The 119,745-nt window shown below is 44.7% G+C and overlaps 3 protein-coding genes across 10 annotated transcripts; all 3 read left to right on the forward strand.

Moving 5' to 3' along the window:
• Nucleotides 1–1,366: 1,366 nt before the first annotated feature.
• On the forward strand, nucleotides 1,367–6,832 carry CPLANE2 (ciliogenesis and planar polarity effector complex subunit 2). 4 transcript variants are annotated; one of them, XR_012469540.1, is made up of 7 exons: nucleotides 1,479–1,539; nucleotides 2,004–2,173; nucleotides 3,362–3,514; nucleotides 3,899–4,023; nucleotides 4,810–4,946; nucleotides 5,554–5,889; nucleotides 6,369–6,757. XR_012469540.1 is itself a non-coding variant. In XM_074191992.1 (6 exons), the coding sequence occupies exons 2-6, from the start codon at nucleotides 2,062–2,064 to the stop codon at nucleotides 5,813–5,815; spliced, it is 789 nt and encodes a 262-aa protein (XP_074048093.1). In that variant the 5' UTR covers nucleotides 1,367–1,445; nucleotides 2,004–2,061; the 3' UTR covers nucleotides 5,816–6,757. The 4 variants fall into 4 exon arrangements, 3 of the variants coding, with proteins under 3 accessions (XP_074048093.1, XP_074048106.1, XP_074048083.1); XM_074191992.1 differs by lacking the exon at nucleotides 1,479–1,539 and adding an exon at nucleotides 1,367–1,445 and having other exon boundaries at nucleotides 5,554–6,757; XM_074192005.1 differs by lacking the exon at nucleotides 5,554–5,889 and having other exon boundaries at nucleotides 6,680–6,832.
• Nucleotides 6,833–8,924: 2,092 nt separating this feature from the next.
• On the forward strand, nucleotides 8,925–38,667 carry LOC141508335 (anoctamin-7-like). Its single transcript, XM_074216855.1, has 24 exons — nucleotides 8,925–9,000; nucleotides 9,301–9,458; nucleotides 12,859–12,964; nucleotides 13,477–13,628; nucleotides 14,207–14,314; nucleotides 14,417–14,553; nucleotides 16,051–16,108; nucleotides 16,197–16,307; nucleotides 16,467–16,632; nucleotides 16,715–16,805; nucleotides 16,924–17,020; nucleotides 18,473–18,616; nucleotides 24,166–24,303; nucleotides 24,490–24,588; nucleotides 25,189–25,291; nucleotides 28,437–28,548; nucleotides 29,202–29,256; nucleotides 29,827–29,924; nucleotides 30,062–30,198; nucleotides 30,515–30,720; nucleotides 31,458–31,603; nucleotides 31,863–31,953; nucleotides 32,708–32,842; nucleotides 38,545–38,667. The coding sequence occupies exons 1-24, from the start codon at nucleotides 8,925–8,927 to the stop codon at nucleotides 38,665–38,667; spliced, it is 2,847 nt and encodes a 948-aa protein (XP_074072956.1).
• ARHGEF19 (Rho guanine nucleotide exchange factor 19) lies at nucleotides 35,138–58,710 on the forward strand. Of its 5 annotated transcripts, XM_074218343.1 has the most exons (18): nucleotides 35,138–35,335; nucleotides 39,954–40,081; nucleotides 40,751–40,867; nucleotides 41,649–42,085; nucleotides 45,962–46,258; nucleotides 47,232–47,340; nucleotides 47,434–47,510; nucleotides 47,828–48,087; nucleotides 48,372–48,532; nucleotides 49,189–49,341; nucleotides 52,104–52,233; nucleotides 52,598–52,672; nucleotides 53,519–53,608; nucleotides 54,047–54,213; nucleotides 54,607–54,765; nucleotides 55,149–55,228; nucleotides 57,133–57,237; nucleotides 58,130–58,710. In XM_074218343.1, the coding sequence occupies exons 4-18, from the start codon at nucleotides 41,677–41,679 to the stop codon at nucleotides 58,279–58,281; spliced, it is 2,424 nt and encodes an 807-aa protein (XP_074074444.1). In that variant the 5' UTR covers nucleotides 35,138–35,335; nucleotides 39,954–40,081; nucleotides 40,751–40,867; nucleotides 41,649–41,676; the 3' UTR covers nucleotides 58,282–58,710. The 5 variants fall into 5 exon arrangements, with proteins under 5 accessions (XP_074074444.1, XP_074074441.1, XP_074074440.1 ...); XM_074218340.1 differs by lacking the exon at nucleotides 58,130–58,710 and having other exon boundaries at nucleotides 40,751–40,876; nucleotides 57,133–57,686; XM_074218339.1 differs by lacking the exon at nucleotides 58,130–58,710 and having other exon boundaries at nucleotides 57,133–57,686.
• The last annotated feature ends 61,035 nt before the right edge of the window (nucleotides 58,711–119,745 follow it).

Here is a 119,745-nt window from a genome sequence, read left to right on the forward strand (position 1 = left end):
TCTTTTCATATATATATCTATATATCTCCCTCAATATATATCTCTCTTAATATATATATATATCTCCACATATATTTCTCTTTTCATATATATTTCTCTTGGGGCGGCTAGGTGGTGTAGTGGATAAAGCACTGGCCCTGGAGTCAGGAGTATCTGGGTTCAAATCTGACCTCAGATACTTAATAATTACCTAGCTGTGTGGCCTTGGGCAAGCCACTTTTGCAAAAACCTAAATATGTATATATATATATATATATATATATATATGTATATATATATATTTCTCTCTTATGTATATATATATACATATCTCCCTTTATGTATATTTATCTCTATATATTTCTCTCTTCATATATATATTTCTCTTTTCATCTCCATATATCTATATATCTCCTTTAATATATTTATCTCTCTAATACAGATATATTTCTCTCCATTAATATATATTTATCTCTATATATTTCTCTCCAGATATATATTGATCTCATATATTTCTCTATATGTATATTTCTCTTTTCATATATATAATATATATCTATATAACTCCCTTTATATTTATTTTTCTCTCCACATATATATTTCTCTTTTCATATATATATCTATATATATCTATATATATATATCTCCCTTTATATATATATATTTATTTCTCTCTCCATATATATTTCTCTTTTCATATATATTTATCTGTCTTAATATATATTTCTCTCTACCTTAATATGTATCTCCTTATGTATATGTTTTTCTCTTAATAAGTATATATATACATATTTCTCTTTCCACACACACACACACACACACACACACACACAGACACCTCTCTCTCTCTCTCCCTCCCCACATAGCTATGTAAGGCCGGCGGCGGGCGCGGGGCTCCGGGGGCGGCCCGAGGCGGACGGGAGCTCGGAGGAGGAGGGCGGATGTCCTCGGCCCCCTGGGCCCCCGCCGAGGCCCGGCCCCGGGGCGCAGAGAAGCCAACACAGACCGGCCTTGGCGCCTCGCTCCCCCGGGGCCTCTGCGCCGCGGGCTCGTAGTGATTGGCTGGGAGGGCGCAGGCGCAGTTGCGGCAGCGGAGCGCTCCTTCACGTGGCGCCGAAGTGGAGGCCTCTTTAAGAGCTCCAGTTCCTCTCTACCTTCTTTCCGCCCCGCCACCGGCTCCACTTCCGCCCGGCCTACGACTGACTTCAATACGCACCCACAGCCCCGCCCCGGGACCTGGCTCCCCTTCGGCCCGGGAAGGACAATGACGCGCAAGCGCAGAAGGGCCCTTGTTGCCATGGAGAGAACGCTCGCGGCTCGGAGACGTGGGAGGGCCGGCTGGCGAACTTCCGCCCTCCTCCGCGCGGCTCGGTCTCCATGGCAACAGTAAAGCTTCGGGGAGCCCGAGCTCTCGGCTTCTTCTCAGACGTCGGGAGCCGGAGCCTGGGCGGGGACACGCGTGCGCAGTGAGGGCGGACGGGCTCCGCGTGGGAGCGGGAGGGGCGGGGGCCGCCCCCGGGGTCCTGCGGGTGGGAGGCCAAGAGGGGGAGCACAGGGCGGGTGAGGAGGGGTCGCGGGGAACTGTGCCCTCGGGCCCCGAAGAAAGAAGGGGAGACGGAGGAGGGGAGGGTCCTGACAGTGACCCCCGGGTCGGAAAGAGGGGGGCTGTGCCAGTGACCCCTGGGGCTGTGGGGGGCTGTCAGTGACTCCCCGGGGCAGGGGAGGGAGGGGTCTTACCCCTGGGGCGGTAGGAGGAGGTGGAGGGGGGCTCTGTGTGTGTCCCCCTTGGACGGTGAGGCAGGACGGTGGCAATATTCAACCCTTCTGGGGCATTAGATGAAGGACTGGGTATTTAAGCATCGGCCTTGTACCCCCCTTCCAGCTCCCTGAGGCAGTGAGACCAAGGGGGGTGCCTTAAGTACCCCCTAGGACAATAAGGGAGTAGGGTCGGGTGGCCTTTGCCCCTGTGTGTGTGGGGGGTACCTCGGCCTGTCTCTCATCAGCTCTTCCCACCCATATCTCAGGCTTGTGTTACTTCAGCCTCCTCATCCCTTGGTGGAAGTGGACTGCCCTGGGAGGGCCATGGCCCGGCTTCCAGCCCCAGGCTCAGTGATTGTGCCCGATTGGCACGAGAGCACGGAGGGCAAGGAGCACCTGTCGTCCGTCCTTCGGAAGAACCGGCGAAGGGTGTTTGGTGAGTAGGTGACTCAACTCCTGCCTTCTGCGGGCAGAGTCCTGGGAAGCGGCTACCACTGAGTGTGGGATCTTGGCCCAGAACCCCTCAGGTTCTTCTCAGAAAAATCAAACAGTCGGATTACATGAGCTCAAGGGTCCATTCCACTTCGGACTTTCAATGATTCCTCTCTGAGCCGTTGGCTCCTCACGGTGATCTGGTGTTTTAGCTCACTTATCTTTCCTCTTCTCCTCCCATTTGTCCTCCCTGCCAGCTGTCAATAAAGCCTTAAAGTATTGCTTGAGCAACAGGACACTCATCAGATTTGAGAAATGAAAAATGTTTTAGGATATTGGAGCCAGAAGGAACTTTGGAACACAACAACGTAATCCTAATTCTGAATTGAGAGGATCATTAGACTGTTGGAGCTGGGAGGGATCTTGGAATATAGGATGTCAACAAATAACGTCAGAGCTGCAAGGGGCCTTAGAGTATAGAATGTCAGAGTTGGGAGAGATCTTAGAGTATAGAGTGGCAGAGTCAGAGAGGACCTTAGGGTATAGAATGTCAGAGCCTGGAGGGCCCTTAGAACCCAGGATGTCAGAGCTGGGAGGGGGGTCTTAGAACACAGGATGTCAGAGCTGGGAGGGGGGTCTTAGAACACAGGATGTCAGAGCTGGGAGGGCCTTAGAACACAGGATGTCAGAGTTAGGAGGGCCCTTAGAACCCAGGATGTCAGAGCTGGGAGGGGGGTCTTAGAACAGAGACTGTCTGAGTTGGAAGGGCTCTTACCAAGTTTTAGAGAAGAAAGACGACCTGTCAGTCACACCACAAGTCAGTAATAGTGTTAGAAAAGATGGTATCTGGTCCCTGATGTTTTTCTTAAATCTTGATTTTTAAAAGAAACTTCAGAGATTGTCTAATCTGAACATCCCCATGTTTGCTAGGATTATTTATGTTTTATTCATCTGGTCCTTCTATTATAATTAAAATATCTCTTGAATTCATTGCTACATTACATACACACGATATGGCTGAGAGAGCACTGGACTGGATGTTAGGACTCAGTACTTTTCACTAACTTCTTCCATTACTTTCCCCAAATTAATCTTCTTCTTTGGGCCTGAGAAATGGAGCGGTAGGACTGGACGGTCACTAACTGGGGAAAGGGTCCAACTGCCTGAAGCAAGGCTTACTTGTTGGCTCTAGGGCTACTAGAGAGGCCAGTCCTGCCCCCCCAGGTGGCTGCGGACACTGCAAGCTACAAGATCTTTGTTTCCGGGAAGAGTGGGGTGGGGAAGACTGCCCTGGTGGCCAAGCTGGCGGGCCTGGAGGTTCCTGTGATTCACCATGAAACAGTAGGTGAGTGGAAATGGGATGGGAGGCCTTGAGCCTGGGATCAGGGTCCTAACCCTTTGCTAGAAAATCTCCTCTGATATCACTGGGGTTCCTTGGTCCCTTTCCTTGGACTCCTACATTTATGGGCCTCCTCTGTTCCATTCTATTCATTGGTGTTTTACTTTTAGTTGTTGCTTAGTCTGTTTTGTGTTTCTTTCCTGTGACTGATGTTCAAATTCCTTCTGGACTCCATCCCTCCATCTAAGACTGGGGCTCCCTGAGGGCAAGCCCTCTTGTCTAATTCTGTGACCTGCCCCAGTCTCTGGCCCTCTTCTTCTCAAGCTACTTGGAGAGCTGGGGCCAGGGAAGGTCAGGGGGATGGAGGTGACGAGCAGCCCCTTTCCCTAGGCATACAGACAACAGTCGTATATTGGCCAGCCAAACTTCAGGTCAGCGATCGAGTGGTCATCTTCCGCTTTGAGTTCTGGGACTGTGGAGAGGCAGCTCTCAAGAAATTTGATCACCTCCTGCCTGTGAGTGGAGGGGCAAGACAAGGGTTAAGAATGCTTGGGTTTGGGCGGCTAGGTGGCTTAATGGATAAAGCACTGGTCCTGGAGTCAGGAGTACCTGGGTTAAATCTGGTCTCAGACACTTAATAATTACCTAGCTGTGTGGCCATGGGCAAGCCACTTAACCCTGTTTGCCTTGCAAAAACCTAAAAAAAAAAAAGGAAAAAAAAAGAATGCTTGGGTTTTGTGTCTCTCTCCTACACCCCCCCAATTATCCAATAAGCCTCTTGAGCCCTAGTCTGCGGAACCGTGTTCAAACTTTGCATTTCTCCCAGTGCTTACTTAGCCCACAATACTTTTTGCCCCATAAATAGAATGTAGAATGCATAGATAAGCATTCCCCAGGGTGAAGCTAGGCCAGATTCAGAGCTGTCCTGATTTCTGACTCCTAAGGGTTATTGTCCTGCCTCTTGGGAAAAGAACACTGGGCTGGGCAGGGTCTTCTGACTCTTCCATGAAGTCCCGAGTCATAGCTAGCAGTACAGAGTCTGATGGATGGGCTCTGCTGAGGCTCTCCCCAGAGTTAGCATCTGAAAGCTTTCTCAGTGGAGGGACAGTGTGGTGTAATGGATAGAATGATGAGTTTGGGGTCAGGACCTGGGTTCACATCCCATCTTTAATACTAGTTTGGGGACCCCTCTAATCACCTAACCTTTGGACCCTTAGTTTCCTAAACTGAACAATGAAAGGATTGGACTCACTGATCTGTGAGGTCTTTTCCAGCTCTAAGTCTTTGCTCCTGTGATTTAGGCCTGCAAAGAGAAAACAGATGCCTTCCTTTTCCTCTTCTCCTTCACTGACCGCTCCTCTTTTGAAGACCTCCCGGCTCAGCTTTCCCGAGTTGCTGGAGATGTTCCCAACACTGTCAAGATGGTGATTGGCTCAAAGTATCCTTATGGCATCTTCCCATTTCAGTCCTGGGACCCAGGCAGAGGGTTCTTGTCTCTGGGTGTACCCCGTTGCACAGGTGGCAGCCTCATTCTTTCCAAAGGTATTGGTTTCCCTGCTCTGACAAGCTCTGGACTCTTGAGTCACAAGAGGAGAGGACCTGGGACAGTGAGTAGCCTCTAAGAGAGCGAGAAGCATGAGACTCAGTGGATAGGGAGCTGACTGGGGAGTCAGCAGGACTTGCTCAGGTAATGGTTGGACCCAATGAAACCCAAGGGTCTTCTTATTTCTGATTCTCTACTTTGAGGGAATGTCAACCAGGGTCTCAGAGAGAAACCTGAACCCAGGTCAGAAGTAAGTGAACATGGGTAAGGTTGGACAAGGTATTTGTGGGATGAGGGAAAGAGCTCCTGGATCTGGGAACTAGATATCCTTGGAGAGGTTGGGACAGTCGGGGTGGTCTTTAGTCCTGGTCCCTTCCAGAGGAAGATGAAGGAGATTGAGACCAGGGGCAGAGAAGGCTTGAGGACAAGTGTTCAGGTCATCCAAAAAGGACTGGGGAGTAATAGGGGACTCTATTGTTTCCTTGACTACCTTCTTCCCCAGGTTTGATCAGTACATGCACACTGATGTTCCTGAGCGTGACCTCACTGCCTTCCGCCAGGCCTGGGAGCTGCCCCTGTTGAGGGTGAAGAGTGTGCCTGGGCGCCGATTGGCTGATGGGCGCACCCTGGATGGGCGGGCTGGACTGGCAGATGTGGCACACATCCTCAATGGCCTGGGGGAACACTTGTGGCACCAGGACCAGGTGGCGGCCGGATTGGTCCCTGACCCCCGGGAGAACTCCCCAGATAGAGGGCAGGACTGAGGAAGGGGAGAGTCTGGCCTGAGGGGCCTCCTGGAAGTACCTTGGAGTTGGCATGCCTGCTGGAGGAGGAGCAGGTGTGCTTGGGATGGAAAGAACACAGCAGGGCAGGAGATCTGGGTTCAGGTCCCAGCTGCAACTCTTCCTGGAGTGACCTGGAGCAAGTCACTTCTCTGATTCCTAACCTTAGTTTTCTGATCCATAAGACAGAGATGGATTTACCCTACCTCCTTCACAATGGCGGGGGGAAAACATGTTGCAGGCAAAATCATGATAGAAATGTGGAGTGAGGGCAAAACCAGCTCTGACTGGGGGGATGATAGAGGTTTGAATTTGAAGCCTGGAGACCTGTAAGGTGGACAAGATGGCTCCAAGCTCATTTCTGGCCTTCCCTAGAGGGTGAGGCTGTGGGGGAGAGCTGCAGTGACGGCAGCTCAGGAGCAGAATCCTGTGCAGGTCGCCCCTTCCCCACCCGTCTTGTCAGATCCTCTCCCTTCCCCCTCATCCCCCCAGGGGCCCAGCCAGATCCTCGGACAACAGCTGTTCTTTCCAACAGTGGACCTCTGGCACCTCGGCTAGTGGCTCCTCGGGGATGTCAGAGCATCACGGAGGTACTGCAGGTTCAAACCAGTCCTTAGAGAACCAGCATCCCAGTTTAGAAGAGAGAGCTCTGGACTGAGAGTCTGAAGGCCAGGAGGCCATGCCTTGAGTCCATCCACCGCATTCCCATCCTCTGGCTCTTGCTCTCCCTCCTGGAGGTGCTGGAGAGGAAGAACTGAGGGTCTGGGGCAGGGAGACCACCGAGGAGGGGGCTGGACTCCACGGCCTCCAAATTTCCTCCTTAACCTGAAATCCTGCTGTCTCCAGGCACTTTTTCCTTTTAGGACTCAAAGGGACAGAGACCAACAATTCAAGACTACAATTTCTGATCGAGTGTTTAGGACAGGGGGCTTCAGACTTGAGCTGTGAGAATTGGTTTTATATCTGAATATATTTGTATATCATGAAATATATATATTTGATGGCTACTTAATGCTCTGTGGTGCATTTTATGTTTTTAACAACATCCCCCAAAGGGCCCCACACCTGAAGGAGGGTTCAGAAGCTCAGATTTAGAGGGCAGGGGGTGGGAGGAGCCTGTGGGGATGTCAGACAGGAGCCTGGCCTGTGAGCCCATGTTGTCCAGCAGGGCTGGACCAGCATCTTCCTGGAAGGACCGAGCCTGGCCCTGTGGGGCTGGAGTGGGTGGGGGTGGAGGGACCTTGGGCTGGTGGAGTTGAGCCTTCCTCCCATACTGTAGGGCTGCCTCCTCTCCCCCCAGCCCTCATTCTGCTTCCAGTGGTTAATAGGCCTCCCCCCCAGGGGCAGTCAAACTAAAGCTGCAGGCTTGGGAGGGAGGGGCGCTGGCATGGCCCACATGTCTTCCCCGTAGTTTTCATAATAGCTGAGCCAATACAAAGGGCAGAACCCCTATACTTGAGGGGGGCCAGCAGGTCTGGAGGAAAGGGCTCTGGAATCGTGGTTGGGAAATGACTTTGGCAGTTCTGATGCCGGTGACAGGGTCTTGCCCCTCTCTGAGCCACAATTTCTTTATCTGGAAAATAGGATGCTAACGTGGACTAGAGACTTTCTGGTTCAGCTGAGGAAAACCCTGCTGGCTCTCGGTTCCCTCACCTGCCAAGTGAGGGGATGGAACTCAGATCTCTCCAGATCCCCTTCCACCTCTGAATCAACACCCCAACCTAGAAACAAAGCCTTCTGCCTTGGGGAGAGCTGGGAGGACTGGTCATCGCCAACCTCACTGGGTCCTTTGCTTTTCCTCTCCCTGGGATGATGGAAACCTTTTCAGTGACACAGAGCCAGCATTGAGAATCCCCCGTTGCCCTCAGTAACAGCATAAGCCCTTCTGTCAGGTCCTCCTTTCTGGGGGCCCAGACCCCTCCACCTGCTCAGTTTCATCTAGGCAGGGGTGTCTGATCTTATCTGGTTTCCTCAAGGGTTCTGTGGGATGAGGGAACACATCTTTCCTTCCAGCTGTGACATTTCAGGGATGATGGAGCAGGAGTGATGTGGAACATGTTCTTAGGGAGTACCTGGGGGACCCAGGGGTGGGCTGCCTCCTCTGCTAACTGTCTTCCCCAGAAAGTCCCCAAGTGTCCTAATCTCTTCAAAGGTGCATGTATAGTAGCAGAAATCATAGCAAGAAGAACCTTTAGAACATAGAATGTTTTAGCTCCACAGCTGGTGGAGCTAGGGCCACCCCCCCCCCCAACTGAGCTAATAGTAGAATTTAGAACTGAGGAGGACTTTTTTGTTGTTTTTAGTAGGATCTGATTCCATTTTGGGGTTTTCTTGGAAAAGATACTGGGGGGGTTGCCATTTCCTTCTCCAGCTCATTTTACAGATGAGGAAACTGAGGCAAACAAGGTGAAGTGACTTGCTCAGGGGGCCAGAGTTGAATATAAGTCTTCCTGATTTCAAGGCCTATTACCTAACTATCTAGGACTTTAGTGGCCAGTTAGTCTGATTCAAACTTAAAGGAATCTAAACATGATGGATGACTTTCCAGCCCCTGATGAAAGTCTCCAACAAAAGAAAACCTATCACCCCAGCAGGCAGTCCATTCCATTTTTGGACAGCTCTAATTACCAGGCAGCTAGGTGGATTCCACCATAGTGTGGAGGACTTAGCCTAGAGTCAGGAAGACCTGAGTTCAAATCTGGCTCTGGGCAAGGCATTTCACATTGTTCGCCTCAGTTTCCTCATCTATAAAATGAGTTGGAGAAGGAAATGTCAAACCACTCCAGTATCTTTGCCAAGAAAACGCCAAATGGTGTCACTAAGAGTCAGACATAACTGAATTATTGTTAGGAAGGTTCTCCTGACAGCAAACCCTAAATTTACTGTTTTTGCAGCCACCTCATTTTACAGGGAAGGAAACTGAGGCCAAGGGATAGGAAATGATTTGTTCAAGATCTCACAGGATATGATACAATTGATCTAGAACCCTGGTGCTTTCCCCTGTGCCATAGCAGATTCTTCTGTGCCCTTGCCTCCATTTGACAATCTAATTTTTGTTCTCCTGGCCCTCACCCTTCATTTCCTTTGCAGCATGGCACAAGGGAAAGAACTTTGTATCTGGAGCCAGAAGTCGGGTTCTAATCCTAGTGCTGTCAGTTACCAGCTGGGTGACCTTGGCCAAGACCTTTCTTCCCTGTAAAACTGGGGTATTAAAAGGAATACTTCCACCCCCTCCCTTGGAGTGTCGTATCATGTTATATAATAAACAGAAGCTGTTATTATTGATGACTCCCAGGGACCCCATCTGTAATGGCGCCCTCCCTTTAGGAACTCTGTGGTTGCTAGGATGTGAGGAAATACGGTGTAGCACCAACCCTCCTCCCTCCCTACTCTGCCCAGGGATGCTGTTGAATTGAGAAGTAGAATTTTTTGAGCCCCAGTTCCTGGATCCCCCTTTCTCTGCTTAGTCTGCAGAGTGCCAGAGGCTGCCGATCCTTCCGTCAGCAGGATGAAGAAGAAAGGGTCCGTGAAGCAGGATGTCCACTTGCTGCTAGATCTGGAGCAAGGACCAGATCATCTCCCTAGGGGATCTCTGTGGAATGGGGTTCACTGTGCTACTGCCCAAGTGAGTAATATGCCCACCATGCAGGGGGGTGGTAGGGATGGGCAAAAATAATTCCAAAGTACTGCCTCATCCATTCTCCAGATGCTCTCTTTGAGTCACTGACAGCCCATGGGATGGTCATCTCACCTTGGCTCTGCCTGGAGGAGAAGGGAGGGAGGGTTTTGTCTAGATGTAATGGAAAGAACGCCAGCCTGAGAATGAGGAGACCCGGTTCAAGTTCTGGTTTCAGCTGTGTCATCTTGACCCAAACATTTCCTATTGATGGACCTCCATTTCCCTTTCTGGTGCTGGTCTCCAACCATAGTGTGTTAAGGAGAGTGTGTGTATTGGTGGGTAGTGATGGGGATGGTTCTATACTTGGAACAGTGAAGGAACACCATGTGCTGTGTAGGGACCTCCCAGATCCCACATCTTCCTAAAGGGTAAAGGACAGCATGATGGTAACTTCTTTACCAAAAAGGGCAGTTCTTTAGGTATCTTTCTAACTTTTCAAATCCCTCAGCTTCCCTCCAGAACCCCAAAACCTTCTGAAGGCTTAAATATACCCATCTTCCTCCCTTTCAATTCAACCTGACCCAGAGAGACCACCAGAGGAAGGGGATATGATTTGCATATAATTTGAATGTTCTCTGTTTACCCCCCCCCCCAATACTTTCTTTTTATACCTGTCTAATTGGGTTCTGCCTTTTGAATATTTAAGACCATACCCTCCCTCTCTCTTAACCCCCAGAGGGGTTTTCCTGGATCTGTAGTGGGGGCATTGAGATCTTCATGGCCAGAGATGGTCTGTAGAGCCCTTTCTTACATGAAGTCCAGTAGATAAAGAAACACCAGATAGTGGGGAGGATTGAGGAAATCAGGTGAGATTCTGAGAGGAGATGGGAAGAGTTAAAGTCTAGGGAGTGGGTACTGGAAGAGACAGTGAGAGATGATTGTGAGGGATGTCAGAGAAGTTGTTAACTAGGGATGAAGAGAGTGATGAGGGATCAGATGAGGTGCTTAGCACTGTAAAATTTTAACTATTATTAGTATTATCTTCACCATTTTCATCATCATCATCACCATCATCATCATCATCATCATCATCATCATCATTGGAAGACAGAAGAGGTAGGGAAGGACCAGAGTAAGGCAAAAGGGGAGAGGAGTCTAGAAAATATTATTAAAAAGATGATGGGGGGCAGCTAGGTGGCTCAGTGGATAAAGCACTGACCCTGGAGTCAGGAAGACCTGAGTTCAAATTCAGCCTCAGACACTTAATGATTACTTAGCTGTGGGACCTTGGGCAAGCCATTTAACCCCATTTGCCTTGCAGAAAACAAAACCAAAAAATACCCCCCAAAAGATGATAGGAGGCCATCTGGGAAAATAAGCAATGCTTGCTTAAGGCCAGTCTGGCTTTATCTATTCAGCTTCTCAGAAGACCATAGGCAAAAAAGGCCTTTGATCACCTTCATCTCTATACATCGTCTCCCCCGTTAAAAAATGGAATCTTCTAGAAGGTGGGAATTATCTCACTTTTCTTTAAACCCCCAAAACCTAATTCAGTACCTGGTTTATAATAAAGGCTTTTTGAAAAATTAATTCATCCATCAAAAGAAGGTAATACAAAAATCTAATTTCTCTTTTTTTTGCCGGGTTCTCAGTGTCTAGTAAATCAGAAATGCTGAAGCTATAACTTACCTAGATTTCAACAAAATATTCAAAAATTTCTCATGCTATTCTGATGGATAAGATGGAAGAAATGATAAAAATCATAGTAAAGTTAGGGGAATTTGGAAATGATTGAAAGGTCAGTCCCAAAGAATAGTTGACTTCAACTCAGTAGGATGTCTCTAGTGGAGTGCCCCAGGGTTCTATGCTTGACCCTGGGTTGCCTCCCATCTTCATCAGTGGCTTGGATAAAGGAAAAAAAAAAGAGTGGAGGATCAACTATGATGAATTTAGTTCTCTTCAGCAGTACAATGATCAAAGACAATTCTAAAGGACTTGGGGTGAAGATACCATCCACATGCAGGGAAAGAACTATGGAGTCTGCAGACCAAAGCATACTATATTCCATTTAAAAATTTTGTTTTAGGTTTTAAGTTTTTTCTTTCATGATGTTTTCCTTTTGTTGATTTTTTTTACAACATGATTAATAAGAAAATATGTTGAGGCAGTTAGGTGGTGCAGTGGATAAAGCACTGGCCCTGGAGTCAGGAGTACCTGAGTTCAAATCTGGTCTCAGACACTTAATAATTACCTAGCTGTGTGGCTTTGGGCAAGCCACTTAACCCCATTGCCTTGCAAAAAAAAAAGCCTAAAAAAATATGTTTAACATTGTTATTTATGTATATCCTAAATCAGATTACTTTCTGTCAAGGGGAGAGAGAAGAAGAAAAATGAGGAACTCAAAATATTACAAAAAAAAAAATGAATGCTGAAAGCTATCTTTGCATTAATTGGAAAAGTAAATCAATAAATTCTTTTTAGAAAAAGAAGATCCAGGACTTAACAGATTTGCTGAAGGCAGGGAGGGAGAGTTAAGAACATTGGCAGACATGATAAAGATGTCAAAAAAAAGAGATCTTTCTAGAACAGAAGCAAATTAAGATTGGAGGGAAAAATAGAAGTGGGGCGAGAGCATAGAATTTGCCTTATTATAAGAAAATTTAGTAGGACTAAATGTTAAGTGCTTACACTTAGGGTCAAAAAATCAATGATAGGTTATTGAGTAGCCATGGAGAACAGTTGGTCTAAAGATCTGAGAGTTCTGTTAAACTTCAAACCCAAACTGAAGGGTTTTGCCAGGCAGATTTAAGCTTAACGTAACCCCGAACTATTGGAGCCATACAAAAATAGCATAAGCTGCCTTGGGAGGTAATGAGTTTTCTGTCACTTGAGACCTAGCAAAGTATGGAAATAACCACTTACTTGTTGGAGGTTCTTGACAAGGTACAGTTTGTGCTAAATGGCCTTTGGATGCTTTCATTACTGATTCTTGGAATCTGGAAAAGATGAGTGGGAAGTTGAGGATTTGGGGAAATTGAGAGCTGGGAAAGGGATGATTAGGAGACTTGAGACAGGAATGAAATGACTTGGAGGAGTTGGGAGGGGGCTCCCTAATAGTCTATAGGGAGTTAAAGGCTGGAAGCGATGACTTTGGAGGGATCAGTTAAGGGTTAGGGGAGAGGGCTAAGGGGTGAGGAAAGTTAGAAAGGAGGAGTGGGATTTTGAGGGGTGCTTTTTTTCAGATCTCTGACAGCAGCCTCATTGTTCGAGGCTCTATAGTTAGCAGGCAGTAGGAGGGTGGGTGGGAGGGAGGGGTTGGCACAGCTGGGGCTGGAGGTGGAGCTGGGCACAGGCTGGGTACAGGCTGTATCTCTAGCTCAAATCATCTCCCCTCCCCCCTTGCCAGGAGTGGCAACGAGAGGAAGAGTATGAGCCCATCTTCATCCCCTGCTCCCCTACCTCCTCACCAGACTCCAGGGGCAACTATTTCCGAGATCGGAAAACCAAGATCGGTGAGAAGTTGGTGAGAGGGAGATGGGTCAAGGCTTTAGGGATGCCAGGGTCATTTTAACTTTGGCTCTGTCTCCAGGGACTTCTAATCCATCCTCCTTCTACACTTTGCCCTACATACACACCTTAAATCCAGTCCCAGTTTCTCATGTTTCATGCTATTTTTTCATATTTGAACAATTATACTCTGGCCCTACTTCCTAATATGTTTTTATGTGATTTTAGGGGCAGCTAGGTGGCACAGTGGATAGAGCATCTGCCCTGGAGTCAGGAGGACTTGAGTTCAAATCCAGCCTCAGACACTTAATAATTACCTAGCTGTGTGACCTTGGGCAAGTCACTTAACCCCATTGCCTTGAAAAAACAAACAAAAAAAAGATAATGTTTTTTAATTCCCTAGTTTTCTCCCCCCCCCATGAATATCCAAGGATCTCCCCCATGACAGGGACAGAACAAGAGTTAGGGAAGAGGGGAGTGGAGAGGAGGTGTACACTGAGGACCCTCTTGCCAGCAGACTTTGTGCTTGTATGGGAGGAGAAGCTGTGGCTCCCTGGGAGGGGTGCCCTGGCCAGCCTCACCAGGACTGAACGGCAGAGACTCCAACATCACAGATGGAGGCAGAAATTCCAAAGGAATCTTCAGGCAGCTGGGCTGCTCCTGGAGGAGGTGAGGACAGGTTGGCCAGGAAGGGGCCTCAAGGCATGAGAAAGGCACAGGGTCTTTCCTTCCTGGCTCTCTCCCTGGGAATGCACCCGGCCCAGTAAGTCACATTCCCTTCTTTGGGGCCTGGTTATTTGCTCTGAAGGATGACTTGGTTAGCCTTATGGCTCTTCCTAACTGACATTCTAAGCAGAACTCCATCTGGGCTAGAGCCTGGCTGCCAGGGTGCCAACATGGCGGCGCACCCTTCCTCCCTATACTAACCCTCTGCATCCTACTGTTAGGGTGCCATTCCTCTCCATCTCACCACCAGGATCCCATCGATTGTACCCTGGGGCTACCCAGCTTGACAGCATCAAACGTTGAGGTAGTTTCCCAACTCCAACTGAATTTGTAGCCAGCGACATAAATGCTTACACGGCTGAGGATCTCCCAGCCGGAGTCCCCAGATTCTGCGGTCTTCCCTCTCTCTTTATCTCCATGGCTCCCAGCTATTGGGTCAGAGTATAGATGCGGGACAGATAGGGAGGCAGGGACCCCTGCTTTGGGCTGTCTGGGCCTCTCTGACCTCCCCATGTATCTAGGAGGAGACCCCCGGGGAGCAGAGGGCAGTGCACTACCTGAAGCTGAGCGCCCCCTGGGAGGTGCTGATCTACTATGCGGAGGAACTGTGTATGCGGGCACCTCTGCAGGTGGGCTGAGGGCCTAGGCTGGGGTGGGATGAGGGGAGGGGGGCCAGTTCTGCCTTTCTGCCCCTGGGGGTGTTGAGAAGGACCAGGAAAGGCTCTCCGCAGGTCCAGCCCAACCCAGACACGGATGGCTCTGCTGAGATCCTGCGTCAACTTCGCCTCCCTAACCCCTGGCAGCAACATGTACCCAACAAGCCCCTGGACTTCTATACCTGTGCTTTCCGCAGGTCCAAGCTCAGCAAGTGAGTAGCACCCCAGGCTCCAAGGCCAATTTCACCCCCTTCCAGCTACTGTCTGTTCCTAGCCCCTGGAGGGGGCCACTCAGCCAGATCATCTCAGGCTGGGAAGTGACCTCGGAGAGCCAGACTGATGCAAAACGGCCCAAGGTGGCTTATCCAGCAGGGAGCTTTGTATACAGTCAGTGCCTGATAAATGTTTGCTCAATTAAACAGAAACCAGCTTCCACTTGTACCCTGCCCTCCACAGGGAACTCATTCCTTACCAAGCTCTCAAGGTGGGGGGGGGGGGGAATTCTTCCTTCTGAGCCTTCCAATCTCTGGGATTGAGTCCACTGAACCTGTAGTAAATATCTTTTTTTGAGGAGTGGGGAAAGGGGGCAACTAAATGGTGGAATGGATAGAACACTAGCCCTAGAGACAAGAGGATCTGAGTTCAAATCCACCTTCAGATACTTGTCACTTATTAGCTATGTGACCTTGGGTGAGTCACTTAACCCTGATTGCCTTACATCCAGGGCCATCTCCAGTCCTTCTGATTCATATCTGGCCAAGGGATCTAGATGGCTTTGGAGTAGAAAGTGAAGTTGGTGACGTAGCACAGTCCCTTCACTCAAATCCAATTCACTTACGGTCATGGCATCACCTCCCTGATGTTGTGGTCTTCAAGAATGAAGGACAAAAACATCACCAACATCTGCTCTGGGCCAGTCCCTGGGTATGGACAAAGTAGAAATGAATCCCTGCCCTCATTTCCCCATCCCTCAAATCTATATCGTATTTATTTCACGGAATCTTATTATTTATGAGTTGTCTCTCCTGACTGAACATAAGCTCCCGAGGGCAGATAGCATTTCACTTATATATTTGTCTTTGGATGCTCAGTGTCTTTATATAGTAAGTGCTTAGTAAATGCTTAATGTTTATTTGTCTGAATGGAGGAAGGGGGAAAAGATCACATGAGCTGCGCTTTGAAGAAAAAAGAATGATTCTGTGATTTGGGGCAGCTGGGTGATGCCAGAGTTGATAGAGTTCAAATTCGACCTCCTACCCTTACTAGCTGAGTGACCCTGGACAAGTCACCTTACTGTTTGCCTCAGTTTCCTCAAGTGTAAAATAAGCTTGAGAAGGATATGGCAAACCACTTCATTATCTCTACTAAGAAAACCCCAAATGGGGTCATGGAGAGTCAACTGAACAACAAGGATTCTGTGAACAGAGGTAGGGAAGGGAATACCTTTCAGACATGAGAGAGTACCTGTGCAAAGGTGTGGACTGTTACCTGTGGGAAACTGGGTCAGTCGCCTGGTTTAATAGGAACGGAGAGAGTGAAGGGAGTCTGTGATTCTGCTTGCCAAGCTAGGTAACCTGGCTCTCACCTCTAGTCTTGGATCACCTTGGGTTGGGATGGGTCTTTCTGGTTGCTTCTATCCCTGGTCACTATGAAGTCCTGACCTTGACTGTCAGGCTTGTGACCTGCCTTGGGCTCTGCCTTCCCTGCAGGTTTCTAGGCAGTGATTCCCCAGATTCCTACTTCTCCAACACCCAGAGACACCGTGTGGTGAGTGACTACCCTTTGGGAAAAGAGGGCTGAAGTGGATGCTGTGCTGGCCTGTAGAATTGGACACAAGGGGTCCTTCCCTCTACAGGTGGCAGAGATACTGGCTCGCACAGTGTATGGGAAGCGGAAACATGCAGAAATGGGCATTGCCCGCCTCTTGGCCGATGGGGTCTACACTGCTGCCTTCCCACTGCATGAGGTAGAAGCTCCCAGTTGGGGAAGGGGTTCCTCGGCAGTGACCCCTACTCCTGGCTTCACATGTATCTGAAGCATGAAAATCTTCCCAACCTTGCAAATGCTACCCTGATTCAAAATGATGCCACCCCTGCCATAGCTCTCTGACTCTCTTCCTTCCCAGGGCCCTTTTGAGCTGCCTGGGCACCATGTACCTGGGGCAGACCTGAACCCTCGACAGCTGCTCTATGCCTACTGGGCCCGCTGGTGCTGTTGGCACAAATACCAGCCTCTAGACCATGTACGCGAGTATTTTGGGGAGAAGGTGGCTATCTACTTTGCCTGGCTTGGTAAGATGGTCATAGGTTTGGGACTAGGTCTCTGGATGGGTGGCTGGTCAGACTCTTCTCATCCTGTTTCCTGCCTTTCCAGGCTTCTACACTGCCTGGCTACTTCCTGCTGCCATTGTGGGCACCTTGGTCTTCTTCTCAGGTCTCCTCACTATGAGCACCAACACCCCTGCGTGAGTGTCTGAAGGGCATGCTTCAAGTAGCCTATTGCATTTATGCAGGCACCTGGCAACTACAGGGTGGAGGGCAGGTAAAGGGGGCATTTCAGCCAGCCTTAGCCTCTGCCTTCAGGGAGGAGATCTGTGCCAGTGAGGGCACCTTCGTCATGTGCCCACTTTGTGCTACCTGTGTCACATGGAATATCTCGGAGATCTGCCCCATGGCCAAGGTGAGCCAGAGAGGTATTAAAGGGTGGGTGGGGGAATTTGATCCAACTGGACTTAGAACCCCACCTTATGGTACCCAGAAATTAGTCTTTCTCCTTTTCAAGCTATTCTCTAAGCAGTTACTAAATCGATCATCCTAAAGTACAGGTCTGATGATACAACTTAGAATTGCCACAACCTTTCTTCTGCCCTGCATAGTCTCCTCCACCGGAGTGTGGGTTTAAGATCCAGGACTTCATTGCTTTTTCTGTTATATATTCTGTCAAATTATATATATATATATATATATATATATATATATATATATATAGATATATATATATATATATATAGATATATATAGATATATATAGATATAGATATATATAGATATATATATTTACAGACAGAATCACTTAAGTGATTTTTAAATTAATTTTTTAAAATTAATTTTAAAAATTAATTTTCATTTTCCCCTATTCTCTCTGCTGCTCAAGAAACTTGCATAGTTCCCCATTGCCGTGATAAAATGGAAAGCTTTCTTATTTAGGATCCCAAGTCCTTTTCAGTCTGACTCTGAACATCTGTTTCCAGACTAATTTCTCATTTACCTGTCTCATGCACTGTGCATTCCAACCCAACAAACTACTGTTCCCCAAAGGATATGGCATTTTGTTTCCTGAATGTTCTTTTGCCTTCCCTGCCTGGGATGCTCTCACTCCTCACCATCTTCTCTATTTAAAAATCAGCTCAGGTTCCATCTCTTTCAAGAGACCCTTTGTGACTCTCCCAACTGCTAGGACCTCCCACAGCCTCTCCAAATCACTTGATAATTTACTTTGCACATATTTTACATTTCCCCAGTAGACTCTAAGTCCCTTGAGGGCAGGGGCTTTTTTCATTTTTGACCTTATATCACCAATGCTAGGCAAGACTAACAATAGTAGGTGCTCAATCAAAGTTTGTTGAATTGAATTGAATAGATAGGCTGCTCCTTCAGATCATGATGCAGTGAACAAGTTATATTTGGAGTCAGGAGATGCAAGTTTCAGGAGGCTTTATAGGCAGCAAAGGATAGAGTGTTGACCTTGCAGTTGGGAAGTCATGAGTTCAAATCCTACCTAAGACACTTATTATCTCAGTGCCCCTGACTGGTGAGTTCCCTCACCTGCAAAATGAGGTTAAAAACAATGCTTCCTGGGGTCATTGTGAGGATCAAATGATATATGTGTAAAGTATCTGGAAAACCTTAAAAAAAATTATTGTTTTTAGTGTTGTTGTTATTGCTTACTAGCCATGTGATCTTTGGCAAGGTCTTTCCCTTTTCTCAGCTTTATCTGAAAAAATAAATGAAGGGATTAGACCAAATGGTAACTAAGATCTCTTCTGGCTCTAGATCTAAGATTCTGTGATCAGTAAACCTGGTGTCCTGGTATCCTAGGCCCACCTCAGCTCTCTTATTCTTCCCCCTGTAGTTGGGCTACCTCTTTGACAATCCAGGGACCGTCTTCTTCAGCATCTTCATGTCTTTCTGGGCCATGGCCTTCCTGGAGCATTGGAGGCGGAAGAATGCCACGCTGGCCCACCACTGGGACTGTGCAGACTTCCAGGAGGAGGAGGTGAGGTGATCCCCTTGCCTCTCACAGTGGGCAATAACAGCTCTGCTGTTATTGTAGCTAGACCCTGTCTCAAGGCCACCTTGGTCCAGGATGGCCAGGTCCCTATTTTTCCACTTCTCAGGTATCCTATATTTTGGATATCCCATTTCTCCTAATTCTTAATAGTTTCCAATGATCAGTTTACAAAGATTGACCAAAGTCTATTCTGCTAAGACTCTGAGTTAGGGACTGAGTGGTGGGGAAGAGAAGGACACATGGCCCAGTAGCTCAGAGGAGCTGGAGGATCTCTTTTAATGCTACTTCTAGCCACAAAACCCTTCTCCAGGCTCAGTAAAATGAAGGGATTAGAATAACTGGTCTCCATATCCCTTTTACTTCTAATTCCTATGATTAGACACAATCTTTGGTTTCAAGAAATCTCAAGAATTAGACACACTCTTTGACTCAGGGGAGACCAGATGAAGACATAAGAAGAGTTAAATAAAAGTCTATAATAAACAAATGAATAAATAATATGGCTAAGATCCAATCATAGAATCAAAAGGCTCTTCATGGCCAACATCCAAGTAAAATTGACAACAGGATGTAGTATTGAAAAATATGTCTGAGTCATGTGGACTTACTCCTGGACATGGAGAGGTTTATGATGGCAGTTCAGTATCAGGTCATTGCCTCCAGAAATTAAGGAAAGGTTCTCCTTAAAGAGACTGATCTTTGTGTTCAGTGTCAATTATGTAAGAAGATGATAGAAATTGAAACACTCCATTATCACTGACTGTAAAAATTAAGTAGAAATGATTATCTAAAAAGATATGATCAGATAACTAGAATTATGTCTTAGAAACTCTCTTTCATGGATAACATGACAAATATGAACCTCAAAATATCCTGGACAGCTCTGCCAATGAACCATACAGAAATCAAAGAGTTCCAACACAAACAGAACCGTTAATCCTAATCACCCTGACATAACATTGCTCCACCAATACTCATCTCTAAGCTGTCTAGAATGAAAAACTTTCAAACTATATAGACCCAAAAGATTATACTCCTTTGGAATGGATTCCATTATGCCCGCAAATTGGGTACCTTTCCTCCCCCAATTCTGCTTTCTTTTGTGTGTTATACCTTCCTTCATAAGACTGTAAGCTCCCTGAGGGCAGGAACTTTCTTTTTCACATTTATATACACAGGTCTTAGAACACTGTTTAGAACACAGTAGGTGTTTTTTAAATGTTGATTGGCTAACTGACTGAATGAGATAACGGTATGTCCTTTATCCATTATTCTAGCTACTCTTGGAGTTGTTCCAAGGATACCTGCAAGGAACCTTTTATTCTTTTTTCACTTTTATTAACCTACATAACTATTCTTTTCATCCACTGTACAATATTAAAAAATATTAACAGGAGAGCCATTTGCCCCAGGACCTTTTCTCTCTCTGAACTTCACTGAAAATGAAGGAAATAAGATAATAACAATAATTAAAATGACAAAAACAGCAACAAAAAAATAATCACACTCCCCAAAAGCCAAGCCAACATCCATGTCCTGCATCAGGAACAGTAGGGAAGGTCAGCCAGAATTATACTGTGCGCTAGGCACTGTTCTTTGTGGGGACACAAAGCATGATAAAATACCTTCCCTGCTTTCAGAGAGCTTTCGATCTAATGTGAGAAACAACATACAACGTTATGTATAAGCAGAATAAATTACACCATGGTAACTGTGAAGCTTGGCAGAAGCTGAATAGTAGTCACTTGGGATTTGGTGATGCCAGTGATTGCGTTTTCACCCTGGTCAGTGTGAAATAACTGTTCCTATGAAACTAAGAAAAGGACTGGCTTCTCAACAAACCCTTATGATAATCAGTTTGACATGAAGAACAGCTGAGTAAATGGTATCCTTTCAAGATGGCAAGACATATGATTATGTCAGAAATTTGCCAAATAACCCATCTGTTGGCTGAACTCAGGGTGGTTGGTTCTGACTAGGAAAGTGGATAAAACTACAAATGCACATGAAATAGACTATAGATACTTTTATTATAGTCCAACATTATATCAGAAATAAAAACTGGAAGCAATAGTCATCAGCAAGGGATTCTTTCTGCTTTTTGTCAGTGACATTCTCAGCTCCCAGATATAGGATGACTTTTGTTTGTCCTTTGTACCTGAAGAGGACTGTGATGTCAGGAAGATGATGCCAGTGAATTGGATTTAAGTGAGGGAGGACTGTGCAAAGTCACCAGTCTCATTAATCTCCATTTGAGCCCATGTGAGTCCAGTGGCCAAATGTAGATCAAAATGAATCAGGATGACCCAGGATGCGTGGGAGATCTGGGTTTTTTTTTTTTTAAGAGAAAGTCTTTCCCAGGTCTCAGTTTCTTTGAGGCAAGGTTCATTTAATGATTAAGACTAGGTTGGTTGGTTAGTTACTATGTCAGAGATGAGTTCTAGTGTCTGACTGTCTATGAGCTTGGAATGCTCTACCACAGGTCAGGCAGAAAGAGTCTATGGGAATATTGGGGTGGTTACTCTAAACTTATGTATTTCATGTTTCCTTTGAGCTGCTTCAATTCTGCCTTTCTCATAGAAGAAGTATACTTTCTGATGAGGTCTCTCCATGCTGGGCATCCTGTGCCAGTGTCTCCCATGTTGCACAGGCAATTCTAAAGTTCTTTAAAGAGACCTTTAGGGTGTCCCAATATAATTTTTTCTGATCCCACTGTGAGTTCTTGCCCTGTGTGGATCTCCATAAAATCATCTTTTTTGGTAAGGATACATCTGGCATTCAAATAACATGGCCAGCCCATATCATAATTGCACTCTCTGTAATAAGGTTTGAATACTTAGCAGTTTAGATCAAGAAAGAACCTCTCAGTGTCTGGTATCTTCTCCTGCCAGGGGATCTTCAGAATTTTCCCAAGATAATTTAAATGGAAGCGATTCAGTTTTCTGGCATGGCACCAGGTTTCAGCATATAGTAATGAGGTCAGCACAATAGCTCTGTAGACCTTCAGTTTGGTAGTCAGTCTAATACCAGTTCTCTACCACAATTTTTTTTTTTTAGGTTTTTGCAAGGCAAATGGGGTTAAGTGGCTTGCCCAAGGCCACACAGCTAGGTAATTATTAAGTGTCTGAGACCAGATTTGAACCCAAGTACTCCTGACTACAGGGCTGGTGCTTTATCCACTGCGCCACCTAGCTGCCCCCACAATTTATTTTGAAACCTCCCAAATACTGAGCCAGCTCTTTAGACTAAGTATGAAATAAGGCAAAGAATGAGTTTTTACCTAGTTAAAAAAATCAGTGTGGATAGGAAAGACTCTTGGGGTTTCTGGCCAAAATAGAAAAAAATGCTATTTTCAATCACTCTGAACCATGTTGAATGGCACAAAGCAGTTGAACCTCAAGGAATTTTTGAGAAAATATTTATTTATTTATTTTTAGGTTATTGCAAGGTAATGGGGTCAAGTGGCTTGACCAAGGCCACACAGCTAGGTAATTATTAAGTGTCTGAGGTCAGATTTGAACTCAGGTACTCCTGACTCAAGACTGGTGCTCTATCTACTGCACCACCTAGCTACCCCAAGAAACTATTTCTTGTCTTAATCCAGATTTGATAAAATTAAAGCAGAAATTAGGGAGCTTCTTAAATCAGAAGAGAAAGATACTGAAGAATTTGAATTAAAGTCAGTACTGGCTGATAACAAAATTGATGGCAAAAATAATGGTGATGTCCTCGGTGATTTTAAAAAGTGGATGGGCTGGAACTTCAAAAAGACCCTTTTGAGTTGGGTAGCTTGAAGCTAACTGATTGGCCAATTATACCAAAATAGAGTGGTTCAGAAACATTGGATCTGCTCTATCATCAATGAACACATGTTCCCATTGTATTTGACGGTGTAACAGCATGCCAGGACCTATGTACAACAGTGTATGCTTTGACCATTGCCAGTAAGTACCAGAAGGAAAGTATGATCTAATTCCTAATGATTCCTAATGATGTGGGTCAGATACCACTATGGCAGAATTGGCTTAAGAAAACTATGGGAAGTCTGCTGAAAGTTAATGAGAAATCATATCGATACCTAATTGATATGTGTTTTGTGAAATGTGAGCTCCATCTTACTCAATTAAGAGGGGTGTAAAATGGAATCCAGAAATCCAGAGTATAGCAGAAGTTATCCATATCCTTAATCAACAATCAAAAACAAAAGTCCCAAAGTTAAGGCAACACAATAATTCAAAGCAGTGCAAAGACTCAAATAAATATCCATTAAATATCTATGAAAATTTTAATCACAGAGACTTGGGGAAATCAGAGAAGGGGGAACTCTTGAGGAAAATTCATGGCTTTATGTATGGTCACACAACAAAAAACATGTCAGATCAAAGAAGGAGAAAGCATTCCCACCATTAATATGATAAGTGACAGAACAATCATGGCAAAGGATGATATAACCAAATCTTCTAGCTTCTTTGCAAAAGAGGAAAAGAACAAAGATTTAGAACAGGAACATCATTACAGACAGAAACCTGATTGACCAGGTATTACATTGGCACATGAAATCTGAGAACACCATTTTAATACATGTTGCCATACCAAACACTCACAATCTCCAAACTTTGTGGATTGTAAAATTTTTCAAAACATAGAGACTTAACAAGAAGAAATCAAAAACATATGAAGACAGGAAGGGAGTCAGATCATTCCCATTATCTTTCTTCAGTTGGAGTTGTTCCAGGAGTCTGCCAAAGATAATTTACATCCCCGATACTCTTATTTAATTATGAAATACAAGATTTTATTCACCTGAGCCATAGTTTTGAAGAATCTAAACTATAAAGAAATAATATAGTAAAACAGCAGCTTGTTTTGGACTATTCTATCTGAATCTCATCAAAAAGGATGAAAAGAAGATAATGGTAGTAATGAGAAGAATCGTGGAACCATTGATTGAGAACTAGATGGTCAAGTGATTTGCCCAATGTCACTCATGTTGTAGTATGTGGCAGAAGCAGGATTTGAATGTAGACTTCTATAGAGACAGTTAATAGCACAGTGGACAAGGCACAAAATTTAGAGTCAAGAAGACCTGAGTTCAAATTCAACCTCAGACACTAGTTTTAACTTCTGTCTGTCTCAGTTTCTTCAACTGTATTTTAGGAAAAACAACAGAACTTATTTTGCAGGGTTGTTTGCATTTCTGTTATTCCCAAAATGGATGGTTTTTAAATACTAAATAGGGTTATTATAGTAGATCCAAGAAAGGAGAGCACCGAAGCAGAGCAGATCAGAGAAGACATCCTGGAGGAGGTGTGGTCTGAAGAAAGGGAGGATTTGGATTTGGAAGGGTGTTTCAACTGGAGATGGAGAAAATAGTAAGAGCTCCAGTTTCCAGTGTTCTCAGGGCTCTTGGACTCTTAGCCTCAAATCTCCAGGTTCATCAGTTTGTCCTTTCTCCTTCCATGTTGGCCATTCCTAGGTCATTTAGGATGTCAAGTCAGCCAGCTAATCCCTACCTTGTCCTTTATCTTTGTCAGGAACGTCCCCGCCCAGAATTTGCAGCTATGGCACCCCAAATGGCTCAGAACCCCGTAACTGGACTAAAGGAGCCTTACTTCCCCCCTAGGGCCCGTTTCTCTCGCATGGTCACGGGATCCATGGCCATCCTTGTTATGGTGAGGAGCTGGGAAATGGGAGGGAAGTATAGGATGTCCTCAAACTGGGAAAGGGTCAAATTGGGAAGGATGGAAAGAGAAGGATCTGAGATCCTTGCCAGCTATGTGGAGATGGTGATGGGCAGTTTTTCCTGAGACACCAGGCATTTTACAGGCACTGATTCTCCCATTTTTCTGGCCCCATAGCTGTGTGTGGTGATGATCTTCCTGGTATCGGTCATCATGTACCGTGGCATTGTCAGTATTGTGATGTTCCATACAGGCAACCCTGTGCTCATGACCCAGGTAAGTACCTGTTAGAGGGCAAGGAAGATGAAGGAGTGGCAAGGCTTTTGCCCCTCTTTTCCCCTTCCTCCTGTTTCCACGACATGCCTCCAGGCAGTTGATGTAATGGAAAACTTGAAGATCCGAAGTCCTGGCTGTGCCACTTATCTGCTGGGTGGCCTTGGGCAAGTAATTTCTCTTCTCTGGCCCTCAGGTTACTCCTTTGAAAGATAGAGGCTGGATATGACGATCTTAAAAGTTCCCATCCATGCCCGTTAAATCTCTATTCTAAGGTCCCTCTCAACTCTGACATTCTGTATTCCAAGGTCCTCCTAGCTCTGATATTAGGGGTTCTAAGACCACCCCTAGCTCTAGCAGTCTGTTCTAGGGGCCTTCCCAGCCCTGGCATTATGTTCTAAGGTTCATGCCTATTCTATGGTGACTCTGGGGAGGAACCCCGCTGAGTCCCTGTCTCCCGGGTTTGGTGGGCTCTGTACATGAACAGTGAGGATCATACTTCTGGAGGGAGATGAGAAGGCACTAGAATGTAGGCTGTGTGGATGGGCCCTGGGCAGGGAAGGACAGGCAATCCTAGGTAACCAGGCAATGACTGCTTTGCAGGCTGGCAACATTGCTAACATCAGCAGTACCTTCCTCAATCTGGTGCTGATTCTCCTAATGGGAAAGGTCTACACCTCACTGGCGGAGCAGCTCACCAAATGGGGTCAGTAAGACTGGGACAGGGCTGGAGTGGGGATTCAGGAGAGTCTGGTGTATCACAAAACATATCAAGCTGTGCACAATCTCAGAACTGGAAGACATTCTAGACTTTATCTGGATAAGACTACATCTATCAAAAGGGCAGCACATTTTGCTTCAAGTCTTCCAGTGAAGTCAAGAGGTCTAGTTCAAATCTTGGCTCTATGTGACTTTGGGCAAGTCATTTCTCTCATCCAGTTTTCTCAATTGTAAATTGAGTGGGTTGGAGTAGATCATTTTTCAGATGTCTTCTAACTCGGAGTCTGTGATTCTAGGAACTTTGATTTTGTCTAGAACTCCTGGAACCAAAGCAGATTGCACCCCTCCTGTGACTTGATAGCTAAGCTCTAGCGAGTTGTCTAAGGTTCACTAAGGTAAAGAGTCAGAGGTAGGATGGAAACTTGGGTCTTACTGGACTACCCTTAACCTTATTGTCTTACTGGTAAAATAATAGCTATCCTACATCAACATTTCAAACATCTAACATTTTAGGACAGCTCCAGTCATTACAAAGAACTAACCCTCTTTCTAAATACATGAAGCTAAATCTACCTTTCTTGGGGGGGGTGGGTTGTCATTCAAGAAAGATTTTATTTATTTTGAGTTTTACAATTTCCCCCTAATCTTGCTTCCCTCCCCCCACCCCCACAGAGGGCAATTTATCAGTCTTTACATTGTTTCCATGTTGTACATTGATCCAAATTGAATGTGATGAGAGAGAAATCACATCCTTAAGGAAGAAAAATAAAGTATAAGGGATAACAAAATTACATAAAAAGATAACAGTTTTTTTCTAAGTTAAAGGTAATAATCTTTGGTCTTTGTTCAAACTCCACAATTCTTTCTCTGAATACAGATGGTATTCTCCATCGCAGATAGCCCCAAATTGTCCCTGATTGTTGCACTAATGGAATGAGCAGGTTCATCATGGTTGATCATCACCCTCGTGTTGCTATTAGTACCTTTCTTAGTTTCAACCCATCCCTCTTAGTTCTGTCCCCTGGGGTCAAGCAGAACAAAACTAATCTTTCTTCCACGAAATCTGCCTTTCAGGGGTGGCTAGGTTGCTCAGTGAATAGAGCACCGGCCTTGGAGTCAGGAGTACTTGGGTTCAAATCCGACCTCAGACACTTAATAATTACCTAGCCATGTGGCCTTGGGCAAGCCGCTTAACCCCATTGCCTTGAAAAATCTAAAAAAAAAATCTACCTTTCAGATACTTCAAGACAGGCCTCAAGTCCCCTTCAGGTCTTCTCTTCCCTGATCTAAACAACTCCAGTTCCTTCAATCAGGACACAGTTGGTATAGTCTTTTTAAAAAATTTAATTTCTTCTTTTTTTTTTTTTTTAGATTTTTCAAGGCAATGGGGTTAAGCGGCTTGCCCAAGGCCACATGGCTAGGTAATTATTAAGTGTCTGAGGTCGGATTTGAACCCAGGTACTCCTGACTCCAAGGCCAGTGCTCTATCCACTGTGCCACCTAGCTGCCCCTAAAAATTTAATTTCTTAAAATTTATTTTTATTATTTTCAGGTCTGATTTTTCTCCCCCTCCTTCTCCTAATTCCTCAGCCATTGAGAAAGTAAGAAAAACAAAACATCTTATAAATATAGTTGTGCAAAATAAATTCCCACATTAGCCATGTTGAAGAAAATAAGCAAGAAAAGAAAATATGTTTCAGTTAGACTTCTAAGTTTATTCATTTTTCTCTCTGGAGATTGATAATATGTTTCACCCTGAATCCTCTGGATTTGTGATGGATCCTATTGCTGACCAGACTTCCTAAATCTTTCAGAGTTGATTAGCTTTACAATATGGCTGTTGTATACATTGTTTCCTTAGTTGTTCACTTCACTTTGCATCAGTTCATATGAATCTTCCCAGGATTTTCTTTTTCTTTGTTTTTTTCTTTTGGAAGAGATGTAATTTTTATTTTATTTTATTTTCAATTACATACAAAAATAGTTTCCAACATTCAACCATCTGCAAGTTTTTGAGTTCTACATTTTTCTACCACACTCCTTCCCCATCTTTCCCTTTCCTCTCTCCCATGTCAGAGAACAATCTTCCTAGAATTTTCTGAAACCACTCCCTTCATCCTTACAGCTAAATAGTATTTCAAGTGGCACAGTCTATAAATCCCTTCCCCATGATGGTCACCTTTTTCTGGACATGCTCCTTCTTGTTAACATTCTTGACAAAATAGGATTGCCAGAAGTCAACCCAGGACTTCAGATGGGTCCTGACCAGGTTGTAGGATTAGCAGATCTCATTCTAAATAGCATAATTCAATCAATATACCCTAAAATCATGCAATCAATCAACAAACATTTTTTAAAATATCAATTTTGTGCCAAACACTGGGGAGGCAGCACAATATGGTGGAGAGAAGGCCATCTTTGGAATCAGGAAGACCAAAGTTCAAGTCTGACACAAATTGGTAGGGGAATGGACCTTAACCTGCTTGGTACCAGAGGAAGAATGAAAAATCTATGGAGGGAAGTTACAGAAAGAGGTATATAAGATCCATATGAGGAAAACAGCTACTGTTTATCGTCTTTCACCAATGAAATGGACTGTCTTGGGAGGTCATAGAAGCATTGATGTAGAGCTAGAAGGGACACTAGAGGCCATCTCTCCTCACCCTCCACCATTTGACAGCTAAGAGAATTTGGGCACAAAGGGATTTGTCTAGTCACCCAGCTAGATAGCATCAAATGAGATTTCTGCCTAACTCCCAGTCAAGGGCATCACCTACTCTACCTCCCTGGAGATCTTCAAGCAGAAGATGATGACCACTTGTCATAGATAGATGGGGGAAGGGTTCTAATTCAAGCACAAGTGGGAATGGATGTTCTCTGAAGTTCTGAGTTTCTGAAACTCAAGCACAAAATTTGCCTCTCTTGCTCTCATACATGACACCTCCCAGGGTGGCGAAATACTCCTAAGAGTTCCTAGGGAATTCTCCTAGAGAAGGGAAAGCAAGCCAGAAGCTCCTTTAGTCAGTATTGATATAGAGATTTAGGGGTGGGCTAGATCCCTCCCTAGCTGGACCTCTGATTACCTTTAGTTTCCTTCCATTCAACAAAATCCCTTCCCCACCAATCTCCAGAAATGCACAGGACACAGACCCTTCATGAAGATGCTCTCACCTTTAAAGTCTTCATCTTCCAGTTTGTCAATTTCTACTCCTCCCCCTTCTACGTGGCATTCTTCAAAGGCAGGTGAGTGGGACCTGAATTTTAAATGTGGCTTCTCATCCTTATTAGCTGTGTGACCCTGGGCAAGGCCTCTGTTTGCTTACAGAGCTCATTTATGAAATGAGGACAGTTATTAACACCTACTTCCCAGGGGTGCTGCCAGGATTGACTGAGAGAATATCTGTACAGCATTGTATAAATGCTGGTTATTCTAAAAAGTTCCAGAAAATTTCCTAGGGTGCATAAATCAACTTACCCAGTTCTGATACTGTGTTTTAAGATCCCTCCCATCTTTGATATTCTCTGTTCTAAGGACCCTCCCAACTCTGACATTCCATGTGCTAAGGGTCCTCCCAGCTCTCACATTCTGTGTTCTAAGGATCCTCCCAACTCCGACATTCCATGTTCTAAGGACCCTCCTAGATCTGATGTCCTGTGTTCTAAGGATCCTCTTAGTTCTGACATTCTGTGTTCCAAGGGTCCTCCCAACTCTGACATTCTATGTTCTAAGGGCCCTCCCAGCTCCGACATCCTGTTTTCTAAGAGTCCTCCCAGCTTTGACATTCTGTGTTCTAAGGGATCTTCCAACTTAAGTTTTATGAATTCTTGGCCTGTTTGTGAATAGAATTTGGGGTGGTGTTGGTCAGTGGGTCCAATTGGTGGTTTGAACCCTGCAGGTTTGTGGGCTACCCTGGACAATATGGCACACTGCTGGGTATGAGGAACGAGGATGTGAGTATCTCTTGAGCAGGTCGGTCCCTTGCCCTGACCCTGCATGCTTCCCATGACTTCATCAGTCTCTGTGCTTTGGGTTGTATTAGGATCAGCATCCATAAAGGAATTACAGGAGACAGAAGGTAACAAGATGCTTTCTCTAAACCCAATGTAAGCTCTTTGAGAGCAGGGACATTTCATTTTGGGTCTTTGTGGCCCCAGAGCCTTCACGTTTTGTGGTGTTGTTCCAAACTTGTGCTTTAATCAGGTGTGGGGAAGTCCTTGATGAGGAAAATCATTCCATCAATTCAGAGGGTCACCTGCCTGGGACATGGAGATTCAATGTCTTGTCCAGAGTGATTCAGCCATTCGGTGTCAGAAGCAGTACTGAAACCCAGGTGTTCCACTGGGTCACAGTCTCTTGCTTAGAAGGAACTTGTAAATGCTTTTTGAATGAATGAGTGTGTCCTATGTCAAGAGGTATGAGGTGACAATAGCCATCTCCACCTGGGAAGTGTGGGAGGATGGTACTGCTCTGTCCTATGCCCTGAAGACACAGAGTGATGGGGCTTCTCTCTCGTCTCACAGTGTGGACCTGGTGGCTGCCTCATTGAATTAGCTCAACAGTTGTTCATCATCATGGTGGGCAAACAGCTGGCCAACAATGTGGAGGAATTTGTCTTGCCGTAAGTTTTCAGTGAGCACTGAATGAATCAGTGGGCACCACCCAGGTGATGCCTGCAGAGATGGGGGATGCAGCCTGGTGGACCATCAGGGTTCCCTAACCCTTCCTTCTTCCCTCTTCCCTCTTCCATGTCCATAGGAAGATAAAAGCCTGGTGGCAGAAGCGACAACTGGCAGGGCTTTGGGGAACACAAATGGGGCATGACCCCCGACGCTGGGAGGATGACTATGAGCTCATTGAGTGCGAAGGGCTATTTGAGGAATATCTGGAGATGGGTGAGCTGGGCATACTGCAGGATACCCATCTTTCCCCATTGGGGGAGGTGAGATTTGATAGGAGGGACTCTAGGCAGCTTTCAACAGGGACTAACTCTATACTATGGTCCTTGAGATCTGAGCTCCCACAAATCCAGCATCTGCAAAACCAACATAAAAAACCCCCAAACATTTACTACTCTTGCATTAGGAACTAGGAAAATTAAGACAAAAAAAAATATGAAAAAGCCTTTGCTTGCAAAAAGCTTATATTCTATAGTGAATGCAAGGCTGAGGGGAGACCTAATCCCCAATTTTACCCCCCTTCACACTGTAGTTCTACAGTTTGGTTTCATCACCATTTTTGTGGCTGCCTTCCCCCTGGCACCTCTCTTTGCACTACTGAACAACTGGGTGGAGATCCGCCTGGACGCCCACAAGTTTGTGTGTGAGTATCGGCGGCCTGTGGCTGAACGGGCCCAGGGCATCGGCGTCTGGTTACTCATCCTGGAGACCATGGCCCATCTCTCGGTCATTGTCAATGTGAGCCAGGGTTGTGGGCTGGGGAGGCAGGGAGCAGGGATTATGAATCCAAAATCAGAAGGGTAGAAATCAGAACTCTGAGATTTGGGGTTTAGAAACCAAATATCAGGATCAGAATCTAGAAATCATGGCTTGGGTATCATGATCTTGGGGCAGGTGTTGGAGAATATTTATGGGTGATTCAAGATTAGTGTGATTGAAATGGGGAATTGGAAATCAGGTATTTAGAAGTAGGAGCTCAAGTACTGGGGAACAGAGATGAAGGATAAATGTTTGGGAGCTCAGAGAGCAGACCAGGATTGAGGATCAGATCAAAGTCCAGGAACCAGAGACTGGGAAGCTAATAGGGTTTAGAGAATATAAGACTTGAAGATGGGAAATGGGGTCTTGGAAATTAGAAATGGGGGGATCAAAAATTGAGAACTAGGCAACAATAGAGTGACCGAGGGGCAGCTAGGTGGTGTGGTGGATAAAGCACCAGCCCTGGAGTCAGGAGTACCTGGGTTCAAATCTGGTCTCAGACATTTAATAATGACCTAGCTGTGTGGCCTTGGGCAAGCCACTTAACCCCATTGCCTTGCAAAAACCTAAAAAAAAAAAGAGTGACTGACCTGGGCCTCTATACCAGAGAGTCAGAGAGGGAAGGTTAAAAAACAAAAACGAGACTGTCCTAGACCATTGGAAGTTGGGGACCCCAAACAGACCTCTCTCCTGGTACCTTCTATTTTGTCCCCCAGGCCTTTCTCATCGCTTTCACCTCAGACTTCCTGCCCCGTCTCCTCTACCAATATGAGCACCACAGTCATCTACAGGGATATGTCAACTTCACCCTGGCTCAGGCTCCCCGTACCTACCTGGCCCAAGGCAACCACACCCCCTGCAGGTCTGGGAGAGGGGCAGGAGCTGGGGGGGAAGGGGCACGTGTGAATTAAAATGCCTATAGGGCGGCTAGGTGGCGCAGTGGACAGAACACCCGGCCCTGGAGTCAGGAGTACCTGAGTTCAAATCTGACCTCAGACACTTAATAATTACCTAGCTGTGTGGCCTTGGCCAAGCCACTTAACCCTGTTGCCTTGCAAAAAAAACTAAAGAAGAATTAAAATACCTATAGTGTGCCCTTTCCTTCCCCTTGCTGATCCCAGGTATAAGGCCTTCCGGGATGAAACTGGAGATTTTACCCTCTTCTATTGGAAACTGCTAGCTGTGAGACTGGGTTTCATTCTGGCATTTGAGGTAGGAGCATTTAGGCCACAGCCTGAGGGGCTGACCCTTCCCATCCTTCTCCTCACCCCCATCCCCAACCACCACACCTAGGCCCTTACTGACCTAATCAATCCTGAATGATGATCTTAACAGTAGTAAAATCAAGGTAAAATTCTTAGGACCTTAGAATCCAAGATCTAGAGATGGAAGGGCCAGCAAGTCCAGCCTCCTTATTTTCAGAAGGAGAAACTGAGGCCTAGAGAAGGGATGTGATTGCCCAAGACCATGGAGATAGCATTAGAGCTGGAATTGAAATTGCTCTGGTTCTCAAATTCCCTATCTATAAAATGAGAGGGATGGATTAGGGGTCCTTTTGAGGTTCCTTCTGTGGCTATGAATAATAATAATAATTCCAATTTCTTAACACTTTAAAGGTTACAGAGTGTTTTTCTCACCACTATTCAATGAACTCTGTAATGTGATTACTATTATTTCCCCTTTACATATGAGGAAACTGAGGCTCTGAGACTGGGCAGAGTGACTTGTCACTTGTTACATAACAGATTGAACCTGGTCTCTCCTGACTCAGAAATCTAACCTCTCTCCACTCCTACATCTCTCTCTGCCTTTCCTTGCCTAGCACCTGAGCCCTGACCCGTCTCCTGGACAGAGAGTGGCTGATAGAACCCCCAGGTCCCCATGGTACTTCTCCCTCCCTGTTCTATGCCCTTATCCTTATTATCTTCCCTTATTTGGGTCTCCCTCACCTCTCTGTCCCCGACAGCACTTCGTGTTCTTCTTCCTTCGGCTCATAGCTTGGTTGGTGCCTGATGTGCCCGCAGAACTGGCATTGCAGGTGAAGAGAGAACGCTACCTGGCCAAGCAGGCTCTGGCTGACAACCAGGATGTCCTGTTCTCGGTGAGAGGCCCCATACCTCCAAACAGGTCTTTGCCTCACAATGTCCTTGCTCTCCAGGGGCCCTCTGCCCTTTGGACATAGATCATAGGAGTTACAGTCAAAAAGAACCATAGAAATCATGTATGCTAGCCCCTTCATTTTAGAGAAATTGAGACGCAGGGGAAGGTGCTTGTTTAAGGTCTCACAGAGCAAAAGGAGCCCAGAACCTGGGTTTTCAAATCCATTGCTCTTTCCAATGCTTTTTGTCTCTGGCAGTGGTATCATAACCTTTGGGGGTGAATAGGACCATGAGGTCATTTAGTTTACCCCCCCCCCCATTTTATAGATGGTGTCAGAGGGGTTTGATGCTTAGTTCAAGTGACAAGAAGCAGAGTAGGGGATGGAAACCATATAGTCCCAAAGGTAATACTCTTTGGGGAGCCTTAGCTCTGCCTGGAAAACTTCTCTAAGGTGGGTTTCCCCTCTTTTCTCCCGTAGCAGGGCAGCTGTCCCTTAAGCCCCCATAAGAGGGTTCACTGAGATTGGGGAAGCCAATGCCCCAGGAGAGCATCTAACTCCATTGGCCTCAGGTGGAGTTGTCAGAACTAAAAAAAGTCTCTGGAACATCTAGAGTTCTCTGATGTTTTCTCATCCTCTAACCCTCCTAGTGACCTCTGTATCTAAACTTTTTATCCCCCCCCCAAGTTCTAGGCAATTTTTAATAAAAGTTTGTTGAATGAATGAATGATTAAATGAATGAATGGATGAATGAATAAGTGAGTGAATGAATGAGTGAATGATCAAGTTAAAGAATAAATGGAAAACCTGTGTCTCAGTGACTTTTGAGAAGAGGAGCTCCCAGAGTTTAGAATTTTCCTGAATTCCTAGACTTGGCAACTCCATCACACCACTTCCCAACACCCCCTTCCCCTTTCTGGGTCCTGCTGAGGAGCCCAAGGGAGTCCTTATACCTTCTCCCATCAGCCAGCATGCCTTTTGTCTTCCCCCAGTATGTGCCTCTCTCTGTCTGGAGCCACCAATAAACAGCAACTGTGAACTGGACTGAGGGACTTCTGTGATGGGGAGAGGTGGAAGAAGAGATGGAGGCCTCTGGGTCTCTTACTTAATCTCAAGTGGGTTGGTGTTCAGTTGTCTCAATCGTGTTCAACTCTTGGTGACCCCATTTGGGATTTTCTAGGCAAAGATGCTAGAGTGGTTCACCATTTCCTTCTCCAGTTCATTATACAGGTAAGGAAACTGAGGCAAACAGGGTGAAGTGACCTACCCAGAGTCATACAATAAGTGTCTGAGACCAGATTTGAACTCAGAAAGATGAATCTTCTTGACTCCAGAGCCAATTCTAACAATTGAGGCAAAAAAGCAGACGGCCCTGGAAGAGGGGAGGAAGGTTTTGCATTTTTCCTGCTCATAGGTCCATGCTGTCTGTCTCGGGAGGATCCTGCCCTGTAGAACATGTTCCCCCACTGGAAGAGAGTGCCCGAACGGACTGGCCTGTGATAGTCCCAAGGCTGGGGGTGGGAAGAAACGATAATTTCTGTATCTGATATCCTATGGGGCCTGTCCCCCATGGAAAGGGAAGTCAGTAGGGGTATGAGGGCTGAAATCCTCTTCCTCCAGCCCCATCGCCCAATCTTTGACAAGTCTCTAAAGTTCTAAAACTGGAAAGGTCCTCTCGTCCATCCCTCCCACTGGAGCAAACTTGCCCCAGGTCACAAAGGTCATAAAGAGCAGAACTAAAAGCTGGGGACTGGGGGCTACCTCAGGGCTTGTTCCTTCAGGCCTCCTGTAAGGGCTGTGGGGAGAGAGCAACAGGAACCTGGTTACACCCTCCCTGACCCTGGGGCCTGCCAAGAAGACAGGACACAGGATGTCAGAGCTGGGAGGGATGGGAGGCTTCATCTAGCCTCAGGCATCACCCCATTTTTGCAGAGTAAACTGAGGCCCAGAGAAGGGAAGCACCTTCCTCAAGGGAGTAAGTGGTATCTTTTGAGGCATCCTAGAAGAGAAGGTGGTCTGTCTCCTGCAAATATTGGGTAGGAGTCTGATCTGAGTTGGGGAAGCCTGGGGCCTTAAGATAGTTTGGCCCTCCTTCTGGGGTCCCCCAAACCCTCTCCCAGAACAAAGGGCTTCCATTGTACTGTGCTCCCCCCCTCCTTTCTCCACCTCTGCCTGCTCCCCACTCACACCCTGGACTGGCCAAACCTGTTCTGGAGATGGGGTTGGGGGGGTGGCAGGCAGGTTGAAACAGCGCAGCTTCCCCCTCCCCTCCCCCTCCCTTCCCTACACACACAATACCCCAGGCCCCGAACACAGGCACCCACTCCATCGGCTCGGAACTGTGGAAAACCTGGGGCATCTCCCATCACCGCTGCTGCCCCCTGACCCCAGACCTGGGAGAGCCATCTTCCTCTGACCCTTAGGAGCCTGGGATGTGTTGGGATACCCAAGGCACTGTCCCCAACAGCTTCCGCAGAGGACAGGAGCTGAGACAAGGTATTGTTCCTTCCTTCCTTCCCTAGGCCCAGTCCCAACCTTCAAGCTCACCAGCTGCTTACAGATCTCCCTCCCACCCCCATGTCACTGGCTGCTGAGACTTCTGAGATGGACGGGCCAGCTCCTCACCCCTAAGCAGCTCTCCTTGGCTTCCCACCCTCCGTCTCTCATCCTTCGACCCCTCGCAGTCTTGACTTTCTTCTCTGGCTGGCTCAAGGCCTCTTTTTGTTCTGGGTGCTGCAGTGAGTGCTAGCTGGGATCCCCTTAGTTTGGGGCAGGTGGGTCAATAGAGGCCTGGAAGGCAGGGGAGGCTGTGTCAGGGAGGTGGAGTCAGGGGTGGAGCTGCAGAAGGAAGGGCTGCCTGGGGGCCTGGGGCAGCTAAGCAGAAAAGGTCCTGGCTTTGGGAGACCCGAAAAGAGGCAAGAAGAGAATCCTGGACTAGGATTCAGGTGACTTGTCTTCCAGTTCTGCTCCTCTGACATTTTTATTCAGGGCTCTGCCCAGCTGACATTCTATGTTCTAAAGGCCCTCCAGCTCTGATATTTTCTGTTCTAAGAGCCCTCCCAGCCCTGGCATCCTGTGTTCTAAGGGCTTCTTTCAGCTCTGACATCCTGGGTTCTAAGGGCTTTCCCAGCTCTGAGAGTCTCTATTCTAAGGCAGCAGTTTTTAGACTTTTTAAGAATGAATGATCCAGGAGCTACTAGTAGAGAATGATTGTTTGCTTACACCCCTGGCATCCTCTAGTTCTGAGAATCCTAATATACACGTATATGTCAGCTTAAAGTTTGCAAATAACTCTACATGCATGATTTCATGTGAACCTCACCCTGTTCAGTAGATTGTGGCAGTTTTTACAGGTGGGTATGGCTCATTTCACATATGAAGAAACTGAGATTCTTAGAGATTGCATGACTGGCCATGTTCACACAGACAGCAAGTGATGGATGCAGACTTTGAACCCTAATTCTATGAAGGAAAACAAGCAACCCCTCCTATTGCCTCATCTACAGGATCAGACAGTCTGGGCATCTCTCTGCTCACTAGTGCCAGTTGGGCATTTTGCCTTCTGACTCTTGGACCTTCTAAGAGGAAAGACTAATGATGGTAATGTTCCCTCCATACACATGTTTTGGGATTGGAGGGGACATTGGACACCACGGATCTACTCTCCCTCCCTTGATTCCAGGGCAGATCCAGAAAGGGGAAGTCACTTGACTCTACTCACTCAGGAATTAGGGAGTCAGAATATCTGAGGTCTAAGTCTCAGCCCTTCCTCTCACTTGTTGACTGTGGGACTATGGAAAGTTTGGTAGCCCCCCTTTTTGGGTCTCAGTTTCCTTCTCTTTAAAATGAAGGGGGTTGTTTATTTTATTTTTTTTTTGTTTTGGTTTGGTTTTTTTGCAAGGCAAATGGGGTTAAGTGGCTTGCCCAAGGCCACACAACTAGGTAATTATTAAGTATCTGAGACCGGATTTGAACCCAGGTACTCCTGACTCCAGGACTGGTGCTCTATCCACTGCACCACCTAGCCGCCCTGTTATTTTGTTTTTGTTTTGTTTTTTGTTTTTGAAGGGGGTTGTTTAACCAGACTTCTTGTTGTTCAGTCCTTTTCAGTTGTGCCTGACTCTTTGTGATCTTGTTTGAGTTTTTTTCTTGGCAGATACTAGAGTGATTTGCCAATCCCTTCTCCAGCTCATTTGACAAACTGAGGCAATTAGGATGAAATGACTTGCCCTGGGTCACACAGCTAGTAATTAAGTGTCTGAGGTCGGATTTGAACTCTAGAAGATGACTCTTCCTGACTTTGGTTCAGCATTCTATTCATTGTAGCACCGCTCAACCGCCCCCATTAATCCTTTTCATCCTTAAATCTCCAAGCTTTGCTGTAGGACTCAGATCTCTCTCTACTCCCAGCCCAGAATTCCACTATTTGGGGACAGAAAAGACCTGGGATTGAATTTTACATGGTCAACACTAGAAGGCAGTTATTTACTTGGAAATGACTCTAAATCTCAGTTTTCTCATCAGTTAATCAATTGGGGATAACTGCCTGTCTTATCTACTTCTTGGGGTGGCTTAGAGGCTCAAATGAGATTATGTAAAATGATTTGCCAACTTTAAAGTACTGCTATTGGAATTATGGTTTTTGTAGCACAAGATGAGGAAGGGAACTCAGAAATTTGAAGTGACCCCTTTCTCAATTACTTCCACCCTGTTGAAGGGGCCCCAGTGGCATTGAGCATTGAATTTCACCCAACTGGGCTGGCTGGGAAATTCTGGAAAAGGGAACTTCAGAATTCTTGAACATTTGTGGATGATGAATGACCATCTTGTGTATATCTGAGATGGAGTAGGGAGGTAGCTTGTGGGAAGGGAGTAAACCAAGAAACTGGACATTAGGGATATTGGAGCCTCCCAGCATCAGGGCCGGAGCTTGAGTGTGACCTTAGACAAGTCACTTATTCTTTATGTAGAAACAGACAAGGTGGTCCTGAGGTTGTTTCCAGCTCTATATCTCAAGTCACTTAACCTCCATGGACTTCAGTTTCCTCATCTACAAAATGAGGAGGTAAGACTAGATGGCCTCTGAGTTCCTTCACTTTACAACCTCCCACCCACCCCTCACTATTCTGCAAACAAGCTGTTCTATCTCATGACTCTAGGGATCTTTCCTCACAGTCCCTTGTGTAGCAATGCTCTCCCTCGTCATCTCAGCATCCAGACTTTCTGCAGGGACCACCTTCTCTAGGAAGCCTTTTTTGGTCTCTCAATCCTGGTGCCTTCCCACTATTGATAATTTCCAACCTGTCCTATCCCTAGCTTGTTTGTACATTATTGTCTCCTCCTTGAGAGAAGAAATTATTTTTGACTAGCCCAGAGGAGGTGATTAATATTTATTGATTAGCAGATTGCCCCCATGGTACTACTGACTTGCATTGTCTGGGGCAGGTCAGTGTCCTAGGGATCTCCTGACTTTCTCCCCAGTAGCCCTACCCCAGCTGGGCTTTCCCTCAGCTGCCCCCCCTCTGCTCCCCACCAGGCCCTGTTCTGCTCCTGGGGATTTTGGCAGAGGTGGACTTGGCACAGTTTGGACTCAGTTCAGGCCTTCACTTGCCCCTAGAAATTGTGATCCAGCTGGGTGCAGGGGGAAGGGGGTGCTGTCTGCTTCTCTGGGCCCGTTTCTGCCCCCTGACCTCATGTGTTCCTAGGATCAGTTCTCCCTCTCCCCCCATTCACTCTCTCCTACTCAGGAGCTGGTTGCGCCCCTCCATGCCTTCTTCCTTCAGGACCGGGATGTTGGGAACGACCTCCCCCTCAACTTTGCTCAGTGACAATCCCTGATCTGGAGGCTCAAAGTCCCTTTAGTGGCCTCCAGACCAATAGTATCAGAGATAGAGTTAAAAATGACTCCAGATTCCTACAATCTCATTGTCCCATGAATGCGAGTTTCCCTCACACACACCCTGTATTCACCCACAGACACACGGTGATCTCACTCCTGCCCCCCCTTACACCCTAGATTCCCACTCATAGACTCAGGGATGCACACGTACCCCTTAGACACTGTCACATGGAAGGATCTCAGAAGCTTCTGGGCGTCAGTTCAACTTTTATGGATTGATTGATTGATTATTCTTACACAAATTTCTTCTTACACTTCCTTTCCATTCCCATCCCATCACTCAGCCAGGGTGGAGAGTGAGTAAAGGAGGCAGACATCCATAGGGTCCCTGGTTGCTGCCTCAGTCTCTAAGGACACTAAGGACAGAGTCCCAAAGGCAGACAGAGAATAAGTTCCCTGACCTAATGAAAACTTGGAGGTTCTCTAAAAGGAACACCAGATTTGAGGAGGCCCTTAGAACACAGGATGGCAGAACTGGGAGAGAGTTTAGAACATAAAACATCACAGTTGGGGAGACCCTAAAACATAAGATGTCAGAACAGGGAGGGAGCTAAGAACACAAAATATCACAGTTGGAAGAGATCATTGAACACACAGGATGTCAGAACTGGGAGGATGCTTAGAATCCAATGTCAGAACTGGAGAGAACTTAGAACCCACAATGTCAGAACTGGGAGTGAGTTTAGAACCCAGAATGTCAGAACTAGGAGAGAGTTTAGAACCCAGAATGTTATAGTTGGGAGACACCTTAGAACAAAGGTTATCAGAGCTGAGAGGACCTTTAAAACCCAAAATATCAGAGCAGAAAAGGACTTTAAAGATCACCTTCCTCAACTCCTCCTCTTTACAGAGAAAGCATTTTGTAGTTGGTGAAGTTTTACATAATCTTATAATCTCATTTTACATAATCTCAAAAGATCATATTTTGGTTAATTGTGAAATGAGGTGATTTGTCAATTGATCAACAAACCTACTATGTGCTAGGTTGTGCAATGGGTGCTAGAGATGCAAAGCCAAAAGTAAGGTGGTCCCTGTCTTTCAGAAACATATTCTACGTTGGCTTCTTTGCTAGCCTGGGACTGGAGCAGGAGCTGAATGGTCAGGTGTTCTTAGAACCTAGACTTAGAGGTACAAGGGACCTTTGAAGTCCAGGCTCCTTATTTTATACCTGGAAGAAACTGAGGACCAGTGAATGATTTGCCCAAAACCATGCAGGTCCAGTAAGTGTCAGAGCTGGAATTTGGACCCAAGTCTTTTGACTCCAGGGCCATCATCGTCTTTTCCACTGAAGCAGGTAGATGAGAGGAGTTGATGTTCCAAAGCAGGAAGGGACTCAGTTCCAGGTAAGTCTGGGGACTTTGGCATCTGCTCTGTCCCTGCCAGGACTTTGGGGTAGGATGACTGGGAAGAGAAAAGTTATGCAAGTTGGGAAGGGACAGTAGAAAAATGGAGGCACTTATCCGGTTGGGGAGGGCCGGCTGAACTCTCCTGGTCCTTTTCTCTTGCCCTCTTGCGTGTTCTGTCAACCCCGTTTGTTCCGCATCTCTGACAATCTTTCTGTCTGTTTGTCTCTCTCTGGGTCTTCTTTTGTCTCTGAGAAGCTGCTTGCTTAACTCCACCTAATAACTGTCCCAGTGTCTCATACTTCTGTGATCTCTTGATGACTTCTGTGCCTCTGAGTGTCTTTCTTACCTCTGCCTCTGGGTACCTGTCTCTGAGGAACCAGCCCTCTGGGGCTGTCCCTGAGTGGCCCTCTCTGTCTCTGAGTTACATCCTTGTCTCTCTGTCCCTGCCTCTATTTCTGGTCTTTTCTCCAGGAGGCTCACCCAGTGGGCGGGCCTGGTTTGGGGAGGGGAGGGTGTGTGACCCTCTATGTTGGGGGTTGGTATTTCAGCCTCAAGGGAAAAGGAGATGCCCCCCCTTCTCTCTGCCATTGAGCAAAGGTGGGGCAAGCCCAGCCTCTCCTCCCCCACCCCCACCCTCTCCCTCTCCCTCTCCCTGGCTCACCGCAGGGTTGGATGAATCAAACTCTTTGTCTGGGTGGGAGCTCCTGGAGCCAGCTGTGTGGAGCAGGGCTTCCCCAGAGAACTGTATCTTGGGCTGATCTGAGCCAGGCACCAGGGTCCCAGGTAGGAGAGGTGAGACCTTGGAGGGCCGGTGTGACTGGAGGGGGAGGGACTGAAGGAAGAGCAGACAGGTCTCAGGTTGTTGGCACTGAAGGAGCTGGGAGAGGGGCAGATTTGCCCCCTCCCCTGGGACTTGCTATTTCTGCTTGTCAGAGCTGCCAGGACTGGGAGACGGATAGGAGGTGGAGAGATACCCTCGTCCCATCCTCCCCGGCAGCCACTGCTTCCCTAGAAATCAGTTTCCTTACTTGTAAATAGAGGGAATTGGAGGAGGTGATCTTGAAAGATTGTCTCTGCTCTAACATTATGTGTTTCTAAAGTCTTTTCTATCTCTGACATTCTGTGTTCTAAGAGCCCTCCCAGATCTGATATCCTGTGTTCCAAGGGCCTTCCCAGTGCTGCTATTCTCTCTTCTAAGGACTCTCCCAGCTCTAAAATTCTATATTCTAAGAGGTCTATGTCTCATATTTTAAATTTTAAGTTCCCTCTAAATTCTGACATTCTCAAATCTAAGGGCCCTCCCAGCTCTGACTTTATGTGTTCTAAGGACCCTCCCAGCTCTGACATTCTGAGTTCCAAGGACCCTCCCATCTCTGACATCCTGTGTTCTAAGGACCCTCCCAGCTCTGATGTCCTGTGTTCTAAGGGCCTCCCAGCTCTGATTTTCTTCATTCTAAGGGTTCTTCGCACTCCAAATGCTGTTAGCCTTCCTTGGGATTCTGCTTAATTTGTGTTCCTGGAGGGGTAAGGGCTTCTGACCAGTTTGTCCCTCTCTCCCCAACAGGTCTAGTTAGACTGAGCAGCCCCTCATCATGGACTACCGACCATCTCCTCCCTTTCAACCTCACTTGGCCGGCTTTTGCTGTGGGGGATCTCAGTCAGGGTCTCTGGGGGGAATTCCAGGGAAAATCCCTCAGGGCCTGAATGAATTGCCCCCACCTGCCCGCCACCCTGTTGCAGTGTGCCAGCAGGAGAGTCTGTCTTTTGCTGAGTTCCCAGGTCACTTTGAGATGGGCCACTGGCCTCTCGAGGACCCAGCTGCTTCTCATGGGTTTCTGTGGCCCCTGCCAATATCGGCTCAAGACACGAGGGGCCCTGCCAGGAAGCCATCTGCCTTTGGAGATGATGCCCTCAATGAGTTCCTGGGAGGACCCCGGAGTCCCCAACATCCAGAACCCCAACGCCGCATCAGCCTCAGTTCTGAGAAGGAGAAATCTGCCTGTGAGTCCATCCATTCCTTCCCCCAGCCTAGAGATGAAGTCAGGGGAGTGAAGTAGCCCCGTTAGAAACAAGAAAGAAAATCCATTCAGATAACCTTTAACTGTTTCCAAAGAACTTTTACAAGCATTGTTTCATGGGATTCTCACAACAGTCCTGTGAAGTAAGCAGGGCAGGCATTATCATCTTCTTTTTACATAGGAGGAAACTGAGGCCCAAAGAAAAGAAAAGCTTTGCCCAAGGTCTCAAACACCCTGACTGCTGGGTCCTCTGGAACTGGCTCCCTCCCCCTAGATTCTCTTTTAACTAAGTGAACTGTGGCCATAGAGCCTGGCAAGGCAGGAGCTCTGCCTCAGGGTATCAAACCCCATGTCCCCTGGGATATGCAGACAGTACTGGGGAAGGGAGTGAGGGTGCCTCCAGTTGCAGGGGAGGTTTCTCATTTCAGATGAATTCCATCAACATTCATCAGAGGCCTGCCAGGTGTAGGTCCTGCTGAGGCTGCAGTGGGTGGTGTGTGGAATTTATATTCTAGAGGGCATCGATTGCCACCTTCTTATTCTACCAATGAGGAAACCAAGGTCCAGGGAGATTTATTGACTTGTCCAAGATCACCCAGGACAGAAGTGATAGAAGCAGTATCAAAGCTAGGCAGTCTTTTGCTTCTAAAACCACCAGGCCACACCACTGTGACTCAAATGACTCGTTAGGCCAAAAGTTTCTTGACAGCAGGAACTAGGTTTTATTACAGTGATTCATCACCCTGGGAGGCAGGTGATATTATTATTATTTCCATTTTTCAGATGAGGAAACTGAGGTAAACAAAGTTAAGTAACTCACTGAGGGTCTAAGCTAGTAAATATCTAAGGACAGATTTAAATTCAGGTCTTCAGGTACACTATCCACTGAGACACCTAGCTGCCCCACCCTATTCCAGTGAAAAGAATCCTGTGTTTGAATCCAGGATTGAAACTTACCTCTGTGGCAAGCCATTGAGCATCTCGGGAGCCTCAGTTCTTAATTTAAAAAAAATCAATTTATTTAAGGCAATGGGATTAAGAGACTTGCAAGGTCACATAGCTAGGTAATTAAGTGTCTGAGGTCAGATTTGTACTCAGGTCCTCCTGACTCCAGGGCTGGTGCTCTATCCACTGTGCCATCTGACTACCCTAGTTTTTTTTTGGCAAGGTAATGGGGTTAAATGACTTGCCCAAGGTAACACAGCTAGGCCATTCTTAAGTGACTAAGGTCAGATTTGAACTCAGGTCCTCCTGACTTCAGGACTGGTGCTCTACTCACTATCTGCCCCTAGCTGCCCTAGTTCTTAATTTTTTAATGGATAGAACATTCACTGGGCATGGAGTGAGGAAGATCTGAGTTCAAATCCAGTCTCAGACAATTTCAAGCTGTGTGACCTTGGACAAAATTACTTAATTTTATTTGCCTCCATTTCTTCAACTGTAATAGCATGTGAGAATTGTCTGAGATAAGTAAAGCCATATCTCAAACCTTAGAGAACTATATAAATGCAAATCACCATTATTATTATCATTATTATTATTATTAAGATGTAGTAGATGGAAAGATGCTCTCAGACCTGGGAAGGCTTGACTTCAAGCTCTGACTGGCTTAGTGACCTTGGACAAGTCATTTTGCCTCTTTATGCCTCTAAACACTTTTCTAAGACTAGCTATTAGAGAAAAGAGAGTCTTCTCTCTTGGGTGTTCTCTATACCAGTGGAATCACCAACGCAGTCCCCATCACTATGATCATTATCATCTTCATCATCATTTTTAGACCTCTGGTCCTATAAATGTCCTATTCTAATAACAGGGTGCGTTGTTATATCACTATAAGACAAAGCTCTTTGCAAAAGTTTTCTCATTTGATCTTATAATAACCGTGGGAGGCAGATGCAATCATTATCATCCCATTTTACAACTGGGGAAACAGAGAAATGAAGTGGTTTGCCCAGGTTCTTACACCTACTAGCCATCTCAGAGGGGAATCAAGCTCCAGTCTTCCTGACTCTCTCATTCTCTGTCCAATACATCACCTGATGGTGCGTAAATGGGATACAAGCTCAGGTCTTCTGACTTGAAATTCACTGTTTTTCCCACTGACCACTTGGCTCATAGACCTGCTTGGGCCTTCTCCTGCTGCCCCCAGTACCTAAAAGTATGAAGAGGAATATGGAATAGGTATGAGCCCTGTGATATTAGAAGGGTGGGACACTTCCAGACAAGGAGACTCCCTCTATCTATAAAGACCAGTCTCTGCTTTGCAATTTCTTAACTATTCAAGGGAAACTGAGATGTTGAAATGACTTTTCCAGATAGTAAGTATAGGATTTGAACCCAGGCCTTCCTAGATTTAAAGTCAGCTTGGGAGCTGCCAGGCTCATCTTCCAGAGTTCAAATCTAGCCTCAGATACTTACGAGCTGGACCACCTTGGGAAAGTCACTTCATCCTGTTTGCCTCAGTTTCCTCATCTGTGAAAGGAATTGAAGAAGAAAATGGTGGATTATTCTAGTATCTCTGGCTAGAAAATCCCCCAAAAGGTCACAGAGTGTCGGCTATGACCGGAAAGCAACTTTATTCACAGGCTACGTACATACTGCCATTCTATCTAGACTCCATCAAAAGAGGAGAATGAGATAAAGAGCAGTCATAGGATAAAAAAAACACAATAACAAGAACAGGATGGCCCATATAATAATAACAGGATGATGTCCTAATGATAATTATAATAACGATAATGAACGGCTTGCATTTATATAGCATCTCTCACAATTCAAACATTGTGCTAAGCACTTGATGAATATTTCACTGATTCTCACAGCCATTCAAGATAGAGGTTATTATCATCTCCATTTTACATTTGAGGAAACTGAGACAAACTGGGTGAAGGGACTTGCCCAGAGTCACACAGATAGTAAATGTCTGAGGTCAGATTTAAACCCAAGTCTTCCTGACTGCAGGCTCGCCATGATTTGACCCAGAACTGTTTCTGGTTGAACTCCACTGAACTATATGATGATTAATGATGAGGATATTGATGATGATGATGGTGATGATGAAGATGACCATGATGACAGTGATACTGTTTATAGTTTGCTGGATGCTTTGCCCAAATCTTTCACTTGGATTGTGGATGTTATGAACTTGAACCCATCCTACAAAGTATTCTTACCCCATCCTAGGGCCTTTTTCCAGGACTTCATCATAAAGCACCAAGCTCGTCCTCATTGGGCTTACAGTCTAGGAGGACATGACAACTCATACGCGGTCCACTCTAAGAGCTATTAAGACTGAGTCCAAATCCTGTTTCAGACACTAGCTATAGGACCCTGGGCAAGTCACTTAACCCCACCCACCTCAGTTTCTTCAACTGTAAAATGGCAATAAAATTAATATCTAGCTCCTTGTTGTATGGATCAAATGAGATAATATTTCTTGCTCCCTTCTCCTTTCTCCTGTTCCCAACAGACAAGTGCATCAAAAGTGTTTGACAGGGACTGAGATGCCCGTAAACAATTGCTCAGGGTAATTGCACCCAGTGGGTACAATGGAATTCATTTTAACATGATTTTTTTATAAGGGTACATGTTTTTGATGACAGAAAATACTAGTTTTTATGACTTTCTTGGTCTTTTCTTTGTAATAATTTAGGTTCCATATTATCACAAAGGTTCAAAACCTTGAGAGAGTCATTTCTCTTGGGATAGGGTAGGGTGAGGGGTGTGTTGTGGGTGGGGGGGTGTTTTTCATCTTGCCACCCTGCTCTGGGTGCATTGCAGAGACTTCAAGTCTTTCTTGCCTGGGTGGCCTCTTTGTGCTTCTTGTCTCTGGAAACCTAAGCCCTGTCCTTCTCCCTAGGGCGTAAGATTCGGGTGTATCAGAGCCAAGAGGCCATAGGGAGCCCTGGCACCGAGGATGATGCTGTCTTCTCTGAGGTTGGGGCTGAGATTCCTGAGCCTCATCCTGCTTTGGAAATGCCACGGAGCCTGGCAATGGCAGTGCCCCCTCAGGCGGGAACCAAAGAACCAGAGAGGAGACGCTTTTCAGCTTCAGAGTTGATGAACCGTTTCCAGTCTGCTCAAAGAAAGGCCACCCTCTCCCTGTTCCTGGGCAAGGGGCTGACCAAGGATCGAGGGCTCTGGGCTACCAGGGAAGGTACCAGCTTAGGAAAACAGAATCAGCCACTCAAAGGATCTTGAGCCAGGCTCACCTTAAAAATAATTCTATCCAATCCTGTCATTGTACAAATTGGGGAACCCATGACTCAAAGTAATTAAATTTCCTTGTTCAAGAGCACATAGTTCATAATATCACAGATTTGGAATTGGAAGGGTTCTTAGAGGTCATTAAATCCAACCTCCTTCATTTTACATATGAACCAAGGCAAAAGATTAAGTAACTCGGTAAAGTCACATAGTGTCTCAAGCAGGATTTGAACCCAGAAGACACAGAGGAACCTAAACAAGAGAATCCTTATGTCCCTGCAGAGTAGGGTCCAAGGATGTGGGCAGGTCCCCCCTGACTCCAAGTTGGTATTATAGAACAGAGAAAGAACACTGACTCTAGGCTAAGAGGGCCTGTGTTCAAATCCTGCTTTTGATGCATCCTTTGTCATTTCTTTGAACCTAGGTTTCTTTGTCTGTAAAATGAGGGAGGGTGGCTTCTGATGCCCCTTCTATCTCCGGGTCTCTGGCCCTGAGTCACTTTGACTCAATTTCCTTCCTTTTAGGATGAGGGAATTCACTAGATGGCTTCTGGGGAGCCCTACCGGGCTCTGGAATCTTACTCTAAATCATACGTTTGCTTTTGTTAGCACCTCCCTCGTTCCATTGTCCCTGCCCTGGGCCTTAGGAGCTATGCCCCTTGGGAAAGGGTAAAATTTAGTCTCTACTGCCCAACACTGCCCCCCCATGTTCTTGGATATAAAACATCCTCAACTGGCAGTGTGTATCCCAGGAATCCCTCACTCTTAGAGGCAGGACTGAGATCCAAGCCCCCCCCCCCCATTACTATTACTTGGTCCTGCCTTTTGGTATGAGGTTGATAGGATGGAAGCATCCTGAAGTCCAAAGTAAAAGGCAGGGTGGGCACTGGTGCCATTCTGAACCCTGGATTGCACCCAATACAGGGAGAGCCCTTGAGAAGGAGCCAAGCTGCTCAGAGACAAGGATCAATGGCCTTGTACCCCCAGCCATAAGTGCTCCTAGGCAGAGGGATGACAGCTGGCCTGCTATCAGGTAAGTCTTGACTGCTAGACGTCTGGACCTCCCAAGCAACACTGAAGGCTGAGCAGGGAGAGGGGAGATAACTGATGTCCCTGTTCCCCCCAGGCCTGACCTACTAGAAGAAGTGAGCCCCAAAGCTTGGGGACCTCATGAGAGGCGCCAGTCACGTTTCCTACTTAATTGTAAGTAGAGGAGCTGCTGTCTCTGAGCTGGTCAGAGGCACCAGAAAGTGAGGGTGTGGGGAAGAGCTTGGAGGAAGGGGATTCAAGAAGAAGCAGCAATGGAATTTGACTGGGACCTTAGAAAAGAGAATGTCAGGACTGGGAGGGTCCTTAGAACATGGGATGTCAGAGCTGGGAGGGCCCTTAGACCAGAGACTGTTAGAGCTGGAAAAGGAGCCTTAGAGGGAATCTGGATGGGGAAGGCAAATCTGGGTCCTGCAGGTCAGGGTGCTGGGTCTTCAGGGTATCTCGGATCCCCCCTTCCCCCCCCCCCCAAGCTGTGCTGTACCAGGAGTACAGTGATGTGGCCAGTGACCGGGAGCTGCAGCGGCAGAAACACGAGGAGGACACCTTGGTGGAGGAGGCTGAAGAGGAAGAAGGACCGGGCCCACCCCGGGCCAACCTGTCTCCAAGCAGCTCCTTCCGTGCTCAACGGTCAGGCCGTGGCTCTACCTTCTCCCTGTGGCAGGACATCCCAGATGTGCGGAGTAGTGGCTTCTTGGCCCTCATTGGCCTTCAGGAATGCAAGCTGCAAGAGGTGCTGGGGGCCCAAGGAGCCCTGAGGGGGCATTGAGGGGGCATTGAGAGAGGCACCAGAGCTTTGTGGGAGCAAAGATCCTTGGAAAAATGGGATTAGATCTTAGAGGAGACCAACCTTGGATGGAGTTCTCCTAGGAAACTTGGGAAGGAGGTTGAGTGTGGGGTGGGGGAAGGACTCAATGGGAGCTGGGCTGATCTGACTCCCCTAGTCCTGGGCTTGGGAGGAGACTGAGGGAGAAATGAAATTACTCATCCCTATTCTCCCCCCCCATCCTTTTCAAGGCCAGGTTTGAGCTCATCACATCCGAGGCCTCCTATATCCACAGTCTCTCTGTGGCTGTGGGTCACTTCATGGGCTCCATGGAGCTGGCCCAATGTCTGGGGGCCCAAGAAAAGCAGTGGTTGTTCTCCAAGTTGCCTGAGGTCAAAGCTACAAGTGAGAGGTGAGGGGGCTCAGAGCAGTCTTGGGCCACTGGGGGTGGGGGTGGGGGCAGAAAGGCAAAAATACTGGCTTTATCCATGTGTGACTTTCCTTCTCTGGCCTCTGAGGCTTCTATTCTGTTAAACATGGGGTTGGCAAGAAGGTTTCTATGAGCTCTGCCACCTCTGACAGTCCATGTTCTAAGGACCTTCCTAGGTCTGACATTCTGTGTTCTAAGGGTCTTCCCAGCTCTGACATCCTGTGTTCTAAGGACCTTCCCAGCTCTGACATGTGTTCCAAGGTCCTTCCCCCTTCTAACATTCTAAACACTCTTCCTCTTCTAAATTGGGATCTCTTGATCCCATAGTTGGGTTGTTCTGCCCTTTAGGAACTGGCAAAATTACTTGCCAGGCTCCTTTGTGGGTTTAGAGGCTTTTGCTTCCTTGCTTTCTACTCCTGTCTCTGTTGTCTTCAGGGCTGTCCATAGGGCAGAGTTCTGGATCTTGGCAGATGAGATTTTGGGGTAAGGAATAGGTGAACTGGCAGAAGCAGAGATGAGGCTGCTATTTCCTCCTGGGATGGGGTGGGGCAGGTTGCCAAGGTCACAGGTCAAGATCCCCCCTGTGCCCCCTGAATTTTCTCTTCAGCCTCACTTCCCCTCATCCCATGGCCCCACAGGTTTCTGCAGGAGCTGGAACAGCGGCTAGAGGAAGACATACTTCGCTTTTGTGTGTGTGATATCGTCCTACGTCACTGCCCCGCCTTCCGGCGTGTCTACCTGCCTTATGTCACCAATCAAGCCTACCAGGAGCGCACCTACCAGAGACTGCTGTATGGGGCAGGGGTTATCCATGAGTACCAGGGCAGGGGTTGGACCCCTTGGGAGGCTGGAGATGAGTGGTTTGGGTGAAGCCACGCTCATGGTGGGCAAAGACTGGGGTAGAGATTGGCCCAGAACCAAAGTATAGGGGACTTTCTCCTTATCTCCCTTGATCTGAGATAATGTAAACTATCTCCCATTCTGTAAGGGGATTGAGTCCAGTCTGAGAACCCTGGTATAGGAGGAGAACATAGATGTCACCAGCAGGTGACTGGTTGAAGTACATGCAGATGAGAAATAACACAGTATCGTGGGTAGAATTCTATATTTGGAATTAGAAGTCCTGGGTTCAGATCCCCTTGGTAGCTTTGTGATCCCCAGCAATTCACTTGCCTCAGTAGTCTCATGTGTAAAATGAAGAGGAGGTAGGTGTTGCCCTCTAAGGACCAACTCCAAATCTAGATACAAGGGATGGATATTTGCCATCTCATTTCAGTTCAAGATTAAGGGAAGATCTGTTTCTGACCATATGTGATTGATGGGGCTCTTGCCATTGATATTGATGATGAGAGAGTTGTCTAATTGTGCAGCCTGGTTTGCTAAGAGCTCCTACTGATGGTCATAGTTCAGTGGTGGTTGACTATTATAGAATAGTTCATTTTATGTAGTGATGACAACGTGCCAAGTGCTTTCCTAATAATTATCTCACTGGACCTTCACAACAATCTTTCAGGGGAGATACCATTATTATCCTCATTTTACAGATGAGGAAACTGAAGCAAACAGGTTAAGTGAGCTGTCCAAGGTCTTACAGCTAGGACATTCAAACTCAGGTCTTCCTGATTCCAAGAGCAGGATTTGATGGTCCCACCTAGCTGATGCCTGCTATCAAAATCAGGCGGTTAAATACGATTCCCGTGAAACTCAGCCTGGCTCTGTCACTCACTGCTGTGTGACCATAATATACTATTTAACCTTTCTGATTCTCAGGTCCCTCCTCTGGAAAATGGGGTGGCACCATCTGCAGGGTTTCGAGAGAGAGACAGAGAGAGAGAAACAGAGAGACAGAGAGAGAGAGGGAGAGAGGGAGAGAGAGAGAGCTCTGTAAATGGGTAATCCCCACATGAATGTGAGCTCATGTCCTCAACCGTATGCACTTGAAGGTATCAGACACAGTCCCTGCTTTCAAAGAGCTTAGGGTGTAGCCAATCAAAGAGGACATAAACATGAATAAATGAGCATTTATTATATGTCTATTTGTGCTACGCCCTGGGGATGCAGAGAAAGAAGGTGCTTCTAGTCTTGACTCTGCTGTAGAATCCTATCTAGGGCAAGGTGGTCAGGAAATGGGAATCTCTGCCTGGGGAAGCCCAGGAAAGGCGAGCAGAGCCACAGGGCAGTCCATTGACATGCCTTTGCCAGAGCTGGAAAGGATTGGGGAGGGGGAAGCTCTCAGCAGCATGGCGGGTGGCCCAAGATGTCTGTGTGGTTGGATATGAAACAACCTTCAGTCAAGCTCCATGTAGTTCTTTGGGCAGCTTCTCACTCATTCATTTGCCAAATGAGCTTAACCCCAGGGCAGAGTTCCAAGAATCACCCAGAGAGGGAGGCTCAGGCTCTGGTCCAGATGGGGCTATTCCAAATTGGGAGGTGGGGGGCAGCAGCAGGGTAAATGGCAAGATATTCCAAGATAACCAGGGTAGATGAAGGTGAATATGGGAAAAGGTCATTAACAAATACTGAATGTGCAAAAGGCCAACTAAGGTAGATGTTGGATTTCAGAGAAGGAAACTTCTAGGGTTGGGGGGGGGGTCAAGAAAGGCTTCCTGGTGGACCTTGAGCTGAGGCTTGAAAGTGGGGCAGGAATTGTTGAGATTGTCTTCTATAGAGAGGAAATGGGTATGCATGTCAGGCCTAAACAATACCCACCACCACCAAAGAGCTAGAGGAGGCAAGGGCAGAGTCCATGGGCTTGGAGGAAACCAGGGAGGGGATATCTGTCAATAATCATTGAACATTGGCATGGCTAGCTGGCATAGGATAGAGTACTGGCCCTGGAATCAGGATCTGAGTTCAAATTCTACCTCAGATACTTAATAATTACCTAGCTATGTGGCCTTGGGCAAGTCACTTAATCCTACTACCTTGCAAAAACCAAAAAAAAAATAATAATAATCAATGAGCATTGGCATGACTAGGTGGCACAGTGGATAGAGCACCGACTCTGGAATCAGGAGGACCTGAGTTCAAATCCAACCTCAGACACTTAATACTTACTTAGCTGTGTGACCTTAAGGACAGTACAGCCTTGCAAAGCTCCCCCCCCAAAAACAATAATCAGTGAGCATTTAAGACTTTTGTGTATGTACTGAATCCAAAGGGCGTCAAGTGCTTATGGATGGTGGCCCATTAGACAAGGGGAAACCTGGGGGACAGGTGGTAGGGAGATACAACATAGTAACTGTCTTTGATTATCTGAAAGATTGTTATGGAAGGGGTCAGACAGAACTGTGAATGATTAGGAAATAGTGCCTACTATAGGAACAAAACATTTTCCAAATTAGAGTGGGGCCCTGGAAATAAAGGTAGTTGAGTTCTCTGTCTTTGGAATTCATCAACTGGACAATGGAGGATGTGATAGTGGGGAACCCTGACCATGGAGAGTTTGGATGAGGTTGTCTCTTTCCTTCCAGTGTGGATTCTGTGATTCTTTGAGAGTTGGGTGGGTGGGGGTGAGGGGTGGCTCTAGTTCTCTCCCCTCTCTGCCCTACAGACTGGAGAACCCCAAGTTTCCTAGCATTCTGGCCCGTCTGGAAGAGGCCCCTGTTTGCCAGCGTCTTCCTCTTACATCCTTCCTCATCCTGCCCTTCCAGAGAATCACCCGCCTGAAGATGCTAGTGGAGGTATCTGGACCCAGAAGTCTTTGCTGATCCCCTGAGTTATGAATGTTCTGCCCTTCCTTAAAGTATCCCTCTCTATCTCCCTTGGGCAGCCTCCAGTAGAGGCTGTTTGCCATTCTACTCCCAATAACTGGCATAGGGTCTTGCCACAGGTCTATTATTAGATAGGATTGGATCACAAAGCTGTGAGCCAGGCTTAGCAAGGATGAGGAGAATGCCATGGGACAATCTGGGAGACTGGAGGGGCCAACACTGGTCACAGCATCTGATCTCTAGTCTGGGAGAGCCAGTCCCATTGCTTTGCAATGTTCTGGATTTCTCTGGGTTCTGCCTAGAAGTATCTGGGTATATTTTTTGTTGCTTATAGAATATCCTGAAGCGAACTGGGCAAGGTTCACGGGGTGAGGACATGGCCACCAAGGCCTTCAATGAACTCAAGAAGGTGAGCTGGGCCCAATGACCAACTGGAGGGCTGAGCCTAGGGGCTATCATCTCTCTGGTTCCTCTGGTCCTTCTTACTGGCACCTCCCCTGATTTAACTCAGGCCTCCCCAGAGATACCAATGCAAAATCATACAATAAGTCAAAATTTAGCAACAAGCCAAAACATCCAAAGGACCTGACTCTACTCTGGGAGACAGTCTAGACTCTGCTCAGTCTTGACTGAGCTGATGCCCCAGGCCACATTATGACCATAGTGACCACAGAAGGTGACCTGAAAGGAACTTTAGAATTTCTAGAGAGAACATTAGTTAAAAAGGGTTCTTAGAATACAACGTCAGAACGCAGAATGTCAGAGCTGGGAAGGACTTAGAACCTAGGACGTGAGAGCTGTGTACAAGGGGAGTCCAGGTACCTGAGTGTCATGATTTGTTCTTCTGATGACCCCTCAGAACACAGAAAGTCTGGTAAGACTATTTAGACTGTCTAGGCCAACTAGCTTACCAATTTATAGTTGAAGAAACTAATGCTTATTGGGGAAGGGGATGGGACTTGTGTAGAGTCACAGAGATTAGTAAGAGGCAGAAAAAGCTCAGACCCTCAGTCTCCTAATTCTTTTTCTCCTGCCAGCTGCAGACCTCTTGTCAAAGGCCAGGGCTTCGGAGTTCTCATCCATGTTCTTCCTCTGAAGTGCAGGAGGGTCTATGGCTAGGGTCCTGCCTTTTCTGAACTTTGGACTTTCCCCTCTCCCAATAACACCAAGCTGAGGTCTAGACTTGGGGGCCAGGGATCTGGAAGGCAGAGGCTGCTGGGAGGTGACCTCTTCCTTGGCCCTCTATCCTCCTTAGCTGGTACAGGAGTGCAATGCCAGTGTGCAGTCAATGAAGAGGACAGAGGAACTCATTCATCTTAACAAGAAGATTCACTTTGAGAGTAAGGTGAGACCCTGAAAGGGAGGGAATCAGGGGCCCAGAATGATGGAGGGGAGCAGAGCCCCTCAGACCCTCCTGTCTGTATATCATGGAAATCTTTGGCTCCAATTCTGGTTAGATCATGGATTATCTGGGGAAATTTCTTTATTTCTCAATTGAAAAATGGGAATTGGGGCAGCTAGGTGGTGCAGTGGATAGAGCACTAGCCCTGGAGTCAGAAAGCCCTGAGTTCAAATCCAGCCTCAGACACTTAATAATTGCCTAGCTGTGTGACCATGGGCAAGTCACTTAACCCCATTGCCTTTCAAAAACAACAACAAAAAAGGGGGGTCACAATACTACGTCTAGGTCATTACAAGGACAGTCCAGATACTTGAGTGTCATGATTTGGTCTTCTGATGATACCTATTCCTCTTCATCCCCTCCTATATCTCTCTCCCCCAGATATTCCCACTGATCTCCCAGTCCCGCTGGCTGGTGAAGCATGGGGAGCTGGTGGAGCTGGCGCCTCCCACCATGCCCGCTGTCTCCGCTGCCAAGTCCAAGCTCTCCACCAAAGCCATCTACCTGCATGTCTTCAATGATTGCCTACTGCTCTCTCGAAGGAAAGAGTGAGTAGAGAGGCTTTGAGGTTGGAGGTGTCATTTGGTGAGGTGGAGAAAGGGAACCCACCCACCTGTCACTCAATCAACTAATGGGCCAATCTTAAGTGGGCTGGGGCTAGGTTTTGCAGTCATCAGGTGGACAGTGGTATGCTATTATTCTCAAAGTCAAGATTTGTAAATTCTTTATTTTTTCCTCCATGGAAACGAGGCCACATCTGGGAAAGATGGAAGAAGGAATGACCCCCATGATCTGGGAGAGGGAAAAGGTTCTGCCTTCTTTGAACCATGCTTAAGAGAGAGCGGGGAGGCCTACTTCTTAGATTCAGGCCTCCCCCCATCTCTGCAGGGGCTTAACATTGGAGGTGAGTCTCTGATCTGGGTCTTCTCTGGCCCCTGCAGGATGGGGAAGTTTGCTGTCTTCCTATATGCCAAAATGCCAGAGATCCATGTGAAAGACCTGAGTTCAAAGGTCCAAGGAATTCCAGGCCAAGTCTTTCTCCTCCAGTTCCTCCATAGCCACCAGCCCAAGAATCAGCTTCTCCTGAGGGCTCAGACAGAGTAAGTGCCCTCTCCTGAGATCTATCTTGGGCTGACCCATTCCAGTCTGTTTGAGGCTGGGGCTGGCAACTTGTAGTTGAGGCTGAGATTGCCAGATAGGTCCCAGATGAGCTCTGGCCTCTGTCACATTGGGCCTTCTTTCTGAGCCATTTGCCACCCAAAGTCAAGAATAAGGTTGTCCCAGGAATTCCTCTAGTTCTTTTCTTACCGTGACATCCAAGAGAGTTTCTGCAGCATCTTGTTCCACTCTGTAAATCTGTGTTCCAAGATCTCAAGGGGTTCAGACTATGGGAGGACATGGTTCCAGTAGCTAGGAAGTGGGGGCTGAGCTTCTGGGAAGAGGGAATGTCTGGGTAGCTGTTGGCTCTCCAATGTCCCTCCAGAAGTGAGAAGCAGAGGTGGATCTCAGCCATGCGCCCTTCCAGTACCAAGGAAGACAAGGAGGCCCTCAGAGAGAATGAAGGTACTGCCTTGTGAGAGGACCCCAAGAGTTGAAAACTTGTAAGCCCCAGGTCTTGCCCACCATGAGCTGGAGGGAGGTCAAAAAGAATACCTATTATAACTATGGGAGTGAAAGGAAAGACAAAGTTGTATGACACTCTCTGGGTTCCAGAGGAGCTCAAAGGGAAAGGTATCACCCAGGAAGAGGCTAATCTCCTCAGGAAAGGGAAGGTTGCACAGAGTAGGCAGATCTTGAGCTGGGCCTTGGAGAGTGAGTCCAGTCTAGATGAAGAGAAGGACAAGTAGGGTGGAAGAGAGATATCAGAAGGCTCAGAGCCAGTGGGGAGCTCTTAGATGTCACTGCCCCTAGATCCAATGGTCCCAGAACCACAGGTTCATAGAATTCGAGCTTTGAGAGACCTCAGGCAAGTAACTAGCATATTTATTACATTTTTTCTCCCAATTAATATTTTATTTCATTTTTCCAATTAAATGTTGTGAACATTTTCAACATTTATCCACATGCACATGTATACTTATGTTACATAATTTCCTTCCACCCTCCCTTCCCATCCCCCCTCCCCTCAATGGCAAACAGTCTGGTGAACATTGTTCATATACATTTGAGTTTACCATGCTTACAAATTAGTCATTTTCTGTATTAGGAATTAGGAAGGGTAAAGAAAGAAAACCAAAGCAGATTGATTACTAAGGGCCAGACACTCTTGCTTAAGAACTGGATTGACTTCAGATGTCATCACGTTAAACCTCCTTATTTCACTGATGAGGAAACTGAGGCTCAAAAATCAATTACCTTTCTATTATGCCATGAAATAGGAATGATCATGGTATGTCTAGAGGGTAATGATGAGTTTGACCTGACTGGCGCAGAGGTGAATAATGTAAAGCAGAGCTGGGATGCTAGTTCTGAACTGTATCGAGGTAAACCTGGAATGTCAAACTGAAGGATTTCTATGAAGAAAATCACTTTGGCAACTATGCAAGGAGATGATTGGACATGGGAGAGACTGGGTGCAGCTAGGGGGCTATTTCATTACCCTAGGTGAGAGGTGATAAAAGTGGGAGTGGAGAGAAGGTTTGGGATGCAAAAAGTGCAGAAGTCTTAATAACCAATTAGAGGGGTGGCACAGTGGATAGAGCACTGGCCCTGGAGTCATGAGGACCTGAGTTCAAATCCAACCTCAGACACTCAATACTTACTTAGTTGTGTGACCTTGGGAAGGTCACCTAACCCCATTGCCTTGCCTTCCTCCCAAAAAACTCTCTCCCCAAAATAACCAATTAGAGAAAGGCAGTGAGGTGGCAGAGTGCAGAGAGTACTGACCTTGGAATCAGGAAATCCTGAGTTCAAATCCAACCTCAGACATTCCCTTATGTTCAATAATCTCTAAAAATTTTTTATTTAAAATTTATAATAAAAAATGCAGTTGGTCCAGGAAAAAGGAAGAATCTAAAATTTGGGGTCCTGGGGAAATAAACAAATTATGATGCCATCAACAGAATACTAGGAAGAAGGATCACATTTAGGGGAAAAGATGCTATTTCTTTCTTCTTTTGAGGCATGTTGCATGTGAGATGTCTATGGGACACCCAGATTGGGGGGGGGGTTCCTGCAAGCAGTTATGGATTCGAGGGTAGGGACTTGAGGGAAGGATTTGGGAGTCATCTGTATAGAGGAGATAACAGATAATAGAACTGGGAGGGATGGAGGAGATCCCCGAGAAGGCGAGAGACAGAGAAAGAGACAGAGGAGAGGAAGCGGGGGGAAGAGGGTCCAAGATGGAACCTGGAGGAACCACCAGGCTGGAAAGGAAAGAAGACGTACAGAGCCATCCCCTCTTGCCCTGGCCCTGCCTCTGACCCTTTGCTTTAAAACCTGCTCTCTCTAATGTTGTGGCCTGTCAGACCTCCCCCAGGTGCAGTGCATCAGAGCCTATAAGGCTTTGGAGCCAGACGAATTGAACCTTGAGAAGGCTGACATCCTAGCTGTGAGGACCAGGACCAGCGATGGTGAGAGTGACATGACCTCGGATCCCTGGTCTCCGTCCCTTCCTTCCTTCCCTTCCCCCACTAAATATGGAGCTGAGGGGAAGCGTTTCTGTGTAGTTTTATATGAAACAAGATTTCATGGCAATGAGTTTGCCAATGTGGGTGAAATCCCCTGCATTAACACAGAACAAGAGACAGCTGAGTAGCTGCAACACGAGAGATTTGAGTTAGGTAACAAGAAAGATTTCCTTTGGCATCCTGGGGAGGCAAGCAAAGGTAATGGTGGTGGTGATAGTGTATCTTTAAATAGAGGTTAAAATTCAGAAATGACTGATGTCACAGCAAAAAACACCAATAAATCTAATTTCAAATAGTTTACAATCTCTTCTGGTTTAGGCATCATCTTTCCTATGGATAGGGGGAGAGAAAGGTGACTTCTCAAGGTTCTCCTCATCCTTCCCCTCCCTACTAAGCCCCTTCCATGTATCCTTTCCTTAACCTTTGAAAACAGTTTCACAGAATGTCAGAATTGGGAGGGCCCTTAGAACTCAGATGTTAGAGCTGAAAGGACTCTTAGAAGACAGGATGGCAGAGTTGGGAGGACCCTTAGAACTCTGAATGGTAGATCTGGGAGGTCCCCTAGAACACAGAATGTCAGAGCTTGGAGGGTCATTAGAACACAGGACGTCAGAGCTGGGAGGGGCCTAATCTACCCCATTCCTTTTATAGATGAGAGAGCCCAGAGACTGGAGATGATTTGCTCAAGGTTCCATAGTAGTAAGCAGCAAGATAGGAATACAAGTCTCCTGACTCCCAATCTAGCACCCTTTCCTCCTAGTTTTAGGGGCTTTTTCCAGGCCCACAGAACCCTGGATATCATCTGATCTAGGGTCCCTGGCTCCTGTGCCTGCAGGGTGGCTGGAGGGAATCCGCTTGACAGATGGTGAACGGGGATGGGTGCCCCAGGCCTACGTGGAGGAGATCACCAGCCGCAGTGCCCGTCTTCGAAACATCCGGGAGACCAGGAGGATTGAGAGTGCCACCAATAAACTACAAGAAACATGATGGACTAGGGAGTAGGTCTGACTCTGACCTGAGATGCTCCCCACCCATCCATCCCACCCACTCTGGTTTCTGAGCCCTTTGTGAGCATCTCTCCAAGCTCTACTGGAGTCTCTAAGACAGAATGCCCACCCTGATGTGAAGAGCCTTTCCGACTGGGACATATGGCAGGGCAGATATCTAAAAGGGAAATATCCCCTCAGGCCTTAAATTCCTCAAGGATGCCTGGTATGGAGGGGTCAGGGAGAGAAGATGGAAAGTGAGCTGAGGGAGGATGGAGACTGGATGTTGACTCCCCTAGGTCTCTAGGCCCTTATTTTGCTCCCTTGGGGGCAAATTGCTCTAAGTGACAGTCATGGGGAAGGCTGTGGCTAGAACCTGCTGAATTCTTCTTCCTGGACAACCCAGTAAGAGCTGATAATTCTGTATAATTAAATTACCTGTTTTTGTTTACTTGGGATTCAAAGGTGTGGCTCCCTTGCTGATCACTTGGAAACTTTAGTAAGAATAGCTCAGGTTCAGGAGCCTGGGAGGCTGTTCCCAAGAAAAGCTTTCATTCTGGAGCTCTCTTTATCAAATGGTGGGGGGGGGGGGGTGAGGTCAGGAAATGTGACAGCATCATAGCACATCAGAAATAGAAATGACTATAATACAAATTGTTAGAACTCAAGAAACATTAGAACATTGAATATCATATCAGAACAAGATGTTAGGGAAAATAAGGTGGCCCAGTGTATAGAGCACTGACACTGGAATCAGGAGGACCTGAGTTTGTATCCTACCTCAGACACTTAATGATTGTCTGGCTGGTGACCTTGGGCAAGTCACTTTATCCCATTGCCTTGCAAAAACAAACAAAAACAGAACAAGACATAGAATGTTGAATGTCAGATCAGAACAAGAAATTACAACATTGAATTTTAGAGCTGGAAAACACAGGATGTAGATTTTAAGCTGGAAAGTGACCTTATAGGTCCTAGAGTCCAACCTACTCATTCTACAGATGAGGAAACTGAGCCACAGAGAGGTTAAAATACCTGCCCAAAGTCACATAGCTAGTAAGTATCTGAACAACTTTTGAAACCTAGTTCCTCTGGTCTCCAGGAGCAATGCCCACTGCTTCTTAAGACTAGGTGTAGAGCTAGGAGAAATCTTGGAGATTGAAATGTCAGAACTTGAAAGGATGTTGAATATCAGAGCTGGATCATCTCATTTAATCTCCTGAGACTCAGAACAGGAAAGTGACTTGGTATAATGGAAAGATCACCACTTAGTGCTACAAGAGGTGAGTTCTTTGAACTCAGCTTTTTAATTTCTGTACTGTGTGTCCTTAGGCAAATCACTTTACTCTACACGTTTACTCAACTGTAAAAATGGGAATACTGCCTCACAAGATGTTGGGATGACCAAACAAAATTTCACATGTCAATAAAGCATCTAAAGTGGACAGACACTGACCAACTTGAGAGTGTTCAGAGAAGGACAGCCAAGGTGGTGATGGGTCTTGCATTCATGGCATGTTGATTGGCTATCAAAGACTTCTTGAAGGTAGTGCAGAGGATAAAGCATTGACCCTAGACCTAAGTTCAAATCCTGCCTCAAACACAAGTTATGTGACCCTGGGCAAATCACTTAACCTCAATTCAATTTTCTTGCCAAAAAAAAAAGACTTTTTTTGGAAGGAAGGAAAAAAGAATCAATAGCAGAAGAAAGGTCATTTCTTTACAACTGCTGCTCAGAGTTTCTGATCATCTCCCAGCAGAGAGGGATGACTATCTCTTCCCAGGATCCCTAGGGAGCCAGAGGCATTGTCCAAGCAAAGTACTATGACAAATTGAGGACAGAGAGGAGATGGTGCAGGGAAATGTTTGCTGAGTCTGGAAGGCTATCTGGTGGAGGTCGTTATTGGGCTTGGGGCAGGAAGGAATTGAAAGATTTTAATGAGTATCTGAGGACATTTAGAGAAAAAAGAAGAAGAAAAGATCCATGGGGAGCATGGGCAAAGTTGGGAGAGGGCAAGGTGTGTACAGAAGTTTACCAAATCCTAAGAGGCATCATGTTGGCTTGTAAGGGAGCAGTTCATCTTTGAAGCACAGAAGACCTGAGTTCAAGTATTATTTCTGGCCAATCCTGGCTGAGTGAGCCCAGGCTCACATTTAACACTTTGGTGCCCTCAGGCTACCATCTAAGAGCATAAGTGCAGAGAAGGTTCTGACTTACATTTGTAGAAAGAGCTTTCTTATGGCACATGAGTAGTGGGTAGAGCTTTGGACTTGCAGTCAGGAAGACCTGAGTTCAGATCTTACCTTATGCACTTACTATCTGTGTGATACTTACTAGACACTTAGCTGAAGTTTTCTCATTTATAAAATGAGAATAATAGAATCTGTCTCCTAGGAGGTAATCAAGTATAATGAGCTTATGTGTAAAGGACTTTTGAAATCTCTTATAAATGTTAGCTACTAGGTGGGGCAGCTAGGTGGCAGTGGATAGAGCACTGGCCCTGAAGTCAGGAGTACCTGAGTTCAAATCTGGCCTCAGACACTTAAGAATTACCTAGCTGTGTGGCCTCGGGCAAGTCACTTAACCCCATTGCCTTGCAAAAAATAAAAAAATAAAATAAAATAAAATTAGTCAGTGCTTTGAATTTAGGGGCAGCTAGGTGGTGTAGTGGATAAAGCACCGGCCCTGGAGTCAGGAGTACCTGAGTTCAAATCCAGTCTCAGACACTTAATAATTACCTAGCTGTGTGGCCTTGGGCAAGCCACTTAACCCAGTTTGCCTTGCAAAAACCTAAAAAAAAATAAAATAAATGTTAGCTATTATAAACATGCATGAGATATACCCATATCTACATACACACATATAATCCATATATATATATAGAATTTCCTTGCACCAATGAAGTCACATCTAATCATTATCATTCATCTTACCCTTAGAGTGTGGTGCAGAAAGTGTAAGTTAAATTATATGAGATGGAACCTGATTGAATAATAATAATAATATAATGATGATGATAGAACAATTAGATGGCACAGTAGAGTGAGTGCCAGGCCTAGAGTCAGGAAGACTCTTTTCCTGAGTTCAAATCTTGCCTCTGACACTAGCTGTGTGACCCTGTGCAAGTGACTTCACCTTGTTGCCTCAGTTTCCTCATCTGTAAAATGAGCTGGAGAAGGAAATGGCAAACCATTCCAGTATCTTTACCAAGAAAATTCTAAATGGAGTCATGGAGAGTCAGAAGCAACTGAAATGACTGAACCACCACACAAAAACAACAAAATTAAGTAGTATTCCTATAAATGTTAAGGTTTACAAATGACTTTATGAACCTTGAGAATTTGCTTGTCATCACAACCCTGTGGGCTATTATCATGGACATCATAGGGTCATAAGATCATGGATTCTGAGCTGGAAAGGATCCTAGAGGCTTCCAAAGCAAGCCAAGTAGCTTCCAGGATCTGTCCCAATAACCACAAGATACAAATCCAAGCCAAAAAGAACAACTGTGCAAAAAACAAGTTTGCATTCTGTATGGGGGAGAGACATAAAAAAAGTCGAATGGGGATGAAGGCCTAAGGCTCAGCAGAAAAGCTGTCAAGCCTCATATTTCAGGATGAAGAAACTGGGTCATAGTCATGAAGCATCTTGTTTGAGGGTTCGAGGAAGAATTAGAATCAGGGTGTTCCTGACTCCAAGTCCAGCTTGTTCTGTTTTATTCCATGCTGTCTTCCTATGAAAATGGTGGCCCAGTGTCTGCGATAGTTATAGGGACGGTGGCTTGAAATGAGGGTGAATTCCCTTGCCATCCAAGTTGCCTGCCCATGGACAGGAGTCGAGGAAGGGGCAGACCAGATTAGTAGTTATGCTTACTTTGCTCTTCCCATTCTGAGTTTCTTTTGCCATCCTCCTTCCTTAAAATCAAGAAAGAGCAAAGTTCGGGGCTTTCAACAAATGTCAGATGCCCACCAGCAATGAACATGTAGGGAGAAAGTGGCTTCTCTAAAGGAGGGAGAGCTCCCAGTCTCTGGAAATGAAAGACTGCCTATTAGAGATATGGTAGAGGAGATTCCAACAGGGAGAAAGTGGGAGGTTTATATAAAATGACCTCCAATCTCCCTTCCATGTCTGAATTGTGGACTCATAAGAACATGAATCCATATTGGCACAGTGGGAAAAAGTCAATTCTCTTAATTAAACCTGCCCTAGCATATCTAGATCCTGGCAAGAAACCTGGAGGCTTTGGCCAGCCAGCCAGGTTGGAGAGCACATAAGGGCATCACTAATGCCAACCTAACAGAATCTGGCGAGACCTAGGCACCCTGAGGGGCAGTAGAAACCCCTGCCCAGCCTAATGTTCTTATTCTTCACCCACCCCTGTCCTGATCTCCTGCCAGAGGAAAGCAGTCCAGACCCCTCTCCTAGTGGTGCCAGACCCCTTGCCAAAGTGTTTATTCTCATGCCTGTGGGCATCCAACTTTGGCCAAAGAGCCACAGGTTGGCTTTTTCCTGCAAGAGGGATATGGAAATGAAGAGGTCAGGTTAGATTGTCTCTAAAGTCCCATCTGACTCTAGCATTCTGTGTTCTAAGGGCCCTCCCAGCTCTGATATTTTCTATATTCATAGCTCTTATAGTCTGGGTTCTAACCTCTTCAGTTCTAAGATCCCTTCCTACTCATAGTATTGACTATGAGGAATTGTAGTACCCATCTTTGAGTGAACCTCAGGAAGGAGAGATTGAGGTAGACGTCTACTTCTGGGACTTAGAATCTGTCTACTCTTGCTAGTATTTAGGCAGACTTAGAGACATGAGGTAACAGTCCTTGGGGAGTGAGCCTAGTTGATTTGGTTCCCTGATCCTTACCCTTTCACCTTGAAACCCAGGGAAATAAAAAAAGATCTTGGGGCTATCCAAAAACTGGATGCCATTTTATATTAAATGGATATATTTACAGAATCCTCTATCATCTGAACTTCAAAGAACATCATCTCATCTAAACTTCATTATGTTCTGTAGGTTTTCTTTACTTACAAGAACTTTTATCTCCATTTGACAGAAGAGAAAACTGAGTCTCAAAGCAGCTAAGTGCCCATGGTCACATGGCCAAGTCTTTCCACCTCCAATTTGTGAGCTCCTTGGAAGCAGGGACTGTTGCTGCCTTTCATTGAGTCATGATACTGAGGGGACTCCCAACTAGGCTGGGATATAAAGCTTAGTGAAGACTCAGAGGTGGCCTAGGGGGAGAATATGAGAGCTGACTTCCAGTAATTGAAGAGGAAATGAATTGGTTCTGCTTAGTCCCAGAGAGTAGGAGATGGAGTCAGTCAACAAATATTTCATGGAGGGTCTATTTTCTGCCAGTAGTTCTGAGAGTCTAAGAGCTGAAGAAACAAAGCAAAGCAAAACCATGGTCCACCCCTTGCCAGGAAAGTTGTAGTGAGGCAAATTTTTACTTCATGGAAAGAAGAATTTCTGAGTGATCAGTTATCTCAAAGGAACTTGTGCTGCCTCAGAAAGGAGTTCCTCAGCAATGGAGGTAATCAAGCAGAGGTTGGATTAGCATTTGTTGGTTAGGGATGCTATGGAGAGGATTCCTGTCTACTCTACCCATGTTGTCATTCCCATTAGATTGTAAGCTCCCTGAGGGCAGCCTTCATTATATCCCAAGGGCTCAACACTGGACCAGGCAAAGAGCAAGTGTCTATTAAATGCTTGCTGACTGATGGACTCCAGAAATGGCCTAAATCTCTTTTAGCTCTAGGATTTGTGGGGCTAAATCTAATCTCACTAAGTTTCTCTTTCCTCACCTATAAAATGGAGATGGGAATAATATGTACAATTCCTATTTCACAATGTTATTATGAGACTCAAATTAAATAGTGGGAACAATGCACTCTAGACATGTCACAAAATGTTACTGGGCCTGAAATTCTATGGAAATAGTGTTGGGGTGGCTAGGTGGCACAGTGGATAGAACACCAGCTCTGGAGTCAGGAGGACCTGAGTTCAAATTTGATTTCAGACACTTAATAGTTACTTAGTTTAGGGGTGGTATGGGGGCTCAGGGCTTCTTGGCCCCAGGACCAGGGATCTGTCTGCTGTGCCACTCAGTGACCCTACAGCAGAGTCAGAGCGAAAGGAGAGAAAAAATAGAGTACATGGTAGTGGAGAAATAAGAAAGGAGGGAGTTGCGATCAGCAATGGCAACGTTGGAAAAATATGGAAGTAACTTTTGTGATGGACTTACCATAAAGAATGAGATCCACCCATGACAGAGTTGTTGGTGTTGGAACAAAGACTCAAGCACATTTTTTTTTGTTATTATTTGGGGGAGGGTGCAGGGCAAGTGGGGCTGGGGGGCCAGCCTGGGGCCACATAGTGGGGTGATCTTTGGGTGTTTGGGGCCGGATTTGGACCCAGGTGCTCCTGGCTCAAGGGCCAATGCTCCGTCTGCCACCCAGCCACCCCTACTATTATTACTATTTTATTTTATTTTGGGTCTTTTTTTTCTTTCTTTTTTTTTGGTTTTTGCAGGGCAGTGGGGATCAGGTGGCTTGCATGTCACACGGCTGGGTGATTGTTGGGTTTATGAGGCTGGATATGGACTCGGGTGCTCGTGGCTCCAGGGATGGTGCTTCGTCCATTGCGCCACCTGGCCATACCTACAATTATTACTATTATTTTTTTATTTTAATTTTTTTCTCTCCCCTTTACTTTTTTCGCCCAAGCAAGTCTATCTATATTCATGGGGGGAGGGGTATTTTGTTTACTTGTAAACAAGAATATTTTATTAATGTAAAAAAACATTTGTACAAAATGAGAATAAAAAAATAAGTTAAAAAAAAAGAAAACATCAAACATGCATATATACATGCACCCCCACCCTCCAGTGAGAGGTTATATGCAGATTTTACATAAGCCTGAGTTGAGAGGAAAAGCCCAACAGGTACTTAACTGTTTCTTGACAGATCGATATAACCAATATAATATTTCCCTTCGTGCCTATTGCCTATAAACATGTTTGTGTCTTCTTCCATGCACAAATAAATCTTCACTTGAGAAGGTCAAAAAAAATAGTTACTTAGTTTGTGTGACCTTGGGCAAGTCACTTAACCCCATTGCCTTGCAAAAACAAAAAATAAAAACAAAAAAATTCCATGGAAAGGGGGGACTTTTCATATCTAGTCACCCTGGTGTCAGAGCATTCTTCCTGTCCAAGAACTGAGATAGAACTTGGGGGCTAGCTCTCACAAAATTTCTGTGATTCATCACCTCACCCAGGAAAATCCTCAAATCTTTAGCATCCTTCTCATTTTGCTCTCCTTAAAAGGGTCCTTACTCTCTTGCAAGCATTCAGTTCTCTCAAGATGCTAAGCATAGATGAAGTTTTATTTACATAGGGAAGGAAACAGAAAGAATGCTCACTAGAACCCCAGAAAGCATTTCTATCCAATCTCTCTTAGGCAAACCTTCAGCAAATAGAGAAAAACTATTGCTAAAGGGTCTTCTTCTTTCTCATAGGAACCAATACAGTTCTTCCAATTTAGAGGTTGAAACAATTGACTATTCCCAGATACATATCTCTGAGTAATTAATGCATGTTGAGTGTCCTGGAGGCAAACAACCTTCTCCTCTGGTGGGTCTTGCCATCAAGTCCACAGACCCACACAGTCCACATGACTCACAGTGTCAGTAAAGGTCAACTTGTGGGTCTGCTCTCCAGGTATAGCTCTGTTCTCCTTGATTAGAGTTCTCCTTCTAGTTTTCAGTTCTGCAGTGTCTTCTACACTTGCACATAACTTGATGTTACCATAATTGTTTGTTCCTATTGAGGTCCAGGCCAGTTTCAGATTCTCAGTTTTCTAGATAGTCCTTCCCTCTAGGACTCACGAGGATTCTGAGTCCTAAGCAAATTTCTCTCCAAGTCTATGCTTAGCTCAAAAATTCTGTCTCCATCTGATTCCTTGAATTCCTCATTGGAATTAGAAACAGATCAACATAAACACACATATTAGTATCCATACACACATATATATCAGTATATAAATATATATGTCTATGTGTGGATGTGAAATATATGTCTGTCTGTATGTAATGGGACATTTTCTCTATATTCCAACATTAGGTGGAAAAAAATATGCCTGAACTTTCTTGGCACATGTCCACCATATCCAAAAGAAAGAATTTGGTTAATGGTGGAATTGAAGGCAGGATAACAAACAGAGGCAGAGAGGTGGAAATGGGAGAAGGGAAAGGGGAGGAAAGGTCCAGGTGAAATAGTGGTGCCAATGGTATTCCTGACACCTGTGTCAACCTTCTAAGGCTCTGGGGTGGGTTTTGAGCAATTAGAGTAGAGATGAGCTGACTCAGGTAGTAGTAACAGCACCCAATGTGTCATCTTTTACAACCTGGCCTGGATTTGAACCAGAGTATAGTTCCTGTCCCTGAGTGACACCTTCCAGAACCTGTTGACTCAGGTCCAAGTTAAGATCTCTCCGCTGAAGGAAAGAGGAAGAGGAAATGAGTTGGACCAGAGATGGACTTAGGTTGGACATAGGGATTTCTAGACTGCAAGGACTGTTCCAAGAAGCCAGGCAGATATTGGAGGGAAAGGGTGGTTTCCTTCTCTAGGAATCTTGAAAGACAGACTGAATAGCCCCAATCTGTCTAGAGTTGGCTTTGCTATTGGGGGGGAGAAAGGTACAAACTAGGTGATCTTTGAAAGTCCTTTCCAACTCTAAGAGTCATCTACTTTGGATCTGGTACCTTACAAAGGAGACTGGACTGAGGATAACTTAGGTCAGAAAGAATTTTATTGACATCAGGGAAAGTCAGAAGTAGTAGTATCATGTTGTGAAAGAGGAAATTGGATTTGGGCCTCAAAAAGCCAGCTTCACAACTCCAACATGGAGAAGGAAGAACTAGCTAGCATTTCATCTATAAAACTAGAGGGAGAGGGATGATAGTGGATTGCAATCTGCAAATCAATGGCATGACATATCTGCTAAAAAAAAATCTATGGGGATGTTAGGCTTCATTATGAGCACTATTGCATTAAGAAAGATGCTAACAGAAGAGTCTACTCATGATGTCAACTAGGATGGAGAAGGTTCTCTTGCTTATGCAACAAATAGAGTACTGGCTGAAAGAACCTGAACTGTTTATCCTGAAGGGAAAACTTTATAACCGACATCAAACATCAGAAGGATTACCGTACAAAAGAGGAAGTGACCTCAGAGGGCAGTAGGACCAATAGGTGTAAACTTCAAGTCACATTTGGGCTTTTGATATAAGGAAAAACTTGTACAACATATATTAGCCTCCCCTAGGAGATCATGAGTTTCCTCACTGATTTCCCTGGCTTTCAAGAAGAGGTTGGATGATCACTTGTTAGAGATAGATCAAACATTTCTTAGGCACCTAGTATGAGCCAGGCACTTTGACTGGTCCTGGGGATACAATGACAAAAATGAAACAGAACTTGCCCTTGATAAACTTACATTCTACTTAAAGATTTTATTTATTTTGTTTTACAATTTTTCCTCTAATTCTTACTCCCCCCCCCACCAGAAGGCAATTTGCCAGTCTTTACATTGTTTCCATGGTATACAATAAGCTTTCTAGAAGAAGGAAACAATGTGCCTGGTCATATGCAAAAGTACATACAAGATAAGTGGGGGAAGGGTTTTGCACCTGTGGGGCATCAAGAAAGACTTCAGGTAGAAGGTGGCACTTGAGACAAACCTTAGAGGTTATATGAGGTGAGGAGGGAAGTCAATCGGACTCAGGAACATTGTTAAACAATAATGGAGCTGATGAAATTCCAGCTGAACAATTCAAAATCCTAAAAGATGACATTGTTAAAAGTGCTGAATTCAATATGCTGGCACATTTGGAAAGCACAACTGTAGCCAATGGATTGGAAAGATCAATTTATGTCCTAATCCTAAAGCTGGACAATGCTAGGAAATGTTCTGATTATCAAATAATTCTGCTTATCTCACGGGCCAGTAAGATTATGCTTAAAATTCTGCAAGTTAAGCTTCAGCAAGGTGTGACTCAAGAACTGCCAGAAGAGCAGGTTGGTTTTCAAAGAGGCAGAGAAAGTAGAGACCAAATTGTCAATATTCACTGGATTATGGTGAAAGCAAAGCATGTCCAGAGAACATTCACTTCTGCTTCATTGACTACACTGGATCATAACAAAATGGGACAAGTTTTCATACAGGTGGGAGTACCAAAACATCTTACTTGTCTCCTGAGAAATCTGTTTGTAGGTCAAAAAGCAACAGTTAAAATCAAATATGGAGCAATTAATTGTTTAAAATGGGAAAAGATGGTGCAGTGAATAGAGTACTGGCCCTGGAATCAGAAAGACCTGAGTTCAAATTTGACCTTGGACACATAATACTCATTTAGCTGTGTGACCTTGGGCAAGTCACCTAACCCCATTGCCTTGCAAAAACAAAACAAATAAACAAACAAAAAAGAAGTATGATAAGGTTGCATATTGTCATTTTATTTAACTTATAAGCAGAGTAAATCATATGAAATGCTAGGTTGGATAAATCAAAATTCAGAATTAAGGTTGCTGAGAGAAATAACAATCTCGGATATGCAGATGACATCATTTAGATGGCAAAAAGTGAAAAGGAATTAAGAAGCCTCTTGATGAAAGTGAAAGAAGAGAATGTAAAAGCAGGCTTGAAGCTTATAATTAAAAAAAAAATAAGATCAAGGCAACTGGTGCCATCACTTCCTGGCAGATAGAGGAAGAAGAAATGGAAACTGTATCAGACTTTATATTCTTGAGCTCAAAGATCACCTAATACAGCAACTGTTTTTAATTTGTAGCCATGAAATGAAAACACTTGCTCCTTGGAAGGAAAGCTATGGTAAATCTGGACAGCATACTAAACAGCATCACCCTTCTGGTAAAGATTCACATAGTCAAAGGTATGGTTTTTCCAGTAACAATGTGTGGCTGTGAATGTTGAATCAATACCTTTGAACTGTATTATTGGAGAAGACTTTTGATAGTCCCTCAGACAGCAAGAAGGTCAATTCAATCAATATTCAGTGGAATATAGTTCCACTAATTGCTGGAAGGTCAAATACTGAAGCTGAAACTTAAATACTTTGGTCACATAATGAGAAGACAGTATTCATTGAAAATGATGCTGGTTGGGAAAGCTTGAAGACAAAAGGAAATGACGGAGAATGATATAGATAGTGAAAACACGCACGATGAACTTGGATGGATTTTGGGAGACAGTGGAGGATAAAAGGATCTGGTGTGATGTCTGGTCCATGGGGTCACAAAAGAGTCACACATGACTGAACAACAATAAAAAGAAATTCAGTAACGTGTAAAAGTGAGTAATGATGAATAAACCTGGAAAAATAAGATGGGACCAGGTAGCAAAGAGCTTTAAATGACAGAAGAATCTATAATTGATAAATAGGGAGCCACAGAAAATTATTGAATAGGGAACCATGAAAATGATTGATTAGGAAAATCACTGGAGCAATTGTATGGAGAATGGATTAGAGTGGAAAGAAATTTGAGACTAGGAGACCGATATAAGCATGATGGAAGCCTGTATAAGTGGAAAGAGAGAGACATGTGAAGGTAGATATAATACATTTTGCAACTGATTGGCTATGAGAATGAGGGAGAGAGAAAGGGGTCTTGGTCAGCTACAGGTGGGCTAGTCGCCCTGAATTCCCTGCCAACTCTCAGATCCTGCCATTTTTATTTTTATTTTTTGGTAAGATGGCTTGAAAATGTACCCAGGGAAATGTGATTTTTGTATCTTTGTCCATTAAACTCTGTCATCAAGAATATACATTTCACCAACAACATATCTACCAGTAAAGGATTAAAGACATGATATTTTATCATACTTTTTATTAAAGATGTGGGGAAAGTTCACTTTTGAATGCCAAATTATGGTTTCTTAAAATGACCCTGTGCCTCCCAGTTACTGAAAATTGAAAGTGAAAAATCTGTTTTTCCCCTTAGAAAATACGATTTACTTAAATTTTCCTGCCCCATCACCTGAAGAGTTTCATATTGTGTGCCTTCATAAATTTGCTGAAGGAGCAACAGCAACTGTGGAAAAATATGGATGTAACTTCTCTGATGGATTTATGATAAAGAATGTGATCCACCTGAGACAGAGCTGATGGTATCAGAATACAGACTGAAGCACACTTTTTTCTCTCCTACAAAAAGAATAGTTTAGTCATGTATAAATAAATAAAAAAAAATTTAAATTTTACAAAATAAAAATGAGTTTGCTGATGGAAGGCAATTTCTTCTTCACATGATACCTCTCATTCTTGCTCTGAAGATCAAGAAAAAAATTGTTTTTTAATTTGGTGCCTGTTAAACTTAATTATGAAACCTGGGCCATCCCAACCCTTACTGTGTGGGGGACCTTGACTTCATTATGACCCCCTTTTCAAGCCTCAGAGGGTAAAACTAATTGATATCTGAAATTTCTTTCAGTTCTGACATTCTCTGTTCTATGGTAAGAAGGAGGAGATTGTATTTGTAATATTTTAGTGATGTAGACTAGTGAAGAAGGACAAATTGAATTTAAGAGGAGAAATTTATGGAAAAATTGGAAAAATATTCTCCAGATCTGGATATTGGTCCAATGTCTACTTCCTGGTTCTGTAAAAGGAAGTTAAAGGGAAGAAGACAGGTCCAGGAGGGTAAATTAGAAATTCCTTTTTTTTAACCCAAGAGCATAGATAGAACATAGAATGGGTCAGCTGGATGGTATAATGATTAGAGCACCCACCTTGGAGTCTGAAAGACCTGAGTGCAAGTCTAGTCTCTTACCTGGGCAAGTGCCTTGACCTTAATAACCTTGTGGATGGAAAAGTGTCCTTCCAGGCTCTTCACCTTCACCTTCACCTGCAAGAGGGAGATCAGTTTATACTTGTTTCATCACTGTAAAATGAGCTGGAGAAGGACATGGAAAACCCCACATGGGATCCTGAGTCGACTATAACTGAAGCAACTAAACAACAGCTTCATAATAGAACCTAGCCCATAGTAGGTTGTGATAAATGTTTATTGATTGATTGTTGGGTGGATGGAGGGGGAAGTGAGAGGATTAAAGGGTGGATTAAAGAGGATTAAAGAGGATTAAGGAGCACAGATTTGAAGGGGAAGTTTCTGGAAGAAAAAGGTATTTGGCCAGACTAGTCATGATAAGAAAGAAAAGAGCAATTAAAGGTTAAAGATACACATAGATTGGAGCAAACTGGTGAAACTATAAGAAGTTGGTATAAGAGGCAAAGGAAACTGGGGTAGAGTTTAGGAATTGAGATTAAGGAAAGAAAATTAAGTGGGATCTTTCAAATTATTAAGAGGTTTCATTGGCTATAAACATTTTACTTAGGGTTAAGGGACAGCTAGGCAGCTCAGTGGATAAAGCCCTAGGCTTGGAATCAGGAAGACTCATCTTTCTGAGTTCAAATCTGGTCTCATACTTACTAGCTCTGTGACTTCAGGCAAGTTACTTCACCTTTCCTCAACTGGAAAATGAGCTGAAGTAGGAAATGACAAACCACTCCCATATCTTTGCCAAGAAAACCCCAAAAGGGGTCACAAAGAGTCAGAAATGACTTATGACTGAACAACAGCTTAGGGTTGAAGCATAAGCAGTTAAAAAAAAATTCTCAACCAGTAGGGAGAGGAGGAAGAATTGTGCAATGGCTTACATCAAGCTTGCCATGTTTGTGTTTCTGCTATGGCCCAGTGACTGTTATCTATGGGCCAAGTGTAGGCTGATCGCCCTCCTGCAGGTGAAGGTGAAGGACCTAGAAGGACACTTCTCCATGTTTGTTAGGAACAATGAAGTATTCATAAGGAAAATGGAATCAAAGCTTCAGTAGGAGTGAGGGAAGGGGAGGGATCTAAGGTGGAGGAGTGAAGCATTTGTCAAGGGGTTGGATTGTGGAAGTGTTTACATAGAGAAGAAAGGGTGGAGAAAGGACCAACTGAACCACTGGATTACATACTTGTTGGAGATTGTTTGAAGAAGGAACTGGATGCTCTAAGGAAGAGTAAAGAGGAAGCTACTTATTCTCCTGAGACTGTCATGGAACCACAGAAATCAGAGGGCATCCAGAGAAGGTCAGAAGAGGAAGAAATGAGTAGAGTAATTGGTGATGCCCATCTTGGGGGGGGGGTGTCAACCTGCTATAACAACAGGGAACTCTCTTGTCTTCCCTGGGCACATACCCAAGACATAACAGAGAACCTCTCAAGACTTATCAAAACATATGACAACCACTCATTTATGGTGATGCATGTGGGTAAAAATGATACTGCCAGAAGGAACCTACATTCCAATGATTATGAAGTCTTAGGCAGGAAATTGAAGACCACACCAGCACAGGTTTTCTTTGCTGTTAGCTTTTGAAGGCAAAGTATTTCAAAGAGAGACTGAACAAGATGGTAGATCATGGCTTATAGGTTCTGCAGGTTTCTTCTTAGAGCAGGAGTTCCCCTAATAATGGTTTGTAAAGGTCAAATTCAGCTAGGAGTATAGTGGATAGAATGTTGCACTTGGAGCTAGGATGAGCCAAGTTTAAATCATGCCTCAGGCCCTTACTAGTTATGTGAACCTGGGCAAGTCATTTCATCTCTCTCAGGCTCAATTTCCTTATCTGTAAAGTGGGATTAATCATAGCATATACTTCAGAAGATTGTGGTGAGGATGACACTTTGCAAATCTCAAAGTGATATATAAAAGTTAGCCATAATTAGCATGAAATGAGATAATGGATGTTTACGAATATCAGGATCATACACCAAGTAAGCAAATGAGATAATAAATTCAAGGGCCGCTGGATGGTACATTGGATAAAGCACTGGGCATAAGTCAGGAAGAGCTGAGTTCAAATCTGCCTTCATACACTTACTAGTTTTTTGACTGTGGACAAGTCACTTAACCCTTGTTGCCTCAGTTTCCTCATCTGTAAAATGAGCTGGAGAAGGAAATGGCAAACGATCCCAGTATATTTGTCAAGAAAACCCCAAATGAGATCATAAAGAGTTGAACATAATTGAAAATGACCAAAGACAACAAAATAAACATAAAACTTTAAAGAGTGGACAAATATAACGTAGTGGTGATCATGATGGTGATGGTGGTGGTGCATTTGCCAGGTATCTTGTAAATCTAATCAAAAGGACTTTAAGCTAAAAAAGAATGAGATGAAGAAGATTGCCTTTGTATATTCCCCAAAGTAGATATTAGAGAGTTTGCAACAATGAAGAAAAATTAACAGAAGAGACCCAGAAGTTCACAAAAGATAAAACTCAAGAAAGGAGTCAATAGTAAAATCTTTGACTTCCCATTTCCTATACACAAATATCCAACATTTAGTCTAGAGAAACTAGGTATCCTAATGCATTTGAACTTTCTGATATCACTTAAACTTGGCAGAATGAAACCCATGACTGGGACCTATGACTTTAAAAGGTAGGGGCAGCATTGTATTATATCTCTGTGGAATAAACTAAGACATGCACCCTAGATTTTAAAAACCTAGAAACTATAAGAGAGAATCATGGGAGAGAGCATTTGGGTAAAGAAGGGGCAAAACAGAAGTGATATTGGCAACGGAGATCATCCCATAGACCACTTGAACAGAAAGAGGCAATGGAAATGGAGTTTGGGAAATATATCACATTCCTAGACTAGAGTCATAATATGGTACTGATGGGGAGCACCAAATATCCAAACATCTGCTGGAACTCTTTATGTCCAAAGCAGAGCAGTTAATATTTTCTTCAAATGTTTTAATAATAATTTCTTCCTCCAAAATGATTGATGAAATGACAGGGTGATTCAATTCTGAATCTGATTTTCACTAACAGGGAGGAATTGAGTGCAGGATGGAAATGATAGATTCCCCAAGGAGAGGATTCTCTCTTAGAGTTTGTGATTGGAAAGGAGAGGAAATTTGGACATAATATTGGCATGCATCTTAGATTTTGAAAAAGTGGATTTTAAAAGGTTGAGGGGAAGGAAAGATAGAATCTTATCAGAGAAATTTATTTCAAGACAGATAGGAGATGTCTAAAGAAGAAAATTCTAAAAAACAGCAAGAAAAACAATTCTAATGTGGAAGACAAATATGATTTGTTTCAAGAGAACAATGTGTGAGCGCCCAAGGGATCTCATCAAACAACTTAGATTTTCCAAAGAAATGTGCAGGAGCAACTAGGTGGTGCAGTGGATAGAGCACTAGCCCTGCAGTCAGGAAATCCGTAATTCAAATCTGGTCTCAGACAATTATTAGCTGTGGGACCCTGGACAAGTCACTTAACTCTATTGCTTCCAGAAGAGAAGGAAGGAAAGAAAGGAAAGAAAGGGGGGAAAAACTACATTGGGTAGCCATTGGAGTTTCTTTCAACTCTCACATTCATTCTATGATTCTGTAATTTGGTCCCTCCCTGCTCTAATGAGATTGTTGCTGTTTAGTTGTTTTCAGACAGGGACAATTCTTCCTGATTTCTTTTGGGTTTTTCTTGGTGAAGATAACTGGAGTAGTTTGCCTTTTCCTTCTCCAGCTCATCTTACAGATGAGGAAATTGAGGCAAATAAGAGTTAAGTGACTTTCCCAGATGCAACAAGGAAGCATCTGAGGCTTGATTTGAACTCAGCTCTTCCTGACTATCCATTGTACCACCCAACTGCCCCAGAGAAATTATAGATTTTTGACTCCAGGGCTTTATCTATTGTGCCATTTAGCTTCTTCAGTGAGATTAGGAGTTAGAGATTAGGGTCTAGAGACCTCACCTATATTGGCCTTGGCCTTGAAACATGGTTTCAGGTTCATGTACCCATGGAAACCACAAGGGGGCAGCAGAGTCCTAGGTCTAAGTACTCTATATGGACAAAGAGCTGGAGCCATATTTGGAAGTCAAACTTAGGTTACATTCTCCATCTCTAGGCCTTCGGGCCCCATCTCCTACCCTCAACCACCCCTTTTGTGGGGTCCTTGGGGCCCATGGGGTGTGTGTTCTCCAACCAGACCAGGAGCAGCATGGGAAAGGGTCTAGGAGGGGGAGTCTTTTTCCTGGGGGGGGTGGAAGACAACTGAGGAAGGTCTTGAGGGACTAGAGGCAGTGCAGGAATCCCCTTCAAGTTGGATAGTGAAGGAGGATGGGAGCACAGTGTCTGGCACATTGCAGATGCTTACTAAATGATTTTGATAATGTTTATCCTTCATTTTTTTTTTTTTAGGTTTTTTGCAAGGCAAATGGGATTAAGTGGCTTGCCCAAGGCCACACAGCTAGGTAATTATTAAGTGTCTGAGACTGGATTTGAACCCAGGTACTCCTGACTATAAGGCTGGTGTTGCTTTATCTACTACGCCACCTAGCTGCCCCTTTCATTTTTTTTTTTGAAGAAGACCACATCAGAGAGGTGAATTGTATTTGAGTGAGGGGATGGTATGCTAAGTTACCAGCCTCATTTTCTCCTGCAAAGTCAGTGACCAGATGAATCAGGACAACTGGAGATGGTCCTGGATGCAGGGCAATCAGGGTTAAGTAATTTGCCCAAGGTCACACAGCTAGTAAGTGTTAGAGATTGGATTAGAACTCTCATCCTCCACAATGCCATCTAGCTGTGCTTAAGTGATTATTGATTGATGGGAAGGTAGGGAAGGCCATGGTCTTCTAGGGGGGTCACAGTCACCGCTGTCTCCTGTTTCCTACAGCACCCCACAAAGGCTCATAAATTGTGTAGAATTCTGGCCTGGCTTCAACAAACTCCAATGGCTGCAAAAAGAGATCTGATGTGAATTCTTGTGAGGAGGCCGTGTGAATTGGGATCTGGGGGTACTGAGACGGTTCCATCACCTCCCTTTAACCTCTAGTCTAAGACTGAGTTGGGAGGACATCATGGGCTAAACACCTTGAGGCAGCAGCAAGTTCTTCCCTGACCTGTCAACTCTCCCTCACCTTCATTTCCCTTGTCCCCTCTGTCTCTCTGGATCTAGACTCAGCTTCACAATGTTCCCTGGATCAGGTCATAGTGACATAAGGTCTTTGATCTGGAAAGAATATTAGAACAGAGAATGTCACATCTGACAGGATTCTTAGAGCTCCAGAAGTCAGCATTGGGAGGACCCTTAGAATGCAAGGTGTCAGCGTTGGGAAGCTCCTTAGAACACAAGAGTTGGGAGGACCCTTAGAAGATGTTAGAGTACGAGGGGTCAATAAGACACAGTATATCAGAACAGGGAAGGCCCTTAGGAGACAGGATATCAGTGCTGAGAAGACCCTTAGAGGTCAGGATGTCAGGATTGAGATGGGCTTTCATCTCTTCTGATCCAACCCTCTCACTTTAATCAGAGGAAACTGAGGTCCAGAGTCTCGGCAAGAGCCTAGAGCCCTTTGCTGGCAAAGCCCAACTCAGAAGGCAGATTTTAGCCCCCCCTGGAGTTGTCTTTCTGCTTCACCTCTTGGCTTCCTCATGCCCCTGCCTCCCTTGCCAACAAGCAGGGTGTGGGGAGCCAGCCGGGCTGACGGCCCTACCCCTGATCCTATTATCAGCCTCCGGGGGTGTGACCATGTTTAACAGAACGCCCTGTGACTCTCCTGACTCTTCCCGCCCCCCCCCCCCAACCTCCCCTTCAAAAACCTTTTCTGAGCGTTCCCAGACTAGGCTGCACCCAGTGTGTTGGCCTGGGCTCCTTGGGTGGGTCCTGAGTCCCTTCCCTGACCTAGGACCCTCATTGAGGAGGGGATGGAGCATCTGTAAGATGCACCACAAATAGCTCCTCCAGCCAGATTTCTCTCAGCACCCAGTGATTTCAAAGCATCATGGGAAGCAGCCCCCTCCTCTCTTCAGGTGTGGCTCCTGGTTAAGTTTTAAAGAAAAAGGTGTGGGCTTGGCCACAGGCTGGGAATCCCTGGGAGGCAGGGCCTGCTTGACTGAAGGACCTTGAGGTGGAACCTGGGCAGAAGTCTCTGAAGAGCTGAAGAGGCTGCCTTAGTTTCCCCACTCAGGCCTTCCTAGCAGGACCAGCCCCTATTCCCAAAAACAGCAAACTTATTGGGAATTGAGTCAATAGGTAGAGAGTCCCAGTTTATATTCACAGAAAATAGGGACATTGGTGGTGGATTCCAGGGAAGATTAGGCCTTAATGGATTGACTTGAGCAGCAGGGAGATGGAAGACCTTTCCCACACCCCTCCCTACCCAGCCCAAAGTCAAAGGCCCTGCCTACTTTATTCTCAGTTCAACAAACTGGTTCTTGGAGGTCCAGGGATGCCCAGCCTGACAGGGGAATGGGCCAGGGGCAGCAGCCCTCAATTCATCAGTAGATAATTAAAATGAAAAGCTGATGAAGGCAAAGGGTGAGGGATGAGAGGGATGGATAGCCTCTCTCCCTTCATCCCACCTGGCGTTCCAAAAGCACAGGTTTGAATCTCAGCTCTGCTATTTACTACTAGTTGGGGGACCTTTAGACCCTCCCAGGGCTACAGTTCCCTTCCCTTAAGGGAGGAGGGAGTGGGGCTAGATGGGCTCTGAGGTCTACGCCCCACAGACCAGGTGCCTCCCCAGAGCTTCCCAGGTTTCCAGTCAAGGGTCAGTATGATTGTTGACTCAACTGATGGGCTACTGTCTACAGGCTGACATTGAACTGGCATCCTGACAGGATAAACTTGCTGTTTCCGGGGCCTCAGTTGAGGCCTGGCTGGGAAGCCCCGGTGCTGGCTTTGCTCCCATTCCCTGCCCTTGTCAATTGTCTCCTTGGCACTGCCCTCTGTGGATATTCCTGAATCTCACTCTGTGTGTGTGTGTGTGTGTGTGTGTGTGTGTGTGTGTGTCGCTTCTCTCTCTCTCTCTCTCTCTCTCTCCTTTCTCCCCCTTCCACTTTCCCCGTCCCTCATTTTCATCATCCTTCCCTTCCCTGTTGGCATCACCTCGTACCCGGACACATCTTCTCACCAGCTCCTTTAGGTGCCAGCCTGCTTGTCCTGGGAATGTTGGTCTGGGGAAAGCTGGCTGATTCCCTGGAGGTGGAGGCTGGAGGTTGTTTGAGAGAGGCTGAGCTTGGGTGGGGGATGGGAAGCCCTCCATAGGTTCTTCCTCTCACTCTTGTGGGAACAGACCCTGCCTGGGTGCTTTTGTCCTCCTAGGGCTCACAGGCAAGGAGGGAGATGAGCATTTACTCTTCTCATTAATGTTACTCTGGAACATTAATCAGCTCATCGTAATTATGTTTAACACTCAGCCCTAATTGTTTTACTTATGAAATAATCCAGTCTACCAGGTCTCTTACTTAATTCAGTGCCAGAGCCTAGAGGCTAAACTAGCCTGGCACCCCTACCCCAGGGCAATAAAGCGCCAGGAATTCCCCCTGCCCAGTTGAAGAAAAGGGATGATGGTAAACCAAAGGTACAGGCGAGAGTCTGGGAGCAGATGAGGAGTCACATGGATGGGGGACTTGATAGTCCTTGGAATATTTGTCAACAGGGAGCTTTGCTGACCTGGATGGGAGAGCCAAGTCTCTGCTGTGCCACCTGCTAATCCTGTGGCCTTGGATAAGTCACTTCCCCATCTGGATCTTTGTTTTCTCATTTATACAATGGATCATCCCTGAGGCCCTAAATCATTCATCCTGGACCCTTAATCCTAGGCTCAGTTAGCAGGCAAACTGGCTTGTGAGGCATTGGCCCCCAGGGCTGGCTGTTCAATGCCTGCTCCCATCCTTCCTTCCTTCTTCACTGGTGTGTGAAAATGGATGAATGGGAGAATGGAGACTGGCCTGCCAGTTGGGAGTGGGGGGTGGGGTGGGAGTTGAGACTAGCCAAGGTAAGACCCGGAGGTAGAGTTCCATATATGGAACCTCCCTCTTCCTGCCCAGGATCACTTTCCAACACTGGAAAGCCTTGTTTTCTCTCTTTGAGTCCTCAGACCTAAGGGCTGCAGGCCAGGATAGTGAATTAGATTTCCTGGGTCCACTCCAGGTTGGAGCTCATAAGATTGTGGAATTTAGAACAGAAGGGTTGGTATTAGAAAAGAGATCTTGAGAGCTAGGAAGGCCCTTAAAAAAGAAAATGTCAGAACTGAGAGGGCCCTTAGCACCCAGAATGTCAGTGTCAAGAAGGAACTTAGAACACAGAATGTTAGAACTGAGAAGGAGTTTAGAACATAGAATGTCAGAACTGGGAAAATTCTTAGAACATAGAATATCAGAGCTGGGAAGGCTCTTAGAACATAGAATGTCAAGGCTGAGAGGGTCCTTAGAACAGAGAATGTAAAGGTGGGAGAACCCTTAGAACATAAGATGTCAAAGTTTAGTATACGAGATGTCAATATAATTAGTATATAAAAATCTTAGAATCTGAGATGTCAGAGTTGGGAAGGGCCTTAGAGATCATGAGGTCCCCTCCCTCATTTTACTGAGAAAGAAACTGAGGCCCAAAACTTGTCCATGATTCCACATGTTGTCGATGACCCATGGAAATCATTTACCTCTAGAGACTGTAAGCCCCTCACCTGCTGGGGTGGGGAAGGGTCAGCCATAGCTCCTCATAGTCTAGGTCTCTCCATTCAGTTGAATGGAAACTTCCCAGAAAGCAATCCCACGCCCTGCAGACTGGGGGCCAGCAGGGTTTGGGATTCACCCTCGTCCCAAGAGGCAAAGGACCCTATCTTGGCCCAGGCCATTGACAGCAGCCTCTTCCTTCCTTGGCTGAGAGGTTGTTTTCACATTCCTGAGGCCTGTGTCACCCTCACCACCACTGCTGGCCAACGGCCTTCACTTCCTTCCTCTGCTCTATTTGCTGGCGGGGTTGGAAAACCGGACCTGGCTCATCTCTCCCTTCTCCTCCCCCTAGACTAGGCCTTGGGTCCCCATGCGGGGTTGGAAAACTGGACCTGGCTCATCTCTCCCTTCTCCTCCCCCTAGACTAGGCCTTGGGTCCCCATGTGACCCAGAGGGCAGTGGAGGAACAATGAAGATTCCCTAGTTCTCCCCCCACCATGGCTTTTGATTCTAATGGATAGTCTCCTGGGCTATAGGTGGTTGGATAATCTCTTTCTATGTGGGTATGTATATCTTATGATTGCTAAGGCTTGGCTTGCAAAAAATAATGATCTCCCAAGGCTGGGCACCTTCCCTAAAGCAGGATGGCCCAGACCAGGAGTACCTGACCCATATCCCTTCAAGAACAGGACCCATGTTCTCCAGCAGTTTGCATTCTTCTAGAAGTTCTCTGAAGACCCTTGATGGATTAAAACGAACAGAACACAGGGCAGAATTGTTTGAATCTCTGCCTACCCTATGGAAATATCTCCTGGGGAGGTCAATGATAAAGAAAGAGACTCCCTAACAACCAAAATATTTAGTGGTAGTTTTTGTGGAGGCAAAGAACTAGAAGCAAAGCAGATGTCCATTGACTGGGGAATGGCTAAACAAAATGTGATAGAGGAATGTGAAAGAATATTACTATGGTATAGAAGCAGCTGAACCTGAAGTCAAGAAGACCTGGGTTCAAATCCAATCTCAAATCCTTACCAGCTGTTTGAAGATGACCAAGCATTAAACCTCCAATTGCCTCAGTTTCTTCAACTGTAAAATAGATGATAACGCCTCTCTTAGGTTATATGACATATAAGTCTTAGCATATCATAAGACCTTAATAAATGCTTTTTTCCATGTTATTATTATGAATTTGTTTCACTTGTGTGTGACTCTTTGTGACCCCTTTTGTGGTCATAAATGTGATGGATTACTGTTATGCTATAAGAAATAACAAAATTGATGAATGTAGAAAAGCTTAGAAAGACAGGCACTGAAACATACCCCCCCCCCACAACTGCAATGTAAACAGAAAAAAACCCCCTAAAACAATTGAAAGTGAATGTTGAAGCATTACAAAGAACCAGGGACCTTAAAAAAAAGATATAAGAAGACATCTCCTTCCATTCCTTTGCAGAGCTGAAGCAGATGTGGGACTTGGCATATCTTTTCAGATTTACTCAATGTGTTGATAAGTTTTGCTGATTTTTTTCCCTTTCCTTTTTTCCCTCCTGAATAAATTCTTTGTTATATAGGAAGGCTCTCTATAAGGAGGGGAAAGAATGGGAAGGATAGTGGGTGGAATTTAATACATAAAATTTTATACATAAAAACAAAATATATCAATAAAAATTAGTTTTAAAAAAGTTTGATATGCACAGGAACTAAGTGGGTGACTAGAAGGGAGAACACACTCACTCCATGCTATAGCTCTTTAGTAATTTTCCTTTGTAAAGCAAAAGCAAAAGCAAAAACAGACAAAAATGAATAGTATAGAGAAATATGGGGAGACCTATAAAGAGGGACAGATAAAAAGTGAAATCTGCAGAAGCAGAAAAACGATATGCACAATGACTACCATATTGCATAAAAAAAGAATAAGAAAACAGAGAACCAGATACTTCTCATGAAGAAGACCCGATCTGAAGGGAGAATAAGATTGAGTCTCATCAGGCTACAGGGAGGGGAACTGAGTGTCCAGTAGGTAAGAGTTTCCTTTGATCCTTGTATTGAGGTAAAGGACTAGAGAGGATTGAATCTGGATTCAAAGCCAAATGTAGGTTTGAGTTTTAATTCTGTCACTAATTTAGCATGTGATTCTGACAAGTCACATCTCTATAGGCCTTAATTTCCCTATCTGTAAAATGAGGGGTTTGAGTTAGATGGCCTCTAAGATCCTTCCAAGCTCTATCATAGTGAATTCCTTGAATCAGGAAGATTTACTAACTGAGGAAAAGTCACTTCCCTGCTGTCTGCCTCAGTTTCCTAAACTGTAAAATGGGCATGATGATAATTATAGTTCTTAGCTCTCAGAGTGGTTAGAGGACCTTCTCCCACAGAACTGTGGAATTTGGAACTGGAAAGGATTTTCAAGATCTTTTAGTCCAGGCTCTGCATGTTACAATTGAGAACACTGAGATCCAGAGAGAGGAAGTAATTTGCCCAAGGCTTCACAAATACAAAGAAGGAGAGATAATATTCAAATATAGGTCTTCTCAGTCCAATGTTCTTCCTGCTACATTGCTCCAGCTTTGCCTTCCTCACACTGGGGTGAACCGTACACACTGAGGTGACCTTCCCTAAAGAACAGAAGGGTCCCCCAGCCCAGGATCAGGGACACGATGGGTTTTAATGAAAAATGTTGCTCCCATTAAGTTACTACTCCAGCCCTCTACTTTTGGATAGGTCATTATTTAAACCACATAAAAACTTGTTTCATGTCCCTTGACTTGTTAGAGCTGGAGGGTGGGCACTTATGGCATCAGGGAAGAGGACTGGGAGACATTTTTGTAAGAGACAGGGAGGAAACCAGGAAACTATAGTAAAAACTGAACAGAGCAGGTCCTGGCAGGTCACCTGTCTTTCCTCCTCCCTGACCCCAGTTTCCCTGAGACACTTGTTTTTTGAAGGAAGGCTTTTGGGTAAGGCTGAGTCTGGTGCTCGATCATAGCATCAGTGGACTGAAACCTGGGTTTGGGGACTGGGGTTTCAATTCTGGCTATACTGTTTGTTAGCTGTGTGGTGGTGGGCCTTTTCAGGCCCCCAGTACCTTTTCTATAAAATGAGGGGCCCTAAGGTCCCTCCCTACCCAGAATCCTACAATTCTATGCTTGTCGATTCCTGAGGCTAGGAACTCCCTCCACCAATGGTTTTTCTCCTTGCCCCTCCTCAGAGTATCCATGCTTTCCCTAAGCCCTGGGCAACACGACAAGGAGAAATTCTCAGATGAGAATGGCTAATGATGGGAGCTTGTCCCAACCTGGATAGACAGGCTTAGCTGCCCCAGTCACTTTAATCTTTCTCCTTGGAGGCAGCTTAGCTCTTGGCATCACCTGAGTGGGCGGAATTCCCCAGAACCATCAAGACGTCCTAGTCCCCAACCCCTGATTCCCCAAATCTCTGGGCCTCCCCTCCCTGCCAAGGCACCATGGGTGGGGTAAGGGACCTGCACTGGGGCCTTGGGGAGGGGGGTGTGTTCAGGGAGGTAGTTGGGAGACAGGTTCTGGTCCAGCTTTGACATCAAGATAAATTTCTAAACAATTAGAAGTTTCCTAAAGTAGTTGCCCCAGGAGGTAGTAAGTTTCTTGTTATTGGTGGGGTCATCATCATCATCATCATAAAAATAGTAGTAGTAGTAGTAGTCAAAGAACAGTTAACATTTATAAAGCACTTACTGGATACCAGACATGGGGCAAAAGTCCTTTATAATTGTTATCTCATTTGATCCTCACAACATCCTTGGGAACTAAGTGCTGGTATCCCCATTTTACAGATGAGGAAACTGAGTCAGGCAGAGGTGAAGTGACTTGCCCAGGTCACAGAATACAAGGCCTTAGAGCCAAGAGATCCTAACTCTAAATTCTGCCTCATAGACTTCCCGGCTATTTGACCCTAAGCAAGTTATCTTTTCTGAGCCTCAATTTCATCATCTGTAAAATGGGATTATAATAATAACATCTACCTCCCAGGGGTTAAACAAGCAGCAAATGAGGTAATATATAAAAAGTGCTTCACAGACATTAATGTGCTATCAAAATGTGAGTCTTTATGATTGCTGGAGGCGCTGTGGAGATGATGCCTGCTTCAGGACATGGTGGACATGTTAAATGACCTCTGAGGCCCCCTACAGCCCTGAAATTCTGAGATTTTACACTGAAGGTCTGGAACATAGGAGTTGTATCAGCAAAATGCTTATTAATTGATTGATTGATTGATTGGCTCTACCAACAAGGACCCCTCCCCTCCCAACTAGAACAACCTTTCCATCACTATCCCCCAGTCCCCAGGGGTTGCATAGTACCTGGACAGGTGAGCTTCATGGCCACAGGACCCGCTGAATGGTCCCAACTTCAATTCATTAGATTAGTTCTCTAAGCCTAAAGGTCCACGAACCTTCAGTCAATATTCTTGCTATTACTATATTTTTTGACAGGATTGTTGCTGGAGAGAGACAAAAATAAGTGGCAATGGGGACAGAAAGAGGGCTTCTCTTTCCCCTTCCCTCCCCTCCTCTCCCCTCCCCTCTCCTCCTCTTCTCTCTCTCCTCCTCTTCTTCTCTTCTCTTCTCTTGTCTTCTCTTCTTTCTCTCCTCTCTTCTCATCTGCTCTTGTCTCCTCTTGACTTCTCTCTCTCCTCTTCTTTCCTCTTTTCTTTGTCTCTCTCTTCTCTATCTCTGTCTCTCTTTCTGTCTCTCCTCCTCTCTGACTGTTTCTCTTTATCTATGTGACTATCTGTCTTTTTCTCATTTCAGTGGGAACCTGTAATTCTTTCTGTGTAGAAAACTCTCTCTACCTGGTGCGGATTAAGGTCATTTCTGGCCTTTGAAAGATGTTTAATCAAGTAGTTAAGAGACTTGTCCAAGTTGAGGTGGACACTGCTCCAGGTCCAACCTGTCCAGTGGAGATGAGCCCCCAGGATCACTCCTGTTCAGAGGTCCACAATGGGCAGCCCACCAAACCCGCAGTTGGAGTGGCTCCTTCAGATGCGACTGTTCAGCACACCGTGTAGACCATGCCTTGTCACAGCTAGCCAATAGGGAAGAAACACTAGAATAGGGAATGGCAGAACTGGGAGGGCCCTTGGAACACAGAACGTTAGAACTAGGGTGAGGAGGGAATTGGGACTTAGAACACAGGATGTCAGCAATTGTAAGAACCTTGGAACACAGTATGTCAGAGCTAGAAGTGTATTTACAACACAGAGTTACTATAGCGAGGGTGTATGTTGGGAGTTGGGACTTAGGACACTGAATGTCAGCATTTGTCAGGACTATAGAATATAGATTGTTGGAACTGGAGGGAACCTGTCACATGTCTAGCCTAATCTCATTTTTCTGATTAGGAAATAAATGGGTCCAGAGAAGGGAAATTACTCAGAGTAAGTGCCCTTGGGTCTAAGACATATCACTATAGGTCTTTGCTGCTCCCTCTATATTGGGGCTCTGGTGTCCCCAAACATAGGACCATAGATTTACAACTGAAAGAAACTTCAGAGGTAGAATTTCAACTTCTTCATTTAATAGATGAGGAAACTGACATGACCAGAAAATTGAACGAATCAAAATTCAAATCCAGGTCCATTGCTCTGTTCCTTATACTATGTCTGAGATGGGGCTATCTTTGGACATTGTGTTGTCTAGCATTTGCTGTGAATACTTGAGGATCTAGGGGAAGGTCTGAGGGTTAAAAGAGGGCTTTGTAAAGTCATCAAGAGACATGCCCCCCTCTTCCCTGGCCTAGGATTGTAGGCAAGAGTTAGAGCTTCCTCTACCCTCCCATCCCCATCCTCATGAAACCACCCCAATCCATGAGTCTATGGCTCCAATCTGGGCTCCATACTGAATGACTTCTGATCCAGGCTTACAGGGCTCTGCAAAGTGCCTGAGAGACGTCCCTGTGGCTAGATGCTCACAGACCTGGCTGAGCTGGAGGCCACTGTAAGACCTGGACTTAGGCCTGTCTCCTCAGTCATGGATGGAAGACTGAATTCCCCATGGGGCAGTAGGTCTGTGCCCATAACTGGTGGTGAGGGGTGGGAAGGCAGGTACAGCCCCATAAAGCCCCAGCCCTGCCCTGGGCCAGCCTTCCTAGATTGGGTACATTTCCTCAGAACGAATCTGAAAGCTCCATTGAGGACCAAGATATTTCTGAAGACACGCATGCTCTGAGATTGAATATAGGAGTGTGTGAGTGTGAGAGTGTGCATATGTGTATGTGCGTGTGTGAGTGTGTTTGTGTGTGTATGTGAGTGTGGGTCTGTATGTGTAAGTGTGTGCATGTGAGAATGCATATGTGTGTATGTAAAATGTGTTGGATTTTATTGAGTTGACCTATGTGAAAGTGACTGTGACTCAGTTGAGACAGGGAGGAGCCTGGGGGCTCTCTGGGGGCCATGCCCCCCCCCAAGCCCTTCCGGAGCCCGCTCAGCCCCCGCCAGGAGCAGCTGATCTCCTAGGTTTTGTTCATGGCACAATGGCCGCCAGATCCCCGGGCTTAGCCATGAATGGTCGGGGGCCATGGGGCGGCCCCGGCCGGCTCAGCCTTCCCTCATTGTCCCCAAAGCCCCAGGAGCTCAAAGCTTCCCATTCAGAGTCCTGGCCAGCCTGGAAAAATGGGAGATCAAAGGGCAGAGAAGCCAGGCTGGGGACTGGAGGGGGAGGCCAGAGGAGGGGGCCACCAAATGAGCCTAGGGAGAGATGAGGGGAGCTGAGTGAGCTCTCAATCCCTATTTCCTGCTGTGCTATCCTCTCCTGCCTACATGGACTCACACAAACATTTCATAGAATAAAATATTAATTATTGGAATAAAAGACATCAGAGCTAGGAGAAACCTCAACATCAGGATTAGACAGGCCTTAGAACCTAAGATAGTAGAACTGGTGCGGGGTGGGGGGGGGGAGATGGAGAGAAAAGTAGTGCGAAAGACTCTTAGAATACAGATTGACAAAGATGGAAAGGACACAGAACATCAGAGCTGGGGAAGGGGGGATTTAGAACACAAAATATTAGAATTGGGAAGGCCCTTAGAACATAGGCTGTCACAGCTGAAAGAGCCCTTAGAACAGAGAATGTCAGGCCTAGGAAGTTATTAGAACAGAGAATGTTAGAGTTGGGAAGGTTCTAATTAGAAGAGAGAATGTTAGAATTGGAAAGGTCCTTAGAACAGAGAATGTTAGATTTGGGAAGGTTCTAATTAGAGCAGAGAATGTTAGACTTGGGAAGGTTCTAATTAGAAGAGAGAATGTTAGAATTGGGAAGGCCCTTAGTATCTAGGTTGTCACAGATGGGGAGGGCCTTAGAACAAAGAATGTCTGAACTAAGAGGGATCTAGATTATACAAACTAATTCCCTCATTTTATAGAAGAAACTGGAAGCCAGTGAACCTTGGTGACTTGTCCAGAACAGTTGATGATGTGCTTGAATTTGAAGGTCTAACAGGCCTGATTCCTAGTCCAGAACGCTTTTCACTGTGTCTGTCTTCAGGCTCCCAGACTTGATGGGCCAAGTTCTGCATCTCAGACTCTCCTAGAGTCATGATCTGAGGTCAAGGCAGAAATTACCTACTTATGGTGACAGCCTTGCAGTGGAGAGAACCTTGGTTCAGGGGCCAGCAAGGGAGTCTGGATTCTGGTCCTGAATCTACCACCGACTGATTATGTGGCCCCAGCTCTGCCCAGGCTGCTCCAGGTAAAAAAGGCTACTAGTCGGGGAGGCCAGAGGCCCACTTTCCCAAGTCCCTGCTGCTAGAGAGTGTCAGCACAGCAGCCGGTGGGCTGGCCCTCAATGCGGGGTTCAGCTGTGGTGGCTGCTACCTGTCCCTTCCTGCTCTCTCCTTCCCTCCCTCCCTCCCTCCCTCCTCACTTCTCTGGCCTAGCGGACACCACACCCCCTAGGAATGCAGCCTGCATTCCTGTGGCAGGGGTGGGGCTGCCCCATGGCTCTGTTTGCCCCGGGCCCCAGCCCGTTGCTAAGTAAGACAAGCCTGGGGCCCCTAGGTGCTGAGTCAGCAGGTGAAATTGGGGTTTTGGCTCTCAGGGAAGACCTATCACCTGCAAGGTGACCAAGGCCAGGAGGAAGCACAACTTCCTACCTCCTTTCCTCTGCCTCCCTGAGGCCAAAGGGCCTGTGTTCAAAGGGCCCTTCCTAATCTGGCATCCTGTGTTCTAAGATTCCTCCCAGCTGTGACATTCTGGGTTCTGGACACCAATCACCCCTTCCCACCTCTTTCAGTCTGTTTTAAGCTCCCACCTCCTCAGTTTCTACATTCTCTGTTCTAAGGTGTGTGTGTGTGTATATATATATATATATATATATATATATATATATATATATATATATATATATATATTAAAGTCCCTCCCAGCTCTGGCATTCTGGGTTCTGACATTCTGGGTTCTAAGGGTCCTCCTGGCTCTGATCTTCTGGATTCTTAAGGTCCTCCCAGTTCTGACCCTTTGTATTTAAGTGCCATCCTCAACTCTTTAAGTCTGTTTTATGACCCCCCCCCCCCCCTTAGTTTTCACCTTCTCTGTTCTAAGGCCCCCTCTCAACTCTGGCATTCTAGTTTCTAAGGACCTTCCCAAATCTGGCATGCTGTGTTCTAAGGGCCTCCTTTCCCCTCTCAGCTACTCCAGTCCTATGTTAAGTTCCTCCCCATCCCCCCAGCCCCTCAGTTTTCACATTTTCTCTTCAAGGGTTCCTTCCATCTTTGATATGTGCTAAGGTCCCTCCCAACTCTGACAGTCTGTGTTCTAAGGTCCTTTCCATCTCTGACATTCTTTTCTCCAAGGCTCCTTCCAGCTCTGAAAGTCTAGGACTTGATGAAATATTTGTTGAATGAATGTTGAGTGAGATTCTGTCACCCGCCCCATTTCCTCCTTCAACTGTATTTACTTTAGATTAGTATTGACTTCCTTACTTCCCCAGACTTTGATCTCTCAGATCCGGGGATGAGTCCCCAGCCCTGGCCCCTTGGAGTCCCTCCCCCACAATATTCCTTGCCCTGAGGGCCCCGCCCTTTCCTCTCCCAGGTCTGGGAGAGATCTTCAGTTGACCTGACTGGAGCCAGCAGGTGTCTACAAAAAGGGAAATCGGAGGAGCTTTGGGGAATTCAGTGTCCACAATGCCAGATCTCTGACTAGAGGGTCACCCCCCATCTAGTTCCCCTTTGGTCAACAGATCATTGAAACTGTTGGAGCAGCAGGGTCCCCTTGCCCACTAGACAGAAGGCTGGCACCTGATTTTGATTGTTGTTTTCCTAAATAAAGGACTTGAAAGGGAGCAGATCAGAGGTTAAGAATCTGGTGCATCTGTGATCCTCATTGACTGGGAACTGGGAAAAGTCTTAAAGAGTATCCAATCCTTTCATTTGACAAAAGAGGAAACTGAGGCACATAGCAGAGAAAGGAATTTGCTCTAGGTCAGACTAGTCTAAGTGACAAAAAAGATACAAAGCCTGGTTTTCCAATTCCAAAGCCCCAGCACTTTCTGCACCATCTGTGATGGGGAACACCAGCAGGTCCCTTTCTCAGACTGCCTTCCTCTTCTTCTCCTAACAGATAGTCAGTCCTCTGTCCACCTCCTGCCTTCTCCCATTTCCCTAAGTCAGGACGAGATCTCTTCCTGCTGTGAAACTAGGGAACCAGCTGGTGTTAGGGGAACCTGGTGCTGACTCCTCAGGGACCTTGGTATTCATAATGGAAAGAATATTTGGTTTAGAGTCCAGTGACCTGACTCTGCCACCTTCCATCCATGTGACCTTGGACAATCACTTGCCCTTTCTGACAGTCAGGTCCTCTTCTGCCAAATGACTATAATCCCAGTTCCTACCTTGATGGAACTTCTAGTCTGTGGAGAAAGCCAGAGACACACTTGGAAGTGACTTCTGATATAGAGAAATCTAACAGGCTCTAATAACCAACTGCAGATAGAGAGGGTATACCACGTGAGAAAGTGTATGTCACTCTGCTATGTAGAGTGTGACTAGGCTTAGTCTGGGGCAGTGAGATGGTATGGTGCTGGATCTGAAGTTAGGAAGACCTGAGTTCAAATGGGACCTCAGATAATTACTGTGTGACCCTGGACAAATCACTTCACCTTGTTTGCCTCAGTTTCCTCATCTATAAAAGAAGCTGGAGAAGGAAATGGCAAACCATTCCATTATCTTTGTCAAGAAAGAACTCACTCATGGAGAGTCTGATTAAGACTAAACCACAGGGGTGGCTAAGTGGCATATTGGGGGTAGCTAGGTGGCACAGTGGATAAAGCACTGGCCCTGGAGTCAGGAGTACCTGGGTTCAAATCTGGTCTCAGACACTTAATAATTACCTAGATGTGTGGCCTTGGGCAAGCCACTTAACCCTATTTGCCTTGCAAAAACCTAAAAAAAAAAAAAAGACTAAACCACAAAAAAGGATTAGTCAGGGAAGGTTTTCCTGGAAGAGAATAATTTGGAGGAGGGATGGGTCAAGACTTGGGGGCCTGAAACTACACTAGCTGAGTAGTTTCTCTAGCTGAGAGTGCTGGCAGATCTAGTCACCTCTTATTTCCTAGTCCCTCTGAATGTGATGCCAGCTAGGTGCATCCTAGGAAGTGCCCTTGCTCTGATTTCACTTTCCTCCCATTGTTAATCAATTCAAACAGTTCAAAAAAAGTCGATCACATCAAATCAAATCAATGTAGCCACAGCTCCCAAATCCTTTGTTCCCCTTGTCCTAATCACTTCTCATTCCTTCTTAGACTCCACCCCTACCACCAGCCTTTGCCACCTTTGTATAACTGAACTGATCAGAGCTACTAGAAATTTGCATTATTTAAATTCAAATGGGCCTTCACAACTGCCAAGTCATATTCCTATCATCCCCTTGACGACTATGGTCCTTCTCAAGGATATTTCCTTATCTCTTCTCTCCTTGAGCCTTTGACAGCAAAGGGCCTAGTCTCTTGCTCGAGTGCCACCAGCTCCCTTTCCTCTTTATTCCACATTTCAAAACTGGCCATTACTTCTTATTCTCTTTTCTAGCTCTTGACTGTAACAATAGACCTTCTACTCATCAAGGTTAACCATTCTATTTTTTTTTAAGTTTTTTTTGCTAGGCAATGGGGTTAAGTGGCTTGCCCAAGGCCACACAGCTAGGTAATTATTAAGTGTCTGAGACCAGATTTGAACCCAGGTACTCCTGACTCCAGGACTGGTGCTCTATCCACTGTGCCACCTAGCCTCCCCAGTGTGCCACCTGGCCGCCCCCAGTGCCACCTAGCTGCCTCCCCGTCTGCTGGGATCCCTGACACCTTCAGTCTCCTTGGGCAGTTTGCCCAGGTATTCATCCCCTCCTATTTTTCTCTAGAATCATAAATCTCTACATGTCTACTGGCTCCTTTCCTGCTGGCTATGCATATCTATTTGAGTTTCAGACATTCTAGGAAAACCTCACAAAATCTCAATAGTTTGATACTTTATTAACTCCAGATGGATAAATGTTATAAACCTGCAAAAGAATCATTTGAAATTTTAATTATTCACATTTCTTATACTCATTTGATTTTGTGAATTTTGAATAATGTTCTTTTTATTTTTACTTTAACGATATGGGACACTGAGTCATTATGCATTGCATGTGTCACACTTTCTGGATGACCAGTGGAGGGATAGAGGAGGTCTCCCCCAACCCAGCCCCTTGGCCACCTAGAACATCTCATCTGTCTCCATTAGGCTTTGTCTTGTGAACTTATATCAATATTGTTGTTTACACATCGAAATCTTGTTCTGTAGACGACCTTAAATCTAGGCCATTTGTTCAATCAATGAGAGCAGTAGTTTATGAGAGTTTTTACACAGTTTGAAAATTGGCAAGAGTAGTTCATAACACAAAGTTATATGGAATTTTAATGAGAAATATATTAATAGTTAAATATTTGTAATGATTTACCTTTCATACGTTGCTTTTGGTAAGTTTGTAGCATTTGTACTTTAAAGTAATCAAAGCTTAAAACTGCACTAAGACTTTTGGGACATGCTGTTGTTTTTTTCTTCCTAACACACATCTAGAAAATACCATCTACACTGGTATTCACTTCCTATTCTTTCTTTCGCTGCTCAATCCTTTGCAATCTGGCTTCCAACCCCATCCATCTCATAACTTGAAGGCCTTTCCAAGATGATTTTTCTAGTATTATTGAGGCATTTTTCTTGACCCCTCTGTTTCACTGAATATTTTTGTTCACCCATTTGTTTCTACTCATCTGGCAGATTCTGTTCAGTCTCCTTTGTCAGAGGAGACTTTGATTATCCATATCTTGACCCTTCTGTGTGGTTTGCTCTTTCCTAAATATCTGTTCCGGATTCTTGTCTTTTTTCCTTCCATAGTATCCCCCTATTCCCCTGGGGTCAGTTACCATCTATGGAGATGGTTCCCAGATCTACATATCAAGACCTAGTCTCCCATTACCTATTAGATTTCTCACATTGGACATCCTGTGGACATCTCTAATTCATCTTGTCCAAACAGTACACCTAGACCCTTCCCTCTTCAGAGGAAGAGGGTCTTTCCTTCACATTCACATTCACAACCACGGTTGTCCTCCACTTTTCCCTCTCCTCCCATTCCTCCAATCAGGTGTCAGGGCTTGCAGATTCCATCTTTACATTTCTTGTATCTGGCTATCTCTACTTACCACCCAAGGTCAAACCTTTATCTCCTCTCATCTGGATTTTTTTTTTTTTGAGACTGAGCCTCCTTATCTCACCCATGCTGAAAGTGAAGTGTCCACTCAGTCAATAATTATTTAGCAACAACTATGGATCAGGCAATTTGCAAAGTTCTGGGCTTACAACAAAAAGCAAAAGACAACCCCTGCCTTCAAAGAGCTCACAAATGAATGAGACGAATTAGTAAAGTATACAAATTTGTATAATTAAAAGAGGGAAGGCGCTAGAATTAGAAGGTGCTCATAGGCCAATCCTACTCTGGATGTCATTTATGGAAGCTTTAACCTACTCTATTTTACTATCAAGGTTAGTTTCCCCTTCCTTAGGTAGCCTGGTGGCACTCCACTCCTGGGGGTCATCCTACTGGCATCATTGGCTTGGACAATCTATAGGCTTTATTTAGTCTTACTGAATCTCAGAACTCCCTAATGCAAGTAATCCACTAATCTTAATGTTGTCAGCAATAGGGACTATCCATTCAGAGCTGTGTCCACATGCCCAGCTCATCCTGCTTATTAAAGTAATTTCATTCACATTCCTGCTTCCAGACTCTCCCTTCTCTGATCCATCCTCCACAAAGTGGCTGCTAAAGTGAGATTCTTTTTTTTTTTCTTCTTTCAGTTTTTTTGCAAGGCAGTGGGGTTATGCGACTTGCCCGAGGCCACATGAATTGCATGAGGTCACATAACTAGGCATTTTATTAAGTGTCTGAGGTCTGATTTGAACTCAGGTCCTCCTGACTCCAGGGCCCATGCTCTATCTACTGCACACTTAGCTGCCCCTTTAAGATGATATGCTTGTTTTTGTTTTTTAGGTTTTTGCAAGGCAATGGGATTAATTATTAAGTGTCTGAGGATGGATTTGAATTCAGGTCCTCTTGATTCCAGGTGCTCTATCCACTATGCCACCTAGCCGTCCCTAAAATGATATTCTTAAAGCAGTTTTGTGTTGTAAAAGCTCTCAGAGACCTGAGTTTGAATCCTGCTCAGATATTTATTAACTATGTGACCCTGGGCATAGTCTCCCTGAGCCTCAATTTCCCCATTTAGAAAATGGAAATAATAATAGTAACTTCCTCCCAGTGTTGTGAAGATCTAGTAAAATTTTATATATACATATATTTGTATATGTATGTATGTATGCATGTATGCATGTATGTGCATGGATGGCCTCTGGAGAAAGAAATGAGACTGGTGACTTAGCACCACGTCCCTCCTTCAAACCCAATGATTGTGCTTGTTATGGCATCACCATCCTGATACCATGGTCTTCTTAGAGACTGCAGGACAAACATCATCATTCATATATTACATATATTATATACATGACTTATTTTGAACTCTAGAGTTCTAAATTCTGGAATTCTCAAATTCTAGAGCTATAGATAAATATTAGTTATTATTAAAGCACAGGTCAATCCTCCTCTCAAAAAACTCCAGGTGCTCCCTATTGCTGCAAGAATAAACTACAAATTCTTCTTCCTAACTAGCTTATTATACATTACTCTCCTTTATGAACTCGATATGCCCACCCAACTAGCCTGAGTTTGTTCCCATGTAGTTCTAATAATGCGTGGTATTTCATTTCCACTTTCCACATCTTTGCAAGGCTGTGATCCCCAGTGGCTGGCATGCCCTCTGGCCTCAGTTCTGCCTTGTATAATCTCTAACTTGCTCCAAAGTTTGACTCTTGTTCCACCTCCTCTGTGAAACTTTTCCTGGTTTCCCCAGTTGCTAGTATCTCATACCCAGGACTTTGAATTCCCTTTGTATAGATTTTTCATTTATTTTTCTCTGTTCAAGTCACTTATCTTTGTGTCTCCAGTCCTTGGCAGTTTGTAGGCATGTGATAAATGTTTATTGAATGAATGAATGAACGAATGAATGAATGAATGACAAGGAAGCTGGAGGCTCAAAGACTCCCAATCAGACTCATTAAGATCAAACATGCTTAGTCCTGGATTCTGACTGTTTTTCCCTAAGACCAGGGTTGGCTGCGGGGAGGGAGGGGGCAGTCAGCTTTAGGGTACCTCAGTCACATTTTCTAGCTGTGACGTGACACTGGACCCACTGTTGAAAACAGTCATTAAGCATCAGCTCAACCAGCCCTGGCGAGACAAGGGAAGGTCTATTATAGGGTTTGGACTGACAGAGAGTCCCATCCTCTACAAACAAACATGCATGCACACGTGCACGCTCACATGCGTGGTCACACTCACTGATGCTCAGTTAACACACTCACAGAGACAGCCATTCGCTTTTCCTTACTCACATACACGCATCCACATCCTAGTGCATGAGCACATATTCCCAAATACAACAACAATAATAATAATAACCAACTACTGCCTTCAGGTCCTAGGGACAAAACTTGAAGGGCAGGTTCTCCACAAGTCACTAGTTCTCTTCTCTGCTCCGGTTTTCTACTCCCCAAGCTCCTGTCAGCACAGGACAATACTTTGGTCCTGTGGTCTTCACTGACCTTAGTGGTTTATAGTGATGAAGGATTCAACTAGAAGACAGCCCTACATCAACCAATCAACAGACAGCATTCCATTTGAACAATTTGATCATCCTCTTAATTAGATCAAAAGGAGAACAGTTGGACTGGGTTATCAAACTCCTGGAAACTTTAAATGGAGGAGAAGGTTCTATGGTAGGTCAGTCTATTGATGGAAGCCTCCATCAATAGGAACATCTTGAAGAGGTGGACCCTTAAGCCAGTACCAGAGGAAAGCAGGAGCAGGAAAGAGGAGGCTCTGAGGGAACATGAAGCTCTACCTGTCCCTCACTGACCATGGTGTCAGACCCTTGGCTCATCCATTCGGGTGAAGAAAGAGACATATTGAGGACAAACATGCATAGAGACATACAGAAAGATAGCCACCAGAGGAAAGAAACATTTAAGACAATAAAACCCCATACTAAATCTGCCTCAGACCTCAGGCAGACTTAGAACTTAGCAGAGTTACACCCAAGGACAACCTCAGCAAGATTAAGCTGAAACCACCTTATATCAACTCTCAAGCCAAATATTTTTTCATTGGAGAAACGAGCAAAGGCTATAAATTGGGGCTTGGTTTATTGTTTTATTGATTGTCTAGATTTAAGGAAATGATGAAGAAAATTTTAATAGTGCAGATTAAAACAAGTGTTTTTCTGAAAATTGGTTACTAAACGATTACCTTTCAGGTTCATGGACAAAAAAGGAGAAAAGGATTTCCAGCAAGCAGGAGCTATGAGATATTTCTTTGCCACAAGTGTTCTCTACATATATGTCTCACTAGTTTGTTTGTTTTTTAAGACTATAAGTTTGAGCCCACTTCTCCAGTTTCCTTATGGGAATTCATTTTATTTTCCCCCAATTACATGCAAAAGTAGTTTTTAATATTTATCTATTGGCAAGTTTATTTTTCTACCACCCTCCCTTCCCTGCCCCCTCCCCATGGCAGTGATCAATCTGGTCAAAGTTGTACATGTACTATTGTGTTTAACATATTTCCATACCATTATTTTGTCTTTCACTCTTTTTATTTTTATTTTTATTTTTTTTTTTTGGTTTTTGAAAGACAATGGGGTTAAGTGGCTTGCCCAAGACCACACAGCTAGGAAATTATTAAGTGTCTGAGGCTGGATTTGAACTCAGGTACTCCCGACTCCAGGGCCGGTGCTCTGTGTACTGCTCCACCTAGCCACCCTGTCCTTCACTCTTGAAGAAGATCATGACATCATGACATCAAGAAGCCACGACAAGGGGTGGCTAGGTGGCATAGTGGATAAAGCACCAGCCTTGGAGTCAGGAGTACCTGGGTTCAAATCCAGTCTCAGACACTTAATAATTACCTAGCTGTGTGGCCTTGGGCAAGACACTTAACCCCATTTGCCTTGCAAAAACCTAAAAAAAAAAAGAAGACATGACAAGCATGTGAACTGGATTTGAATGAGAGAGTGCTGTGCAAAATCACCAGCTTCACTTTCTCCTCCAGGATCATCTAGGTCCAGATATGAATTAGGATGACTGGAGATGGCCCTAGATATGAAGCAATCAGGGTGAAGTGACTTGCCCAAGGTCGCACAGGTAGTGTCACGTGTCTGAGGTGGAATTTGAACTCAGGTCTTCTTGACTCCAGGACCAGTGCTCTACCCGCTGTGCCACCTAGCTACCCTTATTTCTATATTAATCATGTTGTGAAAGAGGAATTAGAGCTAAGAAGGGGAAAAAAACCATGAGAAAGAGGGAAAAAAACATAAAAGAAGTTTTATCGAATAGTATTTTAATTTTTAAATTAATTTTATTTTTCCAATTACATGTTATAAAAGTTTTTCAACATTCATCCACATGCATATGCATATTTATAAGTTACATAATTTCTTTTCCCCCCTCCCTTCCCACCTCCCACCTCTCAGCAGCAGACAATCAGATGAATGAATATTGTACATGAACATTTGTGTTTAACAAGTTTATAGATTAGTCATTTTTGGTGTGAGGAATTAGGATTAAGGGAAAAGATAGAAAACATAGATAGGAAAGAGATACAAAAGAGAAATTTTTAAAAAGTGAATGTAGTGTCCATTCAGATTCTGTAGGGTTTTTTGGTTTTGTTTTCTTCCTCTGGATGGGGACAGCATTGTCCATAGTAGGTCTACCAGGATTGTTTTAGCTCTCTGAACTACTGAGAGGAGCTGTATCCATCAAAGTTGATCAACTTAGAATTGTTGTTAATGTGTACATTGTTCTCTTGCTTCTGTTCCCTTCACTCAGCATCCGTTCCTTAATTTGCTCCATGCTTCTCTAGAGTCTGACCATTCATGGTTTCTTATAGAACAATAGTATTCCATAATTCCATATACCATACCTTGTTTGGTCATTTCTCAATTGATGGACATCTCCTCAATTTCTAATTCTTTGCCTCTATAAAAAGAAATACTATGAATATTTTGGAACATATGGAACTTTTCCCATTTTTTTTATGATTTCTTCTGGATATATTATTGGGTCAAAGGGTATGATCAGTTTTATTGCTCTCTAGGCATAGTTCCATATGGCTTTTCAAAATGACTGGATCAGTTCACAACTCCACCAACAATGCATTAATGTCCCAATTTTCCCCAAACCTCTCCAACATTGATCATTTTTGTTTTTGATCACTAAACCGTTGAGAGGAACTTTGTCCATCATAGTTGATCCATATTACAATGTTGCTGTCAATATGTACAAAGTTCTGGTTCTGCTCACTTCACTCTGCATCAGTTCATGCAAGTCTTTCCAGGCTTTTCTAAAGTGAAGGGGAATTTTTCTGGATGTAGGTGTTCTTTTAAATTTTTTCTTTATGATACATAATATTTTATTTTACCCCAAGTATATGTTAAAACAATTTTTTAACATTGGGGTTTTTTTTTTAAAGTTTTTAATTCCAAATTATATGCCTCCCTGCCTCCCCTGGAACAGAAAGCAATCAAATCTATAGATTATCCATGTGCCATCATGCAAGAGATTTCCATATTAGTCATTTTATACAAGAAGTCTGGAATAAAGGAAAAAGTTCTTTCTTTGGAGGCAGATAAAATGCTACATCATTAGTCCTTTAGGATTACCTTGGATCTTTTCATTGCAGAGAATAGCTAAGTCATTCACAATTCTTTTTAGGTTAAGTTTTTTTTAATTTTTTTTGCAAGGCAACTGGGATTAAGTGACTTTCCCAAGGCCACACAGCTAGGTAATTACAAAGTGTCTGAGCCAGATTTGAACCCAGGTACTCCTGACTCCAAGGCCGATGCTTTATCCATTGTTCCACCTAGCAGCCCCATTCGCAATTCTTGATGATAAAATGATACTGTTATTGCCTACAAGGTTCTCCTGGTTCTGCTCCCCTCACTTTGCATCAGTTTATGAAAATCTTTTCAGTAGGGGAATGTTTGTACCAATTGTTCTTAATAAATCTGCATAGTAAGTGTCCTTTGATAATCGAGGTTAGTCACCCATGGAGGCTAATGAATGAGCAATACTAAGGTTGCTTTTAAAATCCTGAGGGAAGTAATAGCTGCCCTCTAGGCTCCCAATCCCCCAAATAAGAGTTCAGTGCAGGCAAGTGGCCCCAAAGGGACTCTAGAATGAACTGAATCTTAAATCCCAGATAGATTGAAAACTCCCTAAGGGAAATGATAGGGTCATAATCTTTATTGCAGCATTCACTGTTGGTGAATAAATAAACAAAGAATAAATAATAGGCTGCTTGCCTTGGAATCCTGCAGGAGGGCACCAGTCTCTATTCCCAGCAGCTCTCTGAATCTAAACAATTCTGTGCTCCCCACCCCCCACCTAGGAGGTCCCGGTTCAGTTCTCTTCATTCATTTCCACAAACATTTATTAGCTACTATGTGATCACTATACTCAGGACTAAGGACACAAAGATAACAACAAGCAAAAAAATCAGGTTCTACCTTCTAGAGGTTCTTATTTCTGGGGACTGGGTTGGTACAGCATGTACCCAGCAAAGTAAATACAGAGAAAACAGTAAAACCTGAGGGGCTCAGGGAAGGAAACACACCTAGACTGAGTCTCAAAGAAAGACAAGAATTGGGGGCGGCTAGGTGGCACAGTGGATAAAGCACCGGCCTTGAAGTCAGGAGTACCTAGGTTCAAATCCGACCTCAGACACTTAATAATTACCTAGCTGTAGCCTTGGGCAAGCCACTTTAACCCCATTTCCTTGGAAAAATCTAAAAAAAAACAGACAAGAATTCAAAAAGGGGTTGTGGAGGAGGAAGGGCTCTGTCACTGCCATTTTGGGGTCCCTAGACTGAAAACACAGGGATGTTAGTCACAGGGATGTTAGTAAGAGCCCTGACTGATCTTAAAAGTTGAAGTCCTGGGCTCACCTTTCAACTTGACCTCTTCCTAGCTATCTAATCTGGAAATCAAAATAATCTCTGAGCTAAGTACCTTTAAAGGTGGTTGTAAGTGATCAGCAAAGATGAACCATTATTCAATTAAATTCAACACCTATTTATTAAATGCAACATGTTTGTAAAGCCTTGGGGAGAGAGAGAGAGAGATGAAAAGCAACACAAGACTATCTTCAAGGAGCTTATGGTCTAGTAGGAAAGACAGGACATGTTACTCAGATCCTAGAAATGAGCTCTATACACTTTGGATAGGAAGGATTACTTCATCACCTCTTGCCTAGGCTATCATTTTTTGGGGGGAAGGCAACGGGATTAAGTGACTTGCCCAAGGTCACACAGCTGGGTAATTATTAAGTGTCTGAGGTGGGATTTGAACTCAGGTCCTCATGATTCCAGGGATGGTACCTCTATCCACTATGCTATCTAGCTGCCCCTAGACCATCTATCATAACAGAATTCTTGTTAAACTTCCAGCTCTCCTTCCCTCACACAATGGCCGAAATGACTTCCTATAATACAACTCTTACCAAGTGATGCCACTGCTTAATAACCTGCCCTATTGCTTCTGGGATAGAAGAGAAATTGCTCAGGTTGGTATTTGAAACCCTTAGCAATCTTGCCCAGGGATTTCATTTTGCTCTTCTTCATGCACTCTGCAACCCAGTCAAATTGGCCTTCATACTAGCTCCCAAGTTCAGCACATCACTGTATATTCCTAAACCTTTCTTTACAAGGTTGTTCCCCATACCTGAAATATATTCCCTCTTTACCCTTCCCTCTTAGAATCTCTAGTTTCCTTCAAGCATTAATTCAGGGCCTACTTCTTGGAAACATTTCCAGTTCTTCTTAGTTATTGGTTTCTATTGTTAGGCTGGTTTTTAATATTAGTTATTCTTATTTCTTATTATATTATTAATTATCAAACTCTCTTATGGTTACTTATCTTAATGCAGCATCTGCTATGACCTGCTTTTCCAAATCCTCCTAGTGGCATAGTCCCCCAGAAGGTGACTGACTACTTCAACCCTTAGGGTTCCATCACTGAATGATCCAAAGGAGTTGTGACTTCTAATACCCTTTTTCAGGATGTTTTCCTCCTAATATCAATCAATCAACTTAGATTAATTATCTCTTACAAAATATGCAAAGGACCCAGGCCCATAATCTGGTCAATTTTGCCCTAATATTCATTCACCTAAGATCAGGAAAGAATCAACAAAAGAAACAATGACTTCCATGTATTCATGGACACATGGTGGCTGAACAGAAGAGTAAAACTTGTTGATGTCTCTCTTCCACTCATTAGTCTTTCTTTCTCAAAAGTTACCAGGAAAGAGATACTGAGATCAAAACTTTTGTATACTCACTCCACTAAAATTCTGCCTCTAATGAATCATTAGATTCAGAGGATAGAATGCTGAGTCAGGAGTCAGGAAGCTCTGACTTCAAATGTACCTCAGAGATTTTAGCTGTGTCACACTAGGGAAATCACTTAATCTCTGTTTGTCTCAGTTTGTTCGATAATAAAATGGGGATAAGGCTAAACATCTATCTTGGAGGGTTGCTATGTGGCTCAGATGTAATACTATTTGTAACAGAGTTGGTGCCTTATAAATACTTACTCCTTTCCTTCTCCTCTAACCCCCACCAGTCTTTCCAGCTCCTAAACCAAGTGAAGACTTTCCAACATCATGTAGTACATATCCTTGAGTCATTTATGGCTGGAAGTAGGCTCATCAAAGTTCCATATGCTGGATTGAAATTAGGCAATGAACACTTGAGAGCACTCTGAATCACTCACCAGGAAGTGCAAATGCAAGTACAAGAAGAAGAAATGACCCCTCCCATTATGTTTATACAACTTGTTTTCACCTCTTGCTCTAACCCTCAAATAAAATGTAAGTCCCTTGAGGGAAAGAACTGATTGAGGTTTGTCCGGGTTCCCTAATAGCTTGTGCAACTTTGACCTTTAATAAATTCTCATTGATTGGATTAGATTGAGGGTCTAAGGGGCATTCAATAGAACTCTGAAGCAGCTAGGAATAGCAATGACTAAAGCTCTAGGCTTGGAGTCAGGAAGACTCAGCTTTCTAAATTATGGTATGGCCCTGGGCAAGTCATTTAACCCGATTTGCCTCAGTTTCCTCATCTGTAAAATGAGGAGAAAGAAATGACAAATCCTTCGTGTATCTTTGCCAAGAAAAGTCAAACATAGGGCCGGCTAGGTGGTGCAGTGGATCAAGCACTGGCCCTGAAGTCAGGAGGAACCTGAGTTCAAACCCAACCTCAGACGATTAATAAAAAAACAACAACAAAGAAAAATCAGGCATTAGTGAAAGTAACTCAACAATTCAAATGTCTCCTTTTACAGATGAACAAACTATGGAAGAGGAAGGGCCCTTTTGCTGCAATTTGGGCTGAAAGCACAAAGATGTTAGAAGGAGCCCTGATCTTGGAGTTGAGGATCCTGAGCTCATCTTTCGACTTGACCCCTTCCTAGCTTTTTAATCTGGAAGAGACCAAAATAGTCTCTGAGTTATCCACCTCAAAAAGGGGTTGAAAGGAAATCAGCAGAGAAAGAAGGTGACTTAGCCAAGGTTACATAGCTAGCAAGTAGAAAAGTTGGACTTTTCCATCAAACTGGCTTCCCTAATTTGGTAAGGATTGACCATTTTCCAGTGTACCAAGAATTGGTGTGGAGTGAAGAAAACTAATTCTTTGATATAGGAGGCTCAAATTGAAATCCTGGTTTTGACATTTATTGGTCACGAGTCTTTGGGCAAATCTCTGTTCCTTCTCCGGGCCTTAAATGTGCTCACTTTCTTTTTTTTTTTTTTAATTTATTTTTATTAAATATATTATTTGAGTTTTACAATTTTCCCCCCATCTTGGTTCCCTCCCCCTTCCCCCCACAGAAAGCGCTCTGACAGTCTTTACTTTGTTTCCATGTTGTACCTTGATCCAAATTGGGTGTGATGAGAGAGAAATCATATCCTTAAAGAGATGAGAAGTCTAAGAGGTAACAAGATCAGACAATAAGATATCTGTTTTTTCCTAAATTAAAGGGAATAGTCCTTGCACTTTGTTCAAACTCCACAGCTCCTTATCTGGATACAGATGGCCCTCTCCTTTGCAGACAGCCCAAAATTGTTCCCGATTGTTGCACTGATGGAATGAGCGAGTCCTTCAAGGTTGAACATCACTCCCATGTTGCTGTTAGGGTGTACAGTGTTTTTCTGGTTCTGCTCATCTCACTCAGCATCAGTTCATGCAAATCCCTCCAGGTTTCCCTGAAATCCTGTCCCTCCTGGTTTCTAATAGAACAATAGTGTTCTGTAATAAATTGGGAAACAATCTTTACAACTAATGATTCTGAAAAAGGACTCATTTCTAAAATGTTCTCACTTTCAAAAAGAAGTGATGTTTCTACTACCTGCCCCATAGAGTCCATTCAAGAAAAGAACTTTTTATACCTGAGATGTGGGGACTATTGTTATCACAAATGGGTCAGGCCTCAATTGCTGTTCTTTCATCAATGAATCAATGAGTATTGCCGTATAGTCCAGCCAGTGGTCAAGATTTCATCAATCGGGGAGGCTAAGTGACACAGTGGATAGAGCACTGGCCCTAGAGTCAGGAGTACCTGAGTTCAAATCCGGCCTCAGATACTTAATAATTACCTAGCTGTGTGACCTTGGGCAGGTCACTTAACCCCACTGCCTTGCAAAAAAAAACTAAAAAAAATTTCATCAATCAAAAAATATTATCACAAGTACCTATGACCTGGGTACTAGAGATACAAAGATAAAAATGAAATCATCCCTGTCCGTAAGAAGCTTATGGTCTAGCAAAATCACTTGACCACTACAAAGGGTTATTCTCTTCAGCCTCCTCCACATTTCCAAGTAGCATGGTATAATCAGTCAATAAATATAATATTGTGTTTCATTTTTGCTAGACACTGTGCTAAAGAAAGGGGGAAAGAAATAGTCCCTGTCCTCCAGGAGTTCATAGTCTAATAGGGAAGACAATATTCAAACAAGATATTAGCAGGATCATTGAGAGATAAGCAACAGAAGGAAGCCCTTAGCATTAAGGGGGATCAGGAAAGATGTTCTGTAGAAAGTGAGATTTTAGCTGGAACTTGAAAAAAGTCAAAAGGTAGAAATGAAGAGAGAGGGCATTCCAGGCTTGCAGGACAGCCAGTGCAAATATCTGGAGTCAGGAGATGGAGGGTCTTGTATGACGAATAGCAAGGAGACCAGTGTCACTGGATCTCAAAGTATGGGGGAGTATGAGGTAGATTTGGAAAGGCAGGAAGGAGCCTGGTTATGGAAAACTTTGAATGCCAATTGATGATTTCATATTTCATTCTGGAGGCACTAGGGAGCCACTAGAGTTGTTTGAGTAGGAGTGGGTGGGTGACATAGTCAGACTTGCCCTTTGGAAAGGAGTATTGGCACTTAAAACTAGGTATTGAGCCCCAGCTTTGCTCAACTGAGTTCTCTAAGGGATACCCTCAGTGAGAGGGTAAGGGTGTATCCTTGACAGGAGGTAGGGCATGGGCACCTGGTTCGCCCCAGGGCCACATTGGCATCTATTTCTGTGATGTAACTCCCCTGGCACTATCTGCCTCAAACACCCCTCTTGGCAAGAAGCATGGAGTCATGGGTTCCTTCACATGATTCCTCTCGTCCCCTCTCTCTACAGTTGACTGTTTTCCAGAACCATAGACATCTATTCTAGATCATTAGAAGTAGAAGAAATTGTGAGGATCATTGGGTCCAACCCTATTCAGGTGGGCATGACTTGGTGGGGGGTGGGCAAAGCTAGTTCAGCTAGTGAAAGACACACCTCTTTACCCACACTCTGAACTGAAATCTAAGCTTGAGGCCCAGGGACAGAGGCCAGGCTAAGCTGGCACCTTACTCCCAAAGAGAGGCACATGGGTGGAGCTGAAAGTGATATGCCTGGGTCCTGTTTTAAATAAATCTCCCAATCTGACTCTCATAAGCAGCATAACACAGGAGATGAGAGAGCCAACCTCAGAGCTAGGGATGTCTGGGTTCAAGTCTCACCTTGAACTTATCGACCCATTGAAGCATAGTGAAATATTATAAAATATATTGGCTGTGTGACCCTGGACAAGTCACTTAACCTCTTAGTAGAGAGAGTTTTTTCATTTGGGATTCTCCAATACCACCCAAATCACAGGTTCCTTCCCTATTTCCATTTGAACTTATAGTTTTCACATAGGGGCTATAAAGCCACATAGTAAACACGACTAGATGGCCTGATCCCTGATCAGTACTCTTATGTTGTCAGATATCTGTAGGAGTCTTCTAGGAACTCATGGCAGCCAGGCAGCCCTGGGTCTTGGGCAAGTCACTTTATTTTATTTTATTTTTTTTTCAGGTTTTTGCAAGGCAAACTGGGTTAAGTGGCTTGCCCAAGGCCACACAGCTAGGTCATTATTAAGTGTCTGAGACTGGATTTGAACTCAGGTACTCCTGACTCCAGGGCCGGTGCTTTATCCACTGCACCACCTAGCTGCCCCCTTGGGCAAGTCACTTTAATCCCTGCCTGCCTCAGTTTCCTCATCGGTAAAATCGGATGATAAGAATATCTACCTTCCAAGGTTGTTGTACCAAATGAGATATTTGTAAAGCTTTAAGCATAACTTCTGAGACACAGTAGGCATTATATAACTGCTATCTATTATTATTATTATTATTTATCAATACTATTAAGGAACTCACTGACAATTCAACTGAATTTAATTCAACTGAATTCAACAAGCAATTAGCAAATAAATAGTAAAGGGGTTGCTAGGTAGCATAGTGGATAGACACTTCCTAGTTGTGTGACCCGGGACAAGTCACTTAATGCTAATTGCCTATTGCAATAATCACACCTCCCTCCCATGTTTGTTGTGAAGATAAAATGAAATGATAATTGTAAAGCACAAAGTTGGCACATTATAAATTTTATAATTATTACTCTCTGGAGCAGCAGTTCCTCTGTCTATGGATTGGACTCTGGGAGATGATCAATTCTCCTGATGTGAGAAGATTCCCTACCCCACCCCTGAATTTGCCCAGGACCTTGGCATTCCTAGCTATGCCTCTGTTCCCCACTAAGGTGGTTGGGGCATTCAGAAGTAGATCCTTACATGACACGAGAGAGGTCATGACCTATGAGGATTAAATAATGCCACAGGAAATGTTGGTCATGGAGAAGATGAAAGGCATTCAATAAATACAAAATAATTTAGCATGGAGTGGTTCCTTTTATGGATGAGGAAACTGGAATCCAAAGAGATTAGATAACTTGATGAAGGTCCCCTAGTATCAAAATTGGGTACTTGTGTCCAAAATTCAGTGCTCTTACTCATCAAGAAAAAGGTTAGAAAAGGAAGAGAAAGCAATGACTATGGATTCTCTCTTCTCTTTTCAGACCAGCGGATATGGGTTTCAATTGGTTGGCCATTGAGGACGGCCACAAGATTCAGCCTTAGCCTTAGCACTACAGGTTCAGAGGAAGAAGAGATAGTCTCTGACCTTGGGGACCTCCCAGTCTAATGGGAAAGCTGGAAAAATACACATGGAAATAATCTAAGATGGTAGAACAGGAGTAGAGGAACCTTTTTTTCTGTCAATGGCCATTTGGATATTTATATGTCATTTGCGGGCCATACAAAATTATCAACTTAAAAATTAGTCTTGGGGGCAGCTAGGTAGAGCAGTGGATAGAGCACTGGCCCTGAAATCAGGAGGACCAGAGTTCAAATTTGACCTCAGACATTTAATAATTACCTAGTTGTGTGACCTTGGACAAGTCACTTAATCCCATTACCTTGCAAAAACAAACAAAAAAATTAGTCATATATTTGGTCAAATATTTAATTAATTCACCCCTAAAACCTCTTAGATTTATTGAATTTTGAGTTCTGCCTGTGGTTGCCATGACTGTGCCAAACTAAATGATTTCAAGGGACTCATATGGCCCTTAGGCTAGACTTTCCCCATCTCTTTGATAAAGAACCAGAGAAAAGAATTTTGAAAGCTCAAAGCTGGGAGGGACCTTAGAGAATGCCAGAACTGAGAAAGATCTTAAGACATAGACTATCAGCTTTTAGAGGGACTCTAGAACACAAAACTTCAAAGTTGGAAAGGACCTAGAACATAAAATGGCAGAGCTGAGAGGGAGCTTAGCACATAGAATAGCTGAACCAGGAAGAACCTTCACAGTTGGAAGCATAGAAAGCCAGAGCTAGAAAGAGTCAACAAATAAAATATGAGAAAACAAATTATAAGAGAACAGAATATTAGAACATGGGACTTTGGGTTTGGAAGAGGCTGTTTACAGATGCAGAAACCAAAAACCGAAATAGGTAAATAATTTGTTGAAACTGATATGAAGTTGACATAATGAATTATTCAGAATCAAGATAAAACAAACAAACCCTCAAGAAAACCTCTGTCTCTTTCCTGGGTCTGGACTTGTTCATTATAGTTTTTTTGTGATGTTCCACGAGAATGCAATTAGAGTAAAGAAAAGATCAAAGTCCAGTGGACTTAATCATGGAAGGCTTCCTGGTAAGGAGGTGAGTTTTAAATGTTAGGAAGGATGTGGATGATGACAAGGAGATGGGACTTGAAGAGAAGATAGACTGAGACATCAAATGAATAATATGCAAAAGGTAAGCAGAGTAACAGGAAAAGAAGCAACTGTCATACTGGAGTCATGGGGGCGGGGCCGTTTATATGTGAGGGCGTAGACCGGCCTTTCCTTAGGGAACCTTGGTGTGGTGAAAGGAGCCTTAGATTGGAAATCAGGAGACCTGATGTCTTGGTCTGGCTCTGCTGCTCTCCTAGGGAAAGTCATCTTCTTTCTCTGATGCTCCATTTCCTCTTGCCAAACCAAGGAGTTGGGACTGAATGATCATAAGAGTTCTTTCTAGCTCTGACATTCTGTGTTCTAAAGGCTCTCCCAGCTTAGACATTTTGAGTTCTAAGGCCTCTCCCAGCTCTGACATTCTATGTTCTAAGATTTCCTTAACATCTCTGATATTCTATGTATTAAGTTTTCCCTCCCAGCTTGATATTCTATGTCCTAAAGTTTCACTCACATTTCATTCATTCATTCATTCATTCATTCATTTTTGGATCAGATTTTCCTTTTCTCACCCAGGTTGGAAATGCAGAGCCAATGAGTGATCTCACTACTGATTAACCTGCTCCATTTTGGATTTTGACTGCTTTCATCCTCTTTAGACAGCTTGGCACCTTTTCCAACCATCTTACTGTGGCTCCCCATATTGGATTTGGACATAGTGGCCACACTTACTTAGGTCACTGCAGCTCAGAGCTCTAGAGCCTAGGCCATCCACCTGCCTCTGCCTCCCCAACAATGGGGATTATAAGCATGTTCCGCCATTCCTAGTAAATTTTATGTTCTAGCTCTGACATTCTAGCATATCAAAATAGAACATTCACTCTAGAGAGGATTAGGGTTCACAACATACTTCTTTCACTTACTACTTTCTAGATTCCTGAGCAATTACTCATTTCATTTTTGTTTTTGAAATTAGCACCTACTATATGACTGCCACTATGCTAAGTACTGAATTTGAAAAAATGAAGGATGATATGATTCCTACTCACAAGGGACTTACAAGGCAGCTCACCTCTCCACACATCAGTTTCTTCATCTGTAAAATAAGGGAATTTGACTAGAGAGCCTTAAGATCTCTTCAAGCTCTAAATCTAACTCATGTACTAAGGCCCCCCCAGGCCTCTGACATTCTAGTGCAGAGTGACCATCCAGGGCACATGCTGAGGAGTCAAGGGGGCCTTATGGCTTCCATGGCAACTGAGGGTCCAGTTTCTCTCCCCCACCTTACTTACACTTCCTGGCTGGCCCCATTATAGAATTTACAAGGTGCTGGGGCCACTTGGCTGTTTGTTCCCAGTTGGAGAGCAGGGCCAGGCCGGTGGCTGTAAACCTCCATCAGGGTCTTGATAAAGCCACACCTGTGGGGTAGGAAAACAGGGGGAGGCCTGGACTGAGGATAGGGCCAGAGTTGGGGGTAGGTAAACCGTTCTCCCACTCCCAGCATACTGGTGTGTGGTTGGTATGGAATGCTGGGAAAAACCAGGCCGACACAAGATGAGGGTTCCAAGACCAGATGTGATTCATGGGGTGACCGTCCCCAACCCCCTTGTTCCTCACCCCCACCCCTAGAAAACTGAGAGGGCTCAGAAAGTTCCTGAGGACGAAGGCTGCTGCCTGAGTCCGAGAGGAAGCTAGGCTGCTTCTTTGCATGATGCTATTCTCAGCCCATTATCCCTTCAGTTTCTCCATGACCCCCCAATCCCATCACTTTTCAACAGCTCCCTGTTCCATTCCCACAGACCTGATAATGATCAACAGTCACTATGGAGCTTTTTCCCCAGCTGGAACCGATTAATTCTGCTTCACTGCCCTCCCCACAACTGTCTCCAACTCTCACAGGAGTAAACCTGGTGTAGTTTACCTTCCTTCACTTAACTTCCTTCCTTCTCTCCTTTACCTATCTTCCTTCCTCCCTCCCTTCCTCCTTCCTTCCTTCCTTCCTTTACCTACCTTTCTTTCTTCCTTCCTCCCTTCCTTTTTATCTACCTTCCTTCCTTCTCTCCTTCCCTCCCTCCTTCCTTCTTTCCTTCCATCCCTCCTTCCTTTCTTCTCTCCTTTACTGATCTTCCTTCCTACCTCCCTTCTTCCTTCCTTCCTTTACCTACCTTTCTTTCTTCCTTCCTTCCTCCCTTTTTATCTGCTTTCCTTCCTTCCCTCCTTTATCTACCTTCCTTCTCTCCTTCCCTCCCTCCTTCCTTCTCTCCTTTACCTTTCTTCCCTCCCTGCTTCCTTCATTCACCTACCTTTCTTTCTTCCTTCCTTCCTCCCTTTATATCTGCTTTCCTTCCTTCTCTCCTTTACCTACCTTCCTTCCCTCCTTCCCCTCCCTTCTGCCTTCCTTTTCTTTCCCCCTTTTCTTCCTCCCTGCCTTTCTGCCTTTCCTTGCTTCTTCCCTCTTACTCTCCTCTTACCATTCTACCCATTTTCTCTCTTCTCTACTCTCTCTGCTTCTCTCACTCATTTCTCTGTCATTTTCTCTTCTCCATTCTCCATCTTTCTCTCTATCCCTATCTCTAGGACATATGTCTCTATGTTACTATTCCAGTCTCTGTCTCTTCTCTCAGTCTTTTTCTGTTGATCCCCTTCTATCTCTTGTTTGGTTGGACATAGGGTCAGTAAAACTATGGGCTCATAATCTCACTATTCACATTTATTAACTGTGTGGGGCTCAGTGTCCACATCAGCACTGACCTTGGGAGTTCGAATCCAGACTCAGACACTTGGCACTTATTAGCTGTGTGATCTTGAGCAAGTCACTTAACCCCAATTGCTTCACCTCCAGGGCCATCTCCATTCATCCTGATTCCTACCTGACCATTGAACCCAGATGGCTCTGGAGGAGAAAGTGAGGTTGGTGACTTAACCCAGCACTTCCTTTCTCAAATCGAATTCATGTACTTGTCACGGCATGAAGGACAAACATTAAAATGGAGATATTGCTACCTGGCACATCCATTTCTCACAGGGGTGTTGTCAGAAGGCACTGAAATACTTGTGAATTGCTTTGTAAACCTTAAAGGGGGTTAGACAAGTCAACTATTGTGGTCATTCTTTGCCTCTGTTGTCTTCTGGGTCTCTCTTCCTAGTTACCTCCTTGGGCTCCCTTTCCTATATCAGCTCTTTCATGAACAAGGCACTCCATCTCCTGAATCCAGGTATTTTCTCTGGTTCTCCCTTACTCCTGGAATGCTCTCCTTCCTTGTCTCTGTCTCCTGTCTGGCTTTAAGTCCCAGCTATAATCTCATCTTCAATAGGAAGTCTTTCCCAGCCCCTTTTAATTCTAGTGCTCTCTCTCTGTTAATCACCTCCAATTTCTCCCCTACAGGGCTTATTTTGAGACAGTTATTTGCATGTTGTCTCCCCATTAGGCTGTGAAATCATCAGAACATAGACTTTTTACCATTCTTTTTTTTTTTTTGGAAGAACAAGGCATTTATTAATGAATCTGACGTGGTGTGTCCTAATATTTCTTGTTGGCAGCTGCCACCTGTCCGGCAAATCTGTCCAGGTCTCTCCATCCCTGAGGCGTCAGCTTCCTGCCCCCGTCCTGGTCCTTCTCCACCATCTTGAGCCCCTCGAGCGCCTGCAGCACCCTGCGGGCCACGCTCTTGGAGCCCCTGCTGAAGTGGCTGGGCATGACGCCGTTGCGCTGGCGGCCCCCGCAGATCTTGGTCATGGAGCCATCGCCGGAGCCGCCGCAGGTACAGGTGGCGGGCGGTGGAGGCCGCCCGCGTGTAGAACCAGTTCTCGTCGTAGGGCACCAGCTCCTTGTGCTTGGCCAGCTTCACCATGTCCACCCACTCGGGGACCTTCAGCTTCCCTGACCTGGGGGGGGGCGGGGGTCATCATTCACACATTCTCCCTTTTTACCATTCTTTGCAACCTCGATGATTGGCATAGTGCCTAAGTCATAGCATCTGCTTAATAAATATTTATTGACTGATTGACTGTACCCAGGAGCCCATCTTATCCCAGACCCCAGAGCTGCCCTAGAAAGAAACCTTTGGGACTCTACTTTCAGAGTGCATCTGAATAGAGAATTGTCCTTAAAATGGGGGGGACCCCTGCCTACAAGGGAATTCCTCTGGAAGGAATATCTGATAACAATGTTACCCTAGTATGTTATAGCTTATGTTACTTATTTGAATCTCAAAATAATACATTTTATATATCAGGAAACTAAGACTGATGGAGATTAATAATATAGCTTTTTCCAAAAGAACTTGGACTATGCCATCTACTAACTGAGTGCCTTGTTCAAATCACTTAACCTCTATAACCCTCAGCTTCCCCTTTTGTACTACAAAGGACTAGATGACTTCTTTTTTTCTTGATATTTATTTTATTTTTCCAATTACACACTATGCTAGTTTTTCAACATTCATTTATTGGCAAATTTATGTTACACTTTTTTCTACCACCCTTCCTCCCCCAAGTGAATAGTCTGGTAAAAATTGTACATGTACATTTGTGTTTAATATATTTATATATTCATTATTTTGTGGAAGAGGAATTGGGATTAAGAGAAGTATCCATTCATATTCTGTGGGGTTTTTTGGTTTTTTTGTTCTTTCCTCTGGATCTGGATGGCATCGTCCATAACAAGTCTCCCAGGGTTGTCCTTGATCTCTGAACTACTGATACGACCTGCATCCATGACAGTTGATCAACTCACAATGTTGTTAATGTGTATAATGTTCTCTTGGTTCTGCTCCCTTTACTCAGCATCAGTTCCTGTATTTCTTTACATACTTCTCTAAAGTCTGATCACTCCTGGTTTCCTATAGAACAATAGTATTCCTTCACATTCATATACCGTAACTTTGGCCAGCCTTTCCCCAATTGATGAGTATTCCTTCAATTTCAAATTCTTTGCCAGTACAAAAAGAACTGCTATAAATATTTTTGAACATGTGGGACTTTTCTCATTTTTTTATGATTTCTTTTGGATATAGACCTAGATTGATATTGCTGGGGCAAAGTTTTATTGCTTTTAGGGCATAGTTCTAGAGACTAGTCTTTATATTATTAAAGCTTAACACTACTCTAAAACTTTTGAGAGACCCTTATTTTAAGTTATTACTATTATTATTTTAATATTGGAAGGACCCTCAGAGATCATCTAGTTCAAGCCCCAGAAGCAAAGTGATAAGATGATGTCTCAGTCCTGTTAGGAAGGAGCAGGAAGAGTCAACATTTGCCTCCCAATCCATGAATTTGGATCTTGGAACCAAATGCATTTATCACAGCTAGTTCTTTAGCTGGTCCCCAGGGAGCTAGGTGAAAGGACATTTTAAGGCCCTGCCCACAGCTACCTTAGGTCCCCAAGCCAGCTATGAGATGTAGCCCCAGACTGACTGCTGCAAATGAATCCAAATAAAGGGAAATGTGAAACTGTCTTCAAGAGTTTAGAAGGTAATCATGTAGTGAAGGGATCAGCCTTGTTCTACTAAGCCCCAAGGGGCAGAAACAGAAGCAGTATTGGGGGAGGAGTAGCAGTCTCAAGGAGGCAGAAGTCAACTCCATGGAAAGAAAAAAAATGTAACATTGATAGAGATCTGAATTTGCTCCTGGTGACAGTGAGCTCACTGCCGAGATTGAGGGTTGGGCCAGGAGTGGGGGGAGGGCAGAAGGCTTTGAGATCACTTATTCCAATTTCTTCCTCTTATAAATGAGGAAATTCGAGCTTAGAAAGTTCAATGACTTACCTAAGGTCACACAGCAGAGCTTCCCCTCACTGGACATTTTCAGGTCAACCTGGAGGACAATTATTGGGGATATAATAGACTCCATTTTTGAGCGCTCTTCCCACTCTAAGATTCTGGAATTCAGCAATAGGTGGGAGGGGGGGATCCTAAGAGGGAACAGCGGTGGGACAGTTGGAAGAGGCTCTGGCCCAGGCCCCTCAACTCCCACCCCCTTCCCACCCCATCCATTCAACTCCCTCCCAAGCTGAGCCTAAGAGACCACGTCTGCTCCAGGAATTCTACGGTGCCAGCCAGGAGAGGGGAAGTGGAGGTGAGCCTTCAAGGCGCTAATTGGGCCCGCTTTGTTTTAGGATTAGGGCTGGCCCTGTAGGATCCTGCTTGCCCAGGCCCTAATCCCCTCCTGTTCTGGAAGACACTTCAGTCGTCTGGGGGAGGCCTTGGCCCAGGATACTACGGGGCAGCATGCCAGGCCCCACATGGGGGATTATAAACCAGGCTCTCTAGGGTGTGCTCAGGAGACGGAAGCACCTCATATATCACTCTAGTAAGTGCCTGCACATACAGATGCACACATTAATACACATGGGCATATAGCACAAACTCAGGATACATACCCACAGACACAACTTTCTATGTGGGGCACAAGCAGAGTCATATAGATACTTAGAACCTCACGTCACATACTCAGAGCTGAACAAATGTTCTAACAAAAAGACATCTACATACACACAGCCAAAACTCATTGGCTGGAATATACATGGTCACACATTAACTCATAGATACATGGAGGACATACAATGTACATATGGACATATAAATACTAGAAAAAGACCATGACATCAGGGAGGTGATGCCATGACATGTATGTGAATTGGATTTGAGTGAGGGGATGCCATGCTGTCACCAGCCTCACTTTCTCCTCTGGAGTCATCTGGATCCAGAGGCTAGATATGAATCAGGATGACAGAAGATGGTCCTGAGGCAGTCAGGGTTAAGTGACTTGCCCAAGATCACACAGCTAGTAAGTCCTAAGCATCTGAGGTCAGATTTGAACTAAGGTCCTCCAGACTCCAGGGCTAATGCTCTATCTGCCACACCACTTTACTGCTCTAATTAGGTTATAGACAGATAGACACATAGAGACATAAAATAAAGTATGTATAGTCACATGTTACTATACAGGCAGACACAAATGGTAGATATTCATAGACATGTAAGTTTACATATATATAAAACATATATAAATATGTTTTTATATATTTATATATTTAAAAATATACCAACAGAGAGAAACATGGTCTGAAGCCCCTCACTTATGTACTGATTTTCAAAAATTGGAGCTCCTTTTCCAGAAATATAGACTGTCAACTGACTCCTTGCCTTGCTTGTTTTCCTGCCTACAGGATCTAGTGCCCAGTGAGGATGAGCCTGCTGAGCAACCAGTGGGGGTGGAAGGAAAGGCCAGGGGATTGGGGGAGGATTGATGAAGTTAGTCACGGTGGGGGACTCAGGGGAAGTGAGAATTGAGGGTCAGAGGTAGCCTGATGAATGAAAAAGTGGCTAAAGGACTGCATGGATAGATTAGTGGACAGATGGATGGATGGGTGGGTGGACAGATAGGTTAGAGCTGGCAAGGAGTGAAACTGCTTGTGTAAGAGGAAGGTGCAGAGGACTGTTGTTGTACGGGGGTGTCAGAGAGGCAAGGACAGATGGATGGAAGGATGGATGGATGGATGGATGGATGGATGGATAGATGGATGGATGGATGGATGGATAGGTGGATAGACAAATGATGAAAGAGCTGAGAAAGCAGTATGACCTTGGAGGGGGTGGAGGGCAGTAAATGAATGGGTTGACAGCTACTGTGTGCTACAGGAGACAGGAATACTGCAAACAGATAAGAGGGTGGAGGCGGGAGTGGAGGGAGGAAAGGGAATCTGAGTCTCTCATTTCTTTCACTGGAGCTTGTCAACATGTTTGAATGGACAGAGGCAGAAAAGAAGGGGGGGAGGGAAAGAGGTTTTTCTTGAGAGAGTGAGAGCCCCACAGACTAGCAAATATGGGCTGATCATCATCTGGGCCCCACACTGATCACTGGGGCTTCTCTAGAAAGATTCAGGGCAGTGATACAGAAAGGGAAGAGCTCTGACCTAAAACTGGGAGACCAAAATTTGAATCCTGATGCTGGGGTTTATTAATTATGTGTCCCTGGGTTAGTCACTTTCCCTTGGAGTCTCAATTTCCTTATCTATATGGGACATACCTATATATGTGAGGATGTATTTCTTATTCCATGGGGCTGACTGAGGAGAGTGCTCTAAAAGCTCTTTATGACTTGAACTATTTTGAGTGTTGTATGAACCCATAGGGGTTGTTGTTCACACCAGGGCTGGATATATATGAGGGGTGTGTGTGTGTGTGTGTGTGTGTGTGTGTGTGTGTGTGTGTGGTGTGTGTGACCATTCATCCTTTCTCCACCCAACTTCCCAGCTATCAGTTGGGGGTCTTCTGCCTGTGTTTATGCAGTGGACTCTGGGGGAGGAGAGAAGGTAGCCCTCAGGGGAGACCTCCTGATGGATAGACACTTCAATGTGTGAAGTGATAACCGGAAGGCGGGGCAGGGCACCCAGGTGTCAGATCAGCAGGCTCCTCCTTGGCAGGAAATTCAGAAGCCCAGTTCTCCCCATCCCTCCCACTCCCCTTCCCCTAATCCTGCAGCCAGAGAACATGAAAACCTATCAATCATTTAAACAACTGGCATTTCTCAAGAGCCTGTTGTATGCCAGACCCTGGGTTCAGGCAGAATCACAGAATTGGGAAGGGACCTCAGAGACTATTGAAGCCATTCCTAGATCTATGCAAATTAAAGTTTTTCCTCACTATAACATATTGTCAAGTAGTCACACTTTGCTGGATGGCCGGTCTCCTATGAGGAAGAGCCCACTACCTTCCAGGGCAATGCATTCCACTTCTGAACAAGAAGTTTTTTTTACTGTCATCTAACCTAAATTAGCTGCTCTTTGATTTCCACCCACTGCTCCTGATTCTGCCTTCTGGGGGCAAGCAGAACTGGTCTAATCTCCCACATGAAAGCACTTCAATTAGTGGGAAGTAAATATCAAGGTCCCCCTAAGTCATTTTGTCTCCAGGATAAACAACCCTAGTTTCTTCAACTGTTCTAGAAGATTATGTCTACTCAGGATAAGCATAAAACAGATAAGAAAATATAGGGGGTAACATGCCTATATATGTATGTGCAGTAGATAATATAGATTGTAATGTCTACAATACCTATAAACACTAAGAATCTATCTTCATGCACACATATATTCAGTGATGGGGGCAGAGGCAACATTAACAATGAAGAAGTCAGTTAAGGCTAGTGGAGCAAATGACATGTGAACTGAGTCTGGATTGCATCTAGGGATTCTTGGAGGTAGAGATGAACAAGAACTAGATTGTACCCATGGCAACAGATTGGGCAAAGACATGAAATGATGGTGGATGACGTTCAACAAGGAACAACAAATAGGCCAGTTCACCTGGAACAGAGTGAAGGAGGGGGAGGAATAGTCAATCAGCTTGGAACAATAGGGTGGAGTCAGGCTGCAATAACAGTAACAATTATATATAACTACCTTGTGTATGTTTATATTTATTACTCTATATGTATACTGTTTATTTTTGTCTATGAACTTGTTACTCATTGAGAGTAGGAACTATTTCATTTTTGTTCTTTATATCCCCAGGATCTAGCACATAATAGTTGCTTAGTGATTGATATATCACTTTAAGATATATTACTTTATATTCATTTAGTCATTTGAACCTCCCAACAATCTTGTGAAGTAGTACTATGAGTAGTATTACCCTCATTTTATAGATGAGGAACCTAAGGACAAAGGGGTTAAGTGATTGTCCATAGTTACACCACTCATCAGAGGCAGGATTTGAACCCACTTCTCCTTGTCTCCAAGATCCAACCTTCATTTCTCAATCCTACATAACCTTTCAGAGGTATCTTAAGACTAGAAGATCATAGACTTAGAGACAAAAGGTACCTTGATGACTGTGTAGTCTAAGTCCTTCCCCCCCCCCCCATATAAGAAGGACCTTCTTAATCAGATTTGCTCAGACTCCTCTTCCTCCATTTTGATGATTGTTGTCCTTCATAATCAAAGAAGACCATGATATCAAGTGAATGATGCATATGATTTTTATTAAAGTTGTGCAAAGACACCCTTCTCACTGCCTCTTCCAGAACCATCTTAACCCAGTGGTCTGATAATATAGAACACAGGACGTCTGGCATTGGTTTGGATACAGTGGGAGACTTTGGTCTTTTAAGAAATGGAGACCCAGGTGGTGCAGTGGATAAAGCACCAGCCCTGGAGTCAGGAGTACCTGGGTTCAAATCCGGTCTCAGAAACTTAATAATTACCTAGCTGTGTGGCCTTGGGAAAGCTGCTTAACTCCATTTGCCTTGCAAAAAAACCTAAAAAAAAAATGGAGACCCAGGGGCGGCTAGGTGGCGCAGTGGTTGGAGCACTGGCCCTGGAGTCAGGAGTACCTGAGTTCAAATCCAGCCTCAGACACTTAATAATTACCTAGCTGTGTGACCTTGGGCAAGTCACTTAACCCCATTTGCCTTGCAAAAAAAACTAAAAAAAAAATGGAGACCCAGAGAAGCATGGAAGGATTTGCATGAACTGATGCTGATCGAGATGAGCAGAACCAGAAAAACATTGTACACCCTAACAGCAACATGGGGGTGATGATCAACCTTGATGGACTTGCTCATTCCATCAGTGTAACAATCAGGGACAATTTGGGGCTATCTTCAATGAAGGATACCATCTGTATCCAGAGAAAGAACTGTGGAGTTTGACCAAAGACCAAAGACTATTACTTTCAATTTAGAAAAAAAAACTATCTTATTATGTAATTTTGCTATCTCTTTTACTTTATTTTTCTTCCTTAAGGATATGATTTCTCTCTCATCACATTCAACTTAGATCAATGTATACCATGGAAACAATGTAAAGACTAACAGACTGCCTTCTGTGGGGGGGGGGGGGGGACAAGAATAGGGGGAAAATTGTAAAACTCAAAATAAAATCTTTTTTTAAAAATAATGAAGACCCAGAAAGAGGCAATTACTTGTCCATGACCAGATCTTTCACATCCTCTTATAGCCCTCCCATCCTTTACCCTGAAGGAGAAGGTACAGATCAGAAGGGATTGGGGGCACAATTATCCAGATGTTTCCAGATGCTGATCCCAGCAGTATAGAGGAGGGAAAGAAGGATTAGGAGTTTGAGGGAATTTTAATAGCTTAATAAAACAGTTCGCATTAATATAACACTTTATGGTCACAATGTGCTTTAAATTATCACTTTCTCAATCCTATGAGGGAGGCATGGCAGAGATGACTATCCCCAAATTACAGAGGAAACTAAGGGCCAGAGGAGTATTCTTGTCCCAAGTTATTCAGCAAAAAAACAACAGAATCTGGCCTGAAGTCTGGAGCCAAGGCATCCTTTTCCTCCTGTTCCTCCAACATTCTGTCCATTTGTACCATGTAGATAGTGGAAGCCAAGTTAATGTTTGCAACTGAGCAAGTGAAGTTTTGGAGTTTCAGAGGGGTGATGTCCCAGGGTAACTTCTATCTTAACTGATGGTCAGCTGTTCTTCAGGTTTTCCAATTCAGGGAACATGGACTTCTTTCCCTTTGGCACCTTGATTGGTCATGGGTATTGGGTGGAGTTGGATAGTATGAGTGGGCACTGGTTGGCATTGGAAGTGGGAGAAGAATACAACTTTGGGAGGAAGGTGATTTGGTTTGAGTAATGACTATGATACTTGCATGGTACACGAACTACAATTTCTCTCTTGACCTCAGCTTCTCTACCTAATGCAACGAGGGGATTGAATGAAATGGTCTGGAAGATTCCTTCTGGCTCAGATATTCTCTGTCCTAAAGTCAAGCTTCTCACAGCTCTAACATTCCTGGTTTTAAGGTTAGTGCTCAGTTGTCCATCTGGTTCTTATGGTCATCAATTCTTTAATGAATAAATGTTTATTGAGCACAAAAGAAGAGTCCACGAGCTCTGTGCTAGATATTCAGGAAGGCAAAAGAGAAGAAGCACAAAAGGCAGCTACACAGAGAGCTATTTAACAATAATTTGAGCCTTTATGTGAATAAGTGAGTTCTTAGTGTGGGGTGATTAGGACTGTAAACTTGAAGGAAGTAATAATTCCTCCGTGTTGGTTGGAAGGAAAAGTTTGGGATCTATAGGGAAAATGGGGTAGAATGAGCCTGGCATTCCCTCTCAGGAAGATGGTGTAGAAATTTCAGCTGGCAAGAAAAGAAGGGTGTGTACCAAATGGCCCAAGCCCATCCAGAGCAAACCCAAGGAGGGAGAAATCCATAGGGCAAGAGTGAAAGGCATTTGTCCAACCTAATGGGAAAATGTGAGGAAGGTCTGTGGGTTGGAGTGCTGAGTGTCAAATTCAGAGAGAAAAGGGGGTGAGAAGGAAGGATGGGGATATGGCAGGTGAACTGGCAGCCTTAGTTTCTGCCTGGGCTCCACCTGGCACCATTCCTTGGCCCCCATCCTCAGGTCCCCCTTCCCCCACCCCCAGGAACTCAACAGGCAGGATTGAGATGGAACCCACTTCAAAGAGCTGGGGGGAAGTCAGTGTGAGCCTGAAAGGAAGCAGTTCAGCCTTCTGCCACCCTCTGGGGATGGGGGAGGGAGGCCTCCTAATTAGATCTGTTCAGACTTCCTCCCTCTCCCCCATCCCATCATGTGTATCCCCCCCCTCTCTCTTCCCCCTACTCTACCCTTGAAAGATTCCTATTCCCCATTTCTCTAGCACTCTGCTGTTAC

The sequence above is a fragment of the Macrotis lagotis genome, chromosome 1 (assembly GCF_037893015.1).
Source record: "Macrotis lagotis isolate mMagLag1 chromosome 1, bilby.v1.9.chrom.fasta, whole genome shotgun sequence".
Lineage (NCBI taxonomy): Eukaryota > Metazoa > Chordata > Mammalia > Peramelemorphia > Peramelidae > Macrotis > Macrotis lagotis.

Bases quoted from the DNA above. Each gene is read 5' to 3' on its own strand.
- ARHGEF19 (XM_074218340.1), top strand. From the start codon at position 41,677: ATGGACTACCGACCATCTCCTCCCTTTCAACCTCACTTGGCCGGCTTT. The intron at 42,086-45,961 runs GTGAGTCCATCC...CCTTCTCCCTAG, and splicing joins TGAGAAGGAGAAATCTGCCT to GGCGTAAGATTCGGGTGTAT. The intron at 54,214-54,606 runs GTGAGTAGAGAG...TGGCCCCTGCAG, and splicing joins CTGCTCTCTCGAAGGAAAGA to GATGGGGAAGTTTGCTGTCT.
- CPLANE2 (XM_074191992.1), top strand. From the start codon at position 2,062: ATGGCCCGGCTTCCAGCCCCAGGCTCAGTGATTGTGCCCGATTGGCAC. The intron at 2,174-3,361 runs GTGAGTAGGTGA...TGTTGGCTCTAG, and splicing joins GAACCGGCGAAGGGTGTTTG to GGCTACTAGAGAGGCCAGTC. The intron at 4,024-4,809 runs GTGAGTGGAGGG...CCTGTGATTTAG, and splicing joins AATTTGATCACCTCCTGCCT to GCCTGCAAAGAGAAAACAGA.
- LOC141508335 (XM_074216855.1), top strand. From the start codon at position 8,925: ATGGCACAAGGGAAAGAACTTTGTATCTGGAGCCAGAAGTCGGGTTCT. The intron at 14,554-16,050 runs GTGAGTAGCACC...CCTTCCCTGCAG, and splicing joins CGCAGGTCCAAGCTCAGCAA to GTTTCTAGGCAGTGATTCCC. The intron at 16,308-16,466 runs GTAGAAGCTCCC...CTTCCTTCCCAG, and splicing joins CTGCCTTCCCACTGCATGAG to GGCCCTTTTGAGCTGCCTGG.